This window comes from Schistocerca cancellata, chromosome 9 (genome assembly GCF_023864275.1).
Source record: "Schistocerca cancellata isolate TAMUIC-IGC-003103 chromosome 9, iqSchCanc2.1, whole genome shotgun sequence".
NCBI lineage: Eukaryota > Metazoa > Arthropoda > Insecta > Orthoptera > Acrididae > Schistocerca > Schistocerca cancellata.
Genome location: NC_064634.1, coordinates 349987046 through 350131224, shown reverse-complemented (window position 1 = coordinate 350131224; position 144179 = coordinate 349987046). Strand labels below are relative to the sequence as shown.

The 144179-nt window shown below is 42.2% G+C and overlaps 1 protein-coding gene and 1 non-coding gene across 2 annotated transcripts; one reads left to right on the top strand and one right to left on the bottom strand.

Annotated features, from left to right (window-relative positions):
* Window positions 1-30942: 30942 nt before the first annotated feature.
* LOC126101406 (protein lin-28 homolog) lies at window positions 30943-123210 on the bottom strand. Its single transcript, XM_049912069.1, has 5 exons — window positions 122988-123210; window positions 107147-107286; window positions 90082-90254; window positions 89398-89400; window positions 30943-31210 (listed from the first exon to the last, which is right to left on the bottom strand). Exons 1-5 carry the CDS (start codon window positions 123208-123210, stop codon window positions 30943-30945), a joined length of 807 nt encoding a protein of 268 aa, XP_049768026.1.
* Window positions 71433-71506, top strand: Trnat-ugu (transfer RNA threonine (anticodon UGU)). Its single transcript has one exon. It is a non-coding gene; the product is annotated as a tRNA-Thr (tRNA).
* Window positions 123211-144179: the final 20969 nt, after the last annotated feature.

Genomic DNA, 144179 nt, shown 5'->3' with positions numbered 1-144179 from the left:
AAACAGGCGAAATACCCTCAGACTTCAAGAAGAATATAATAATTCCAATCCCAAAGAAAGCAGGTGTTGACAGATGTGAAAATTACCGAACAATCAGTTTAATAAGCCACAGCTGCAAAATACTAACACGAATTCTTTACAGACGAATGGAAAAACTGGTAGAAGCCGACCTCGGGGAAGATCAGTTTGGATTCCGTAGAAATGTTGGAACACGTGAGGCAATACTGACCTTACGACTTATCTTAGAAGAAAGATTAAGGAAAGGCAAACCTATGTTTCTAGCATTTGTAGACTTAGAGAAAGCTTTTGACAATGTTGACTGGAATACTCTCTTTCAAATTCTAAAGGTGGCAGGGGTAAAATACAGGGAGCGAAAGGCTATTTACAATTTGTACAGAAACCAGATGGCAGTTATAAGAGTCGAGGGACATGAAAGGGAAGCAGTGGTTAAGAAGGGAGTAAGACAGGGTTGTAGCCTCTCCCCGATGTTATTCAATCTGTATATTGAGCAAGCAGTAAAGGAAACAAAAGAAAAATTCGGAGTAGGTATTAAAATCCATGGAGAAGAAATAAAAACTTTGAGGTTCGCCGATGACATTGTAATTCTGTCAGAGACAGCAAAGGACTTGGAAGAGCAGTTGAATGGAATGGATGGTGTCTTGAAGGGAGGATATAAGATGAACATCAACAAAAGCAAAACGAGGATAATGGAATGTAGTCGAATTAAGTCGGGTGATGTTGAGGGTATTAGATTAGGAAATTAGACACTTAAAGTAGTAAAGGAGTTTTGCTCTTTGGGGAGCAAAATAACTGATGATGGTCGAAGTAGAGAGGATATAAAATGTAGACTGTCAATGGCAAGGAAAGCGTTTCTGAAGAAGAGAAATTTGTTAACATTGAGTATAGATTTAAGTGTCAGGAAGTCATTTCTGAAAGTATTTGTATGGAGTGTAGCCATGTATGGAAGTGAAACATGGACGGTAAATAGTTTGGACAAGAAGAGAATAGAAGCTTTCGAAATGTGGTGCTACAGAAGAATGCTGAAAATTAGATGGGTAGATCACATAACTAATGAGGAAGTATTGAATAGGATTGGGGAGAAGAGAAGTTTGTGGCACAACTTGACCAGAAGAAGGGATCGGTTGGTAGGACATGTTCTGAGGCATCAAGGGATCACCAATTTAGTATTGGAGGGCAGCGTGGAGGGTAAAAATCGTAGGGGGAGACCAAGAGATGAATACACTAAGCAGATTCAGAAGGATGTAGGTTGCAGTAGGTACTGGGAGATGAAGAAGCTTGCACAGGATAGAGTAGCATGGAGAGCTGCATCAAACCAGTCTCAGGACTGAAGACCATAACAACAACAACAACAAATTTGTTTCCAACAGTTCTAATAAAACTGCTTTAGCATAATGTCCAACAAATTTCCATTTAGAGAGCTTGTAATGGGACATCCTCCTCTAACATTACTCTTCCTCAACAGTAGTTGTCGATACCAGTATTATTTTCAAATTTTGGACAGGCCAATATTATCTCAGTTGCTTTTCTGAAAACTTACATATAATTTTATAAACGTTATAAAATTTATGAAACTGAATTACTTTATAAAATGTTTTAGTCTTGATGTTATAATCAATAATGATTGTACAGTTAAAATAATTTTTTTTAAGAAACATTTGAAACTACGAAATATTTGCACACCTAACATTTTTATTATTAATTATGCAACCCTGCACTGTTTATTATATTTTTTTCTGGATTCATTTATGAAATAATAATCAAAATTAATAATGTAATAGAAACTAGAAGAAATTAATTTGTTAAGAAAAATTGTAAACCCATTGGGATATGGCTATTTCCGCAGAGTGTGGGAGTCGTAAGCATGTCTCTGATGTGATCAGATGTGTTTTTGTATTTTGTTCAGACAATGTAATTTCGGCTTTGTTAATGTGAAAAATCAAAAGACTGTATGATATACTAAAATGTGAAAAAATATATTTACATAAAAACAAAAATTCTGCAACAATGATCTTCAATTTTATTTAGATCAATTCAACCATCAGGACCTAAAATGGCTTCAAGAATAAGACCCCTAGACAAGGAGAACTGGAGCCAACTCTACACGAAAGGCTAGGTGTACTAGAAAGTTTATTGTAATCTTTGCTCCTCTCAACTCTTCATAAAAGACTAATGTGAACAATAGGTGGAATTAGCAAGGAAGGGGAAAATTACAAGTGCGGGTGTTGTCCGTGATTAATTGACAAATAGTGAAGTTTTGTCTGTTGCAGAGATCATTTTATTCCAGTGATTTTTGAAATTTATGTACGAATAATTTTTCGACCACAAGGAGAAAAATGACTGACTGGATCTAATGAAAGTGAAGAGGACTTTACACCTACAACCAGGGACATTAAAAAGGAAAGATAAGTACAAATTATTTGTTAAGTTAACTGGTTTGTGAACTCATATGCTTGTTAACAGAATGAATAGGGACAAAAGCAAAACTGAGGTAGAAATGAAAGCTTCAGGATCCAGTCAGGGCATGTCTGAGCCAAGAAAAATCACAGTCAGTAAAGAAACAGTAAAGACTGATGTTTTGCAGTAAATTTTGGCAAAACTAAAGGAAATGAATAGAGATAGCAACAGGAAATTTAATGCAGTTAACTATCAGTTAGCTGAAATAAGAACTGAAAACAATAGCAAAATGGACAGAGAACTAGATCAGATAGGTCAACTTAGTAATCAAGTTACAGAGTTAAAAGTGGATTGACGGAGATGTTAAAAAGTGTGAATGAAAAAGTTGATGTTTTAGAAAATAAATTTATTGTTTTAGAAAATGAGTTTGTATGTGAGTCAGCGAAACAATCAAAGAATGTTGATGACATCAGAGTTGAACAGAAGGCCATAGTGAAAAAACTATGTAAGTTGGGAATTACTACCCAACAAAATATAACCAGTTTAAACAAAAAAAAATTAAATGTAGAAAACAATATGCAAACTAATGTAACTGTTTTAGATAAAAAAATTTCAGCATTTCAGGAATGTTATATTACCAAAAATCTGTGTGCAAACAATGGTATTGCATGCTACAATACTCCTATCAAAAGTTTTCCATGAGATAATTTATGTCCAGTGGATTTTCTGCACCTCTGCTGAGATAGCTTTGTGTCGGCATGAACAACAGTCAAAAAATTAAATTTGTTAAAAGATTTCTTGAAGGTGAAGCTCTGTCATGGATGGCACTTTGAAAGAGTTTTGTAAGAACCAACTTAAAAAATTAGCACAACTTGACAAACCATTTGATGAAATGACCTTGATTGATGCACTTAAAAGGAGATTACCAGAAAGACTGCAGTGGGATTTGGTACATGGACCTGACAAGCACAAAATCAGCAACCGTAGAATTCACAAAAGTCATTCTTGAAGCCCTCGATGAAGAGAATGTGTCATAGGTATATTTTTAGATCTTTTTAAGGATCTTGGTACTGTTGACCATAAGATATTACTAAACGAGCTAGAAGCACTGGGAACAAGAGGCATTGTCAATGACTGGTTCCAATCATACCTTGCCAACATTAATACAATTAAAAGACACCCACATATAGCTTTTGGCCTTCATCAGTGAAAGACACACACACACACACACCATTCACGCATACCTCATGCATGCACAACCACCAACTCCAGCATCTAAGGCCAGCACATTATGCTGGTGTTGGTGGTTGTGTGTGCTTGAGGTGTGGTTGCTTGTGTGTGTGTGTGTGTGTGTGTGTGTGTGTGTGTGTGTGTGTGTGTTTGCTACTAGATGTGTCTTCATTATGGTAAGTAAGCAAAATGAAATGGTGACTAGGCTAAATGATATATTATCTAAATTGTCAATATACATGACAAATTTGTCAATGCAACAGGATGCTTTAACAACCAAAATTACCAAACTGAAAATGACATACCAGCACATTCTTGACACTATATGAATATTAACCACTAAACAGACTTTTATAAAAGATTTGGCATGGGGGCTAAATCAAAACGCATATAATTTTCCTGCTGAACAAGATGCTAAGATCAGGGAATAGTTTGATGCACAGAGGGAAAGTTTTTTTGCAAAGCCTTTTGAAATGGATTTTGGATAAGGAAACAGTAATAAATGAAAGATTAGATTCAAAATTACCCACTGTTTTAATGACATCTCAGTTTACAAGCCACATCATTTTGAATAAAACACTCAAGCTTTCAATACCTGTTTCCACATCATCACTATCAGGAGTTGAAATCACTGACTGCTGGAGCCGACATGGCATTCTGCTTATATAGATCTAATGGCAGCATTGGGAACCTTCGATAGTGAGCTGAAGGGTTGCACATACAGTGGGCAAGTTGGACAGCTCCTAGCAGCTCCGTCCTGCCACAAGACCTAATGATGCCACATTGTGTGAACTGCAGGTGCCACATTTGAAACTATTGCTTCCACAGCCCTCAAGTGTGAAGCTTACGTTTTCCCTTTTGCTCAGTGTCCAAAGTCCACCCCCATGCTCTGTTAAGCATGTATCTCTGCTCTCTGTTAAAACTGTTGCTGTTTATTTTAATTTTGGCCACTTCTTTTATAACACAAACCATGTATGATGTTGTTTGAGCCAAAACTCTCGTTTTTTCACCTTGTATTTTGTGCCCATTTTCTAGGCAGTGTTCAGCCATGGCAGACTTCTCAAATTCCCCTTGTTTGATACATCATGAATACTCTGCACTACACTTGGCAACACTGCAAATAGTCTGACCTAAGTAAATGCTGACACATTCACTCACAGGGGCACCATACTTGCTACGAACTCAGAGACCCATGTTGTCTTAAATGGCTCATAACGTATCTTTTAACTTGGAGGCAGGTGGTGTCACTGGTTTCAGTCCACATCCCTTCAACATGTGTCCTATCTTGCAAGTAGTTGCTCCACAGTATGAAGGCATGCAGCTGGCATGACCTCTTCTGCAGTTCACAAAGTGTCTTTCATTGCTGACACTTGAACATGTGCTTCAAATGCTGAAATTTAGGCTTTAGATGGTCATTGTGAGAAGTAGTCTTTGCCCTGCACACTTATGTGTTCAGTACCACTTTCTTGTGTACAAACTGGTGAAAACTGTTCGTATTTAAGTACCAGTCAGTGTGCATAGATTTCCTGTACACTGAATGACCAAGTCACCTCCTGCCTTCCATTCAACTAAAACATCCAAGAACAAAAGCTTGCCAGACAATTTGATGTTGAAATGGACACTGTTCATATGGTCAATGAAATACTGCAGTGCATTTTCAACCAGAGGCCATATGAAGAAGCTGTCATCAACGTACCGTAGAAGCAAGATGGATGCAATGCAGCAGAGTTCAGAGCCCGCTCCTCAAAGTGCTCCATGAAAATTTCATGATGGTCAAAGACAGTGGGGATTCCATGGCTGTGCCATCCACCTTCTCATAATATTTGTTGCAGTACAGGAAGTTCATTGTCATTAAGGTATGGTGAAATAGCTTGACAATTTCAGGTGGAGACATGTTGGGCCAAATGATCCAGTGTGTCTTGTACCAGCACTCTCATAAAAAGTGACACAAAGTTTCCAATAACCATTTCGTCATTTTGGCTTATCTTCATTTTCTTAAGGGTCTTAACAAATGACTGCAAGTTAACAATGTGATGTTTGTAGTGCCCCAGTTTGCTAATAACCCTGCAGTGGACAGAATTTTGAAGAAGACTAGTCGTGCCACTGTGAAACAGTGAATGTGACAGACAAGGTATGAACTGGATGTTAATGCCAGACACCTACTTGATTGTCATTGGTAAATATTGCCATGGCATGAAAATCACGTTTATTAAGACAAAAGCTGCAAACATCGGTATAGTAAACCAGCACACTGTAGTTCAGTGAAGAACAACGAAGATCATATGCATGAAAATGTTATGGAATCATCAGTTATTAACTCCCAACAGGAGGCTGAGCTAAAAGATTTGCTATTAAAGTACAAACATGTTTTTGATTTTTTAAAAAAGAATGGATACTGTTCATGCTTATCAATATTATGGGAGGTACATCCACATAAAATTTACAGCCAGAACCTAGAGTCCATTCCATGGACAAAACAGGAGATGGCTACAAAGTAAATGCAACACATGTTAGAGCAGAAAACTACACCTCATTATCTCTCATTGCAGCCCTTTATTAGCAGTTGCCAAACCAGATGGTAATGTCTGCCTTATACTAGATACATGGGCTATTAATCAAATTATATTCACACCATGATCTTAAGAAGTATCGACATGTCTTCTAATAAATTTGTAAATACATGAATAATTGGTTGTGTGTTACTAACTAACTTAAGTGATGATATTAGTAGAAAATCTTCAGACCATATTTATACATGGAACTCGCATGGTCTGAGAGAATCCTATATCATCAGTGCTTTTGTACATCAGTGCTTATTACAAATTATGTTGTAGTTAGATTAGGTAACATTTGCCATATGATTATTTGTAAGTATGTGGTTTAATTTGTAGCTCTAATGTAAAAATAAAGATTTATGTCTGTATTAATAGAATTTAAAGCTATTAATTGATGGCATTATTAAATACAGGCAGGCTTTGAATGATAACATTGATTTGGGTCTTTGTGAATTCTCTGTAAATATTTTGCTCTGATTTCGAGATTGCTCGCTGTTGTTCGTGTGTTCTGTCAAGTTTTGCATATGGCTTTGACTCAATGAAAATATGCAAAGGCTAGTCTTGTGCTATGAATTGACAGATTATGATGTCCTGGCCTCTATACATGATGAAACAATAATTACTGAGCGAGGTGGCTCTGTGGTTAGCACACTGGACACACATTCGGGAGGATGACAGTTCAATCCCATGTGCAGCCATCCTGATTTAGGTTTTCTGTGATTTCCCTGAATCGCTCCAGGATGGTTCCTTTGAAAGGGCACAGCCGACTTCCTTCCCCATCCTTCCCTAATCCGATGAGACCAATAACCTTGCTGTTTGGTCTCCTCCCCCAAATAACCCAACCCCCATTAAATAATTTCAAAGTTTCACTAGCTCAGGTAAGAGTTTTCAAAAAAACATGTCTTTGTATCAAAATCCATTTTTGTTTTGAATTATTAGTGTGATTCCCACTGACATATGTACACATTTCTCCTATAAATATCTTGCCTGTATTCTGTTTCCCTACAATGTTGAGACTTGTGGGGCTTGTTTGTAAGCAATGGATATGGAGTGACTGTGATCTGGTAGACATAGTTTTGAATATGTTTTTGTGAGAGGGAGTACATTCTGAAAATATATGACACTGATAGACCAGTTTGGTGCTAGTGCATGTTGAAATGGAGAACCAAAACTAGAACACCATCAGAAGCTCTGTAAAGTGTTTTGCACTTGCTTGAGTTGAGATCAGTGGAGTGCTATCCTCTTGTGGTGCTGTGTCAATGCTTAAAGTCTTCTTCAAGTGAGATGAGACAGTTTTATATGCACTTGCACTGACTGAGTGTTTGTGACAGGATGTGTAACAAACATTGGGTTCTGGCATGGCAAGGCTGAGAGTCCTGTTTGCCTCCAGCAACTATCGACTGTTGTTGTGGAGCATTGTGCATACTGTCATTATTGATTTAAACTATACAGCAAGAACAATTGTCAGACAGAGATACTTGCTTAGTGCATGTTGTGGGCATTAACTACATGACCGTTATTGACCTCATGTGCTAAATCAAAAGCAAAGGATGATGGATTAAGTCGTGACATGGACACTGATCAGTGCTTAGAAATGAAATATATTAGGTCCTTCATATCTAAACATTGATCCATTTCATGTATTTAAGTCAAGTAAATCTGTTATTTTTACTTATGAGAAAAATTAGTTTTATGGTAATGAAATTTTTCTTTCAGTATCACTTATATATGTTGTGCATTACATAGTTTGATTAGTTTGTACAATAGTTGTATGTAACCTGATAATGGTGGACTACTGGATGACTCTTTGAGATACAATGAAAACTACACTGTGGCACCTACTGCCATTCTGGCCATTAACCTCTCTTTCCAGATCTTGGCCATTAAGATGGGTTCCAAAACAGCTGACATCATCACCTACATTCTGTCCTTAGGTCATCGCTCCTTCTCATCTCTAGCTGAACCTTCAACCATCACCATAATCCAGCATCTTCTAACTTCTGGTACCTACTGTCTTAAAACATGAACTAAAATAATTTCTATTGTACCTATACCATACCACCTGTAACAACAAAAAGAACATAAAAACAAAGATGCTATATAAATAAATGTCCATCTATACTGACTTCATAAAACAAAATATCCGAATGATTATAAATGTACATCACTGAGGATTTTAAAACTATGCCTGAATAATATTTTTACTGACTGGTATATTTTGATAAGTTAACTTTTCAAGAACCACACTTAACAGACTTAGTATTTCTGTCATATTTTGTACCAGATTCATTTTTCAGTGACCTGTAATGTTATTTAAGTCTGTAAAGTGATAAAGTCTGAAAACCACGTCAGAGTTTTTTCAGGTTTTCTGCTGACTATGCCCCAGTGGGAAGGAGAGTGGGGAGACAAAACTTACTTCAGTAGTCCTGAGTGTAGAGGTAATTCCAGACTTTAACACTAAGCCATGGCACATAGTATTTTAATTGAAAACAGATCTGCTGTAACAAAATCACTTGCATAAATATCATGATAAGAAAATCAGTCCTTATTGTATTAATTAACTAGACTCAAACAAGAAACCATTATTAATCTACAAGACAACTGTTTTAAGAAAACTATTTCATGTTCCATGAACTAAGGCTATGTGTTAAATAATTTTGTATGTCAAGTATACAGCATCTGAGTGAAGTGAAATTGAATAGCACATACATTTGCTGTAACAGACATTGTCTTCACCATTCAAGGGGTCACTGAAGCAAATCTTTGTGTTTCAATGGCATCAGTGAAAAGGTTGCATCTAAGAGTATGAACTTTATTTCAACATCATTATTATTGTCTGTATTCATTTTGATGGTTGCTCTGTCAAAAAATATTTAAAGCATATAGTTGTCTTTTTACTTTTTATTCCTCAAGCATTGCTGCTGAAAGGTAAATTTTCCGTCCTGTAAATGACATTGTGAAGTAGTAAGTCATATTTAATATATTTATGTATTATGTAGTGGTACTGTGTTTACTTCTGTTTTTCCACTGTTGATGAAGATCTTGTATATTTTTCAGGCTTTTAAATTCATTGAAGTAGTCAGTAAGATGACCCAATGATTGCATGCTGTAAATATGCTATCGTTTTCACATCTGAGTATTTGAAAATTGAGCCTGCAATACAAGTTCTTCATGAAGTCTGATCATTATTATTATTATAACTTTGCAAATCATTTCCTTGCACTGAAATTTGACATTAACATGGCTCACTGCTTTTCAGAGATGGCACCTGCACCTGCGGCTACCATTTGCTTTGATAAAAGGAAAGGTATTTTGTAGAACTACTTATGTAACAAGAAGAAAGAAAAAGAATAAGCAACTTATTTTCAATTTTTAATTAAGTGTTTTCTTTCTCTTCTTGTTGGCAATGTAATGCAACCTTCCTTCATCAACATTTTACCTTCTTACTTGAATTACAAAAATCAACACTGAAAGGAGAGAGGTTGAATGATAATGGTCAAGCTTGCAGTTTGCCACAGTTTGCAGGTGGCCATTCAAGCAGGTAGACAGCTGGTTACTTGGCATGCCCACATAGAATGCTGCACAGTAAATGCAGCACAGCTGATATATAACTAACATGGCTGCTTTCACGGGACCACATGTGAAAGCAATCATGTTATACACTGGTAAGGACAGATTATTATTACTTGGGCCCTGTGAATGAGTATCTCAAAAATGGCGAAACTGGAACATGAATGTACACAGACTACTGTCATGAGCATCTGTGGAAAGAGACAGAAGAACAGCAAAACTACCACTAGGCACTAAATGGTTGGACATCCATGAATCTTCACAGAACATGCAGTTCAGAGGCTTCTCTGGTCTGTAAAATAAGTTAGATGGTGATCTGTGGCATGTTTGGTGAAAGAGCACAATGCTGGTGCAAACAAAAATGTTTAGGAGCACACCGCTCATCATACATTGTTGAACTCGGAGCTCAACTGCAGACCACCCCTACGTGTTCACATGTTTGACTCAACAACATTATCAGTTATGATTGCACTGAGAACAGGACCATCAGGATTCGACCACTGATCAACAGAAATGTGTTGTCTCATTGGATGAATGACATTTTTACTATACAAGTCAATGGTCATCTCCACGTATACCACCATTGAGATGAATGGGGTGTTGACATGTGCAGCCCACTGTGGAGGCAGGTTGGTGGAAACAGAATTATGCTATGGGAGACTTTCTCTGCATTTGCATGAGATCTGTGGTAATAAAGACATGCTGCCTGCATCTCTTTGTGATGGACATCTTCCCCCCCCCCCCCCCCCCCCCCCCAACAGAGATGTCATCTTTCAGAAGTATAACTGTCCATATCTTGGAGCTGGAACCATGCTACAATGGTTGAGGAACATTATAGTGAATTTACGTTGATGTCTTAGTGACCAAATCTGTCTGATGTAAATCCTATGGAATCCATCTGGGTCATTATCGGGCGCCATCACTGCATGCACAAATCAGTGGCTTGTTATTTACGCAAATTAGATGCGCTGTGTGTAGATATGTAATGCCACATACCTCCACAAACCTACCAGCAAACTATAGGATCCCTGATACGCAGAATCAATTATGTATTTTGTTCCAAAGATGGACAAACAAGCTATTAAGCGGGTGGGCACAATATTTTGGCTCATCAGTGTATGTCAGTATTCTTGAGTTACTCTACAGTATTCTATGTGGGCTTGGCAAGTGACCAATTATCTACTTGCACAAATGGTCACAACCAAACTGTGGCAAACTGCAGGTTTGACCATCCAATTGGCAAACATGCTGCACACCACAACATAAATGACTTCAACACAAGTTTCTCTGAACTATGTAGATGGGAACTTTCTCTCCAATATATTGTGCACCCTCATAATTCTTCTGGTCAGACCTCCATTAAACTGTTCCCATTGCCTCACCTTGCCTTTTCCATTTTCTCTTCTGTCCTACCACTCATTCTCCATCTGGGTCATGCACTGCCTTCTCCCACAGCTTTTCCTGCCATGCAGTCTCTCTCTCCCTCTCTCCCTTCCCTCCTTTCTACCATCTCTCTCCCTCTTCATCTTTATCTTTCTTTCCCCTCCATTCCTCCCCACCATCTTCAAGTTTCTCTCTTTCCCCCTCTGCTTCTTCCTACATCTCTATTCACTCAACTGCTGTACTATTTTTGTCTTGCTATGTGGCAGCAGTCATCTGTTTATAGACCTGCCTCTTTCCCACTATCCACTCATTGCATCCTTCTCAACCCCCTCCCCACCTCCATCAGCTTAAACACCAGCTTTTGGTAATCAAATGTTAATAATTAATCAATCTTTCATGTCCATGGGAGAGTACATTTTGGTGTTTGAGCAGTATGTGTGGACGTGTGTACTTTAGCTAGAAAAAGAGCTAGCAGTCAAAGGCTAGTGTGAACACTGCTGTCTGTAATATTTTTGTGTACTCCACACATTGATCTACTGAAGTTGAGTTTGACTTTTCATTATTTTAGATATCTTTTCACACAGCGCTTTCACGTATTGTTTTTTCCTTCTTTTTCCTGTTTCTGGGAATACTTACTCCCAAAGTACTGCAATTTATAACACTAACGTCTTATTCTCTTGCTGCTCTCAATATCTCATTATAGAGAGATGCTGACTCAGTTCTTCAGACTAGCAAATGACAAGACACACTAAATGGAAATGCAGCATTGTTGCTATGGTCCTGGCACCAGCTGATAGTGTGTGTAATGTTACATTATGAAACAATGTGTGTAAAGAATGAAATTTTCACTCTGCAGTGGGATGTGAACTGATAGGAAACTTCCTGGCAGATTAAAACTGTGTGCCAGACCGAGATTTGAACTCGGTCCCAAGTTCAAGTCTCAGTCCGGCACACAGCTTTAATCTGCCAGGAAGTGAGAAATAAATTAACAGTGCAATTCTGGCTGTTTACATTATTCAATAACTTCTCTGAAAAACAGTATTTCACCTTAGGGGTAAACGGAATGAGGTAGCACCATTTTAAACAGTGTGGCCTTGTATTCAGAAGGGTGGAGGCTCCAATCTTTATCCAGCCATCCTGATTTAGGTTTTCTGTGGTTTTCCTAAAATACTTTAGTCAAATGCCAGGACAATTTCTACCATATGGCCGTGGCCTGTCTCATCCTTGTCAAGCTAGACGTGCAAATATGTAAATGACTTTGTATATGAATTATGTTATTGTTGTTGTTCTTAGATTGTTATACCAAGGCCCATTTAGTATTGTTGTAAACATGATATAGGGATGAGTAAACCTACTACTAGTATTGCTACTGTTACCACTACTAAACCAGGACTGGAATGTAATAGCTACTCCCCATCACCACACCACCATCTTCAGGGCACACTTGTAATGGGGTACCCTCTTCCAACATTTGCTTTCTTTAATAGAAATAATCAATACCAGGAATATTTTTGAATCTTGTATTGGGGAACATTATCTCAGCTGTTTAACTAAAAGAATTTCAAATGATTTTGTACAAGATGCATTATATTTCGAGCTAAAATCTATAACAAGAAATTAATTTCTTACAGTCAATATGTACTAACTCTGTAAATACAGCTAAAATTCTTCTTCTTTTAGAGATATTTGACATTACAAAATATCTGGTATACTAAAAATTCCTATTATTCATTACGCAATCTGCTGCTTACTATTAAATTTATTTCTGGATTCATTTACACAATAATGATATGACTTGGTGAAGATTCTTCTTTTGTCAAGGAAGTTTGTAAACTCTTATTTTTTTAACTCTTTGGAATGTTGTTAGTACTGCAGAATGTAGTTAATGGTGGGCATGCCTCTGGTGAAATCAGATGTGTTTTTATGTTTGGCAGTAACAATGTAAATTTCTGTTTTATGGAAGTGGAGATTGTAAAGTCAGTCTGATATACAAGAATGTGACATAATAGAAAACAAGTGCAAACAGAAATCATGTAACAGGCTTACTTAAAATTTATCTAGTCGTCTGGAAACCACAAAGTTAAAAAATTTCAGCCTGAAGAATCTATCCCTAGATGTGACGAACTGCATCCAACAATGAGAAAATGAAGATAAGTAAAAAAGTTATTTGTACATCTTATGCCTCTAGATGCTTTTGAAACAAATAATTTTTTTTGAAGAGACTGAAAATTTACTGGTGATGTGTGGGAGGGTAAGATTATAATTGTGGGTGCCATCTGGTATCAGTTGACTGGTAGCAAAATTTTGTCTGTTGCAGAAGAAGAAAGGACAGTGATTTGTGTTAGTCATAGAAAAAAGAATGAGCTGCCCAACAAAGTCATATCAACAGTGACAAGAAACTACCAACAATGACGGACCTGATCAACTGAAAGAGGATGTTACAACTACAATGAGGGGCATCACCAAGAAAAAATAAGTATAAACTATTTATGAAATAATAATTATTATTATTTTTTGGACTCGTGTGATTGCTAGGAAAATGAACAGAGACAAGGGTAGTAGTGATGAAGTGAAAGCTGTAGGACCCAGCCAGGGCATGTTTGAATCAAATGAATAATTTGGAATTGATTTTTGCAAAACTAGATGAAACGAAGACAGATAACAATAGTAAATTCAATGCTGTTTAGTGATCACTTAACTGAAATACGAACTGAAAACAATAGTGAAATGGACAGGGTACAGTACCAAATAGACCAGCTTAGTAATCAGGGTTTTGGAGCTAAAATGGGTTGTCAAAGAGATTAAAAAGTGTGAATGAAGAAAGCTGATGTCCTAGAAAATAAATTCATTCTTTTGGAAAATAAATTATTTGTCCAATCTGCAGAACAGACAAAGAATGTTAATGATGTCAAAGTTGAACAGAAGGCCGTAGCAGAAAAAATTGAACAGAACTTTAGTAGTTTAGATCAAAAAAATTTTAATGTTGAAAACAGTGTGCAAACTAATGTAAACCTGGAAGAAAGAATATCGCAAAAAACACAGTTTAGCCACAGCCTAGAAGATGTTTCCAGAACAAAACTTTTTGGTCTGCAGTGGAGTTTAGGTAGAGCTTCTGTGAAGTTTGGAAGGTAGGAGATGGGGTACTATTGGAAGTAAAGTTGTGAGGTCAGCTTGCGAGTCTAGTGCATCTGTCCATAAAATGCAAAGGTCCTGAGTTCGAATCTCAGTCCAAAAAACAGTTTTAATCTTCCAGGAAGTTTCATATCAGCTACACGCTGCTGCAGAATGAAAATTTCAATCTGTAAAAGTAATCACAATAATGCTGGAAGTAAAGGAGTGGAGTCATGTAATACTAGATACAGAAAGCTGGTTAAAACCTGAAATAGACAGCACCACGATGAAGAAAATGTAGTTCTATATTGAAAGTTGGGCTAATGGAAAATAGAGGTGGTGTTTTTGTTGGGGTAAACAAGAAACTGAAACATAACAAAAGAGAAAATGAACAACATGTGAAATAGTTTGGGCAACTCTTCAGTATCAAAGGTGGACATAAACTTATAACTGATCTTTCTATTGACCACCAGATATAATGGAAAATTTTAGAGGAAGCATCAGTTTGATAGTATGAATGTTCCCCAGTCTCACTGTCATTATTGTAGGAGACTTTAATAATCCATCAATCATTCAATTAAAAAAAAAATAGTTTTGTAAGGGATGGATATGACAAGACATCCTACAAAACATTACTAAATGCTTTCTCTGAAAACTGTCTAGAACAGCTAACTTGGAACCCACTGATGATGCAAATATACTAGACTTAATAACAACAAATAGACCTGACATCTTTAATGATGCCCATGTTGAAACTGGTGTCAGTGGCCATAAGACAGTTGCACTAACGATGATTACTGACGTACAAAGGGCAGCTAAAATGAGTAGGAAGACTGGCATACTTAAAAAGTTAGATAAAGAGGTAGTCATACCATATCTCAAAGAGGAAATCAGAATATTTACCTCTAGGCAGGAGTATATAGAAGAACTGTGTGTCAAGTTTAAAAGAATTGCTTGCCATACACTGGACAGATATGTACCTAGTAGGACAGTTAATTGTGGGAGGGAACCTTCATGGCATGCAGCCAATGTGAGCATCAACTTCTACATAATAGGTCTAAAATAAAGCCATATAATAATAGAAACAGGAATGCTGAATGGAACATGTTTGGCTATTAAGAGGGCAGTGTGTGAAGTGTTAATGACTGTGGCACCAGAATATTATTGAAATATTTCTCACAAGACCCAAAGAAATTCTCATATCTAGAGGTTGTCAGTGGCACCATAGTTATTGTCCACACAATCATGAATGACAGAGAAACTGAAGTCAAATGTGGCAAAGCAAAAGTAGAACCACTGAACTCCACTATCAAATGTTTCTTCACTAAGGACGGTCGCGCTGTACTGCTTGCTCCATATTACTTCTCACACCATTGCAAATATGAGCAATATAGATGTTTGTGCCAGCAGCATTGAAAAACAGTAATCCCTGGTAGAATTTGCAGCTGAGTTAGCCCTTCTTTTAACCATCATATATGATTGATCCATAGAACAAAAACATGTGCCCAACCATTGAAAAATAGCATGACTCACACCTGTCTACAAGAAGGGTAATTTGAATAACCCACAAAACTAATGTTCAGCCTCACTGATATTCATTTGTTACAGAATCCTAGAAAATATTTTAAACTCAGATATAATGAGGTATTTCAAACAGAATGACCTTTCTCATGCCAACTGACATGGAATCCGAAAACATCGATCATGCAAAATCCCACTTGCACTTCTTTCGCATGGCACACTGAAAGCCATGGATCAATGAATTCAGGTAGATACAGTACTTCTTGACTTCTGAAAGGCCTTTGACTCAGTACCACACCAACATTTATTAACAAAAGTTTGATTATATGGGGCATAAAACAAAATTTGTGATTGGGTTCAGAATTTCTTAGTAGGCATGATGCAGGTAGTTATCTTGCACAGAGAGTCATTGACAGAAGTCTAACTACCGTAACTTTAAGCATGCCCCAGGAGGCTCTCATTGTTCATTTTGTGTATTAGTGACCTGACAGACAATATTAACAGCAACTTCAGACTTTTTGCAGATGGTGCACTTATCTGTAACGAAGTACTGTCTGCAAAAAGGTGCAGAAATATTCAATCAGAGCTTGATAAGATTTCAAAGTGATGCAAAGATTCACTACAATATCAACTGGAATCAGTGAAACTATACACATGCCAAGCTGTATCAATTTGTAATGGTGTGAAATCTAATGACCACATACCCTCAGTTGTAGGTAAGGCAGTTGGCAGTTTTCATATCATTGGCAGGATTCTGGGAAATTATAGTCAGTTCACAACATATGAGTTGTGTGTCCTCTCTTGGAATACAGGTAGTTTCAGAAAGAATGATCTGATTACACAACTCCATACTTATTGATAAAAATATACTACAGACCCAAGACAGATTGCAAAATACTCACATAATCTTAAAGTTTTAGCTATGGTATTACAAATGCTCTATTTGTTCACTAGCAGGACCACAGATGACATTTAGACAATAACTAAATTCACAGTAAACTTTACACAATGTATCTGCTTTTACAGAAGCTATGGGGATTGTTACTCTTTTCTTCACTTCTTCCATGTCATGAGGTAAAGGAGAGATGAACACACTTTCCTTCATGTCTCTCCACAAGAAAAAATCCAGGAATCATGTCTAGTGATCTTGGAGGTCAAGAATGCAAGGCAGTGTCTCGGAGTCCTGTGATCCCTATCCAGCGTTGAGACAGTGCCATTGCGAAACTGACTATGTTGTTGTGCATGTGTGGTGGAGCTCCATCCACTTGGAAAATGAAGTCATCAGAGTCCTCTTGAAGTTGTGGAAAAAGCCACTTCTGCAACATCTGAAGATAGCTGTATGCTGCGTTTGGTTCACGGGACCCCGAGACACTACCCTACATACTTGGGCTCCAAGACCACCAGACTTGACCACATATGACTTTTTTTTCTCATGGGGGTATGTGAAGGAAGTGCGTTCCCCTCTCCTTTTCCTCATGACATAGAAGGAGTGAAGAACACAATAACAGCCTCCATAACTTCTGTAAAGGCAGATACATTGTGTAAAGTTACAGATAAATGTAGCTATTTTCTAAATGTTGTTGAAGCTGCTGGTGGTGGACACACAGAGCATTTATAACAGCCATAGCTAAAACTTCAATATTTTTTGAATATTTTGCAATCAACCCCATATTTGTAGTATGTTTTTATCAATAAGTAAGGAATTTTGAAATCAGGCCATTCTTCTTAAATACCTTGATTGCCCAAGCATTGGTGCCAAAAAGACACAGGGGAAACTGAACATGTATGAGGAAGACTGCAAACTAGAGAATCAAGATGAGAAAGAAGTGTCACACAAATGGTCACAAGTAAGCTTGAGTCATGGAAGAATACAACAGATGTGTTGGCAGATTCTTGAAGAGAGACACAAATTATCCCACAAAAGCCTGTTTACAAAATTCCAAGGAACAGTATGAAGTGAAGAATCTACAGATATTGTTTGGATGCCTATATATCAATCTTATAGGTATCATGGAAATTATCATATTACAGTATGCACAACTGCATTTCTTCTCACACTCCATTTGAAATTTGAGTGTAAAGAACACTAACATGTGGTATCATACTGAATATCCTCTGCCATGCACTTCAGAGAAGTTTACATGTATGTAGATGTAGATCACAGAGCAAGCCATACTGAATGGAAATAAGCCTTATGAACTCACAATAAATATTTTCTTTTCAGAGATAAAAAAAGGGGAAAAGAGTAAGGAACTCCTTGTACCTGTGGGAGGGGTGCAGAAAGCACAGTGCGCAAGTTCCATCTTATTCAGGCTTTACCATCAACAATGGCAATCAGAACCATCCTAACATACTGTTAAGTAATAGAATGATGTCATGACACTGAGTGACATGGATAGCAGAAAAGGTCACAGGCCAAGTCTTGCTAACTTCTGCCTGTTCGGAGACTAAGAAGGTGATGAGAACGGAAACACTAGACAAGTTATAGAGGAATGGGCATGAGCTATATATGCAAAAATGGGATGTTGTTGATGAAAAAAGTCATATTCCTCTTAGAATTTGCATTTGTTTTGCAAAGTTATCATACAAAATTGAAACATTGACTTACATAGTGTAAAACTGCTGCAAACTGTGGTGCACAGAGTATAGTATACTGGTTAGCATCATTGGCTTATTGCATAAATGTGTGTAAACTCTCTCATTACTCAAAATTAAATTTACTGTCTCAGTAGTTTTTTAGGATCTTATCTGAAAGAAATTAAGATTTTTGATTACCTTGAACCTGAAGAGAGTAGCACATCTGATACAGCTTTTTTTTAAATCTTTCAATTTTTTTCTGTAGGCCTACTTGTGGAGTTCCATGTGCTGGACTTATACCTGAATGAGATGTCTTACATCTACAGGAACATAGCTTAAGAGCAAATGCACACTCTTCTGTTAATTTGTACATCCAACTGCAAGAACAGACTGACACTTTCACAATACTTTGAGATTAAATAAAGAGTATCATCTGAAGATGAGGTCTCTCTCTCTCTCTCTCTCTCTCTCTCTCTCTTTCTCTCTCTGTGTGTGTGTGTGTGTGTGTGTGTGTGTGTGGCAAAAGGAGGAGATGAGTTCATTCATAATCATTGCCAACTGGGTCTCTCAACTTCTTCTTGTTATATTTTTCCTGCATGACACCATTGAATGTTAAGGGGGACAGGGCATATGGCCTGCACCTGTATGAAATCCTTAAAATATGCACATCCAGTTCCTAGCAAACTCATACTCATGACTGCACCTACCCAAACATGTAGTAAAATTGTAAGAATATTCATGCACATTATATACACAACTTCGTGGGTCCCTAGTTTGTTGCTTGATATATTCATTGTGTAACTAAGGTCAATACAGAATATTTAGAGCCTGGCAGACAATGTAATCTCACCTCTCCACAATTACTGTCATGAAATTACATTCTTCATCTGATTACCTCAGTATGAGTAAATCAAATGACATTTATGAAGTGTTAAGAATACTCATATACTACTTAATGTCAAAAAGTACATTCTTTTGTAATTCACAGGTAATTTGCACAAAAATTGCAGTGATAATGAAATAACTGAAGCATCAGTTAAGCTAAATGTGTGCCAAAAATATTGATTGATTGATTGAGAGAGAGAGAGAGAGAGAGAGAGAGAGAGAGAGAGAGAGAGAGAGAGAGAGAGAGAGAGAGAGAGAGAGAGGGGGGGGGGGAGAAGAGATGTTGGAATCAATAAATTTTTAATGCATTGTGTCTGGTAATTACTGATGGAGTCTTTCACCAGTTCAGAAGTGTTGTACAGAACTGCAACTTTTTGTCTAGCAGAACTGTTCTGGATCGTAATAATACTCACTGCTTTTGGCTACTTCAGAATGTTGGCTGGAAATTTCTGTACCATACAGTCTAGACTTTATGCTAAATTATTTATCTTCCCTTGCCTTAGACAAAGTTTGGTAGCAATGAGGAATTGAAAAGGAAGCTACTGCCATTCAGAGTAAGAACACACCAAAAACTGTTCAACTTTATGATAAATATTTATTAGGTAAACTGGTTCTTCTATCGATTCTTGGTAGAACAACTTCATAGATATAAATGAAAAACTCTAGTACTTTTTGTGCTCTACGCTTTTTATTTATTTTGTTAAGTGCTTTTTGGTTTACATGTCCATCATCAGACTTTAACTGACTACCATCATCAAGCAGGATACAATATTTGGGAATAACAATGAAAAAGTTGTTACACATTGAGGGCAAGGTATGAACACACAACAAAAGTCCTTTTTGACAGGGCTATTCTTCAGTATTATATACTTGTCTTATACTGATTTTATTTTATTGGAATTGTTAATTTAATTTAACCTGTTAAAGAGGCACTCATTTTTCAAATTTAGTATTAATGTTTGCTGGTTTGTTCCCTTTTTTATTTACTGTTTTTAATTGCACTACCTCCGAACTGTCAGAGGTAACTTTTAGTCTGTGTTTGTATATCATTATGGATGTGCAACATCTTCTACAATTTTGTACCCTCTTCGATGATCATGTCAGTTAAACTCTGATGACGATTTTCTGAGCTGAAAACTGAGTGACAAACTAAATTAATACTTTCGAAAATATACAGTATTGTATTTTTTATTTTGTCAGAAGAACATCTGTGAATGCACAATGAAACACAGCATTATTCTTTGGTGATGAACGCATGGACAATTTGCTTTATTCTGATTTTTATTAGTATTCTTTGTATTGACTCATGTTTTTCAATTGATTGGTGTTCAAGCTTTAGAAAATAAAAAGTCATTACCTGACTATTTCGTTGTATGTCTTCAGCAGATGGAGTCAAGCTGTAGTTGCCCAAGGGGGTGACCCCATATATTGAATTCCGTTTTAGACGAGCAAATGCAGCACCATTTGGTATCGTCTACTGCAGAGTTAGAGCGCCTGCACGACACACAGAGTATTACAGATTGGTGTGCTGCTTGGTTGAAACACATTGAAGATTAACAATGTGACATCAAAAACCAGGAAAATACTGCTTTGAACTTTTCTGTTGCATCAAGGAACAGCCATTCGGCGGATAACACTAGCAAGATCAAAACATGCCCACTGCATTTCATTCCTGATAAACCACAATTATGGCTTGCAATGCTCGATCTGACTTTCCAGCACCATGACATTGTAAACAAAGATACCAAATTTATGATTGCTGTTAGTGCACTTGACAGTAAAACAGCAAAGATCAGTGCAGATATAATACCCCGCCTGCCCGCCACACAGAAGTATATGCATTTTAAACAGTTACTCCTTGAGCGACTATGTCGGCCTTTGGAACAACATATCCAACAAGCACTACATGGTGAAAAGAGAGGAGATAACTCATCTTTGGAGATTTGGCGGCACTTGCAAAGCCTAGTTGACAATACTGAGTTGCCAGATATAACACTGCAACATGTATGGTGCGTACATTTGCCAGAGGCAGTTAGAACAGCTGCGGTGCTTTCTGAGGCATGCAATGTTTCATCGTCACTCTCGCTAGCTGATGAGGTCTATGCCTCATTAGATACAGGGCATATGTTGTCCGTGACATTTGAATGCAGCAGTAGAGACGTTCAGAAGCTGCAAGGATACAACAGTGCCAACAAATGGACATCACTCGGCTATTGGATGAGCTGCGAAATTACATTGACAACTTGCAGTGACAGATATTGACACTGCTGGGAGGCAAAGCAGCCACGTACAAGAAGAGCAACAAAGAATTCAATGTGTCTAAGGAACATATCTGCTGGTACCATCATCGCTTTGGAAACAAGATGATGCGATGCACATCACTCTGCACTCACCCAAACAGCAGCAGGTTGCAAGTTTGAGCACCAGTGCCTACTACAGTGAGGTGAGAGCATTGCCAGGAAACTACTAGTGACTAACCTTTCTTCTCTACCTTCACTGTCCCATTGACTTTTTGTTACAGACACTAAATCTGACAGCGCTTATCTAATCAACTCAGGCTCGGACGTCAGTACATTGCCTGTTAAAAGTTGCCATGTGAAGCTTCCTCCATCTCAACCGAAGCTCACAGCAGCAAATCAGACTTTAATAATGACTGATGGAAAATGCCAGATAGATGTACTCAGTTTCTAATATTGTTTACCATGGATATTCGTGATTGTGGATGTGTCAGACGCAATATTAGGTGCGAATTTCTTGTTTCATTATGCAGTTGAAGAAGATATTGGCTCGTTGAGCATCCACCAGGGTAAGATGAGCATTAGAGGCATCCTAGGATGAGGTTCTCTGCCTACATTTGATGACAGACAGGAAGTGACACCACACGGGGCAAACTGTGAATCCATGCTGTGTGCGCAGACATTTAAGCACAACCTGGTCCATCACATCAGGACTACATCCAGTCAACCAGTTTCGCAGCACCTGCGCCAGTTAGCTCCTGATCATTTTGCTGCATCAAAGATAGAATTCGAAGAACTCTTGTGCTCGGGAGTTGCCCATAGATCTGACAGCTCACGGTCATCACCACTTCATCTAGTAAAGAAGAAAGATGGTACCTGGAGACCATGCGGAGGCTACCGAGCAGTTTTTACACACGTGCTGGCAGGTGTAACCATTTTTAGTGTCACTGATTGCCAGAAAGCATACCACCAGATATGGGAAGCACCTTATCACCTGCTGATATACTGTCATGACACCTTTCAACTTATTTGAATACCTCTGTATGCCGTTTGGTTTGAAAAATCACAAACTTGGCAACGGTTTGTCGATGTAGTACTAAGAGGTTTACCACACTGCCTCACATACCTCAATGATATCCTGGTCTTTTCAGCAACCAAGAAATTGCACGAACTGCATCTGAAGACTTTTACCAATGCATTGATGCATATGGCATTTTGGTCAATGAATCAAAGTGTTTATTTTCGCAACGTCAGGTGCCATTCTTGGGATACTCAGTGACAGCAGCTGGCATCAGCCCACTGCAAGATAAACTTGTCATTATCAAAGAGATGACTCACCCCGTTGATTATCAACAACTATGCCAGTTCCTTGTAGCAATAAATTTCTATAGACAACATCTGTCTAATATGGTGGCCATCTAGGCACCTTTGACATCAGCATTAGCCGGCAAGGACGCAGTGGGCAAACAACCTTTGCAATGGACACCCGAGTTGTTGGTTGCATTCGATAAGACCAAGGCATGTTTACATCAGGCAATCATGTTGACACACCCGGTTCCTCAGGTACGACTGGCAATTGTTGTGGATGCTAGCCAGCAAGCCGTTGATGCAACTCTACATCAGCATGCCGAAGGTCATTGGCTGCCCCTGGGCTGCTGCTCCCATAAGCTTATGTCATCACAAGTGAAATTGAGCACTTATGATAGGGAATTGCTGGCAATTTATGGAGCTGTCAGACATTTCCGGCCACAAGTGGAAGCCAGCCCGTTCAGTTTTCACAGACCACAAGCTTATTACTTTTGCCTTCAGTAGGAACAAGAATGGCTGCTTATCATTTAGACAATTTGAATTCATTGCCCAATTCTCAGCAGACCTGCAGCATATATAAGGAGCTGAGAACGTCATGGCAGATTTCCTGTCTTGGTTGTAATCAATCTCTCAAGCTATTGACTACAACGAGCTAGCTGCTGCACAAGAGACAGACAGACAACTCGCCAAATTCCATTGTGACAGTACATCTGGGTTACGTCTGCAGCAAATACAACCTGCTGGTGAACCTTCGCGAGTTTGGTGTATCACAGGGAAAACAGACCTTTTGTACCTAATAAATTGTGATGGTAATTATTTGACCGTGTATATAGGCTGGCTCATCTGGGAATAAATGCCAGCATCAAACTGATGACGGATAGATTCATGTGGTCCAATATACAGAAGAACTGCTGTAGTTGGGCAAAAATGTGCTTAGATTGTCAGAGACAAGGTTGGATGACACATGCACAAAGCGATAGGAGACTTACCACTTATGATGCAACATTTCACACATGTGCACCTAGATGTTGTGGGACCTCTATTTCTGTTGGAAGAATACCGTTGCCTCCTCACTGCAGTGGACAGCTTCACCAGATGTGCAGAGGCAGTTCCATTATCAGACATTTCTGTGACGACGGTGGCAAGAGTATTTCTTTCATCATGGATCGTATGTTTTGTCTGCCCTTTATATGTCACTGCTGATCAGGGGTGTCAATTCAAATTGACACTGTTCTCAGAATTGGCCAACCTCTGTGGTTTCCACCATCATCATACCACAGCTTACCACAAGCAGTGGAATAGTGGAACGGTGGCATAGAACATTAAAAGCTGCTTTAATGTGCCATGTGCAGCCTTGGCTGTCAGCATTGCCACTGGTTTAGTTGGGCCTCCCTACAGCATGAAAAGCAGATTTAGGAGCATCCACTGCAAAATTGGTTTATGGTAGACTGCCCACAGAATGCTTCATTGATCAAACCAAGGCATGACAGACCGAATTGTCTTATGTACTGCTAACGGTGTTTGAGCATATGGCCAGACTTCACCCATCCGCTGTCTCGAGACGTGGGGCAGTAACTTCATTTGTGCACAGAGGTCTACAGTTATATACACATGTGGTGCTACAGACAGACACTTTCAAGTCACTGCTGCAACCCCCATATTCTGGGTTCTACAGAGTTCTCTCCCGGGACAAACATACCATGCATATAAATCAAAATGCGAAGACCCAAGTGGTATCATTGGAATGCGTCAACCTGCACATATGTTACCGACTGAACAGGATGCATGCACTGAACCTGATGTGTCACCTGCCACAGTAATGAACATGGATGACACTGTCTCAGTGCCACAAGAGGAAGTAGCACCACCACTGCCAGCACCGGAGACTGAAGAAGTTAAAGCAGTGCCTTCAGTACACATGAGAGCTGGATGCCGGGTGAAATATAAATATTCCTACATTCCTGGAGCTTCCCTCTATCACGGTGGTCTGTGTGGGAGTCACCCGAAGAACATCTGTGAATGCACAATGAAATGCAGCATTTTTCTGTGGTGATGAGCGCACGGACAATCTGCTTTACTCTTTGATTTTTATTAATATTCTTTGTATTGACTTAGGTTTTTCTGTTGACCTGTGTTTAAGCTTTATAAAATAAAAAGTTATGGTGTGACTACTAGGTTGTATCCCTTCAGCTGACGGAGATAAGCTGTAGTTGACCAAAACATGCAGACAATAGCCTCAGTTATTAATCAATTTTATTTATGCATGTTGTAATAAAATTTTCTTTGTTACTGTTACCTTACATTGCAGTTGTGACCAAATCACAAAAGAAATAATCAGGATGAAGTACATGTAATGTACCATTATAGCTTACACAGAACTGAAAAATTATCATTTTCACATTAAGTCAGGGAACCTGGATGTGAGGTCTAGGAAAAATTAATAACTTACAATTCATAGCATTTGTTGTTTCTGTTTATTCTAAAAACAACAAGTGGTTCTGTACAAAATCCTTTCTACAATGCATTTAAGTTTAACATCCTTACACTCACTTCCTTCCAACGTGTGCTCAGTAGGTACTATGGAGAATATGGAAAAGTCCCTGAGATTTTGATGTGTGACTGGAACTTGTTTAATCAGTTAATCTTATTCTTGCAACAGCAATTCTCAATATGCTGCTTGAGTCACTCAATTTATGTTCTTTTTTTTCTTCAGTGTAAACAACAGAGACAGTACATGAATTTTGGTGCAACATCTGTATCAATTGCACCAAAACTGCACATAAGACATAGTCACACAAAAGCAACACTGATTCAAAATTAATAAATTGTATAAATGTTTGCATGATGCTAGTTATATCTGTATTTTTAATTATAAATTGACAAAATGTTTCTGTCATTTCAAAAACATGTGCACTCTCTTAAAGGAAAATTTAATTTATTATTTGCTTCTGATAATAATGATTTGTGATGAAATACTATTGTTTCCTGTGTAGTTGAAACACTTAGATTCAGAAAGTGTGCATAGCCTCTAGCTTCATGAAAACGTACTACAAAAATAGAACAACACTATACAAATCATCTGAAGAGAATAATTTTTGATCTGCAAGAACCCTACATAATACTACCAACAACTGCAAGAATACATTAAAACACAAAACAATGTAAAAATAATGCCCTAAAACTCCTATGCTTCACTCCTGTCAACAGGAAGAAAGTTACTTACAACCTAGACAACTGTAATGCTAATGACATCTACCTTGTACTCAAGACTTACTGTAATTTGTTAAAAATCTTTCTGAGGTAGTTAATGGACAGTAGTCTTTTGCATAGGAACCTTATTTCTAAAAGAAAGTTACAAAACTGCTTAAATAAAACAACTTCGTGACCCAGTCATCTCAGAGGCACCAATTTCTTGAGCATGAGGTACAATAACATGTAAATTTTCCTGACCCATTAAGAATCAACTCAGCACAGTTTTTAAATGCACACACACCAGGTCATCACACAACAGCTAACATACAGTGATAAAAATATTCAATTATGGCTATTGTGAAATGAATACTGCATGTAATTAAAAGTATACAATGATAGAAATGTTCTATAATTAGATTAAACAGTCTTCAAATTCTGCATGGAACTTGTCATGTTGGATATCTGTTTTAATGCCAGAAATTGATGCCCTTTAAAACTATTTTGATTAAATAACTTAAAATGATGTATACTAATTCAAATCACACCACACACCACAAAAGGTATTTCACAGTGTTGCCATTTTTATGTCTGCATTCTATGAACATTATTGTCTGTTATTCCAGTAAGTCCAGTGTTGTGGGGAGTACCATACTAAAAATTATGCACACAGCAAATGAAAATAATGACATGCTTTAATACCAGGTAATCAAAATAATATTTAAAATAAATATGTTAATAAATTTACATACATACATTGCATAATTTTCTTTTTAAATAAACTTTCAAATTTATTAAAATGAAAAGCACCGAATAAAAAAAAATCAATATTAACAATTTCTGATAATTTAAATGTGTGAAGACAACACTTTCACATGTAATGAAATTGCATCTGAATGAGATCAGAGGCTTGGAAGTTAAGGATGTGTTTTATGTTTCCTAGTTTACATTTTCAATGCTTGGTGAATCAACTTACAAATTCTTCTCTATAGAAAATATGGTTAGTATAAAAATATTTCTGTAAAATGCAATGACATAATTCTCTTCAAATGCTAGTGTTAAAATGTATACGTCATAGAAAAATGGCAACACAAGCTGTTACTCTAGTCACTCCACTTCTTCATTGTGATACCCCATAACACACTTGTGATTACTGTTGATGCAGCACAAGCATTCTGTAATGAATGTAAGCCTACTTCGATTATATGAACATTGTAACGACAAGGCATTAGCTTGGTCCCAAGAGTTAATGAATATTTAACTGTAATTTGTTTTCATGGTAAAATTTGATGATGAAATTCGACTACAGGTGGCTTTTTTAAAAAAAGAAAGAGGAAAGCTGCTGACATTCAGTACAGATATTAAGTCATTTATCAGCTAAACATCTCACAAATTACACAGACTGATTTCTTTTGATTTGAAAACACAGGAAACTAAGGTCTCAATTGATATATTTTGGGGCTTACAACAACAGCCTGAAAATCATAGCTGTCCCTTCAGCACTGACTCACAGTTCAAAACACTATGCACTTCACATTTGCTGGTTATACATAATAAACTGCAGTGAAGACAGTTGTAGAGGGAGTTGATCTATGCAAGTACAAAAATAATTGAATCTGACATAAAATGCTTTGTGAATATCACTGGAACACTACAGCAGAAAACTACTCATATTTCTTAATTACAGTTACAGAAGCTTTGATCTACACTGACTGGTAGTGGCAAAGCACTTTTCTCTAAATATAAAACAGAATACAAACAAATGTAGAATTCTGTAGCAAAGAACAATTCTACACATACAGCCTACTTGAGAAGTGTTCATCCTGTGTTTACTGCAGCATATGAATCACAATCTGTGGTTATCAAATTTTTAAAAAAATGAGAAGTTTGAAAAAAATGGTTTTGTTTTGTGGCAAGGCAAGATGACTTAGGAACACTCACCGTAATGGGGGACAATGCACCATTAGAATGTTTCCTGAAATTCCAACATAGTGGAATTGTCTGTCTATCATATGTATTGCAATTTCAGTGCATTAACTATCACTGTTTTAGGTTGGCTATAATATATCTATATAAACAAATATACCCTATTAAAATTGTTTCTGGTTAAATGCACATGCCATTACATTTGATCAAATCAGTAGTGCATACAGTCATTGGAATCTCATAATCTATGCTACTGGATTACTGCAACAAAAAATGAAAATGATAACAGAACTGAATGTCCAACCAGACTGGTAGAAATTCTAACTAACAAAACTGCAAAATAGTTCCAGCATTATGTACAATACAGAAGAAAGTATCTGCCTCTTTGGCAACAGTGCAACTATATTGCAGTAGATTCGTGAGACAGTAATAACTGCATCCGTACGACACACTAATCAATCACATCTCACTTCCTCAATCCCAACCTCAATTCACAGCTCGATATGTTCAATTTTGTTATTCTGTGAGGCACTCCACTGCCAATACACCTCCATCTGAGATGTATTATGTGTGTAGTTACAACACCAAGAGAAGAAAATTGCACACCTAGTTTTCTCCTGAATAATTTCAAGTAATCATACATCACTTCCAACATTTTTTGACAGCACTCTTAAAATTAATTTTCTTATTTACTACAGAATTTAACAACTCATGACAATTCAATAGATTATTTTGACTAATTTTATGATGAAAATTTCCTTCTTTGTTCTCTCAATTAATTACATCAATAGTATTTATACAACTCTGGTTCCGTATACAGATTTTGTATCGCATAATGCACTCTTCTACCTCTCTGGCTCGTATTTGTGCACATCAGTGGAAATATTTTGGTACTTTAGATCTTTTTCAGTGACGAGTGGTACAACAAATATACAGCAGCATCAAATTTTACTTTGTCTCTCACAAACCAGTTAATCTTGAAAAGAAAACTTTTTTTTTATTTTCTGTGTATAAATCTGGAATACTATGATAGGTTCCCAGAATAATTATTTATACGGTTGTGTTAGATATGGGAATGATGACATCAACTTGAGAAACTACTGACATATTTATTTGTATCCATCAAAGTAAATACTATCTGTCAGGACAGATTTGTGCTGCCTAAGCATGTCCTGGATAAGCAATACATTGCTGTAGGGTACATAACTGATTACCTTTGGGTAGCTACTAAAGATAATCAATGCAAGAGGACAAACAGAAGAATGACATGCTGATCTCATGATAACCTTATGCGTCCCCACTAAAAAAACTATGGACATTCTCTGCCTTTTAAATCTCTTCAGATTCATAGATTTTTGAAGCCTGATTTCTTTCATTTAAGCATTCTGAGAATCTTTTTCTTATCCAGGAATTGACAGAATAAAATCCTAACAATTACTGGACAAAATTATAAAATATCTCAGGGTTAAAACAAGAGAGAAACAGCTGTAGTAAAAATATTCAAGCACAGGTATGAATTTCTCTGAGATATGCATGAAGTGTAGAAAATGTAATAAAACAGATATACTTATCTTACATTCTTCTTAACAAAATGCTAACAGCAGATTTAAACCTTTGGTAATGTTTTTGAATACATGCAAAATGCAAATGGTTAAGTAAGCATTCATCTCTTCCATTGAAATCACATCTGATAACATAGGCAAGATACTTCTTATTTGTTTTTATGTACTACAGACTGCAGCAGACATTACTATGGTTGTACACACTGTAAGAATTTGTGGTCTGGCTGGCAGCAGTATGTTCTGTATCTTTCTTTGTAAGGTAGCTATATAAAACAAGTTTAAGATGTGACCTTCATTTCTCTCTGGGTACTGTTTGCTTTTCTCAGTTTCTTATTCTAGTAAGAACCTGACAGTTCTTCAAATTGTGTTTCATCCTTTCAAATGCAGATAATCTTTGGTTCATAAATTTAAGATTCCGTGTCTAATTTTCACATACTGGTGTCAGTTAGACCAGATGTCTGTAACATTCAATCTTTGAGCTCTTCACTCGAGAGTGAGTACATCCACTTCATTTTTCTATTGCAGACTGTAGTTCAATTTTGAAACATACAGGTTGATATCTTAACAATTACTTTCTTCAGAACAACCATACTGAAGTTCAAAATAGCACAGACCTAGCTGTAATTAATATTCAGATATGAATATGGAGAAAAGCCATAACTGTGCCTGTAAAATAATATTTCCTGAGATGTGTAATATATTGTGAAGTACTGACAATGAAAGTAGATCTGCAAGGAAGCATATAAAAAGACCTTGGTAAAGTAATAGATAGCTTTGTCCCTGTGAGCAGCTGTGAACAATCAGGTATGTTTATCACTACAGAACAAGGGTCATTTTAATTTGATCGTCATCAACTCCATTGACTTTTTCTCTATCATAGTGTGTTTCTAGGCAAATTGCCTCAGTGATACTCTGAGACTCTTATTTGAAACAGAAGTGATATTGCCACTTCTGTGTTAGCATGGAGAGTTACTTATTATTCAACATATTCAAGTTATTTTCAGGCAAGGGGCCTACGTTTTTTCTGGTACATGTGAAAAGAAATGCAAGTTGTTTATCCAGTTAATATTGCTGCCGAATGATATAGCTGTGTAACACCGTCACTGCAGTAGGCTTAAGTTGAAATATTTCGGCCGATCGTTAGTGGTGTTGAGGAAGGACAATTACGCGTGATACTCTATAGAATAATGAGAAATGAAATATGCAAATATTTCAACGTTCTTCTTGAAATTTTTGTTTGCTAAAGACAGCAATTCTTGCAGAAAACAGGGGGCAAACGATTAGAAGACAAACGAACGCGTTATAAAAGTTAAATTTAATAATTTGCTTCGCATTATTCTTTCTGATCTGGGATGCATACTGGTATTATTGACATGTTGATGAATATGGGGCATTAACGATAGCAAGAGATGATACGGGAGACAGCAAGGGATGATATCGGAAACAAACTGTGCGAGAATGTGTGCGTGTGTATTACTCTCCGCCCGCTGTGGTGGTAGAGGGCTGGACGCTAGCTTCGCCATCTGGCGGCACCGCCGCGGTCGTCTCTGGATGTTCAGCTTCGCCTCCAGTGCCAGCAGATGGCACTGCCATCGACGGAGACTTTTTGTTCCGATCCGGCCGGGAGGGGCAGTCCGCGATGAGGTGGTCCTGCGATTTGCAGTGGTGGCAGCGCTTGGGCTGCGGACCCATGGTGCATTTCGCCGCTATATGGTTCGCGAACTCGCCGCAGTTGTAACATCTGTCAAACAAGATTACAGTTTCACTATACGACTTGTACAGCCACTAAAAATACTACTTCATATAATTGGATCTCACGTCCCTTAATTTAATTAATATACCGGTAATAAATTTAATATTCTTACAAGTAAAGGAAATACAGGGTGAACGTTGATAAAACCGCGGAACTGTAGAAACGGATTCCTGACAGGCTACGGACGAAATCGGGTCATATGTACAAATGTCCGGAAATGCATCGTTGCCACGGTAGATTGCGCTGACGAATTAAAGTTTCTCTGACCACGTGCCGTGTATGTTGCACACAGATGATGATTATGCAGATTGATGATGCCACTTCTGGTAAAGGTTGCTTCGTAGGTAAAGAGAACAAATGGCAGAAATCACATAATTGTGATGGTCTGATGCAAAATCCTTCCCGTCGAGGGAAATCCGCTACTGATAATTCTTGCACTCGTTGCAAGTGACAGGAATAGTAGCGACTGTCATGCAGCATACACATAATCGTACTTTAGCTTACATCATGTTGGCGGGCCACTTGCCTGGAGCTCGAACTAGGGTTCTTCTCAATATTCTGTAGAACCCGGTCCTACGAATCTGGAGTAAGCACAGTCCTATGCCGCCTCCCTGCAAGTTCGTCTGTCTGAAAGGACCTATGGTCACACAAACGCCTAAAAGTGACTTCAAAAGTTGTGTGATGTGCTGCCTGTCGACCGTTTCCATCTGCTTGACGGTACATAAACTGCATCTTGGCTTGTTCCCGACATGAATACCGGACCATTCTGCTGTTTACAGTACGCTGCGTCAGTCACACACCCTGTAATACTCAAGGAACACGAGGCAGAGGAACTTTCATTCGTCAGCGCCATCTACCATGGCAACGATGCGTTTCCGGACACATGTTCATAGGATCTTTTTTTCCTCCTGTTCCAGTTAAGAATCCCTCCTTTTAAATTGTCGGTTTTATTAATGTTCGCCCTGTAAAGTACTTTGGTCATCTGTAAGAGAAAGTCATTATCTCAGTTTTAGAAGTAATATAGATTTAATGCAAAGGTATCGTCAGTATGGTCAACACTGAAATAAGAAGTCCCATGGTATTGTTGTTGGGAACCGCGTGGGATCACTTCGTGAACAGTTACGGCGCGGTGTTTTTGGGGAGTAGCTGATTGAAATCGTCTCGGAGCTAATAGCTTCTTCACTACAGCCAGCCTCGTCAACCAGTCCGCAGACAATGGATTGAGCGTATTTTATATATTCGTAAACAACAGCTAGTGTAACACACGGAATTAGAGATGGCAGAAATGTTACATGCAATTAAATTTGAGAAGTTTTTAATTTGTTGATATGCTCAGTGAAGCTACTCCTCACACACAATGATAGCTACTGTTGATAGCGAACGCATCAAGTGAATATCGGCCCGAAGTTGGTTGGTTGGTTGTTTGGGGAAGGAGACCAGACAGCGTGGTCATCGGTCTCATCGAATTAGGGAAGAATGGGGAAGGAAGTCGGCCGTGCCCTTTCAGAGGAACCATCCCGGCATTTGCCTGGAGTGATTTAGGGAAATCACGGAAAACCTAAGTCAGGATGGCCGGACGCGGGATTGAACCGTCGTCCTCCCGAATGCGAGTCCAGTGTCTAACCACTGCGCCACCACGCTCGGTGGCCCGAAGTCACAACTCATATTAAAACCAGATCGTTGATTGAAACAGCTACTCCCGTCAGCAACCGCACTAAAACTCTTCATAAAGAGAGCAAGTAACAGATCAGGCACATATATAAATATTGGCCACGGAAAGTTCTCGAGTACCACCGCCCAAGTGTGTCATGTAGCGGCCTGGATACACGTACATAAACCACTGAAAATGCATGTCACAAATTTACAAAACACATTTTTATTGCCCAAGATTTTGGTCAACGACATAAACATAAAAATTAATTCACATAACAATACTGGGAACTATAAGAGTACATCCTGTTATTTATTTGATACTACTGATATCTCGTGGCCAGTAAGAGATCGTGTTTTTGCTTTATTAAGTTCTAAATGTAGATCTATGTACTTCAGTTTGTTGTATATTACATATACCACAGCTAAAATTAATCTACAATCAAAATTGTTAGTGAAGGCTCCCGTAAACGAGCAGACTTGTTTGACAAATTCGCACTTGTCTAGCCGCAGACTTGTGGTACAAGCTCGTACACGTACAAACAATGTTTGCCAATTCAACCCCACATTGAAGCACCGCTGTTTGTGATCGAGAGTATTTCGGCAGTTGTGAGAATGACCACAAATGCAGGGAAAGCAATTCTGGCACTGATTTTGACACTGTTTACAGATGAAGAAAATAAGACGATGGTGCAGGGAATAGCAAAAAATGAGACAGAGTTAGCCTGGAACTCTGCAATCATCGGCTTCTGAGAGTAATAGTTCCTTAGCAACTCCCTTCGAATCGCCAATGAAACCATTAATAACTTGTTAAGGCCCTCGTTTGTCAGATTCGCTCTTATCTAGCCACGGATGTGTCAAACAAGCCCATACACGTATAACGAAGTTCTTCAATTTAACTTTGCTTTTGAAGCAAACTTTTCATGTATGCCGTATTTGGGCACTAGCAGGAATGGCTGCAAATGCAAATAAAGCACTTCTAACATTGACTCCAGCACTATGCTGAAAGAATAATAAGTAAACAAGACATTGATCCAGGAAACGATTTAAAACGAGAGAGAAACATAAGCGGAAACATGTTAAAGGATATGTTACACCCTGCACCGGTGATTACATAAACTTTCTGCGGGTGGACAGTGAAACTTTTAGTAAATTGTTTATGCACTGATGAGCCAAAACATTATGACCACATGCTTAATAGCTTGTTTGTCCGTCTTTGGAACGAAATACATAACTGATTCTGCGTATCAGGAATCGGACATTTTGTTGGTAGTTTCTTGCAGTGCGTGGCATTAGATATCTACACCAATTCGTGTAAATAACGAGCTGCTGATCGGCGTACGAGAGACCCAGATGGGTTCCATAGGATGTAGATCAGGCAAACTTGGTAGCCGAGACATCTACGTGAGTTCACTATAACGTTTCTCAAACCACTGTAGCGTGGTTCTGGCTCCGAGGCACATACAATTACAGTATATTGCTGAAAGATGACATCGCCGCCGGGGAAGACATCAATTATGAAGAAATGCAGGTGGTTCGCAGCTGACAGCGTGTCTTCGATTATTGCCACAGGTCCATGCAAAAGCAGGAGAACGTCTCGCACAGCCCAATACTGCTCCTGCCAGCCTGCGTCCGTGGCGCACTGCATGTTTCGAGCCGCCATTCATTCATAGCGATGACGGCGTCTATGGGGACGACTTTCGATCTAGTGTAGCAACAATGTGATTAACCCGAAGATGGTCGAATCCTGATGGTCCCATGCCCACTGTAATCATAATTGACGATTTCTTTGGTCAACATTTGAATACGTAGGGGTGGTATGCTGCGGAGCTCCATGTTCAACAAATACGATGAACATAGTGCTCCGAAGGACTTGTGCGTTAACCAGCACTGTGCTCTTTGGGCAGAGATGCCACAATCACCATCTATCCTACTTCACAGGACAGAGAAGCCTTCGCAACCCCCTTGCTATGAAGAGCTGTGGATATCTAACCATTTAGCACCTAGTTGTAGTTTCATTGTCCTTTTACCTCTTTCCGTAGAGGCTCACAACAGTAGAACGTGAGCATTCGACCAGCTTCACTGTTTTCGACATACTCGTTCACAGGCTCTGCGTAATAATAATACGCCCTTTACCAAAGTCGCGTATCTCAGTGCATTTTCCCATCTGCAGCTCATCCCTTCGCTAGTGTGATATCTCGTCCGTGTCTGCTCAGCTGGCACACTTTAGTTACCCCGTCACGTGCCCACAACGCTACCATGCGGCAACCAAAGTCGCGGTGGGCAGCGGTCATGTTGTTTTGGCGTATCAGCTGCAATAAAACAACCCCTTGGGCATCCTCTACCACCGCCTGAAGAGACTACATTTATTTTATACTTGATTAATTGTTTAATGTATAATTCTATAGTGCACCTATACTAGTAATTAGTGTGTCTGAGGGAATTTATATAAAATCTGCGTTTGCTATTGTATTCTGCGCTCAATAAAAATTTTGAGGTGATGCTAGGAATATTTTGTTTCCAAGAATTACTAAGCTAATTGATCTAAACTTGCTACGCCGATGAGCCTGTTAATTAACATTCATCAAAAACCGCAATGTTCTACATAAAGTATATTTTGCAGCTTAAAAATTTATTTTCGTAAAATCGGCTAGCTATTTTTGATAAACTTATTATTTGGAAATCATACACACGATAGGAACACTTTTCGCTCTAAATGTGATATATATTGTTACTTTCTGGAAACTTTTAAATTACTTCGAAATTCTTAACGAAATTATCTCCGCGTCCACACAAAATTGTCATGAATTATTTTAGTTATTTTTCTATGTAGGTCTATCTTAATTAATTTTGTCACATATTTTTAATTTTCATTTCTTAAAATTTGTAAATTCTAATAGTCAATGATTGCTGTAAATTGTAAGTACCAGAGATTTACGTACAGCAGAGGGGCAGTTTTGTTACCAATCATCAACAGCACAACTTTTAGAACTCTGTTTGCATATTTTTCGCCGCCGAACATCCTGTATGAGAATAAAGCAACTTTGTGGAAAATCTGAACTTTGAATTTATTTCATACATTACACGATTGGTTTTGCATGTACAGCTGCACAGAAGAAGAGCCCAGGGATATTTGCGACGAAGCAACACCTCAAGAATGAAGATTTACAAGTTATGTAAATTTGGGAACATTTTTGGTAACAACATTTCACCTCTAAATTAATGAACAGTTCTGTATTTTCAGTTCAATCAATTTGTTGATATATTTGATCTTCGCTGGTGGAGGCCCATTTTTTAAATTCTTGCGGTTGTTACTATGACCGCGAATCTTGCTATAACTTCTGGCATAAACTTCCAACTTATATAAGTCTGCAAATGTTTTATTTATTAGCAATCCATATTATACACATTCCACATCACGCTAACTTCTTCGCTCTCATTTTACAGTGTAGAGTCACTTCGCCCTCGCACTGAAACAGAACAGAAAAGTATGCGAAAATTTTTTCTCTGCTACTTGGTCCTCGAATGACAGTTGATTAAAATACCACAACCCCGTCCGTGGAAGAATGGGAGAACTTCGTTTTGTTTTATTTCAATGCACTGCAGCTAGTATGTTATGCGTAGAATATCAGTTTTCTTCTTAAGCCTTCCTGCGTGATATATAGCTGGGGAAGGTGCAACTCCGGTACCATTTTGGTAACTGCCAGTGCTATTTTGTTTTTATCCTTGATCGTGATTTCCGTAGTTGTTGAAACTCATGATATAGTGATATAAAGTGTAATAGAACTATTTTACTCTAAACATATATGGCGAAACAACGACACTAACAATGTTCGCCATCTAATCAAACTTTCCACGGATCAAAATTTCTCGCAAACAGGTCAGACGCGATCTAAGCTTGTCAAACAGCACCACTCACGGTCAAATATATGGGGAAACACAGTAAACGTTCGATAAATTGTTTGATTGTGTACAGGGGCTTTTAGATGTGTCGTCGTCGTCATTATCATCAACCTAGCAATCACGGCTGTATGAAGCCCTCCCTCCATATTTTTCCATGCATTTAACTCGACAGTGACAAGCAATACATTTGCTCCTGCATGTTTTATAAAGTCATCTACCAAATATCAAATGATATTTGTATTTTAATATCTCTTGGGCCCCCACACATAAGCACAACTGTCAAAAAATTAGTTATTTCAGATTAAAAACTTCAGGCACTTCCAGAGCCTTGTGTAGAAGACAACAGAAAACATGCACGAGTAACATGAAACAATCATCTCCAGAACTGTAAAAGTTGAGCATAAACGGACAAAACTGAAGAATGTTTGACAATGCGTCTTATACAGGTACGTGGCGAGGAAATTGTGAGAATAGTGAAGAACTGCTGTGGTTTGACAGTCCTTTAAGGAAACTGCACCGAAGGCAGAGAGAGCGTCACTGCAAACTTAAATGCAGTCTCACAGACAACCAAAAACTGAACGAAGCCAAAATTAGCGCAAGGAGAGCCGTATGTCAAGCCTTCAGCGAATTCGAAAGTAAAATTCTGCCTGTCGATCGGACAGAGAATCTAGGAGTTGTGGTCTCGTATTAAATGATTAAACGGGTCGAAACCATCCGTCCACTCCCGCATTGATCATGGTGGAATCGAAACGGAATGTGGCAGAGAGAACAGCGAAATACTAAACTTATTTTTCCAAAGCTCTTTCACTAACAATGTTTCCTTCTGACAGCGTGTTAATTCTGTAAATATTAGCTGTTCCAGTTGACTGAATTGTATTAACCTATTTGACTATCTTCTGACAAATGATCAGAGTAGTAAGTATTGTATTCAAATGTTTGATGTTATACTTTCTGACATGTTCCACACCCACGAGAATCATCTCATTTTTTGGGTCTATGGAACGAAAACTGATTCTAATCTAATCTAAGGAAGATCATACTGTGGTTAATTCTCTAGACTGTACCTCAAACGTCAAAATGAGATGTTGCAGTAAGAGACTATGCGGTATGAAATCAACGGAATTCGTTCTAAACCGTAAACACGATTGGATCTGATGGGGTACATACGATACTACCTAGACCATGCGAAAGAACTTGCACCTCCACTAACAGCAGTGTGCCGTAGGTCGATGGAGGAGAAAGCATTCCTAGCGATCCAGAAAAAAGCTCAAGTCATTCCCGTTTTCACACACACACATCACTTACTGGATAAATCTGAAGTTCTATGAGGCTTTTCGCGGATGATGCTGTTTGGTACAGAGAAGCAGAAACACTAAAAATGCAGTGTGACCTGAAGAGGATCGATCTGGTGTAGGGAGCGGCAGTTGACCCCAGCATACACAATTTTATTACTCATAAATAAGCAGAAAAACTCATTACTGTATTACACGATTGCAGAACGATCGGTAGAAGAACAGTCCATGACATATCTAGGAGTATGAAAACTGAGCGACGTAACCCATTTAAACCTGCATTTTTTCTGGAGGAAAGAAAATTTTTTATTCATGTGGTAATGCCCTTAGGTGATTTTGTAATGATTTTAGACGCAAAATTTTTACAAAATGCGTACCCGTTTTCAAAACATACACTACTGGCCATTAAAATTGATACACCACAAAGATGAAGTGCTACACACATGAAATTTAACCGACAGGAAGAAGATGCTGCGATATGCAAATGAGGATAAAATCAGAGAGTTTAGAGCCCACACACAGGCATAACGACAATCCTTCTTTCCACGAACAATAAGAGACTGGAATAGAAGGGAGAACCGATAGAGGTACTCAAGGTACCCTCAGCCACATACCGTCAGGTGGCTTGCGGAGTATAAATGTAGATGTAGATTAGCTTTTCAGAGCATTCACACAAGATTGGGGCCGGTGGCGACACCTACAACGTTCTGACACGAGGAAAGTTTCCAACCGCTTTCTCATACACAAACAGCAGTTGACCGGCGTTGTCTGGTGAAATGTTGTTGTGATGCCTCGTGTAAGGAGGAGAAATGCGTACCATCACGTTTCCGACTATGATAAAGATCGGATTGTAGCCTATCGCGATTGCGGTTTATCGTATCGCGACATTGCTGCTCGCGTCGGTCGAGATCCAATGACTGTTAGCAGAATATGGAATCAGTGGGTTCAGGAGCGTAATACGGAACGCCGTGCTGGATCCCAACGGCCTCGTATCACTAGCAGTCGAGATGACAGGTATCTTATCCGCATGGCTGTAACGGATCTTGCATAAACAGATGGGGTCGTTAGCAACACAACAACCCTCTGCACGAGCAGTTCGACGTCGTTTGCAGCAGCATGGACTATCAGCTCGGAGACCATGGTTGCGGTTACCCTTGACGCTGCATCACAGACAGGAGCGCCTGCGATGGTGTAGTCATCGACGAACCTGGGTGCACGAATCGCAAAACGTCATTTTTTCGGATGAATCCAGGTTCTGTTTACAGCATCATGATGGTCGCATCCGTGTTTGGCGACATCGCGGGGAACGCACATTGGAAGCGTGTATTCGTCATCGCCATACTGGCGTATCACCCGGCGTGATGGTATGGGGTGCCATTGGTTACACGTCTCGGTCACCTCTCGTTCGCATTGACGGCACTTTGAACAGTGGACGTTATATTTCAGATGTGTTGCGACCCGTGGCTCTACCCTTCATTCGATCCCTGCGAAACCCTACATTTCAGGAGGATAATGCACGACCGCATGTTGCAGGTCCTGTACGGGTCTTTCTGGATACAGAAAATGTTAGACTGCTGCCCTGGCCAGCACATTCTCCAGATTTCTCACCAATTGAAAACGTCTTGTCAATGGTGGCCGAGCAACTGGCTCGTCACAATACGCCAGCCACTACTCTTGATGAACTGTGGTATCGTGTTAAAGCTGCATGGGTAGCTGTACCTGTACATGCCATCCAAGCTCTGTTCTACTAAATGCCCAGGCGTATCAAGGCCGTTATTATGGTCAGAGGTGGTTGTTCTGGGTACTGATTTCTCAGGATCTATGCACCCAAATTGCGTGAAAATGTGATCACATGTCAGTTCTAGTATAATATATTTGTCCAATGAATACCCGTTTATCAACTGCATTTCTTCTTGGTGTAGCAGTTTTAATGGCCAGTAGTGTATTTTGTTCACTTGGTTTCATTTTATGGACTAAAATAAATTACTCTGAAATGTTCTCTGTTGTAATAAATAGTAGAATGATCACTCAATTACCACGTAAAGTAACAATAGCAACATTGAATTATACAGTGGAATGTAGCGAAGCAACCATATCTGTGTATTCTGGTGGTCACGAGTTGCTGCGCACTGCTACACTGATTTTCTGACATTTTCATAGTGATGCCCAACAGTTGGCAGCACTTGCGCGTAACGAAGTGGTTGACCATTCACAGATGTGTACCTCAGGTTTCCATTTGGAAAAAAATACTTCTGTTGCAGCTAAGGCACAGTAAAAAGTTAATGTACACAATTATAGCCAGAGGGCCTGCAAGAGAAAGTGAAACGACCACGTAAAACTAATCGCAGGTAAGGCGGGAACCAGACAGATTGATTGGAACAATTTTCCGGAAGTGTAGTCCACTCACGAAAGGACTTAACTTACAAAAACCTCTTTCGACCAATTGTTAAATACTGCTCGTCATTCTCGATGACACGCAGATAGGACTGATAGAGGAAGAGTTGTGCGTTTCATTACAAGTTCATTTAATAAAGACGAATGCGTCTCCAAGATGCTCCACCAACTGCAGTGGCAGCCCCTGCAAGAAAGGCGCTCTGAATATCTGTGGCTTACAGTTAAAATTTCGGGAGCGTACGGTTCTGGAAGCGTCATCCAGGATGTCCCAGGAAGAATGGCCAATATTCAGGGATATGACAGGAATGATCATTCGAAGCAAAAAATTATAGTACACATGAGCTCTAAAATGCATACCTTAAGAGCTACGAGGACTTGTTCAGTAGCAGAGATATGTTTCACAGTAGCGAATGTAAACAAGTGCTCATATCTCTTACGGTATGCGTTTTAGAACCCACGTTTACTGGAATTTTTTGCTTCCAGTGATCGTTCTTGTCATATCCCTGCATAATGACCATTTCTCCTGACACATCCTGTGTTACTTCCCGCTACGTGTATTTCGCGAAGAGATCGTGAAGATAAAATTAGAGAGATTCGAGTTCACATGGGCTCACCAACAGTCGTTCTTCCCGCGACTGGAGTAGGAAGAGGGGGGAGGGGGAGGAGGAGGAGGAGGAGGAGGAGGAAGGAGTGACTGAAGTGCACGAGCACCTTCCACCGCACAACAGAAAATGGATAGATAGTCTCAATTCAACGAGGCAGGTATTTCACAAGTTTCTTCAGTTATCCCATGTCTAGATGACGTCTCTCACAAGGGAACCTCCCCATCGCACCCCCGTCAGATTTGGTTACAAGTTGGCACACTGGATAGGCCTTGAAAAACTGAACACAGGTCAATCGAGAAAACAGGAAGAAGTTGTGTGGAACTATGAAAAAAATAAGCAAAATATACAAACTGAGTAGTCCATGCGCAAGATAGGCAGCATCAAGGACAGTGTGAGCTCAGGTGCGCCGTGGTCCCGTGGTTAGCGTGAGCAGCTCCAGACCGAGAGATCCTTGGTTCAAGTCTTCCCTCGAGTGAAAAGTTTAATCTTTTATTTTCAGACAATTATCAAAGTTCAGGCACTCACACATAATCAACTTCGCTCTCCAAAATTCCAGGTCATGTTCAGATTTGCTTGGACATATGCAGGATTTGACGGTCTACACACGGAAATATTTGAAAACGTTAAAAACATATGTTTTGTCAGAGCACAGGGAAAACTGCGCAACTGTGAAACTGTTGCATTCATTTGTTGCAGTTTATGTGACAAACTCTTATGTTTTCATCATTTTTTGGGAGTGATTATCACATCCACAAGAAAACCTAAATCTGGCAAGGTAGAAGAATCTTTTTACCCATTCGCCAAATGTACAAGTTAGGTGGGTCGACAACATATTCCTGTCATGTGACGCACATGCCGTCACCAGTGTCGTATAGAATATACGAGACGTGTTTTGCTGTGGAGGAATCGGTTGACCTATGACCCGCCGATCAAATGTTTTCGGTTCCCATTGGAGAGGCACGTCCTTTCGTCTACAAATCGCACGGTTTTGCGGTGCGGTCGCAAAACACAGACACTAAACTCATTACAGTGAACAGAGACGTCAATGAACGAACAGACAGATCATAACTTTGCGAAAATAAAGAAAGTAAAGTTTTCACTCGAGGGAAGACTTGAACCAAGGTCCTTTCCTTCTGCAGCTGCTCACGCTAACCACGGCACCACGGCGCTCCTGAGCTCAGACCATCCTTGATGTTGCATATGTTGCACATGGACTACTCATTTCTCTCATTTTGTATATTTTCCTTATTTTTTCATAGTTCCACACAACTTCTTCCTGTTTTCTCGATTGATCTGTGTTCAGTTTCTCAAGGCCTATCCACTGTGCCAACTTATAACTAAATCTGAGGGGGTTGCGATGGGGACGTTCCCTTGTCAGTGACGATTACATCCGTACAGCTACCGAATTGCCGGGTTCTTGATCGTTATGTATCACCTTCTGTTCCTAACAGACCCAAACATTTTATACGGAATTAATATCGGACGATTTAGCTAGGCAGTTGATGTGCGACAATATGCCAGTGTGAATGTCTAACAGTCTTTGCGAACACGGCTGTTTTCGTCTTGGAAGACGGGAGTGCCCCAGTGGAAAGGGATCACGCAAACTTGTCTCCTAAGTGTACCACAAAGCCGCAAAAATATTGAGATCTGGCGACTGTGGCGTCCAGGGGGATACGGCAATTCATCTTCGTGCACACAAAAACAGTCTCGGGCGAAGCGAGCTGTGTGAACAGGGGTCCTGCTTCTTGGAACTGAGCATCACACGGGTACCAAGATTGTACCGTAGGATGGACCTTATCAGCAAAAAATGCTCGCATAAAGCTTGGCAGTAATACGATCTTGCGGACTAACCATGGAGCCCATGGAATACCACGACATGGCTGCCCAAAACATTCCCTAACTCCCTCCATGATTCACTCTTGGGACGAAAACTTGCCCAGAAGTTGGAAACAGTTTGAAACAAGACTATCTGCACAAATGATATTCTTCCATTGCTCAATAGTCTAAGTTTTGTGGCTTTGGTACCACGTTTTACCGTTACGGGCATTTGCTTAAACGAAGAGTGGTGTTAGAATCCCAGCTCGCCCTCCAATCCCCTGCTTCGCGTTGTTTCGGTGCTGACGGGGATCGCCAAGACCAACATTCACTTTTGCATTGACTTCTGCAGCTGTCGTCCGGTTATTTTATTTTCCGTAACAGTCCTCCTCAATGAGCGTCTGTCACGATCACCCAAAACACACATTCCTTAGCGTTGTGACTAATCGGTTGATGTTTTCCCGCTTTCCCTAAACGCGATATAAATCTTCGACAGAGTGGCTCTTGATACATCAACCACTTCAGCTACCTTGGATACAGAAACACTCACCATACGAGCACCAACAATTTGCCCACATTACAATTCAGTTCTCTGCGACACACTGTACCCACAATCCCTTAGAAAATTCTTCTGACCGTGACTGGCACTTGGAGCATATTGACGACATTGCAGAGGTGCAGTTGCCAGAATCTCCATTTATGTTCAAGCACTCATTTGTCGCAGGGTTTCCACATTTCTGTCCCACCCCTGTACGTCTGTTTTCAAAGGAGCTTTCTTCACCCTTTGTGCCGAGCGGTTTTAGGCGCTTCAGTCTGGAACCGCACGACCGCTACGGTCGCAGGTTCGAATCCTGCCTCGGGCATTGATGTGTGTGATGTGCTTAGGTTAGTTAGGTTTAAGTAGTTCTAAGTTCTAGGGGACTGATGGCCTCAGAAGTTAAGTCCCATAGTGCTCAGAGCCATTTGAACCATTTTACCCCTTGTATTTCCTGTGTTTCAGCGTAATGTTGGAAGTAGACTTCATCAACACGTGTGACGAAGATGCTTCTGGAACTCAAATAAAAGCCCGTGGAGAGAATACTACTTCATTTTCGTCAAACACTGTAGAGAAAATTTAGAGAACAGATGTTCGCAGTTGACTGCAGAAAGGTTCTACTGCCGGCAACGTACTTTTCGCGGAAGGATCGCGAAGGCGATATAAGAGGAATTAAGGCTCATACGGAGACATCTAGACAGTCCTCCTTCCCTCGCTCCATTTGCGAGTGAAACAGGGAAAAACATGATTTGTAGGGGTTCTGGTAACCTCCATACTCCCGATGCGATGGATTGCGAGGCATGTATGTGGATGAAGATGTACGGGGGCGTGCTGAAAAGTAATGCCTCCGAATTTTTTATATGAAAGCTCTTAAAGTCTATTAAATAAAACAAACTTTGTTAATGGTCAATGTTCTACATCTTCATTCTTCATGTCTACATATTTGCAGCGTTTTACCGCTAGAGGGCGTGTAACATGGCGGTGTGTAACGCAATTATGTCGGTGCTTGAGAAACAGCTTGCTTAATCGGGTTGCAAATACGAAGAGTTCGTCCACACATGGAGCGCAGCATGACGATGCTGGACCACACACGAGCGCTGCGACGTGTGTAACAATCCGAAGCCCTGCTTTCATTATCGTCGATCATCCTAAGAAAGTCAGACATCCTACACTGGCGGTATCAACAAACTGGTTACTCGTTGGGAGAAGTGTGTTCGTCGCCGGGTGACTATGTTGAGAAATAAATATGTAGACATGAAGAACAAAGACGTAGAATGTTGGAACTTCCTGGCAGATTGAAACTGTGTACTGGACCGAGACTCGAATTCGGGACTTTGCCTTTCGCGGGCAAGTGCTCTACCGTCTGAGCTACCCAAGCACGACTCACGACCCGTCCTCACAGCTTTACTTCTATCAGTACCTCCTCTCTTACCTTCCGAGTTCGAGTCTCGGTCCGACACACAGTTTTAAAAAAAATGATTCAAATGGCTCTGAGCACTATAGGACTTAACTTCTGAGGTCATCAGTCCCCGAGCTTAGAACTACTGAAACCTAACTAACCTAAGGACATCACACACATCCATACCCAAGGCAGGATTCGAACCTGCGACCGTAGCGGTCGCGCGGTTCCAACTGTAGCACTTAGAACCGCTCGGCCACCTCGGCCGGCACACAGTTTTAATCTGCAAGGAAGTTTCATGTCAGCGCACAGTCAGCTGCAGAGTGAAAATCTCATTCTGGACGTAGAATGTTAATAATGCTTGTTTTATTTAAAAAGCTGTAAGAGTTTTCACATAAAAGATTCGGAGATTTAACTTGTGAGTACGCCCTCGTATAAGAAAGAGCAGCAGACTGCTGAAATAAGGAACCTGGTTCATGATCACAGCAACCTGAGTCCGTGGCTCCAAGTCGAAAGACATCCTCAAAATATCACAGACCGACTTTCGCCCTGAGCTACAACCTCCAAACGCCTGAGTTACACGCAAAGAAACAAGGAAGTGAGAGGAGCTACACGCTTCATTGCGTCGTCGGTACACTCGCCGTCTCAGATAATTTGACAAAATGCAAAATCCTGACTGGTCGGATCACGCTACTCGCCTCCAGTCAGATACTGCCCTGCCGTTGTGCCGCCGAGAGCAATGGCCTTTTGCGAGGAATCCGACTCCAAATATTTGCCCGTAAACTGGTTGAGGCGGAGCTCCATTTACCGACAGAAGCAATTCCTGTCCGGTGTGAAAGAGAGGTTCTGTGATAAGGCGTGGCATTCACTGCGGTCCTTGTCAGAGGTTTTTACCGTCACTGTTCTTACGCCGTATTACACGGCTGCGAGTGGCACAATATTCCTTGTAGCTGGCGTTGGACAGCACGCTGACGCCTTCCCGTCGCACACATTCTTCTCAGCATAGTGGACAATATGTGTGTGTGTGGAGGGGGGTGGCGTTGGGTTGAACTTCTAGCTTAGCGGTGTGGCAAATGTAAGGGTAATAATATCCTTATTAATATCTTATTTGGACGGTTTCCTCAAGGTCCTTAAAGCCCTTATGACTTATGACATGTAGGTTCCTGGGGTATGACGTTGCTGAAGAAAGTCAATGATTGGGCGAGGCACCATAATGCGGTGCCAGCGCTGAGGCGTGACGGAGCCCGTGTTTTCCAGGTGTCTCAAGTGGGGACACAGGAGTTCGACCTTAGTTTGTGAATTCCGTCTTGATCACACAAATTTTACATTTCACTATTACCGGTTTCGGCTGCTGCCATCTTCAAATCGGTCACAAAAACAGTATTTTAACCAACTAAGTCCAATTAGCTGAAAAAAAATGTAACAGGCCTGGTGAAACATAAGGAAAATAAAAAAATATTTACATGATTAACAGCCATGCCTACCAGCCATACAGACTATAAAGCCTGCCTCTTTCATCATCCTGCAACACTAAAAGTTTACTTCGGTAGGTATTTCATCGAAAATTTTGATAAATTTATTTGGAATAAAAGTCTGTTCAAAAATGCTGCTGGACATCACGGCTAAAGATAAATGAGAAAGGACAACTTACTGATTTCATGTGTGATACTTAACTGACGACTAAATTTAGTGAATTGTCTTTGTTGGAGTTTTGATAGCATATTAGCAAGGAATTCCCAAAGCTGAGCCAAAATGCAAAGAAGACCCGGATTTATTTTGCAAAAACATACTTGTGCGATACTGGCTTTTCAACTTGGTAACTATGAAGGCGAAACATCTTTCAACGCTAAACGTAAGCAAAGAGTATCAAGTGTCAGTTTCTATTATTACACGTCTTGAGAAACATTCTTCTCAAAAGCAAGCTCATCATCACACTGGACTCTGTAAATTTAATTTTTGACGCTCTTTTAATCCTTGTGTGCTGAATTTTAAGTATTATTTACTTCATAGTTCTTGAATAAATGAAAATGTGATGGAGATAAAAATCTTGTTCCATATTTTCGTTGTAATATTAATGGGGTTTTGGGTATAATGCCGTAAAATCCTTCTGAACTGAAATTGGTAAAACAGAGAAAAGGCAAAGAAAATATTAAATACCAAAACTTTTATTTATAAAATAGTCTGAGAGGTGGGGCTGACACTATTTTTCCCCGTGATGGGGGGGCAGAAGAAGAAAGTTTGAGTACCACTGCTCTAGCCTCAAACATTCTGATGTTCCTGAAGTAAAACATGTTTCTCTCGAAGAATCAGCACAGATTCATGACAAAACCGCTTGTGTTAAATGAGCTCAATTTATTCTAGATGGTAAGTTGCAAGCAACATATGCCGCTGCACAGGTGGGCACCGGCTCCCTAGATTTTCGAAAAGCTTTCCACGCAGTACCACACTGTCAGCTACCAACTAAGATACGATCATATGAAGCGCTTTCACAGCTACGTGACTGGATCGAGGAATATTTGACTGGTACAGGACGTGCGTTATGCTGGATGGCGTACGTTCCGCAGAAACGAAACACCGGATATGTCCCAAGGTGGCATAGTTGTGCGGCTAACTTTGTAAGCATAAGTAATCGATATTTCAGACAGTACTACCCACACTATAAGACTTCGCTGACGATGCTGTCGTCTGTAGGGAAATATCGACGACGGACGATCGTAAGGAACTGCAGGGAGAATAGGAAAAAAATTTCATCTTGGTGTAATGACCGGTAGTTTTCATTGTGGGTAAATATAACAAATAACAACGAAAGGGAAATTTCGTCACCAGGTGCAATGTACACTGAAATAAATCCAAAGGTGACAAGTGAAAATTTGTGCCAAACCGGGTCGCGAACCCCGATTTCCCGCTCATGGCGAGTGGTCGCTTTAACCATTTTCTTTTCTCTTTTGCATTTTGTTCGTTATTGATTGTTGCGTTTGGTCGTTGCGGACGTCGCAAGACATCCTATTCAAGTTCGGTGGTTGATCCTTCCACTCAGTTTTTTTTATTACAGAGGCCAACCGGCTCTCTGACCGAACACGCTGAGCTACCGTGCCGGCTGAATTCAAGCACGCTTCCCGTCCAGCCCATATTTCCATATGCCGCACACTACGTAAATAGTGTCCCCTGTCCATTAACCTCATTGCTCGCATCCTCACCTAATTACCGCAAGAGAAATGTGCCATTATTTGCCTTCAAGGCGCATATTATTTAAATGTGTTGTGGCCGTTCATTCCACTTATGTTCCCAACCGCGTTTCTCCGAAAACGCCCACGGAAGGCCAAATGCAATGATATCGTTGTCTGGTAATGTGTTGTGTTCGTGGTGTTTCCATATTTTTGGTCTCACCCTGTATGTAGGAGGAAGCAGTATACTGGCTGATTCTTCTAGAAATATACTCTCTCAGAACCTTGACAGTAAAACCACATCGTTATGTAGAACGCCTCTCTAGCAGCGTCTGCCACTGGAGTTGATTGAGCACCTCTGAGACGCTTTCGGGCTTACTAAGTGAACTGTAGCGAAACGCGCTGCTATTCTTTGGATCTTGCCTGTTTCCACAATCAAACCTTTCAGGTGCGGTCCCAGACTGACGAGCAGTATTCAAGAATTGCTCGATCGAGCATTTCGTAAGGTACCTCCTTAGCAGGTGGGCTATACTTCCAGAGGATTCTACCAGTGAATCTAGTCTGGCATCTACCTTATCTGCGATTAGTTTTATGTGGTTGTACCACTTCAAATCCATCGATACGCATTCTCCCAGGTATTACATGAAAGTAACTGCTTCCAGTAATTGTACTGTAATCGTATAATCATACAATAAAGGTTCATCGCGGTTTCGTGAAAGTTAGAAGGAGAAGTGAATGACGCGCACGTAATCTATGCCGTAATAAAAGGCAACGGACCATCACCCCTGATAGTGTACGATATTTTACACTGCCCCATTGTTGCGCCAGAGCCAAGAAGGTAGCAGATTGTCCTACAATGTCGTTCGGATGAGGTGTCGATCTTCTCCGGGCGGGGGGGGGGGGGGGGAGGGAGGGGGGAGGAACGTGGCCTGGGTAGTGCGACCTGACCCATCTCGTCGTGCTCTACCGCCTTCCGTGAACCGTTCAACACACACCCGTTGCACTGCCGAAACACTTCGTCCCACACGAGCAGCGATTTCCCGGATGGATACACCACATTATCTCACGCCAATAATGCGCCCTCTTTCAAACTAACTGATTTGATGGTACGGTTCGCGCATACGTCTGCGAGGCATCCTCCGCATCTGCTCAAGTCACACTGATCCATCGCGTTCGGTTTACAGCAACAAAGAGACCAGCAGGCATATTTCACCTTTACCGGTAGGTGGTGTTGCGCCGCGATATCTATTTTGATTCTAAAACTGCGGACCGTTTCAAATGCTAATAATTTTTGCAGAACATACTGATCTACATGTCTTGTGACTATGAACGTTCTACCTCTACTCGTTCAAGATCCGAAACTTTGTCCACAAAATTTTTCTTCGCTTATCTTTTACTTACTGTGCATGGTCTCCTTCAAAATACTCTCCTACAGAATTGATATACCACTCCCAATGCCGTTTCCACTTCCGAAAGCATTCTCGGTACGCCTCTTGCTGAATCCCGCTAATCAGCGTCCATGGCTGCAAATCTTCGTCCTCTCAACGGTGTTTTCAACTTCGGAAAAAAAAAAATCCGCAGGGGTCAGGTCTGGACATGACGGAGGATGAGGCAGCGCAGTGATTTCGTTTTTAGTGCAGCAGTCACACACCAACAGGGATGAATGTGTGCGTGCATTATAGTGATTCTGGAGCCATTGATTGCCTCGCCACATTTCAGGCAGTTTCCTTCTCATATTCGGTCGCAAGCGTAGCAACACGTCCCCATAGTACCATCGATTAACTCTTTGTCTCTGTGGTACGAATTCATGATGACTTAATCCTTCAAAATCATTTAAAACTACCAGTATGGCTTTGGAATTTGACTTGACGAGATTGGTTTGGTCTTTTAGAACCTTTCGCGGTCCATTGTGAAGACTGAACCTTGGTCTCAACATTACAACTGTAGACCCACGTCTCCTTACCAGCTATGATTCTCTGAAGGAACACCTCGTTCTCATTTGCGAGATCCAAAAACTCTTCACAGATTGCGAGGCGAAGGTGTTTCTGGTCTTGACTCATGAACCTTGAGACAAACGTGGCGGTAATACGATGCATTCCTAGATGCTGTGTTAGAATTTCTTGACGTGATCCATCTGAAACGCTACACTCTTCTGCACTCTCTCGCACAATCGATCTTCGATTGGCATGCACCATTTCATTGACGTTCGTGGCATGAGCGTCGTTGGTAGATAACGAAGGGCGTCCTGAAGGACGGTTATCTTTAACTTCTACTGGCCATTTTTAAACTGTGTGAAACATTCGTAACACCGAGTACGGTTAAGCACTCATCACCGTAGGCTTCTTGCATCAATTGGTGGGTCTCTGTAAAGATTTTATTGCGTTTCAAGCAAAATTTAATGCAAACGCGTTGCTCCTCTAACTCTGCCATCTTGAAATTCGCGAAAGTGCAACACAACGTTCTACCCAATTCAGCACTGAGTAGTAACTAACAGATATACAACAATGAAACTTCCGGCGGTTACACAGGTGTATGCAGGGATGCCAACCGCATTTCGCTCCAACACTCTATTGTCGCGAAATTACGAACGTTCCTCAATCTACGAGACTGGAATAGAAGGGAGAAACGATAGAGGTACTCAACATACCCTCCGCAACACACCGTCAGGTGGCTTGCGGAGTATGGATGTAGATGTAGATCTTTTGAACAGACCTCCTGATTGTAAAAAGTAACGGTCCTGTAACGCTCGAAGTTACTTTTATGTCTGAAGATTTCTCTCCATTGAGAATGACATGCAATGTTGTGTTTGCTAGAAGCTCTTCAAGCCAGTCACACAACCGATCTGGTATTCCGTACGCTCGTATTTTCTTCGTAAGGCTGTGGCCACAGTGGCACCGATACTGGTACATTCCGCCGACGACCGACTTCATCCCATGATAGGCCGATCTTTTCAATCAATATGCCACTACGTGCGCAGTCGAAACGTAGCCGATCTCATCGCCCGAATGTACAGATTTCGGACGACAATCGGTGAAATTTAAATCAGTTTTTTTGTTCCTAATTGCCGACACGGCACGAAACATAGATTGCAAGAAACTGATCTGTGGAATCCTAAGGATGAAAAATATCGTAATCGGAATATACACTCCTGGAAACTGAAATAAGAACACATTGACACCGGTGTGTCAGACCCACCATACTTGCTCCGGACACTGCGAGAGGGCTGTACAAGCAATGATCACACGCACGGCACAGCGGACACAGCAGGAACCGCGGTGTTGGCCGTCGAGTGGCGCTAGCTGCGCAGCATTTGTGCACCGCCGCCGTCAGTGTCAGCCAGTTTGCCGTGGCATACGGAGCTCCATCGCAGTCTTTAACACTGGTAGCATGCCGCGACAGCGTGGACGTGAACCGTATGTGCAGTTGACGGACTTTGAGCGAGGGCGTATAGTGGGCATGCGGGAGGCCGGGTGGACGTACCGCCGAATTGCTCAACACGTGGGGCGTGAGGTCTCCACAGTACATCGATGTTGTCGCCAGTGGTCGGCGGAAGGTGCACGTGCCCGTCGACCTGGGACCGGACCGCAGCGACGCACGGATGCACGCCAAGACCGTAGGATCCTACGCAGTGCTGTAGGGGACCGCACCGCCACTTCCCAGCAAATTAGGGACACTGTTGCTCCTGGGGTATCGGCGAGGACCATTCGCAACCGTCTCCATGAAGCTGGGCTACGGTCCCGCACACCGTTAGGCCGTCTTCCGCTCACGCCCCAACATCGTGCAGCCCGCCTCCAGTGGTGTCACGACAGGCGTGAATGGAGGGACGAATGGAGACGTGTCGTCTTCAGCGATGAGAGTCGCTTCTGCCTTGGTGCCAATGATGGTCGTATGCGTGTTTGGCGCCGTGCAGGTGAGCGCCACAATCAGGACTGCATACGACCGAGGCACACAGGGCCAACACCCGACATCATGGTGTGGGGAGCGATCTCCTACACTGGCCGTACACCACTGGTGATCGTCGAGGGGACACTGAATAGTGCACGGTACATCCAAACCGTCATCGAACCCATCGTTCTACCATTCCTAGACCGGCAAGGGAACTTGCTGTTCCAACAGGACAATGCACGTCCGCATGTATCCCGTGCCACCCAACGTGCTCTAGAAGGTGTAAGTCAACTACCCTGGCCAGCAAGATCTCCGGATCTGTCCCCCATTGAGCATGTTTGGGACAGGATGAAGCGTCGTCTCACGCGGTCTGCACGTCCAGCACGAACGCTGGTCCAACTGATGCGCCAGGTGGAAATGGCATGGCAAGCCGTTCCACAGGACTACATCCAGCATCTCTACGATCGTCTCCATGGGAGAATAGCAGCCTGCATTGCTGCGAAAGGTGGATATACACTGTACTAGTGCCGACATTGTGCATGCTCTGTTGCCTGTGTCTATGTGCCTGTGGTTCTGTCAGTGTGATCATGTGATGTATCTGACCCCAGGAATGTGTCAATAAAGTTTCCCCTTCCTGGGACAATGAATTCACGGTGTTCTTATTTCAATTTCCAGGAGTGTAGTTCGGAATCGATGGACTGAAATCGCAGGTTTACCGGAAACCACAAGCAGGCAAAATCTTTATCGGGTATTTTAGGTGTGGATTATACCTCGAAAAATAATTTGTTCAAGTGACAAGTGCTGTATCTTTTGATTAAAGTTACTGTAGTATATTTTTTGATTAAAGTTACTGTAGTATATTTTTTTGGGTTGTGATAGGTGGACATTAGCTGTCTAAAAGTTATTTTTACCGCTTACTGACATTTTTATGCTGGTAGGCGAGTTGGTCTGTTACATGAGGTGGTTTGCAAATGTGGTGCACGTATGCGCTTCTGCTATATATTGCTTTAGGTTTTCAGAGTGCTTATTCCAGACTTTGTGCTTGTCTTTCTCACGTATGCTGAGTGACAGTCATTGACGGTTAACTGACGTGTGCCTGCGTAACTTCAAATAAATCCAGCAAAGCAGATGTCGTGTGCTTGTAGAGGTGTGATCTGAGCTCTAAAACATCCGATACTCGCATTAAAGATGCAGTTCTCGCTCAAGTAATACTAGGAGTTACACTTTGATATTTGACATCTGGCGATTACATTTTTCGAATGATTAGGCCTACACCGCGTTCTGAAAAGTACAGTTTCAAAGTTTTTGTGTGATATGTTGGATGCCACTTTTGATGCCCTAAATACTAATTTTAAAGCTAAAATTTTCACTCTTGCACCCCAAACACTACGAAATTTTTAATTTATTCTATACCGAATTTTGGAGCTATGCTTCATGCAAGTACCCTAAAAGTCACTGTAATATAGTTGACTTTTCTTTATCAAAGCTACCCTGAATCTGCAATAATACGGCTGCCAGAAATCTTGTTACATTCGTTCTCAAATTCACTGGGCAAGTGTTCAAAGGGCAGTGAAGAATCTGAATCTGATTACACCTACAGCCAGAACTGCATTAATACTCACCGTTTTTAGAATGAATTGAGCTGTTGTGAAACCGCAGATCTAACTCATCTGTTAAATAATACTGGCTTACTCTCTCACAAATTTTACCCAATCATCATATAACGGGAACATCTACTATCACCACGTAAATTATCCGTTATGTGCTCATAACCTCACTGGCAAAACTTCCATCCACCGAAGTCGTCAATGTAGCATAATAAACCATACTCTGAACAACGTGTTTTGGAGAGATTCTTGGTGCGGTGTGTCACTGAAACTACATATTTTCGTAATACGTGAGTATTTTGTAAAACCTGTCTGGTACTTCTAATAACTGAAGACAGATTGTATGGTACTCAATAAGTTCTTTTCGTGACAGATTCAGCTCGTTACGCATGTTTTTAATCGTAAACGCCGCATTGCAGCACTCGTCTCCAAGCACAGAGGCGTCGTGATGTCATACCACCCTTGGAGGTGAAATTCTAACCTGCTTCATACACAAAAGAGATTCTAAGCTAACTTAACTTGCTCGACCCCGCCAAGAACGGACGACTGAGATCGGATGCACAGTGATCAAACTGTCGTGCGATATTATTAGGCAATCTCTGGCGACGGCATCTGACGACCGTCGTCGGTACCATTGTGAATGCAGCCTTAGGCGACATTGCACAACGCCTTCCAGAAGCCAAAGAACACGGTATCTACATGGGCACCTGTCTCTACTGCTTGTCCGCCCCCGTTAGCTGAGTGGTCAGCCCGGCGGAATGCCATGCCAAGGGGCCCGGGTTCGATTCCCGGCTGGAGCAGGAGATTTTCTCCGCTGAGGGACTGGGTGTTGTGTGTTCCTCATCATCATTTCATCCCCATCTCCGACACGCAAGTCGCACAATGTGGCGTCGAATGCAATAAGTACTTGCCCTCAGCGGCCGAACTTCCCCGAATGGGGACCTCCCGCCCTACAACTCCGTACGCTAATTTCCGTTTCTGCGTCTCGTGGACGAATACAGCGAGCTGGGCTTCACACGACCGATGTTTTCGGAAACCCATCTTGATTCCTACAGGGGAGATTTCCAATCTAAAACTTGTCATAACCCGTGAGTATTAAACTTGGTCCAGAATACTACAACACACTGATGTCAAAGATACAGGACTATTGTACTGTGGGTTTGTCGATGACACTTCTTGAAAATGGGAATAACTCTAACTGTTTACCAATCATTAGGAACGCTTCGCTCCTCCATCGAACTACTTCACATGAGCTAAATATTTATAGGGAAAGATAAGAAGGAATACGAACTGGGGGCAATCATATAAAATCAGAATTTGGGAAGGCGCATGGAGGACTTCGACTTGTAGTAAGGGTTCCGGCGAAGTCCATGGCACCTGTGTAGAAAATCCTAAACAAGACGTTAGTGCGACCAGTTCTAGATGGTTTTGAGCGACAACATTTTTGCCGTTGACTGCATACATTTATCCTTAACCCCACAATTACAAATTAGGCTTAAGGTCATTATCAAGTCGTTCAGATGTTTAAACTCAGTATCTTTTAACATAAGGGCTCGAAACCGAAATGGCAATTGGGGGATTTACGATAAATATATTCACTCAAATACGAAACTATTACCGTCCAAGAAATTCAAGTTGTGTGCGAACCCAAGTGAAAACAAAATTATACAATTCTAGTGTTAGTGATCCAGCGCTTGCAGTCCCTATCGAACAGAGATGACAGCAGAAATCGAACTAATTCAAAGGACTGTGACATGTCGGTACAGCCAACAGAGAAATGCATATCTGTTTAGTTATTTGAGTTAATTCAATAATGATTTACCCGTTTCTTAAGTGGTTTACGATATGTACAATAAAGGCTGCAACTAACAACAAGTAATTATGGATCAAAAATGTACTGTTTGCAGTTTTCTTATCTCCAAAAAATGCAAGCTACACTTTGGTTTAGAACAGCTCCGTAAACCGCAACGTTACATCAGAGAGAGGGAGAGAGAGAATTCAAGTATAGTTTAAACGCGACGTAAATGATTAAACTGAATATTTCCTGGAGAGGACAAATTGACAGTATGATGAGTTTTCATTGGTCAACACTGTGTTTGTTTACCGTACCGTTACCGAGTGTTTTAAGATACGGCCATGTGCTTCAATATCGTGGTTGAGTTGTACAGTACTGTTAGTGAAAATTGCAACACCCAGGAGTAACGGTCTGAATCACTCCGAAATCGGAGCATGTGCGGAAGTGGAATCATAATAAGAGTTGAAGTTTGGAAGGATTGCAGAGAATAGTGGGGACGTACGCGCAGCTGCGCCATATTTTGTGTATCCGGGCGAGTGAGTGTCAGTGCCAACCTCAGTCGGGGCAAAGCAGTCATACAAAGTGGAAATATGCGATTAAGTGCTGGCATGCCTCATCGTCGTCGAAGGGTGCAACATTAGCAAGTGAGTGAGCGCGAATGGGGCAGAATTATTATGGCACGGAAACGGATCTATCGTATCTCGAATTGCAACACCCTGCTATGACAGTGATGCACGCATGGAAGCAGTGAACAGAAGAGGCCTTATACAGTGACTGGCGGGCAATTGATTACGCAGTGTGACCACAGCGTGGAACACTTAGAAGATGCGACAAACCCTCTAAAGAGACTGCCTACATCACACTTGTCTGTCCTCTGCTGGAATATTGCTGCGCGGTCTGGGATCCTTACCAGGTAGGATTGACGGAGGACATCGAAAAAGTGCAAACAAGGGCAGCTCGTTTCGTGTTATCGCGCAGTAGGCGTGAGAGTATGACTGATATGATTGTCGAATTGATGTGTCAGTCACTGAAACAAAAGGCAGTTTTCTTTGCGGCGATCTCTATTTACGAGATTTCAGTCACCAACTTTCTCTTCCGAATGCGAAAATATTTTGTTGACACCCACCTACGTAGGGAGAAACGATCATCATAATAAAATAAGAGAAATCAGAGCTCGAACGGAAAGATATAGGTGTTCCTTTTTCACACGCGCCATTTGAGAGTGGAATGATCCAGCATTAGAGAAGGCGACTGGAAGACTTGGATTTGTTGGAAGGTTTGTGGAAAAGTGAAGGAAATCGCATACTAGATGCTTGTTCCAGTATCTATAGAGTACTTATCAAGTATGCGTGACAACCTGTATCATGTGAGCGTGACAACATATGTTCCGCTAGGATCGTAAAAGGGCGGTATAGCCCACAAGAAATTGTAAGAGAATCGCTCGGGGAACTTCAGTTTTAATCCTAAGACGAAAGACGTCATAGTCGTCGCGAACCCCTTATGACTAAAATTAGAGATAGGTTTTTCGAAAAAAAAAAAAAAAACAAAAAACCTGTGCATCAGTTTTGCTGCCACTATCGCACATTTTGCTTAGAACTCTTGATAACAAGCTGGGAAAGATTAGAGCGTGAACAGAGGTACATAGGTAGTCATTTGCCCCTCGCTCAACACCCAAATGGAGCAAAATAGAAAATCAGTAACATTTATACGAAGCAGAGTCCAGTGACTTGCGGAGCTACGAGGGGCGTTCGAAAGTCCGTGCAAAAACAACAACTGCTTACGTGTTTGGGGTAAACCTTTTTTATTTTTCGACTTGTACACTTCGTCAAACGCTGTTCTAATTTGTTGATCCCTTCCAAATAATAGGAAGTGTCTAAGTCTGCAAAATAGCTATTAGTTGCTGCAATCACCTCGTTTGAATAAAATCTTTGTTCCACCAGCCATTGCTTCAAATTGGCGAACAAATAGTAGTCCGATGGAGCCAAGTCTGGAGAATAGGGGGGATCTAAAACGAGTTGGAATCCTATTTGCAATAACTTTGCGACCACAACTGCTGAGGTGTGTGCTGGGGCATTGTCGTGATGGAAAAATACTTTTTTGCAGTCCAATCGCCGGCGTTTTTCTTGCAGCTCAGTTTTCAAACGGTCCAGTAACGATGAATAATTGGCACCTGTAGTAGTGTTACCCTTTTCCGGATAGTCGATGGGGATCATCCCTTGCGAATCCCAAAAGACAGTCGCCATAACGCTTTCCGGCCGAAGGAATGGTCTTTGCCTTTTTTGGTGCAGATTCTTCCTTCGTAACCCATTGTTTAGATTGTTGTTTGGTCTCAAGAGTATAGTAATGTATTCATGTTTCATCCACAGTGACGAAATGACGTTTAAAGCTCTGCGGATTCTTCCTGAACAGCTGCAAACCATCCTTGCAACACTTCACACGATTCCGTTTTTGGTCAAGCGTGAGCGATCGCGGAACCCATCTTCCGGATAGTTTTCTCATGTCCAAATGTTTATGCAAAATATTATGTACCCGTTCATTCGAGATGCCCACAGCACTAGTAGTCTCACGCACCTTAACTCTTCTGTCATCCATCACCATATCGTGGATTTTATCAATGATTTCTGGAGTCGTAAACTCTACGGGACGTCCAGAACGTTCAGCATCACTTGTGCCCCATATGGCCAGTCCGAAAATTTTGAAACCACTTATAAAATGTTCTAATCGAAGATGCAGAGTCACTGTAATGTTCACCAAGCTTCTCTTTAGTCTCCTGAAGCGTTTTGTCTTTCATAAGGTAATGTTTAATCACCACGCGAAATTATTTTTCGTCCATTTTTTGACTTTCTTGATTCACATGAATGCCAAACACAAATAAATAGACCAATATGGCTGAAACTTGGTGTGCGTTCTTTCCAAAGATGAACTAAAGATGACCTCGATACGCGCCGGTGGTGCCATCTCTCGGACTTTGCACGGACTTTTTCAAACGCCCCTCGTATATTATTTATACGTAACTCAATTGCAGCCTAACTCGTTACAGAGATGTCTAAAACATACTGGATTGCCTTTAATTTTATACGCAGAAGATATTCCACATCGACATTAGAAAAATGTTTGGTGTTGACGGCTGAGACTATATCATGAATTTCCTGTCGCGTTTCGTAAGCAAAATTATCTTCCTGCTTTCCGTAAGGTTCCTTTACGAGCTTTAATATTAGTCTGTAGGTCACGCTGTGTCAGAAGTAGGAAGCAGCCGAGGCCGCCGCCGCTGCCGTTCCCTCCCCGCTCGTGACAATAGGGTGGGCGGCCGCACAGGGTGCTCCCAAAGTCCTGTACACGCCCAGTTCCCGTGCGCAAATTTGTTTTTGCAATGTGCCACTAGCTACGTGAATTGCAGTTGTATCATTTTACACCTTTCATTGCTGATGGCTGATAAAAGTTCATTTAGTATTTTAGAGCCAGTTGTTACATGACATTACGTATGCATACATATATACATATTTTAAAGGCTAATGCCACTTGTCGTTTCAGTTCAATGTAATTGTCACATCCTGTCCTCTTCCCGATGTCTTCCAAGTACTTCAACCTAAGCAGTCTTCTTCCTTTCTTTCACAGCACTTTCCCTTCAAGAATGTCAATGTTGAAAGTATTGCATCTGATGACGTGTCGGCTAAAACCTTTACCTATCATCATCTTCTTGCTCACCTCACGCTGTTCTTCCTCCTCATACTCTTCTTCTTCTTCTTCTTCTACGTGCACAGCACAGATCCTTCAGTCTTCACGACATACACAGTCCTTCTACTTTAGAATACTGATAGCTTCTGTTTCTAAAGCTTTCCGCCCGAATGTCGGATGTCGTCAGACTCGCTTTTTTTCTTTTCTTTTCTTACCTGCTGTCGCCAGCAGTCCAACACGCTTCGCCATGCAGCAGCTACTCTCACCACCACAGAGCACTATAACTCCTCTGTACGATAGTAGACTACTGATCGTGTTCTTTCTGCGCGATTTTTGCTTATTTGAAGCGAGCGGGAAGAAAGGTATTTATCGCGAAGTGGCCTTAGAAAGATGGAGCGTTGCCTAATGGAAGTGAACAAGAAGAAATACGTGACTGTTGCTAGTCTGTCTACGATACGTATTAGATAGGTCTGATTGAGAAAAACATAAAAATCCGAAGAATAGCAGCACGTTTCGTTACAGGTTCATTTAGTAAGCGGGTAAGTGTAACGGCGATACTCAGTCAATTCCAGTGGCAGATGCTGTAAGAGAGAAGTTATTAAGGTTCCAAGAGCGTATGTTCTTAGAAGAGTCGCTCAGTGTATTACTTCTTCCTACGTACATCTCGCAAAAGTTGATTAAGATAAAATAAGCGAGATTCGAGCCCACACTAAGGCTTAAAAGCAATCTTTCTTCCAGGGAGTCAATCGCGATTGGAACAGAAAAAGGGAGAAGTAAAACTGGTACACAAAGTACGCCCCTCCACAAACCGTACGGTGGCTTGCGGAGTATAGATGTAGATGCAGATGTTCCTCAACGCCAGCGATTTCCTCCCCGGGGATAATTCTCCAGGGATTAAAATAAATAACGTTCGATTATGATTTGTTATATAATAATAAAATAATCTGTTATTGTATTTCATTAGACTAATATTCGTAAAATTAAAACTGTGACTCTATCCCATGGAGAGTCCCTCCTATCGTGACCTGTTCTATTGAGTACACATGTATCCACTCTACTCTTTTAAAGCTTAACTACACTCTGAATGCCACCTGTTAGAAACGTCTTTCATATGTATAGGGTGGTTGTAATTACAGGCAGCTACTTACAGAGGGCCAATGTGGGCTTTAATCATTGTATGGCAGCGAAAATTGGTAGAAAAATATTCTAATGCGTTAATGTGCAACTGGTTTACATTGAAAAAAAAAAAAAATAGTTCCCATTTTGGCCACCAGGTACAAATCTGGAGCTTCAATCGCAAAAAAAGACGTACAGAATTTTTTCTCATATGTAATGAATTAGGGAACGGGACGTTGGCAGAAAGGTCAGACAAGTGAGAAGGGGACGAGATTATTTTTTAAAAATCCCGTCGACAACGACGTCATTAGAGACGGAGCACAAACTCGGATTAACGAAGGATGGGGAATGAAATCGGCTGTGCCCTTCCAAAGGGACCATCCCGGCATTTGCTTGAAGCGATTTGGGGAAATCACTGGAAACCTAAGTTTTCCGAAAGCGGACTTCAACCACCGTCCTCGTGAATACGAGTCCAGTGTGCTAACCACTGCGCCGGCTCCCGCGGTTCAAACAAGTGAGAGTGGCATAATGTCGATTTTATTATTAATGGCCACTCACACAATTTGTTCAATACGAGCACCTGAAACGTCGAGGAGATGTTGTACAGTGTCAGATTTGCACCTGGTGGCCAAAATTGGAAAACAAATTCCATGGTAAATCGGTTCCGCATTAATGCATTAGCGTATTTTTCAAGTTTCGCTGCCATACGATAGGTACAGCCCACGCTGAACCTCCGTGGCTGGATGCACTTTAATCGCAACCACTCGGCGTGACTCCACGAACTGCGAGCCACTTGCGTTATGCAAAGACTACATTGACTATGCTTTCGTCTGCTAGAACAGTTTCATGTTTGGCTTCGCAGCTTCTCTGCAAGCTGTAATTTGAGGGCAGAGTCTTGTTAACCGATAAAATCGTTAGGCGGTTCGATTCGAGTTCACTTGGCCCTCGAATAGACGCAGAAAGCACGTACTTTTCTTTCCTTCCTTCCTTCCCCTCTACGCTTATACCTAAGAGCCGTTGCACAATGAGGACGTGACTAGAAGTTCAGACTTATTGTCTTGTAACCGATACGAGACGGCTATTATTCAAATGCAGCTTCCGGGAATTCTTGTGATAACGCTGCATGCTTTGACTACATTGGCATGATTACATTTTACATTGCTTTTCAGGTGTAGCTGGGAATTCATGTGGGTAAGGTTACGTTTATTTGTTCCGATCGAGGCTTTAAGGTAACAGGTAAGGATGAACATGGGCCTTGTGTGGGGAAAGGTCGAATTCCACGTTACTATTCCACTCATTAAATAACATTAAGATGATCTAACAGGGTGCTGTTTTCTTTTCTGCTTTTGTGAACGTGTGGTATTTGTGCGAGTGCAACTACATGATCAGATGGTACCTACGGTTCAGGAATTTTCATCTTTATCCTGAATAATAATTGAAATCAACTCAAAATCTGTAATTAATTTCTCTTGAAACCAATCTTTATGTTTATGAATTATGAGAGTCAGTGGCGCATGTGCTCGTTCAGCCTTTGTTTTGAGTAGTAGAAGGTGCAAGCAGAACTTACTATAAACGAACTGTCTTCAGCAGAAGCCACCCTACTATAAACCGCTTTCGGCAGATGAAACTTTTTACTAGTCGTCTAGACGATCTTCAGTCTAATTAAGTCGCAAGATGCAGAGAACGTCCAGGAACGTGTTTCAGCCATGAAACATTACGTTTCAGCAATCAATTTTTTTGTCATTATCTATCGTGCCTAGCGCGAACTTCAATGCGAGATACTTTTAATAGTTAGCACAACGAAACGCTGTCAAGGAATCTGGCATAAAACTAAAAGAGAGGCTGGTCGTATGTAAAGTACACCAGCAGCAAGGCGCTATCAGTTCGTTCACTGTGCGGTAACAGTGGTGATGTAACGGATGGCAGCGCCACTACAGCAGAATTACTCAACTTCATTTTCCGAAATTCGTTTACCAAAGACGACGAAGTAAACATTCCAGAATTCGAATTAAGAACAACTGCCAACACGAGTAACTTAGAAGCTGGTACCTGCTTGCGTTACTTAATAAAGCAACGGCCTCCGGCCCAAACTGTGTGCCAGTCAGGCTCCTTTCAGAGCACGCTGATTCAGTAGCTCATACCTAGCAGTCATATACAGCCGCTCGCTCGTCGAAAGGTCCGTACATAAACATTGCAAAGTTGCACAAGTCACACCAATAACAAAGAAAGGAAATAGGAGTAATCCGCTGAATTACAGACCCATATCACCAACGTCGACCTGCTGTAGGATTTTGGGACATATACTGTGTTCGAATCTCGAAGAGTGACTTATTGACAAACAACCAACACAGATTCGGAAAATATGGTTCTTGTTAAACTCAATTAGGTCTTTATACCCATACACAAATGAGTGCTATCGACTGGGGATGTCAAATTGATTCCATATTTTTAGATTCCCAGGAGAAGTTTGTCACCGTTCCTCAAAACGCACGTCTAATCAAATTGCGTGCCTATGGAGTATAGTCTCAGTTGTGGGACTGGATTCGTGATTTCCGGTCAGAAATGTGGTGGTAGTAACTGGCGGAATGTCATGCAGTAAAACAGAAATAATTCCTGGCTTTTCCCAAGGAACTGTTATAATCCCTCTGCTGTTTCTGATCTACATAAACAATTTAGGAGACAACCAGAGCAGAACTATTAGATTGTTTGAGATGATGCTATGATTTACCGTAAAGGCAACAGATGATCAAAACCCATCGAAAAATGCTTTGCATGCGATATCTGTATGGTGCTTAAAATGGCAGTTGACTCTGGACAATGAAAAGTGTGAAGCCATTTACACAAATGCTAAAAGGATCCACTGAATTTCGATTACACGATAAGTGGCACAAATCTAAAGGCTGTGAATTCAACTAAGTGCTTAGGGATTACAGTTAATAACAACTTAAATTGGAACGATCAAATGGGTAATGCTGTGGAGAAGAAAACCTAAGCCTGCAATTTATTGGCAGACACTCAGAAACTGCAAAATGTCTACTAAAGAGACTGCTTACACTACGATTGCCTGCCCTCTTTTAGGCAACCCCGTTTATGTTATCACGAGATAGGTAAGTGTGTGCCAAGGATATTATACGGGAATGGGGTGGCTATCTTTAAAACAAAGGCGTTTTTCGTTGCGGAAGATCTCCTCACGAAATTTCGAACGCCAGCGTACGTCTCAGAGTGTGGATAGATTTTGTTGGCGCCCACCTAATAAGGGAGGAAAGACCATTACAATAAAATAAGAGAAATCAGAAATCGCAGTATTTAAGTGTTAATTTTTCCCGGGTGCTGTTCGCGAGTGGAACGGTAGAGATATAGCTTGAAAGTGATTCGCCGAACCCTTTGTCATTCATTTATTTGTGAACTGCGGATTAATCGTGTAGATTTAGATGTAGATTGTGTCATACGAAAGGCAGTCCCATCTGCAACGCACGCGTCTTTTCTATAAAAAAGGACGGGTTCGTACTTATAGATCGTATTAGGACGTTTTAAGAACTCCGATAAAATTTTGTCTTACTTCAGCACTTGTTAACAGCCCACTTTTATATTCCGCTGCGCCGTAGAGTTCGCTCTCGAGTACGTATTTAATTAACAGTAGTCCATTTATGGGACAAATTTTGTAGCTGGGGAGGGGAGGGCTATTTCTTGGGCAATAATTTTGGAGTCATCTATACTACTATATGAAGAGAAGTCGTTGTTTAACGTTCTTACCAAAAATCTGAGAGTTTTTCACTGATTTAGGCTACCTCCAATTTTTACACAGTGCTGTAGTAAAGCTTCGGGCAGGAACTATATAATTTTTAAAACTAGAATGGAAGGGCTTGCTATTCGACTGCGAGAAAGAAAGCGATACGCTGTGCTGTGAGAACATGCTCTTTCATTTTCTTTCCCGCAGTCGGTTCTAATAATAATAGCGGAGAATTTAAGCATTAGGCAGATTCTTTCTCCAATACCCATTCTTTCTCCTTGGATATAATTTTAAACAAAAATTGTATACTTGCATACACAACAATGTGCCGTTTTGTTTTGCCCCTCGCAAGCGGTTTTCATTGAAAACCGGGAAGTTCTATTTGTGGCTTATCGGCTTATGATTAGAATACTACTACGGAATCTTAACCGATCGAGACCGTGTATTCCTACCCGTCCGTAGATGAAAACAATGCGAAATAATGTCACTGAACGTCCTACCCTCACACAGGCAGCATCAAGTGAAGTCTCTCTCATACTCCGTACACAATTTACCCGACCATTTTAAGTGATTACAGTTTTTCCAGTCAAGGATTCGTTGGGAACAACAATAAACGAAGTGCAAGGTGAGAGAGAGGGGAAGAAATGGGCAGAGGGGAAGAAATGAATATAGAGAGGGGGAAGAAAAAGATCAGGACGTATATCCAATTCCTATACATATTCAGCAAATGCGAAGTATTCCCGGGCTCGCTAGTAACTTGTATGCAGTGGTAGGTAGCTAAAAATCGGCTGTAGCAAAGACTTCTACGTGCTCCTGTGCAAAGGTGAATGTTTCGAATTCCTCTTGTAGTTCCACATTGTGCGCTATAACTTGCCGAAAACCGCGTATTTACTCGCTCCGGATATATTTTGCATGGCCTGTCTCGGGGGGCTCAGGTATAAGGCCAGAAATGTTACAGTGCGGAGAGCAGTGCGCCGGGAACAGAAGGCACGAGGATTTGCGGACGCCCGGGCGCCATTTGCAATGCGCGAACTCGCGGAGCTGCCATTGCGGCCCGCCATCTGGGCTCAGTGGGTCGCCATTGTAATCAATAAAACGCGGAGGGCCGCAGCGGCGGAAGCAGGCCAGGGGCAGAACCGACGGGAAGGCGACAGCGCGCAGCGCACTAAGCCGTATTCGTAGAAATCCTGCTGCGCTCTATTTTAAGCGACTACTTGCAACCGTGCGTTGCGATCAGTTCAAAATACAGATTGCCGTAACAGGTTACATTAAGGGGGGTAGGACGTCAAACGAGCCGACTTCGAGAAGGAGAGGCACCACAGGACATTTTAATTTGCACTGTCTATACTTTTACAAATAAATTCATAAAACTTTGTCAGCATGACCAGGAAGGATTCAGGATTCACACTCATAGCAGTGGAAGATCAAATACACGAAAAAATAATTTTTATTAAATGTGAAATTTCATGATCTTTTTCCACTTACCGTTGGCTGCATTTGTTGCTATAGGTACACTTTTCTTCATAAGTAAGAGACATTCTTCGATGAATTTTGCACAGCTGAAAAACCATACTTACAGGAGTATTTAATCTATGGAAAAATGAATGGGCTGTTACGTTTTAAACTTTGTGTTTAGAAAAAAGTCGAATTTTATAGTTAATTATCTCAGTTTTTGCCACAGTTTTTAACAGATTTGGGAAATTCAAGGGTTTCATACACCTGTAAGTATGGTTTGTATGCTGTGCAAAATTCATCGAAGAATCTCTCTTACTTATGAAGAAAAGTGTACCTACAGCAACAAATGCAGCCAATACCAAGTGAAAAAATGATAAAATGTCACGTGTAAAAAAATTTGTTCTGTTATGTTTTTGAACTTCCTGTGAACCCTGAATCCTTCCTGGTCATGTTAACAAAGTTTTATGAATTTATTTGTAAAAGTATAGACATTGTAAATTAACATGTCCTGTGTTGCCTCTCCTGCTCCCAAGTCGGCCCGTTTCACACCCTACCCCCCTTAAGTGTATCAGATTTTCCATTAAGCGTTTCCAAGGATTATATCTCCGTCTCCGCGTGGATTTGCCAATTAATAGGGCGTGGATGTATTGTTGGTAGGGCGATCGAGCGGTGGTGCACTGTCTAGCAGCAACGGCAGCAACAGACGTAAACAAAGAAATATTTCAGTAGAAAGCTGAAAGTTTGTCCCTGCTTTGATTATGTATGTGTCAGTAATTATGGCTGGATGCTGATTGTGAGGGTGCTGATGAGGGGGACTATTTAGTAGTGCTAAGCTTTGTTGCTTATTTGATGAGTAGATGTGAATTTACACAGAACTACTGAAGAGCTGAACAGCATATGTGTAAGAAATTGTGACTTTTATTCCACGTTGCGGGTCATCATTTAACCAGCGGGAAAATATTCCTCTCGGAGCACACAAACGATTTTAAAAAGTCATAACTACTGTCTTATTCGATATATGTGCGTGAACAACGTACTGTTGGAAAGAGCATACTCCCGAGTTTTACACGGTTCCCGCTAGACAGCAGCAGTGTACACCCACTTCAGTTTTAGTAAAATTGATGTCGGGACAACAGAAAGCGTTGTGTGTCCCACGTTTTCGGCAGAGCGGGCCAGTAATAACTTTTCAGCGTGACTTTCATACTAGGTATAGTGTGGATCCTCCTACAGTACAGGGCATCAGACGATGGCATGAACAATCCAGACAAACAGGTTGTCTGTGTTGAGGCAAACGCCCGGGCCGTTCCCGGGTGTCTGACACAGGCGTCGAACTCATCAGCCATAGTTTCACAAGTAGTCCGCAGAAATCCGTCTGCTGTGCAGCTCGACAGTTCAACATGCCCCCGATGCCCGTCTGCTGTGTGCTGCGTCGACCTTTACACATGAAACCATACAAAATTAGCTACTGCAAGCCCTTCGTGAAGGTGACAAACAACAACGTGTGGCGTTCTGTAATTTCGTTCTTGGCAAGATGAAGGGTGACAGCTCCACACACAGTCTTTAGTGACGAAGCAACATTCCATTTAAGGGGCTCCGGAAAGGCTCAAAATCATGAAAAGTTCAATTTTTACTTTATTGCGTTTTCTGAATCTGCAGACTATTACCTTTTAATAGATATATAATTTATTCAATTCCGAAGACTACAACTATTTTTAAATTTTTTTAAAAATGTGTTCTATATGGGCGTGACCCACTGTGGCGCTGTTAAACTGCTGTCAAATGGTGTTATTATTAACGTCCGTGTTCATCAGGTACATTTTAGTGATGTGAGATAATGTATGTGTTGTGGCTAACCTGTGATGGTTCAATATATATCGCTGGTGTGATTGTTGATTGTTTCATGTTTATTTACTCTGTCGTTATCTCGAAAATATTCGTAATTAATTGTGTTTCTTGAGTCTCTGTTTTGTTGAAGTATAATAATGAGTAAAAGTAAAGTTATTATAAATCCTCTGAAGGCTTTTAAGAAAAGGAGAAATGTTGGAAAGCCAAAGGTATTTAGAAATATGGGAATGAAGATAGGTTCTAACATGGTACGAGCGATGCTTGCTTTAGACAAGGAACGCCTTCGGGCTGCAGATAGGGCTGTAAAGAGTCTAGAAATACATGCAAGAGTAAACAGGAGGAGGAACAAGAGGAAGCTGGAGGAGGAGTTTGCAGAGGATGAAGATAATCCATCCTATGGACCTGGAATGCACTAAAAAGTTAATCCAATCTTTGTCGCTCGATTCCCAAAACTTTTATTTTCTCATACTAATTACATGTTTTCTAAGGATCTTCCAAACATATTTGTTTCAAACTTTCAGTAAATGTTACACAGTACCTTCTGCACAATTTAACACAGCCTTTTTCCAAAAAACTGTATATTTTTGAATATATAAATAAAAAATTGCAAAAAATGTTGTGAATTTTCATTACAATTGAAAAAAAATCATCTTTAATAACTGAACTAAAATTTTGTAAAATCCCTGTGTTAAGTTGTAGCCCATATTCCAATAAATAATCTGTAAAAAGTTCAACTTCCTACCTCAAATACTTTGTGAGGAAAGATGTAATTTACAAGCGTTATTTTAACAATGCAAGTATAGGGCGTTCCGGAGCCCCTTAAATGGAAAGGTGGAACGTCATAATGTGAGAATATGGGGTACGGGCCAACCACATGAAGTTGTACAACATAAGAGAGACTCTGCAAAATTTTATATGTTTTGTGCAGTTTCACAGGAAAAGGTGTGTGGTCCGGTTTTCCTCGCCGAGACCACTGTTACAGGAATCACACATCTCGAAATGCTTGAGAACTTTCTTTTTCCCACAGTTGCAGATTGATTCGAACGACTTCATTTACCAACAGGCTGGGGCACCGCCACACTAGCACTTGGAAGTGCGGCAATTTTTATATCGAAGGATGGATGGGTCGCACTGGGCCAAATGATTCAGCCTTACATTACAGGTTTTCAAGGTCGCCGGACCTGAATGTATGTGATTATTTCTTTTAGGGGTTTCTAAAAGGCTCTGCTTGTGTGGTTCTGTTACCAACAACAATGAATGAACTGAGACATCGCATAAGAACAGTTGTGGAAGTTGGAACTCAAGACATGGTCGCTGCGGCGTCGGAACAACTTGAATACTGCGCTGACATATGCTGTGCATCTTAAAAGTTTTGGTTTACGAACATACCGCCGCTCTTTTAACAAAGAACATTCTAAATCCTTGCACCCAGTCTCTCTATGTAGTTAGCCCTTCATACTCATCATCTCCCTGTCAGTACCACCGTCTATACATGTCTTCCCCACTGATTTAGAGTATATTCCATTGTCACTGCAACTCTCATTTATAGTGTCTCGTTTTCTCTTTCTTTGCTATTGCCACTGTCTCCGTACCTCGGCAGCTCAAGAATTCTGGCGGACCCAATTTATTTTCTCCCCTATACTCGCGTGTCAAAAATTTCGGACCAAATTGCGCGGTCCCCTGTACCTACGTTTCCAAATTCACCGGACTGGAAGGGTCCAGACCCCGCAAGCTAATGTATGACCTCAACTCATTTTTTTCTCATTTCAACTGCCTTCTATTTATTTTGCTCCCACTGATTCTATCTTCCTCCACTTCTCTTTCTCTGTCACTACCACATTCTCTCCCCTATCATCACTGTCACCTCTCTCTTTTTCTCTCCCCACTGGTATGGTCGTATCTCTTCCACCATCACGGTATCTCTGTTACCCTCTTTCTGCACAAAAAAGCGCGAATATGTCCACTTGCCAAAATTTTTCGTGAGAAAGGCGGAACGAGGCAGCTGGTTACCTACTTGTCTGTCAGAGTCTTTTATAGAGCAACATATTCCCTTTTTCTGTGCTCCGACAGCAGCATTTTTCCCCTGGTTCTCTACTTTTCCGTGCTGGAGAAAGGTATGATGCTTACGTAAAACGAAATACATACGCCAGTAAATTTTTGACTGTTTATTTCTGACTTCGACACATACGAAGGACAAATAAGTACGCATAACACAAAATAGTTTGTTTGCATTTCTTTCTGGAGAATTTGCTCATGGATCGCAATTCATTGTCAAATTCCGCCTTACGATTTGTCTTAAAAGATTAGGAATGTTATTAGAAGTATTCTACCGATTTTTGAGTTTTTCTATTTTACATTATTATTGTCAGTCATTTTAAGTTATTTTCAGGCACGTGAAAAACATTTGTAGCTCATTTTCGTCGCTGCAGTACTACTTTGGGGATATTTGCACAGGCTTGAAGTGCCCATTATACACAGACAGCACGACAAAGTTTTATTGGAAAAAACAATGCTCACTAAAATATAGTTCGGTGAAATAAGAACCCCTGCAACGATCCTCGAACCACTGCCATGTGTTCACTACGGCTGTTAAAACTACATTTACGTCTCGCTCCGTATATTATGTGCACATTTTAAGTGCATAAATGCGACATTCGGAACCTGTGGGTCTCGGTAACGGCTAATTATGTCGACGAAAGTTTCGGAGCTTTCCTGGAATATCATCTTGAGACCATATGGTAAAAGTTTTGACGCTCTGCCGTGAATAGAAATTATAGAAGTGGCCATCCCTACAACTGGTACTTTTCGTACCCAAAAATCATGGTTTTCGGATTTTTCTCAGGAAGCGCCCGTGAACAAATGGTGCTTTTACAACCTGCCTAAGGTCCACCCTAGACAGTGCAAAAGAATCAGCAGATTTCCTCGAGTGGCCTCATCTGGAAGAAGTGTGTAACGTTTATATTTTGACTCTGTGCTGTAGGATAACTTCAGTGTGCCCGTTCTTCCTATCGGTATACAAATGGTCACTAGGTCAAGGGTTATCCATAACACTTCACCTCTTATATTTGCGATCAGTAAGGCCCGAGATGATCTGAAAAATCGCGACCTTTTGGAACGTACTGATACCGTGCACTTCGAAGTGACATAGATACACGCACACGCACGCACCTCACGTCTTCTGAAGATGTCTCGTTGTTTCCATTGGACTTGTCCGTATGTCACGGTTTCTATCATAGCTATTTTCAGCAATGAAAATAACTGTGGCCATTGTGATCGCTGCCGTAGGCACCACAGTAACGTTCAAAGTCTTTGATTTACGAAAAGTGAATGCCACTTTATTTATTCGTCACTTTTATTAAATAAGGAACTACTTATCCTGGCGATATGGTACAATCAGTGCCCCATGACAGCCAGTAAAAACCCACTAGTCAGTCTTGCTATTGCGATGCCTAATCACGATAGTAGGCATTGCAACTATTATACTTGGTATCAGTGTATTTTTTTACTTATTTAATATCACACCAAACCGTTCCCGAGGGACTTTTAACTATGAAACTACAACTTGTTCGTTCTGTAAGGAGTTACGTGTTAACATCAGCGAGCACCGAGCTAGATAGCATAATGACCACACCTTTCAAATCCAATGGACTTAAGAACTTTGATAGGAACACACTCTCACAAGTCTGATAGTGTCATAATTTACACGACACGAAGGTAAAGTGTGCATTCTCTCTTGTCAGTGTTAAACAATGCGCAAGGGTTATGATTACAGATCTGCAGACTATGGCTTTGCAAGCCTGTGAATGAGGGAAAGCCGTTCCTTTCGGTCAATTCTGCCTATGTTTCGAAACTGAGTCTTTTCGTTGTGGAGACTATTTCCCTCTTCTTCCATTATTAAACTTCCTATGGTTTGCCAGTTGAACCTGCAAACTTGAGAATTGTTTGGGATTTGTTGTCGGCAACAAATACGCTCAGCCAGTGAATGTTAGCGATTCTGACTGAAATGCTACCCTCAGGCCGTCACTCAGGCTACTGGAAGTGTTAGTACGCGATGCCCATGAAAGAATGTCCCATTTTCTGTGGTATGTTGTAACAATTTAATTTGGACTGGTTACAACAAATCATTGTATGTAGTTCTGGCAATACCGGCCATGACCTTCTTGTTCTGTGGGGATGCACACACATTCCCCGAACTCTTACGGGACTTGGTAAGAATGTCTTCCACGACTAATGAGTGTGTTGGGGTGGGACACTACGAATGTAGTGTGTGGACATACAAGGTGAGACTGTGGGTCTCGGGGGAAGCGTGCGCGACATAGTCCCTGCAGTCGCGCTATCCTCTGTGCCCTCGGTGGCTCAGATGGATAGAGCGTCTGCCATGTAAGCAGGAGATCCCGGGTTCGAGTCCCGGTCGGGGGGAACACATTTTCACCTGTCCTCGTTGATATATAATAAACGCCCGTAATCGGCTGGAGGTATTAATAAAGCACTCCGTCTTCAGGCCACGAGTGGCCTGCTGGGACCAACCGACCGCCGTGTCATCCTCGGTGGGGGATGCAGAGGAGGGGCGTGGGGTCAGCACACGACTCTCCCAGTGGTAGGATGGTATTCTTGACCGAAGCCGCGACTATTCGGTCGAGTAGCTCCTCAATTGGCATCACGAGACTGAGTGCACCCCGAAAAATGGCAACAGCGCAAGGCAGCCTGGATGGTCACCCATCCAAGTGCCGACCACGCCCGACAGCGCTTGGGTGATTTCACGGGAACCGGTGTATCCACTCCGGCAAGGCGTTGCCTGGAGGTATTAATATAATTCTAATTTCGAATGAGAGTGTCCGCACGTTCCACCACTGCGGTAGTCACAGCTGTGTGCGACCGGCTGGCACGCTGGAGATCGGACAACTTTGCGTGGCGGCCTTGTTATAATGACAGACGCTTCACCCAACGACCCACCATGCTTTCGTTCACTGCCATGTCTCCGTTGACATTTTTCAAGCGCCTATGAATCTCTGCGATGCTCTGCTTTCCCGCCAAAAGAAACTCAGTGACAGCTCTCTGCTTGTAACGCACGTCCGTTACAGACGCCAATTTGAAGGTTACGTATAGCGCCGCCAGCTGTCGGAATGTTATTGAACTATAGAAACTGTAGCGGGAATATTTCACGATGTCCCACAGAAAACTCCGAATTTTTTCAGCCGAAATTGACGGAGAAAAAAATGGGTTGCATTACTTATTTAACGCCCCCTCGTAATTTTTAGGATTCTTTGCCATTGTTGATATACTTTAATTATAATGGTTTTTCTGAATCTGTCCTGATCCTGAAAGACAAAGTTCGCTGACGGACTGAGCAACAGGTACGAAACCAAGAGCCAGTGCGCAGTGACAGTAGCGCCTATTGGCGCAGGGTAGAGGAAACAGGCGGCGATTGGTGGTCGGAGTGGGAGGGGGGTGGGAGACTTGTACACCCCTCGGCGGCAACAACAGGTGCGAGCCCTGGGTGTCCGAAAACGAAACATCCGACACGAGGCGCGCACGTGCCGCACCTGGCGCCGGAGGATGCAGCCGCCGCCAGCTCCCTCAACACGACACGGCGCGCCCCGAGACGCCAAGGTAGGCAGCACGAGACACCCGAAGCACGCTGGCGTGAGACGATAACTTGTTGAAATTTTTCATTGCTCTCTTTGTATCTTCCATTTACTGACCTTTAGCCCGTTAGCACCTTCCTTCGTAACCGAAGCCGCTTCGATTCCTGGTGGTTGTACACTACTGGCTATTAAAATTCCTACGCGAAGAAGAAATGCAGATGATAAACGGGTATTCATTGGACAAATATATTATACTACAAATATATTATACTACAACTATTTATTTTACTATACTATTTATTATACTATTTTCACGCAGTTTGGGTGCTTAGATCCTGAAAATCAGTACCCAGAACAACCACCTCTGGCCGTAATAACAGCCTTGAACGCCTGGACATTGAGTCAAACATAGCACAGATCATTAAGAGTAGTGACTGGCGTATTGTGACGAGCCAGTTGCTCGGCCACCATTGAGCAGACGTCTTCAGTTGGTGAGATATCTGGAGAATGTGCTGGCCAGGGCAGCAGTCGAACATTTTCTGTGTCCAGAAAGGCCCGTACAAGACCTGCAACATGCGGTCGTGCATTATCCTTCTGAAATGGAGGGTTTCGCAGGGATCGAATGAAGAGTAGAGCCACGATTCCTAACACATCTGAAATGTAACGTCCACTGTTCAAAGTGCCGTCAATGCGAACAGGATATGACCGAGACGTGTAACCAATGGCATCCCATACCATTACGCCGGGTGGTACGCCAGTATGGCGATGACGAATAGACGCTTCCAATGTGCGTTCGCCGCGATGTCGCCAAACACGGATGCGACCATTATGAAGCTGTAAACAGAACATGCATTCATCCGAAAAATGACGTTTTGCCATTCGTGCACCAGGTTCGTCGTTGAGTACACCATCGCAGGCGCTCCTGTCTGTGATGCAGCGTCAAGGGTAACGGCGGACGTGGTCTCCGAGCTGATAGTCCATGCTGCTGCAAACGTCGTCGGACTGTTCGTGCAGATGGTTGTCGTCTTGCAAACGTCCACATCTGTTGACTCAGGGATCGAGACGTGGCTGCACGATCCGTTACAGCCATGCGGATAAGCTGCCTGTCATCTCGACTGTTAGTGATACGAGGCCGTTGGGATCCAGTACGTCGTTCCGTATTACCCTCCTGAACCCACCGGTTCCATACTCTGCTAACAGTCATTGGATCTCGACCAACACGAGCAGCAATGTCGCGATACGATAAACCGCAATCGCGATAGGCTACAATCCGACCTTTATCAAAGTCGGAAACGTGATGGTACGCATCTCTCCTCCTTACACGAGGCATAACAACAACGTTTCACAAGGCAACGCCGGTCAACTGCTGTTTGTGTATGAGAAATCTGTTGGAAAGTTTCCTCATGTCAGCACGTTGTAGGTGTCACCACCGGCGCCAACCTTGTGTGAAAAGCTAATCATTTGCATATCACAGCATCGTCTTCCTGTCGGTTAAATTTCGCGTCTGTAGCATGCCATCTTCGTGGTATAGCAATTTTAATGGCCAGTAGTATAAATTCGTTGGCTGGCGAGGAACACTGCCTCCTCACCAGTCTTTGCGCCAAAGTCCTGATTTAAATTCCAAACCTCTCCGTATTGGCTCCTGTAGTAAGGCATGTGAAACTGTTGACGGTGATCCTGTAGCTGGTGGTGGTTTTATTAATGACTGATCGCGTGGAAATGAGACGTACTACCTATTGCTGTCTCCCTATCAGCAGATAAAAGCACCTTCAACGACTGATATTGTCCCCTAGGCTGTGGAGGCAAGTCTTCTAGCGTTTCTATTGCCTGGATTAATAACTTACTCTATTAAGAGGACGGGGTGACTCTATGGGCCCGTAACAGACAGTGAATTGAAAATAAATCGAAGAGACGAGTGTGCCAAACCACAAAAAAGTACATTTCGCATGTTATGCCAGTGTCAAGTAAGATACCTCAATGAAAATTGGACCATAAATAGAAATAACTGCTACAGTATAGCGTTATACAAAACAACTTGCTACACTTCTAGTTGCAGTTTACCGTAGATCGCTGGGGCAACGAAACGTACCTACGGACTGGAGAAAAGCGCAGATCGTCCCCGCTTTCAAGGAGGCTCGTAGGACACATGCATATAATTATGGCCCAATATCGCTAACGTCAAACTGTTGTAGAATAATGGAACGTATTTTATATCTGAGAATTACCTCTTTTTGGAGATTGAAAATGTTGTCTATAAAATCAAAATGGGTTCCTCAGATAGAGGTCTTGTGAAACTCAGCTCGCTCAGTTGCTCCATGAGATCCACAGCATTGTAGACAACGGCGCTCAGTTCTTCTAATAATTTCCGGGTATGCAGCCGGATCCCGTCGACATTCTGCCACGATATTTCGGCCCAGAGACGTCCGGCCATCATCAGGTGATTACACAACTACTGAAGAGCCCAGGTGCAGTCGCGGTATTTATGCCGAATCTCGCGCCCGAGTTGTACGTGCTGCCCTCGGTGGTGGAAATAAAGGTTCATCTAGTCATTGAGTATCGAATGACACTGTCGATTCCGCTGTGATTGTATAATTTTAATAACAGGATTCCAATTTTTATCCAGCTGAAAGCCGTTGTCACGATTTATAAGATTATTGGCAAGACGTATTTCCACTGATTCCTTGATTACGGAATCCCAAAAACCGGAAACCGGGGATAAAATTTTTGTTACATTGTATTCCATTGAATGTCCCAAAGAAATACAGTGCTCTGCTACTGCCGATTTTGACGGTTGCCGCAGACGGGTGTATCTTTCATGTTCTATACATCGTTCATGGACAGTTCTTGTCGTCTGGCCAATATATGCAGCGCCACATTCACAGGGAATTTTGTAGACGCCTGCCTTCTTCAGTTGTAAATCGTCTTTAACGGATCCAACCAGGGCCCGGTTCTTAGCTGGTGGACGAAAGATAACCTTGATTTTATTTTTCTTCAGTAATCGGCCTATTTTCGACGACACATTCCCGGCGTATGGAAGGAACGCAGTTGATTTAAAGTCATCATCTGCGTCCTCAGTGCGTTGCTTCTTGTTATGATAGTTGCGCATGGCCTTCCGTATTTGGCGAGAAGTGTAGCCATTCTCTTTGAAAACCTTCTCCAAGTGTTCTAATTCTGCGTGGAGATTTTCATCATCCGATATTATATGCGCTCGATGTATTAAGGTACTGAGAACACCGGCTGTTTGTGCTGGGTGATGGCAGCTTGACGCCTGGAGATACAGATCTGTGTGAGTCGCTTTCCTGTACACAGAATGTCCTAATGACCCATCATTTTTACGGCGTACTAGCACGTCTAGAAATGGTAAAGTGCCCTCTTTTTCAATCTCCATCGTAAATTTGATGTTCTCATGTAATGAGTTTAAGTGATGAAGGAATTTCTCCAGTTCCTGTCTGCCATGAGGCCATACAGCAAAAGTATCATCTACGTACCGCCAGAAGACCGTAGGCTTTAAAACAGCAGACTCAAGTGCTTTCTCCTCAAAGTCCTCCATAAAGAGATTAGCTACCACAGGCGACAAAGGGCTCCCCATGGCGACGCCGTCTGTTTGTTCAAAGAATTCGTCATTGAATAAAAAGTACGTTGAGGAGAGTATATGTTCAAACAAGGCCGTCATTTCTGCACTGAATAAGTTACCAATAAGATGTAATGATTCCATTAAAGGCACTTTGGTAAAAAGTGAGACCACATCAAAGCTGACTAATAAATCCGAGCTGCTAAGCTTAACATCCTTCAAGCGACTGACAAAATCCTCGGAATTACGTATATGGTGGCAACACTTACCCACATACGGCTTTAGTAACGAGGCCAGATATTTTGCTGTAGAATAGGTCGCAGCACCAATATTACTCACTATTAATCGTAGTGGGGCACCATTGTCAGTTAAATGATTCTATGTACCGTAGAATTGAAAAGGACCCAACAAGCCGAATATCAAGGAAAACTACTACCCTTTTGAACGACTGTTCTCTACCTGAAGAAGTTATCAAGAGATTGAGACCACACAATGCAGTACCACCAAGACTCTACGGTCTTCCGAAGATACACAAGGATGGTGCCCCACTACGATTAATAGTGAGTAATATTGGTGCTGCGACCTATTCTACAGCAAAATATCTGGCCTCGTTACTAAAGCCGTATGTGGGTAAGTGTTGCCACCATATACGTAATTCCGAGGATTTTGTCAGTCGCTTGAAGGATGTTAAGCTTAGCAGCTCGGATTTATTAGTCAGCTTTGATGTGGTCTCACTTTTTACCAAAGTGCCTTTAATGGAATCATTACATCTTATTGGTAACTTATTCAGTGCAGAAATGACGGCCTTGTTTGAACATATACTCTCCTCAACGTACTTTTTATTCAATGACGAATTCTTTGAACAAACAGACGGCGTCGCCATGGGGAGCCCTTTGTCGCCTGTGGTAGCTAATCTCTTTATGGAGGACTTTGAGGAGAAAGCACTTGAGTCTGCTGTTTTAAAGCCTACGGTCTTCTGGCGGTACGTAGATGATACTTTTGCTGTATGGCCTCATGGCAGACAGGAACTGGAGAAATTCCTTCATCACTTAAACTCATTACATGAGAACATCAAATTTACGATGGAGATTGAAAAAGAGGGCACTTTACCATTTCTAGACGTGCTAGTACGCCGTAAAAATGATGGGTCATTAGGACATTCTGTGTACAGGAAAGCGACTCACACAGATCTGTATCTCCAGGCGTCAAGCTGCCATCACCCAGCACAAACAGCCGGTGTTCTCAGTACCTTAATACATCGAGCGCATATAATATCGGATGATGAAAATCTCCACGCAGAATTAGAACACTTGGAGAAGGTTTTCAAAGAGAATGGCTACACTTCTCGCCAAATACGGAAGGCCATGCGCAACTATCATAACAAGAAGCAACGCACTGAGGACGCAGATGATGACTTTAAATCAACTGCGTTCCTTCCATACGCCGGGAATGTGTCGTCGAAAATAGGCCGATTACTGAAGAAAAATAAAATCAAGGTTATCTTTCGTCCACCAGCTAAGAACCGGGCCCTGGTTGGATCCGTTAAAGACGATTTACAACTGAAGAAGGCAGGCGTCTACAAAATTCCCTGTGAATGTGGCGCTGCATATATTGGCCAGACGACAAGAACTGTCCATGAACGATGTATAGAACATGAAAGATACACCCGTCTGCGGCAACCGTCAAAATCGGCAGTAGCAGAGCACTGTATTTCTTTGGGACATTCAATGGAATACAATGTAACAAAAATTTTATCCCCGGTTTCCGGTTTTTGGGATTCCGTAATCAAGGAATCAGTGGAAATACGTCTTGCCAATAATCTTATAAATCGTGACAACGGCTTTCAGCTGGATAAAAATTGGAATCCTGTTATTAAAATTATACAATCACAGCGGAATCGACAGTGTCATTCGATACTCAATGACTAGATGAACCTTTATTTCCACCACCGAGGGCAGCACGTACAACTCGGGCGCGAGATTCGGCATAAATACCGCGACTGCACCTGGGCTCTTCAGTAGTTGTGTAATCACCTGATGATGGCCGGACGTCTCTGGGCCGAAATATCGTGGCAGAATGTCGACGGGATCCGGCTGCATACCCGGAAATTATTAGAAGAAGAAATACGCCGGGAAAATTTCAGAAGTCACAACGGCGCTCAGGTTGATACCGTATTCCATGACCTCAGGAAGGCATTTGACACCATCAAGCACTGCCGTTTGGTGAAAAAAATTACGAGCTTGCCAACTATCGGACCAGATTTGCGATTGTGTTCTAGACTTCCCTGTAGATAAAACTCAGCACCTTGCTCTTAACGGAACAAAATTGATAGATGCAATCGTACTTTCCAGAGAACCCCAAGGAAGTATGGTAGGACCATTACTTATTTACAATATACTTTAAGGCTGTTCGCAGATGATGTGGTTGTCAATAAGAAAGTGGCAACGCCCAGAAGACAGTATCGATTCGCAGAATTATCTGCAGAGGATTGAGTAATGGTGCATTTTCTGGCAGTTGATCCCGGACGTAATTAAATATGACATATTGCACATACACAGGAAAAGACGTGCAACTGCACTGCTGATGACAAAAGGCTCTAAGCACGATGGGACTTAACATCTGAGGTCATCAGCCCCCTAGACTTAGAACTATTTAAACCTAACTAACCTAAGGACATCACACACATTCATGCCCGAGGCAGGATTCGAACCTGCGACCGTAGCAGCAGCGCGGTTCCAGACTGAAGCGCCTAGAACCACTCGGCCACAGTGACCGGCCTTTATGCTGTTAAAATTCACAATTTTCTGAGACAAAATTTACACAAAAATCAGTTTTATGATTTGTAAGTGCAAATATAAGGAACGACAAATTGCTAGAAACAGTCCCTACCGTAAAATATCTAGGAGTAACTATGCATAGCAACCTCAAGTGGAATGACCACATAAAGCAAACCGTATGAAAAGCAAATGGCAGAGGGAGATTCTTAGGAAGAATCTTAAGGAAATTTACACTCCCACGAAGGAAGCGATACAAAAGGCACTTGTTCGATTGATTCTTAAGTATTGTTCATTTTTCTGAGATCCTTACCAGGCAGGACTGATAGAAGAGACGGAAGATACAAGGTAGAGCGACTCGTTTCGTCCCGGGATCGTTTAGTCCACGCGGGAGCGTTACAGGTGCGCTCGACAATTTCCAGTGGTAGACGTTAGAAGAGAGGCGTTGTACGTAACGGAACGGTTTACTATTGAAACTGAGAGAGAGCACCTTCCTCCTACAACTATCTCGCGGAATGCCCACGATGAGAAGATACGAGAAGTTAGAGCTGCTACAGAGACTTACCGACAATCATTCTTCCCCCAAGTTCGCGAGTGGAACACAGAAGGGGGTATCGGTTAGTGATACAAGAAGTACTCTCCGCCACACACTGTTAGAAGGCTTCGGAGTATGATGTAGATGTAGAGAAGGTAACTCAAAGAAATACACAATGAGATGAAGAGAAATGACACTTTATTCAAACACAATAATCACACCGAAGTCACCACGAGTCAGGATGGTCCTCTGGACATCACAAAGGGTGGGACAATGTTCTTTCTTGGGTGTGGGACCACTACGGTCGGCAGTGTATGCTCTGCAACGTTCTCTCATGCTGGCCGCAAGGTTTGTAAGGAGTTCTTGTGGTAGGGCGTTACATTCCTTCATTAGCGCGATTGACAGATTATGGATGGTCGTTCTGCATATGCCTCCCCAACACATTACACAATGTGGGGTGGCCGATCAGGGTAACGGACCAGTAAGTCCAATCGCCGAACGTCATCTCGTCCCAACAGCCCTCCACCAGCGCTGTTATATGCTGTCGCGCACTGTGATCCATAAAAAATGAAGTTAGGGCCGAATGCTCCCGTAAAAAGACGGTCATGGGACAGGAGTACAGTGTTACAGTAACGTCGGTTTATCGTGTTGAAAAATTTGGAAGTCTTGTAAGCCCATGCCACATTGTGCATCCCTACGTCGTAACATCTGGTTTACCAAAACGAACATGTTCGACAAAGCTCATATCGCAATAGGCAGGAACGCACAGTGGTCCCAGGGACACTGTAAGACGTCTTGGTCTCCTGACCTTCATTGCTTATATATTACGCCCTCACAATCATATTGCGCACATCAAGATGCTTCATTCGAACCCAAACTCGGTAAGGTAAAGCCAACATTGTATGAATTCATGTAAACGATATGCAAATAACTAATAAATCGCAAGTGCGCACTGTGGTTGAAATACTCGAGGCTGGTGTATACACATACATTCCAGACACGACCGTCGCAGGGACTTTTACTTCCGGAGAGCAACCGCACGCCAGAGGCCAGTCCCAAGCTATCCACGTCGGCCGGCGGCTGCCTGTGGAGTGGACAGCATTTGCCAAAGGGAAAGGAGGAACGACCCCGTGTTCGGCTTAAAAGCAAATTCCGCTACATTGTGTGGGAGCGGCCAGCCTACGCATTCTTTACAATATAGCACGCAGTTTCAGAGATTTTCACAGGGAGACAGCAAACGCCAAACGCCGATACTACAGATTTCCAGATTGGTCGCCTTAAACGAAACGTCGTTCTCCCATTTGAAAAGAGCAATGCTGATTGGCAGACGATATTTCTGATGCCTTGAGATGAAGGAGTAATGGAAGAGGCTGAAAGATATACCCCTTCACGTCTGGCGTGGAGAGGGGCCGTTCCGTTGTCGCTCTTGAGAGAGAACACGTAACGAGAGCGTGCGCGCTCGTACGCGTACTCAAAGAGCGAGGAACAAGTCTCTCCTCAGTACTTCACTGGGAGAGCACCTCTGTCGAGAGCGAATCGAAGTGCGACTCTATATTGAGACCTTGCGATTAAGCGTTGTTCACTGTGTTGGCCGCCACACTTCTTGTGCGGTGTGAACTGACAGAGTTATACACTCCTGGAAATGGAAAAAAGAACACATTGACACCGGTGTGTCAGACCCACCATACTTGGTCCGGACACTGCGAGAGGGCTGTACAAGGAATGATCACACGCACGGCACAGCGGACACACCAGGAACCGCGGTGTTGGCCGTCGAATGGCGCTAGCTGCGCAGCATTTGTGCACCGCCGCCGTCAGTGTCAGCCAGTTTGCCGTGGCATACGGAGCTCCATCGCAGTCTTTAACACTGGTAGCACGCCGCGACAGCGTGGACGTGAACCGTATGTGCAGTTGACGGACTTTGAGCGAGGGCATATAGTGGGCATGCGGGAGGCCGGGTGGACGTACCGCCGAATTGCTTAACACGTGGGACGTGAGGTCTCCACAGTACATCGATGTTGTCGCCAGTGGTCGGCGGAAGGTGCACGTGCCCGTCGACCTGGGACCGGACCGCAGCGACGCACGGATGCACGCCAAGACCGTAGGATCCTACGCAGTGCCGTAGGGGACCGCACCGCCACTTCCCAGCAAATTAGGGACACTGTTGCTCCTGGGGTATCGGCGAGGACCATTCGCAACCGTCTCCATGAAGCTGGGCTACGGTCCCGCACACCGTTAGGCCGTCTTCCGCTCACGCCCCAACATCGTGCAGCCCGCCTCCAGTGGTGTCGCGACAGGCGTGAATGGAGGGACGAATGGAGACGTGTCGTCTTCAGCGATGAGAGTCGCTTCTGCCTTGGTGCCAATGATGGTCGTATGCGTGTTTGGCGCCGTGCAGGTGAGCGCCACAATCAGGACTGCATACGACCGAGGCACACAGGGCCAACACCCGGCATCATGGTGTGGGGAGCGATCTCCTACACTGGCCGTACACCACTGGTGATCGTCGAGGGGACACTGAATAGTGCACGGTACATCCAAACCGTCATCGAACCCATCGTTCTACCATTCCTAGACCGGCAAGGGAACTTGCTGTTCCAACAGGACAATGCACGTCCGCATGTATCCCGTGCCACCCAACGTGCTCTAGAAGGTGTAAGTCAACTACCCTGGCCAGCAAGATCTCCGGATCTGTCCCCCATTGAGCATGTGTGGGACTGGATGAAGCGTCGTCTCACGCGGTCTGCACGTCCAGCACGAACGCTGGTCCAACTGAGGCGCCAGGTGGAAATGGCATGGCAAGCCGTTCCACAGGACTACATCCAGCATCTCTATGATCGTCTCCATGGGAGAATAGCAGCCTGCATTGCTGCGAAAGGTGGATATACACTGTACTAGTGCCGACATTGTGCATGCTCTGTTGCCTGTGTCTATGTGCCTGTGGTTCTGTCAGTGTGATCATGTGATGTATCTGACCCCAGGAATGTGTCAATAAAGTTTCCCCTTCCTGGGACAATGAATTCACGGTGTTCTTATTTCAATTTCCAGGAGTGTAGTTAAACGCCTGCAAGCGAATTTTTGAGTGGCATCGCGGTGGACTGGTTATCTGACCGGTGTACCACGCCAAGAGTTAGACTGGGGGCAAATAGGAGTCCTTCACTTCATCAAGGCGTAGGGAGAGTTTGATTGGCGAAGGTCAATCCAGATAGAACGAGAGTTATCTTATTTGTCAGCAGCGAGCGGCGCGGACAGCAGTCATCGCAGCTTACGGTATTGTGCGCTACAGCTCTTGCGAGCTCCATATTTCTTCCACAACAGTGCACTTCACTACATTTCACACGCGACAGCCTTGAACGTACCTAGCAACATTCTAACGGATAATTATTCAAGCTGAGTAGGCGCGGCTCTCAGCCATTCTGACAAGTCAATAACTTTGTATAGAAATTTCATTAGCGAATCCTATCCTTGAGAGGTAACTTCACATTCCGAAAAGAACCAGGAAAAATAACATGTTAAGTTCATAACTAAAAGTGCCATTGTGATTTCTCAAACTTTTAGCAAAATAAATAATAATTTTCGTTAGTTTCATGTTTTTCTTACACTAACTAGCACTACTACAGTACCCAAGTATCCCACTGGTTACGTAAGAAATTTTGTGAATTTTTGTGTCATTTCCTTACAGCAGACGACTCCAGAAGATATTTATTGCTGAAAGTTTTTCAGGCATTTCTCTTTAGAACGTTAGGAACGTCGGTCTGACTACTGTAGTAGTATGGAGGTGGAAATTGCATCTTGCAAGAGCCACAGGGTAAAGGGTACATCTCACATCAATCCCACACTCACAACACTTAGTGACCGAATACTTCTGATGAAGATAATGTATCTCCATAGATTACATAAAAGTGCTACCAGTTCAGTAAGTTACAGGCCCCTTTCCATACTATCAAGAGCCAGAAGCTGTATCGATATCACAACCTATTACGATATACTAATCTATTTACATATCTAGTCACATGTTTCACAAATTCCTTTGTGCGACAAAACGTATTGACGTGGAAAGCGTCAGTATACAGACTGTTAGGTTACTTGGTATTTAATTCTGGCTGCGTGCTGACCGTTCATAGGTGAATTCAGATAATAGAAAACGACCATCACTTAACACTTCCGGGCTGAGATGCCGTGGTCCATACATAAGACTCTCCCCTGACGTATCGCCTTCGACTGCAGAAGGTATCCTCCGAGGGCAATTATGTATGGACCACGGCATCTCAGCCCGGAAGTGTTAAGTGATGACAACACCTACCGTGAAAGCCTTCATTCTATGATCAATAGAAAACGACACTAATAAGTATGTGACATTTGCACTAAATCAGTTGCAAGTTTTTAAATTGTTCGTCTATGGAATAGCAGCTCCGCAGAAGAAACTTTTTCAGTTTACTTTCAAATTTAGCTTTCGTATGTGTCAGGCATTTTTCGTAATTGATAAAGTGATCAAATAGCGGAGATGCTGAGTCGCGATAGGTACAACAAAAATATTCACACAGTTATAGCTTTCGGCCATTAAGGCCTTTGTCAGCAGTTGACACACACACACACACACACACACACACACACACACACACACACACACACACACACACGTCTGCAGTCCCAGAGAACTGAAAACACGGCAGTGTGGTTTCAGTTCTCTGGGACTGCAGAAAAGAGTGTATGTGTGTGTGTGTGTGTGTGTGTGTGTGTGTGTGTGTGTGTACTGCTGACAAAGGCCTTAATGGCCAAAAGCTATAATTGTGTGAATCTTTTTGTTGTGCCTATCGCGACTCAGCATCTCCGCTATATGGTGAGTAGTAATTTTCCTTCTCTGGTATTGTTACATTCCATCCTGGATTTTCCATTTTTGATAAAGTGATCAAAGGTATGACAGCATACTTGGCAAGCTCGTTTTTTGTTTTTCGCTAAAGGGCGGTCCTAGATAGTGCCAAATATCTTCCTTGAAGCCAAGGAACACGCCATCAAACCGAGCCCCGTTGTCTATAGCACTACAGTCCAACGTCAATTATAATGAGCATTTTTTCCGTTATTTTGGATATAATTATTCCTTGTGAACTCCGGTGGTTTACATACAATAAATTTCAGGAGAGGAAATGCGTACTATGAGGCTGTAATCATAATTCCTAACAACTTAGGCACTTGCATACATGACATGGGCTGATCACCATGTATTATCTCATGGCACGCTTGTGTGAAATGCCGTCTTTCTTTCTTAAAGATAAGCTACCGCAGTATACAATTCCAAATGACATTACTGAATGAAAAAGGAAGTATATTAACTCTCTGACCTGTCTCTCTTCAAGGCCTGTAATAATAAAACTGCAAAATCGGTTGAAATGATTTGTTTAGCATCACTAAAACGTATTTTTCCTCCATTTCAAATCCTCATCAATACTTACACACAGTCGGCCACTGTGGACGATCGGTTCTAGGCGCTACAGTCTGGAACCGCGCGACCGCTACTGTCTCAAGTTCGCGAATCTTGCCTCGGGTATGGATGTGTGTGATGTATTTAGGTTACGCAGGTTTAAGTAGTTCTAAGTTCTAGGGGACTGATGACCTCAGATGTTGTCCCATAGTGCTCAGAGCCATTTGAACTTACACCCAAGAAGTCTGGGGCTTGCTTTCGATTTTCTACACATGCTTTAAATGTATCACTGGTGCTGTACCGTTGATATGCAGAACCGAATATACTGAGTCTGCGTATAATTGGGAGACCATTTGCAAAAAATCCTGTCAAAAAATTTCTAGCACTTTATTTACGATTTGTTCTGTTGTATGACAGCTGAGATTGACACATCTGTAAAAAGTTTTAATTATACTTAATATATGTTAAATGGCACGTCATTGACATATTAGAAACAGAGGAGCCAATACTGAACCTTGCGGAACTCCATTATTTTCTCTCAATACCGTTTATCAGTTATCCAGTACAGCTTCCTGCATTATTTTTTAAGAACGAGGTACACACACGTTAACAATGCCATTAATACCATGTAACGTCAGTTTTTGTAACAAAATGTATCTTACACAGTGATATGCCTTGGATATGTCACAGAAAATATTGTCTCACTCTACTTTATTATTTAATCCTTGTCATGTACAAGGGACACCACTCTGTGTTCATTACGCCTTGTTGCTGAGATAATTCGTCTACGGCGGTTGGGATTATTGGACATTGTAGGTGACATACTTTGCCCACAAGGCACTGACCAGCAGCTGAATGGCACGACATTCGGATTATGCCAAGTCATGTCTGGGAACAAAGGCTACCGAAAGGAGTGGCGCTGGAGTAAGTTACACAGGTCGCGATGACAGGCTGTCAGGAGAAGGATCCGCGGCGCCGCAACTCACAGCTGTCTTCCAAGTCTGTCCGTCACGCCTCGGTGAAGCAACTGGTAGAACCTGAGCAGCACATGTCGGCGTCGACTGATACCATCCCACACTCGTCACTCCGCCGGGACAGCCAATATGTCTCCGACACCTACGCAACGAGCTCGGAATATCAATCGCCAGATTCGAACGCTGGAGCTGCCCTGTCCGCCCAGTGAACGAACAACACCTGTGAAGTGCATACTCTATGTGGTCCGAAGCACCTGGGCGTCCATCGCTGTTCGTTCAGAAGCCACCGTACGTATAGCTGACTGCGATTACATCTATATCTACGTCTGTACAACGAACTACCGTAAGCTGTGTGGCGGAGGGTACGTAGTGTGTCGAAACAATTCCCCATCGTCTTCCTAGTCCATCCGCGAATAGTAGCTCGAGAATGTCGATACGTTTCTTTGAGGGGAGGTTTACTATCTTTTGCTTAAAAAAAAAACGATTTTTTTAAAGTGCAATTTTGGATCCACAAAAGTGGGATGTTTCCAGTTCGTAAATCACACTGTTTACTTAAGGGGCGCGTAAAATTCCCACGTTAGCTCTATTAAAACGCACATTTCCTGCATCGTTCACGAAAAGGAAAGTACCACGTCCAATAAATAAGGACACAGGCTTATAAAAGTTCCATTACAAACAGTGCGGTACTAATTTGGTTCTTGGTTATTTCATCATTCCCACAGTTTAGTAAAACCCCAGGGTCAGTCTTACATGAGCACTGTTCCTACCCAGTAGCACAATCCTTGCAATATGTGAATTACGAAGCGTAAAAGAAAAAGGAGCAAAATATCTTTATACAAGTAGCGCAAGCTGCCCTGTAGATTAAGCCAATATAAGAAGGTCACCCCTCAAAAACTGGTTTACATATCATCAAATATAATAATATATACTTATATTGAACTAATAATAAAGTATCAGAACCCCAAAAAAAAACGCGAATGTTAAGAAAAAAAATATGGAAGCGTCAAGACGCGAACCGCCGCCCTAATTATCACCTCAACACAGGACACTGACGCTACACGAACAACGTATCACAGACCTCCAATTATTGTATATTAACTGTTGCTAAAAACCTTAACCGTAGATATGTTACTAACTGAAATTTAATTATATGAAGTTGTAGCAAGAACAATGCGTTTTGGGTGGATCTTCAGTATGACGCTGCCTTTAAATAGCCTACTCTCATAATACGCAAATTACAGTAATTCTTTTGCCACGAATATGAAGTTTCTCATTATTTTATTGGAACGAATCGCACATTTAACAACCGGTTTTCGAGTGATTCTCAATTTGCTGGTGCTCAGAAACGGCATATATACATGTTGTTGTTGTTGTTGTTGTTGTTGTTGTTGTTGTGGTGGTCTTCAGTCCTGAGACTGGTTTGATGCAGCTCTCCATGCTACTCTATCCCGTGCAAGCTTCTTCATCTCCCAGTACCTACTGCAACCTACATCCTTCTGAATCTGCTTAGTGTATTCATCTCTTGGTCTCCCCCTACGATTTTTACCCTCCACGCTGCCCTCCAATACTAAATTGGTGATCCCTTGATGCCTCAGAACATGTCCTACCAACCGATCCCTTCTTCTGGTCAAGTTGTGCCACAAACTTCTCTTCTCCCCAATCCTATTCAATACTTCCTCATTAGTTACGTGATCTACCCATCTAATTTTCAGCATTCTTCTGTAGCACCACATTTCAAAAGCTTCTATTCTCTTCTTGTCCAAACTATTTACCGTCCATGTTTCACTTCCATACATGGCTACACTCCATACAAATACTTTCAGAAATGACTTCCTGACACTTAAATCAATACTGAATGTTAACAAATTTCTCTTCTTCAGAAACGCTTTCCTTGCCATTGCCAGTCTACATTTTATATCCTCTCTACTTCGACCATCATCAGTTATTTTGCTCCCCAAATAGCAAAACTCCTTTACTACTTTAAGTGTCTCATTTTCTAATCTAATTCCCTCAGCATCACCCGACTTAATTCGACTACATTCCATTATCCTCGTTTTGCTTTTGTTGATGTTCATCTTACACCCTCCTTTCAAGTCACTGTCCATTCCGTTCAGCTGCTTTTCCAGGTCCTTTGCTGTCTCTGACAGAATTACAATGTCATCGGCGAACCTCAAAGTTTTTACTTCTTCTCCATGGATTTTAATACCTACTCAAAATTTTTCTTTTGTTTCCTTTACTGCTTGCTCAATATATAGATTGAATAACATCGGGGAGAGGCTACAACCCTGTCTTACTCCCTTCCCAACCACTGCTTCCCTTTCATGTCCCTCGACTCTTATAACTGCCATCTGGTTTCTGTACAAATTGTATATAGCCTTTCGCTCCCTGTATTTTACCCCTGCCACCTTTAGAATTTGAGAGAGAGTATTCCAGTCAACATTGTCAAAAGCTTTCTCTAAGTCTACAAATGCTAGAAACGTAGGTTTGCCTTTCCTTAATCTTTCTTCTAAGATAAGTCGTAAGGTCAGTATTGCCTCACGTGTTCCAGTATTTCTACGGAATCCAAACTGATCTTCCCCGAGGTCGGCATATATACATATAGGCTTGAAATGAATGCCAATATAGCGCCTCACAACTCTGAAGGAAGACGGCGTGCGTGTGACGTAGGTGGCGTTCTGCCATCTCGTTAGTCAACGCTCAGAATCTCTGACATGCCATATATTGCTCTGCACGTTTGGAATGACTACCGAACGTGCTATTCCACGGTATGACGTCAAAAACTGGGCACGCTCACCGCTCAACGTTCGGATGCACGGTCCGTGTACCAACGGCTTTACGATCCAATCGCCAAAGGAAGGAGATTAAAACGGGTAATAGACGCTAGACTCCGTAGCGGCCGACCGAGCACAAGGCGTAATGCTGCTGAGACAGTTCAGGAAGAAATGGAGACTGTAGTGGGTTCGTCTATGCACGCGGAAGTCAGCGCTCGTGCAGTCGCGCGTCGCACCGGCATTCCATACACTACTGTTTGGTTGACACTGAGGCGTACCCTCCGATGCTATCCGTACAAAATCCATCGGCATGATGAACTGTTACCTGGCGATTTAGTGAAGTGGAGGGCATTTGCGGTGTGGGCGTTTGAAAAGATGGCGGAAGATGACGATTGGTTGAGTAACGTGTTGTGGACCGACGACGTTCATTTCACGCTCCGAGGGTCTGTCAACGCCCACAATTGCTGAATTTGGACTACCGAAAATCCTAGAACTGTCGTGGAAACTCCATTGCACGACGAGAAAGTCACGGTATGGGTTGGATTTACCACATCTACCGTTATCGGGCCTTTTTTCTTCGAGCAAATGCGTGATTCTGGTTTTGTAACTACTACCATGACGCGTGAGAGGTACGCCGATATGTTACAGAATCACATCATCCCCAGCCTGGCTGATAAACACCTGCTGGAACGTACAATGTTTATGTAGGATGGTGCTCCATCCCATATTGCTAGACGCGTGAAAAATCTCTTTCGTGCGTCGTTTGGTGATGATCGTGTGCTCAGCCGCCACTTTCGTCATGCTTGGCCTCCCAGGTCGCCAGACCTCAGTCCGTGGTGTTATTGGCTTTGGGGTTACATGAAGTCGCAAGTGTATTGTGATCGACCGGCATCTCTAGGGATGCTGAAAGACAACAGCCGACGCCAATCCCTCACCATAATTCCGGACACGCTTTACAGTGCTGTTCACAACATTATTCCTCGACTACAGCTACTGTTGAGGAATGGTGGTGGACATATTGAGCATTTCCTGTAAAGAACATCATCTTTACTTTTTACTTTGTTATGCTGTTTATTGCTATACTGATCAGATGCAATGCCATCTGTCGGACATTTTTTTAACTTTTATATTTTTTTGGTTGTAATAAAGCCCCATGTCATTCCAAGCATGCGTATAAATTTGTACCTCTCTTTTTACATTATTCCGTGATTTATTCAGTTTTCATATTTATACTGACTTTTTGATCACCCGGTAAGTGTGTGTGTGTGTGTGTGTGTGTGTGTGTGTGTGTGTGTGTTGTGTGTTGTGTGTGTGTGTGTGTGTCTGGCGGTGGTGAGCCAGAGGAGCGCGCGGTCGCGACCTCACCTGATCTTGCGGAACCTCTTCTTGGAGACGGGCCGCCGGTGGCTGCCGCAGCAGTCGGCGCCCGACGGCCCGGTCACCAGCGTCGCCTCCAGGCCCTTGTCCGACGCTTTGCACTCGAACTCCACCTCCTCGTCGTCACCCAGGCTGCGGAAGCCTGTCATCTGGATGACGCTCTGCAACACACACAACACTGCAGTTGCAAATGAGGGACGGGAGAAATATTAGACTTTAAGGTCCGTGACGGTAACACCAGGGATTGGGGAAGGACAAGAAAGGAAATCAGATCTGTTTTTTTTTTTTTTGACCTATCGATCCATCCTCTACGAAGACTTTAAAAGGATTAACGAAATACAAAAATGTAAAAGTGTGTTCAAAATCGTATGTCTCAAAGTTCCTGACCGATGCTTTAAAATTTTGAAACAACGTTGAATTCTAATATGGACGTGTTTTTAGTTGCCCAGTTCCTTAATATATGCATATTCTTAATACATGTAATATATAAATGTACGTAATATATAAAGGGAAAACATTGTTATCAAAAATCTCAAAATGTAGCTTTCCGATTTACTTCGAATTTTTAACGTTACTGTAATAAACTTTTCAACACATGCATACTAATATATATTCAGATATTGTTTATTGTTATCGCAAAGTGATATTCTGTTGTACGTATTTTAATCATAAACGAAGAAGATGTAGCTACAACTTGCGTGCTTGTTAAAGTTTCACATAAAAAAAATGGTTCAAATGGTTCTGAGCACTATGAGACTCAACTGCTGTGGTCATAAGTCCCCTAGAACTTAGAACTACTTAAACCTATCTAACCTAAGGACATCACACACATCCATGCCCGAGGCAAGATTCGAACCTGCGACCGTAGCGGTCGTGCGGTTCCAGACTGTAGCGCCTTTAACCGCTCGGCCACTCCGGCCGGCCAAAGTTTCACACACATTATATAAATACATACATATATATATATATACACACATACATGCTAGTTGATTATTAAAATACCACAACGGATTCTCTCTTTGTGATAACAATAAACAAGGCTCAAGGTGAGAGAGAGGATGGAAGAGTAGTTCGACAGAGGAATGAGAGGAAATGGACATAAGAAATGGGAAGTTGCACATGGAGATAGATATAGGAGACAGATGGAGAGGAGAGAGAGAGAGAGAGAGAGAGAGAGAGAGAGAGAGAAAGCGAGGAGGAGGAGGAGGAGGGAGAGAAAACTGACAGAGCGAGTGGAAGGAGAAGATGGACAGAGAGGGGGAGAGAGGTGGTGGTGTGATGGTGGTGGCGGACAGAGAGAGGGGGAGGAAATGATGGATAGGGACAGGGGGAAGGTGGAGGAAATGGACAAAGGAAAGGGGTGCGGGAGATGGACAGAGACAGAAGGAGATTAGAACGTATTTACAATACCCATACATACTAGAAACGCATGCTCTCTCTTTTCTTTCTTTTCTATTTAAGCAGACTGAGCCACAACTGGTAGTACATAAAGGAATCAGAGGAACACATATGTATGCAACATTCTCCAAGAGCGTCTGAAGTGTCTTGTAAGTAATCATTATCAGTAGCAGCAACAGCAGCATCAGTATCATTAGCAGTAGTAGTATTCATTGAGAATCGTTACCCCAGTTACCAAAGCGTCGTCATTCAGGACGGTTACCAGTTTCTCTTAGCGCCTGCTGAAAAGGCAGACTGAACTTTTTCTTGATTTTGATCTGACCATGTTCTCGCAGCTCTCCCATGCCGTCTCGTGCCTTCGATCTTTCCTTCAATGATTAGTTTTTCTACATATTCTCCATTTCTTCTCACAATGCGGCCAAAGAAATGCAGAATCATTTTTTGTTGTTGTTGACACGAGAAGGAAGGCGCCTGGAGACACTTAAGTTGCTTAATAATTGATAGATTAGTTGCTATTTCGCCAGCATCACCAAAGCTTAAATGCGTGAATGAGCTGATTGTCTCTGGCCTTGCTCGTCCACGCTTCGCAACCGTAAAAGAAAACTTAAAACACAATAAGCCGGATCTTTGTAGTATTCGCCATTGCTCTGTCCTGGCAGATCTTGTTTAGCTTTTTCATAGCCATTCACCCTGGCGTGATCAGCGTCCTCACATTTTCAGAACTTCCCGTGTGGCAGATGATTAACCCTTGTTAGGTGAAAGAATGAAGTTCCTTTAACCGACCTGCGAGTTGGATCTATGCTCCTCGATCAATTATTCTTTGTTTGGATGTTCTGGGACAGATGTCTAAGCCATACGATTTTTTTTTCAGCAGCTTAGCAAGTCGATCTTCGCTGCTGACTAAAAACAGTTTCCATTGGAAATCGGGGTTCTCAATAACTATTCCACCGACAGGGATGCCATTAATCCAACCACAAAGATATTTCCTAATGATTCCTTCAGCATAGATATTGTACAGTTTTAGAGATAGAACACAACACTGTCTGATACGTTTAGATGCATTTAAGAAATGTGACATACAAGAATTTGTCTTCACAGCTTCCAGGTGATTAATGTGAAATCAAGGAAAACCTAAATATGGATGCAGGATGCCAAATTAAACATGTTTCATCTGTCTAGTTTCCAACATATTTTATTTAGCTACCAGTTTCGGCGATTTATTGCGCCAGTTTCTTGCCCCTGACTGACGTGTAGGAAGATTCCACCTTGGTTCTGAACAAAGCATGGGCCAGCAATCCTGGTATTAGTATATTTCTGCTTCCTATAGCGATACCTTCAACCATCATCTGCCGTGGTGGAATCTTCCTACACGTCGGTCAGGGACCTTAAGATGCCATAGTAAATCGCCGAAACTGGTAGCCAACAAAAAAAGTTGGAAACTAGACGGCTGAAAGGTGTTTAATTTGACATCCTGTATCGAACAGCCGAGTCCCGCAACCATCTCTGAAAAATGGACATACAGACACTAAATATGGATGGTCTTACGGTGAACTGAACACAGTCAACCGAATACGAGACCAGAATTCCACCTCTCTGCCACCACGACAGGAACCGCAGATACAAAATTTTATGTTGCTCAATATGATGTTTGCATGTAGGACGGAAGGCAACTTCATCGTACCCGAACAGTTATGAGACTGAAGATCACCTTGTAAGCGTCATGTTTGTATTCTCAAAAACGAAGGTGGCATCGAACATACCTCAGGATGCTGCGCTAGGAGCGCTGCCGTTCGCTATACAGGATGTTACAAAAAGGTACGGCCAAACTTTCAGGAAACATTCTTCACACACAAAGAAAGAAAATATGTTATGTGGACATGCGTCCGGAAACGCTTACTTTCCATGATAGAGCTCATTTTATTACTTCCCTTCAAATCACATTAATCATGGAATGGAAACACACAGCAACAGAACGTATCAGCATGACTTCAAACACTTTGTTACAGGAAATGTTCAAAATGCCCTCCTTTAGCGAGGATACATGCATCCACCCTCCGTCGCATGGAATCCCTGATGCGCTGATGCAGCCCTGGAGAATGGCGGATTGTATCACAGCCGTCCACAATACGAGCACGAAGAGTCTCTACATTCGGTACCAGGGTTGCGTAGACAAGAGGTTTCAAATGCCCCCATAAATGAAAGTCAAGAGGGTTGAGGTCAGGAGAGCGTGGAGGCCACGGAATTGGTCCGCCTCTACCAATCCATCGGTCACCGAATCTGTTGTTGAGAAGCGTACGAACACTTCGACTGAAATGTGCAGGAGCTCCATCGAGCATGAACCACATGTTGTGTCGTACTTGTAAAGGCACATGTTCTAGCAGCACAGGTAGAGTATCCCGTATGAAATCATGGCGGCGAATCGAGGAAGTACAGTACATACTGACGAAACTAAAATGAGCTCTAACATGGAAATTAAGCGTTTCCGGACACATGTCCACATAACATCTTTTCTTTATTTGTGTGTGAGGAATGTTTCCTGAAAGTTTGGCCGTACCTTTTTGCAACACCCTGTATACAGAAATTGTCTGCCAGCTAACGCCTATGACGACGTTTGCCGACAAAGCAGTTGCCTATAGGCAGGTGTTATGGCTAGAAATTTGTTAAGAAACGCAGAAAGACTTTCAGATGATTCCAGCCTAATTGTCTAAAGGTTAGCAGTCGACTTTCCACGTGAAGGAACATAACGCAATAAGTGACACAGACACAAAGATACGACAATTATTGTACTTTGTGCGCCGTCAGGTACGTGGCAGAGCTCTACAAACAGATGGCACCTTATGGCACGGCCAGTCATGATTGTCGCCACAGCCCTATTCTGCTTCCGCCGTTAAGTCATACTGCTAGTCCGATAGTCCGATCCACCAGTCATTGTCATGTGCCGAGGCAAAAGAGAATGCTCAAGACAGGGACTACATCCAGCTTCTGTCATACATCAGACAAATCGTTCGGAAATGAACATTAGTAGTCGACCGTGGATTGAAGCGGAAGAAGAGCTTGAGTGTCAGCTGCTGTCAGTCGGCCGGCCGGCACTTTCAGGTAGCCGCAGCCACAGCAAAGTGCCGTAGCCTCTCCTGTCACGTCTTCGCTGGTCATCGAGGCTCAAATACAAAGCGGAACTCCCGACTGAAGACAACTGTACTCCAGTCTATGAGATACCAGGGCGCAGACCTACACTATGTGATCAAAAGTATCCGGATAGCCTCAAAAACATACGTTATTCATATTAACCGCTTTGTGTTGCCACCTACTACCACGTACTCCATATCAGGGACCTCAGTAGTCATTAGACACTGTGAGAGGGCAGAATGGGGCGCTACGCGGAGCTTACGGACTTCGAACTGGGTCAGACTACTGGGTGTCATTTGTGTCATACGTCTATGCGCGAAATTTCCACACTCCTAAACATCCCTAGGTCCACTGTTTCCGATGTGATAGTGATGTAGAAATGTGAAGGGACACGTACAGCACAAAAGCGTACAGGCGAACCCCGTTTGTTGACTGACAGACTGTCGACAGTTGAAGAGGGTCGTAATGTGTAACAGGCAGATTTCTATCCAGACCACCACTCAGGAATTCCAAACTGCATCAGGATCTACTGCAAGTACTATGACAGTTAGGTGGGAAGTGAGAAAACTTTAATTTCATGTTCCTGTGGCTGCTCATAAGACAATCACGCCAGTAAATGCTAAACGAAGTCTCGCTTGGTGTAAGGAGCGTAAACATTGGACGACTGAACAGTGAAAAAACGTTGTGTGGAGTAACGAATCACGGTACACATTGTTCCAATCCGATAGCAGGGTATGGATATGGGAATCCATCTCCGCTTTTACAGAGATGGTAAGCTTCCTACCACCACGTTTTGTGATGAAGCGTGGGCGACCAACACTTTGTCGCTAACTCACTGTGTCATTGTTCAACCATTAACTACAGATACAACAGCAGCGCGCGAAGACTCGACCAACTTCGTCACCTTCCAAGATACTCTGTCCCAAGTGCTGGACCGTAATAATCTGCCCTTTGTGAAAACTGCTTATGTGAGTGTATTCCCCCGTCTGCGGCCTCTCTCTCCTCCCATCTTGTATAAGCTCATTTGACAGAAATTTTCTGTAATTTCATCAAAATACTAGTCATCCATAAAGAAAAAATTACAAGCATCATTTAACACCGCGAAATTTCGGCTGTGGACTTGATAGCCTCCTGGGTTCGCTTAGGAAGGGAGTCCACAAGGTTGTGCAGATACGTCGCATCCAAGTTAAGCCACTCAAAGATGATTTGATCGCGCACTTCTATGAAATTGCGGGGATGCCGATGTCGGCTTTCCACCCACTGGTCAAACATATCCCACAGATTTTCTATAGGGTTCAATTCAAATGATTTAGTAAATCAGTCGAGATGCAATAGGGTGGTGGAGTGTTCACAACACCAGCTACATATTTTTCCATCCCAATGAACTCTTCTGTTATTGTCTTCAGAAATAGAGATATAAATAGCATACACTTCATGCAGATGTAAGACGGTAAGGCAACATACGATTATTCAGAATGTTTACGCCAACGTACTGTTCATGTAAGTGATCGCTTAAGTGAGTGGGCCCAAGTCATGGTAAGAATAACACCCTCCGAAATATCACAGACACATCTCCAGCTTGAACCAAGGGCAAATCAAACACTTACATGTCCTAACATGAACTAATGTTTACGTACAATGTAAGGATTATGCTAGCACAACTCATGGTCAGACCCATACTTCCGTGCTATGGCTCGCATTGGTGCTGTTTGTAGGTTTCTGCCCTCTGTTGGAGGCCACACTGTATCGTTTAGTTGACATGGTTCCGGTTGTCTGTCTTCTTTTCGTGTTGACTGGCGCCACTTGGTTTCGCAAGTGTTGCCTGTCCGCTAGTGGCAGCAGCGGCGGTTATCGATATGTAGTAACTGTGGCCATGTCTTTGGAGCGACGTCGTGGTTCTTCCAGGTCAAGTGAGTGTGCGGTGCGGTTTGGTTGGGGACTGAGGAGGAGCCAGGTCCGCGCAGTGCCAGAACACGCCGGGCGTATTTTTACATCTTTGCATTTGGTCTACTGGACCAAAGCAGCAAGATTATCAGTAGTCATTAGTTAGACTGCCACCGGTCTGAGTTACCATCTTATGAAGTGAATGCAATTCTTGGCTGACTATCTCGTCACTCGCGAACGTGTGTTTTTTTTTTTGCCGGACCTACTCAGAGGTCGATTGCTCGTGCACTGTCTGTGACTGGCCCTAGTGTTTTATTATTGTACTGGCTGTTTTATTATATGTTTCTGATTTTTTTATATAATTGCCATTCTTGCCGTTACAGCAGGTTTAAATGATTGTGCTACCAAAGTTTACCATCATTTTGTCTCACCTGTTTAGAGATTAGTTGCCTGTCCTTTTAAATTAACCTATGCTATTGCATTGCTGTTTTACAGTGTGTTCGTTAATTTTTTTTTGTAATTGCCGTTCTTGGCGGTAAAGGCCTTCAGCCGTGACTTTGGTTACTTACCTTACATTTCCAATTAGGATCAAATTGGCTTGTTTTTAAAACATTATTTGCTGTGTCTGGATTTTATGCTCATTTGGTAAATAGTAATGCACTGGAAGCACTATTAATTACACAGTTGTTTATTCTTTCATTAATAACGTGTGACATCTTTAGTTATTGCTGAGTCTTGAATTACCGTTTTAAAATAAATGTAATTGCAGAAGGGAACCAATAGTAACTGATTACCGCCCGTCCACAATCGTAACCGAATTCTGCCTTCCTTGACCACCAGGTTACAGTTTGGTCAGCCATGTGTCTAAAACGTGCACTCTTGAGTCCATTATTGTCTAACGGCAAGGCTACCGCTCATGATAAGCAGGAAGCCCGGGTTCGAGTTCCAGTCCGGCACAAATTTTCATTGTCGCCATTCCATTCTGCATCTGATGGTTGTCCATGTTAACAATTCCGAATATATTTCATATGAAGCATGAATGTCTCACTGACCGCTATTTGCTTACCACACATGCAGGCAGTGCGCGCGCAATTCAGCACGTGACTAATCGCTGCGCCCTCTGTAAAAGCAGTCTTCTTACGGGACGAGGCAGCTAATGCTGACGTGGACGAGGATGCGACATCTGACGTCACGAGAGACGGCGCACAGGACGAGCTGGTTTAAGTGATTTGTGCTCTCAGCGCCCTCCAACGGCCGTTCTAAGCTTCATTCGGCTCGCAAAGCACACAGTTTCTTTACGAAAATGGGCGGGCGTAAAACAGCTGCCTAAACTTCACTAGCGCTGTCAAAGAAGAGAGGAGAAAATCGCGAGGAAAATTCTGGATTCGTGGCTAGCATTGCTGGATTGCTAGCATAAGATCATTATATAACGCTGTACAATGTTCCGAGATACATACTAGTAGAGATTATTCGTTAACGTTATTGAATTTTCACTCCACTTCCGATTTTAAGTTGAATGTAGATAAGGCAGACGGGACAGATAACATTCCATCAGAATTTCTAAAATCATTGGGGAAAGTGGCAACAAAACGACTATTCACGTTGGTGTGTAGAATATGAGTCTGGCGATATACCATCTGACTTTCGGAAAAGAATCAACCACACAATTCCGAAGACGGCAAGAGCTGACAAGTGCGAGAATTATCGCACAATCAGCTTAACAGCTCATGCATCGAAGCTGCTTACAAGAATAATATACAGAAGAATGGAAAAGAAAATTGAGAATGCGCTAGGTGACGATCAGTTTGGCTTTAGGAAAAGTAAAGGGACGAGAGAGGCAATTCTGACGTTACGGCTAATAATGGAAGCAAGGCTAAAGAAAAATCAAGACACTTTCATAGGATTTGTCGACCTGGAAAAAGCGTTCGACAATATAAAATGGTGCAAGTTGTTCGAGATTCTGAAACAAGTAGGGGTAAGCTATAGGGAGAGACGGGTCATATACAATATGTACAACAACCAGGAGGGAATAATAAGAGTGGACGATCAAGAACGAAGTGCTCGTATTAAGAAGGGTGTAAGACAAGGCTTTAGCCTTTCGCCCCTACTCTTCAATATGTACATCGAGGAAGCAATGATGGAAATAAAACAAAGGTTCAGGAGTGGAATTAAAATACAAGGTGAAAGGATATCAATGATACGATTCGCTGATGACATTGCTATCCTGAGTGAAAGTGAAGAAGAATTAAATGATCTGCTGAACGGAATGAACAGTCTAATGAGTACACAGTATGGTTTGAGAGTAATTCGGAGAAAGACGAAGGTAATGAGAAGTAGTAGAAATGAGAACAGCGAGAAACTTAAGATCAGGATTGATGGTCACGAAGTCAATGAAGTTAAGGAATTCTTCTACCTAGGCAGTAAAATAACCAATGACGGACGGAGCAAGGAGGACATCAAAAGCAGACTCGCTATGGCAAAAAAGGCATTTCTGGCCAAGAGAAGTCTACTAATATCAAATACCGGCCTAAATTTGAGGAAGAAATTTCTGAGGATGTACGTCTGGTGTACAGCATTGTATGGTAGTGAAACATGGACTGTGGGAAAACTGGAACAGAAGAGAATCGAAGCATTTGAGATGTGGTGCTATAGACGAATGTTGAAAATTAGGTGGACTGATAAGGTAAGGAATGAGGAGGTTCTACGCAGAATCGGAGAGGAAAGGAATATGTGGAAAACAGTGATAAGGAGAAGGGACAGGATGATAGGACATCTGCTACGACATGAGGGAATGACTTCCATGGTACTAGAGGGAGCTGTAGCGGGCAAAAACTGTAGAGGAAGACAGAGATTGGAATACGTCAAGTAAGTAATTGAGGACGTAGGTTGCAAGTGCTACTCTGAGATGAAGAGGTTATCACAGGAAAGGAATTCTTAACGGGCCGCATCAAACCAGTCAGTAGACTGATGAAAAAAAAAAAAAAAAAGATAAGTAGAGGTTATTCGTTAACGTTATTGAATTTTCACTCCACTTCCGGTTTTAAGTTGAATGTAGATAAGGTACAGTGTCTAATGTCTCCCTGCGCATGGCTAACATCCATATTCACAATGTTGCTTCGACTATCAACACTGTGAAATAACGTACACTATCACATAGATTCATTCGAACGGAAATAGATTTTTTCAGAGCTGCTCGCCATCACCATAAAAGATTTTACGGGCGAAACACAAACATGAGGCAGTAAATAAAAACAGAGACACGTATATACACTGATCAACTAGAGCATTGTGACCATCTATCTTTTAACCAGTATGTCCACCTTTGGCACGGTGACGCATCGTGGCTTGGAAGCAGTGAGGTCTCGACAGGTCGCTGGAGGGAGTTGGCACCACTTTTACAGATACACAAGGCAGCTAATTCTCGTAAGTTCCAGGGAGGGGGCAGTGAGCTCTGACGCCACGTTCAATCACATCCCAGATGTGTTCAACCGGGTTCAGGTCTGGCGAGTTGATGGGCCAGCACATCGATTACAACTCGCCACTGTGTCCCTCGAACCACTCCATCACACTCGTGGCCTTATGATTTGGCGCAGTATCTTTTTGAAAAATGCCACTGTTGTCGAGAAACATGATAGTCATGCAGGAGTGTACGTGGTCTGCAACCAGTGTACGATACTCCTTGGCCATCATGGAGCCTCGCAAGAGCTCCACTGAAGTTATGGATGCCCACGTGAATGTTCCCCAGAGCATAATGTAGCTGCCGCCAGCTCGTCTTCATCCCGTAGTACAGGTGTGAAGGAGCTGTTCCCTACGAAGATGGCGGATTCTCGTCCTCCCATTGACTTGAGGAAGAAGGTATCGTGATTCATCAGAGCATGCAACGCTCTGCCACTGCGCCAGTGCCGATGGTCACGTGCCCATTTCAGTCTTACAAGGGAACCTCCCCATCGCACCCCCCTCAGATTTAGTTGTAAGTTGGCACAGTGGATAGGCCTTGAAAAACTGAACACAGATCAATCGAAAAAACGGGAGGAAGTTGTGTGGAACTATGAAAAAAATAAGCAAAATATACAAACTGAGTAGTCCATGAGCAAGATAGGCAACATTAAGGATAGTGTGGGCTCAGGAGCGCCGTGGTCCCGTGGTTAGCGTGAGCAGCTGCGCAACGAGAGGTCCTTGGTTCAAGTCTTCCCTCGAGTGAAAATTTTACTTTCTTTCTTCTCGCAAAGTTGTGATCTGTCCGTTCGTTCACTGACGTCTCTGTTCACTGTAATAAATTTAGTGTCTATGTTTTGCGACCGCACCGCAAAACCGTGCGATTAGTAGATGAAAGGACGTGCCTCTCCAATGGGAACCGAAAACATTTGACCGCAAGGTCATAGGTCAACCGATTTCTCCACAGGAAAACACGTCTGATATATTCTATACGACATTGGTGGCGGCATGTGCGTCACATTACAGGAATATGTTGTCGAGCCACCTAACTTGTACACTTGGCGAATGGGTAAAAAGCTTCTTCTACCTTGCCTGATTTAGGTTTTCTTGTGGATGTGATAATCACTCCCAAAAATTGACGAAAAATAAGAGTTTGTCACATAAACTGCAACAAATGAATGCAACAGTTTCAAAGTCGCACAGTTTTCCCTGTGCTCTGTCAAAACATATGATTTTAACGTTTTCAAATTTTTCCGTGTGTAGACCGTCAAATCCTGCATATGCCCAAGCAAATCTGAACATGTCCAGGAATTTTGGAGAGCGAAGTTGATTATGTGTGAGTGCCTGAACTTTGACAATTGTCTGAAAATAAAACATTAAACTTTTCACTCGAGGGAAGACTTGAACCAAGGATCTCCCGGTCTGGAGCTGCTCACGCTAACCACGGGACCACGGCGCTCCTGAGCTCACACTATCCTTTATGTTGCGTATATTGCGCATGGACTACTCAGCTTGTATATTTTGCTTATGTTTTTCATAGTTCCACATAACTTCTTCCTGTTTTTTCGATTGATCTGTGTTCCGTTTTTCAAGGCCTATCCACTGTGCCAACTTATAACTAAATCTGAGGGGGGTGCGATGGGGAGGTTCCCTTGTTAGTAGCCGATGAGGTGGTGTTCACATTGACAAATGCATGGGTCGTCGGCTGCGGAGGACCGTCGTTAGGTGTGTTCGCTGCGCTGTCTGTTCACTCACCCTTGTACTCTGCCCAGCATTAAAGTCTGACGTTAGTTCCGCCACAGTTCGCCGCCTGTCCTGTTTCACCAGTCTGTCCAGTCTACGACGTTCGACATCTGTAATGAGAGGTGGCTGTCCAACCCCACGATTTGTGGGCGTGGTTTCACTATTGTATCGCCACTTGTTGAAGATTCTCACCATAGAACTCCCGAACACCCGACAAGTCGTGCAGTTTCCAAAATGCTCGCACCGGGCCTCCGACCCATCACAATCTGTCCCCCGTCAAACTCGGACAGATCGCGCGCGTTCCCTTTTCTACACACGGAGAGCACGCTCACTGATACTACACGCACTGTACGTGTGTCCGACTACTAGTCTTTTCCTAGCCAGGTGTAGCTGCTATCGTCTGGACGGGTTTAATGTCGATGGCAGGTCAATGGTCATAATGTTCTGGCTGATCAGCGTATATTTTACAGAAAGTTTAATAATAGCAAAAACTTGCAATCTGTGTAACTTGAGTTTACTTTCAGAAATAAAGAGGCAGCCACGTTAAGATTTCTTGCCACTGGGGAAACATTGCAGTAGTTCGCCTTTGCAACAAAAATTGCAGCGAATACATTACTCACAATAAACAACGTCAATTTTTGAGATAATGCTTCTATTACACGAATAACCTAGATTCTCCAGAATGAGATTTTCACGCTGCAGCGGAGTGTGCGCTGATATGAAACTTCCTGGCGGACTAAAATTGTGTGCTCGACCGAGACTCGAACTCGGGACCTTTGCCTTTCGCGGGCAAGTGCTCTACCATAAAGTTTGGAAGGTAGGAGACGAGATACAGGCAGAAGTAAAGCTGTGAGTACCGGGCGTGAGTCGTGCTTCGGTAGCTCAGTTGGTAAAACACTTACCCGCGAAAGGCAAAGGTCCCGAGTTCGAGTCTCGGTCGGGCACACAGTTTTAATCTGCCAGGAAGTTTCAACCTAGATTCTTTCAGAAAACAAAAGATGAAAAAAAATGGGAAGGATGTGGACTCGAACCCGCTACCTTCATCTTTACAGCTCCACGTCACGACTATCAAGTGAGCTACAGTGTCGACACAGAAGCTGAATTTCCTTATCTTATATGGACTGTCTACCTACTGCATCTCCAAATGTTGTTATATTATACTTGATATGCTAACTGTACCAGAAATTGACGCTTTTGATAGATCATCATTGTGCCCTAGCACTGAAACGGTATACTTACGTAGCACACGAGTTTTAACGATAAAAAGATCAACTACAGAAAGCCGTTACCTACAGATAAGTAGTTTCCAGTCCCTTTATTAGAACAAATCGTAGCTAAAACGACGCTCTTTCGAGAGATCCTCAATTTGCTGATGCTTGTAAATGTCTTATATCCCCCTTCACGTACCCTATGAGAAAGAGAACCCACCAAATACGATGTTTAACGCCATACAATATGGCGGCTCGTACGTTTTGCTTGTGACCTCAAACGATATTGCATCTAATTGGCTACGTTCCTCTCCACGAGGCAAAAATTTAACTTGCCAGATTTCTTATTTCACGCTCCGCAGTGCAGTGAACGTGGAATTCTGCGCTGCAACGCCTACTCCTCGCCCGTGGGCACTTTCACATTCCGCGAGAGGTCGGCTTAAAGGTTTCACAATTCATCATTGATAAGGATAGAGCCTGAAGTAAGGAATAAAAATTTGTTCCAAGGCTGGGACTTGAACCTGGGTCTCCTAGTTACTAGGCAGATGCGTTATCCACTACACCATCCTGGCACTGAAGCTGCCCTACTACCCTTATTTAATTTTCTCCCTAACACAAACTTCAGTTCACACCTGAGCCCATCTTGTGTTGGAGAGGGCATTGGCTTATGATAGTATGTGCAACTGGGTTAGCCACAATGCTAGAGTGTTGTAATGGGTAATACATTGTGATATTCGCTATTTTTGGCTTCATTAAAACAGGAAACAAGGCAAAGAATGATTAATAAGGCGTCGCATAGCGATGGTGGAATTTCCTAAATAATGTAATTCGTCGTCTTTGGGCTGCAATATAAACAGAAAAATACGGATAGATATGCGATCCTTCACTATTTTGTTCGCTGGAGAACAAATGAAGCCTTGAGCGCTAAAGACTTGTACAGTTTTCCTTAAGTAAGACGGACGCAGATTTGTGGCGGTCTGATCTGATTTTTTACAACATGTATAAAAGCGGGTTCCGTCTAAGTTTGAGTGACGTGTAAAAAGAAGAAATGTTATAACTTATCGTGACGACGCACGGGTGACTCAAAAGGATAATGGCTATATAAAAGAGCGCTCAATGGACATGAAACGGACATAAAATCTACCGTCATTGTAGTACTAAGCATAAGGTACGATATATGTTTTAGTTATAATAAATATTTGTTCTGGAAATATTAAATCATTTAGCAGTGCTGACTCCTATCATATCCTCAGTATTATTTTCATTTTAACTATACATTTTGCTAAGATTACAAACTCCAAGGTCAGCAGTCCAATGTGCGTGTTACATTGACAAAAAGGAAACTGTTTTATCGTCTTTTTGCATCAGCTTTAATATTGAATTTCCCTTTTGTGTGATGTTACAGTTGTTTTTGCGCCCTTAAGAACTTTCTGGTCCCTAAGGAAATTGTTTTGTCATAACAATAACTTCACGACCGGGTATGATCGTATCTACGATCATGAAGTAATTAGAAAGACGATAATGCAATTTCTTAATCAATAGCACGCTACCTGTGACTGCTTCAAGCCACGCTAAACTGCAAGTAAAGACTATTCACATTTCATAATGCAATATTTTATGTCAACGGTCAATCCATGATTCTTACGCTAATTGTGATTGATAAAACAATAAGTGAAATCTCAATTTCCAACTTTTCCATTGAATAACAACATCACTTTTATTTTATTACATCACATCATCTGCCTAATAAGCAGGAGACCGGGGTTCAAGTTCTGGCTTTGGCACAGATTTTAGTTCATTACTTCAGCTGCTATCAACATCGGAGATGAAGCTGAGACTCATACGTCTCCAGGAAAATGTTATTACATCAAGTTAATAGATTCATCTGTGTGTGTTTGCGCTGTGAGGTTGTAATGTCCCCACAGAAAATACCCTCTACCACGCACCAATTAATCATTTTCAATCAAACCATCCACATTCATTCATTTTGGAAAAGTTATCTGATCTGACTTTCTCGTAATATATGCGGCGACAGTTCGACGACGCCAAAGTATTTTCTAGTGCGTTTATTCTTTGAAATAACAGATGCATATGCATTCTCCATGGTTGTTAGAGAGGTAACTAGGACAGCTTCTGGAGTATCTGTTGAGGGATTGACGTGTTTCTGAGAGATACATATTCTGCTTTTCTTCTCGCTAAAGCGAGCCAATTAACATTTGTGCCGCTAGCGGTTTGTTTGAGGAGAAAGAGACTGAAAACGGAAAATAATTTAATACACAATTTCCTCCATGAATAATGTTTGTGACTTTTTTGTTCTGGAGTGAATGAACGAATGAGTTTTTTCTGAACCATTTGATGATAACGTTGGCCCTGTAATTAGTGGGGAAGTTTCAGCTGTGTCGAAGAGAGCCTGCAATCACTGAGTCTCTGTTAAATCGTCCAAAAAGGCTTCGTACACATCTGGAATTCGCAATCTTTCGTAAAAGGAACAAATTGTCCAAACGATTGATTCTCCCGACTGACTGCAGTGTTTAATAGTAATAATAAATGTAAAGATCTCTTACAGCAAGCCAGCCGCTGATTGCCAAGTCGAAGGACTCCACCAAAGATCCTATTTGGCTGATTTCACGTAATGAAATATTATATTAAAAACTGTACATAGATAAAGGAGAGAAAGCGCGAATAAAAATAGAGATAATACTAATAATCCTCCATTAGTCTAATTTTTCGCCTGTCTTATCACGGATCAGCCAAGAACGGGGGGGGGGGGCTTACTTTACTGTATTGATTTATGTGTGAAGGTGAAGAGATCTTAAAGGCAACAGATACACGTCTATAAAGACAAGACATTAAACAGAGATAGCGGCTAGCTAAATTCATCATCTATTCTCAGATAAAGAGACGGCAACTTATTATCCGAACATTTAAAAATGTTAAAAGGTGACTAATTTTTTTGTTCGGTAAGCTTACGAGGTGCATTCAAGTTCTAAGGCCTCCGATTTTTTTCCTAATTAACTACTCACCCGAAATCGATGAAACTGGCGTTACTTCTCGACGTAATTGCCCTGCAGACGCACACATTTTTCACAACGCTGACGCCATGATTCCATGGCAGCGGCGAAGGCTTCTTTAGGAGTCTGTTTTGACCACTGGAAAATCGCTGAGGCAATAGCAGCACGGCTGGTGAATGTGCGGCCACGGAGAGTGTCTTTCATTGTTGGAAAAAGCCAAAAGTCACTAGGAGCCAGGTCAGGTGAGTAGGGAGCATGAGGAATCACTTCAAAGTTGTTATCACGAAGAAACTGTTGCGTAACGTTAGCTGGATGTGCGGGTGCGTTGTCTTGGTGAAACGGCACACGCGCAGCCCTTCCCGGACGTTTTTGTTGCAGTGCAGGAAGGAATTTGTTCTTCAAAACATTTTCGTAGGATGCACCTTTTCCCGTAGTGCCCTTTGGAACGCAATGGGTAAGGATTACGCCCTCGCTGTCCCAGAACACTGACACCATCATTTTTTCAGCACTGGCGGTTACCCGAAATTTTTTTTGTGGCGGTGAATCTGTGTGCTTCCATTGAGCTGACTGGCGCTTTGTTTCTGGATTGAAAAATGGCATCCACGTCTCATCCATTGTCACAACCGACGAAAAGAAAGTCCCATTCATGCTGTCATTGCGCGTCAACATTGCTCGGCAACATGCCATACGGGCAGCCACGTGGTCGTCCGTCAGCATTCGTGGCACCCACCTGGATGACACTTTTCGCATTTTCAGGTCGTCATGCAGGATTGTGTGCACAGAACCCACAGAAATGCCAACTCTGGAGGCGATCTGTTCAACAGTCATTCGGCGATCCCCCAAAACAATTCTCTCCACTTTCTCGATCATGTCGTCAGATCGGCTTGTGCGAGCCCGAGGTTGTTTCGGTTTGTTGTCACACGATGTTCTGCCTTCATTAAACTGTCGCACCCACGAACGCACTTTCGACACATCCATAACACCATCACCACATCTCTCCGGTGCTGCCATCTCTGGGACGTAGGACGTATTGACAATGAACGCGGCCTCATTTGAAAACAATGCGCATGTTTCTATCTCTTTCCAGTCCGGAGAAAAAAAATCCGAGGCCTTAGAACTTGAATGCACCTCGTACTTCCCTTGCCGCTTCAAGTCCACAGCGTCACACGGCGGCATTCACTCCGGCGGTGGACAACGGTCACAAGGTTTTGGCTGGTCAGTGTGAGGCTGGGAGAGCGGCGAGCGTACCTGGTGCACGAAGACGTCCTGTCCGCCGTCGTCGGGCGTGATGAAGCCCCAGCCCTTGGCGACGTTGAACCACTTGCAGCGGCCCCGCCGCCGGCCGCGCGTCTCATCGCCGCCTGGCGACGTGCTGCCGCCCACCGACCCTGCAACACAACACAAGCGAAAGAGTGAGCTGCTGTGCGTGGTTTTGTAACCTCAGTTCTGCTCTACAACTTAACTACACGCGAAAGCAGAATTGCTGCTAAGAACTTGACAATTTTTTAGATCTTCGAATACTATTGTAAATCACAATGAAACGAAGCAGTGGAGATCCCCAGTACGTTGTACCCGATGGTGAGTGTTCATCGGAGGTAAGGCTATCATCTGGAGTGCTCCAGGGAAGTGTGGTAGGTCCGCTGTTGTTTTCTATCTACATAAATAATCTTTTGGATAGGGTGGATAGCAATGTGCGGCTGTTTGCTGATGATGTTCTGGTGTACGGGAAAGTGTCGTCGTTGAGTGACTGTAGGAGGATACAAGATGACTTGGACAGGATTTGTGATTGGTGTAAAGAATGACAGCTAACTCTAAATATAGATAAATGTAAATTAATGCAGATGAATAGGAAATAGAATTCTGTGATGTTTGAATACTCCATTAGCAGTGTAGCGCTTGACAGAGTCACCTAGATTAAATATTTGGGCGTGACATTGCAGAGCGATATGAAATGCGACAAGCATGTAATGGCAGTTGTGGGAAAGGCGAATAGTCGTCTTCGGTTCATTGGTAGAATTTTGGGAAGATGTGGTTCGTCTGTAAAGGAGACCGCTTATAAAACAATAATACGACCTATTCTTGATTACTGCTCAAGCGTTTCGGATCCCTATCAGGTCGGATTGAGGGAGGATATAGAAGCAATTCAGAGGCGGGCTGCTGGATTTGTTACTGGTAGGTTTGATCATCACGCGAGTGTTACGGAAATGCTTTAGGAACTCGGGTGGGAGGAAAGGAGGAGTTCTTTTCGTGAATCGCTACTGAGGAAATTTAGAGAACCAGCATTTGAGGCTGACTGCAGTACAATTTTACTGCCGCCAACTTACAATCCGTGGAAAGACCAAAAAGATAAGATAAGAGAGATTAGGGCTCGTACAGAGGCATATAAGCAGTCGTTTTTCCCTCGTTCTCTTTGGGAGTGGAACAGGGAGAGAAGATGCTAGTTGTGGTACGAGTTACCCTCCGCCACGCACCGTATGCAGAGGATGTATGTAGATGTAGAAGTCTGTCTACAAGAATTGAAGACTGACTGACTTCCGAAGGAACACAAGAAAAGAACGTGAAGCAAGCGGCTGTGCACTAGACGACGCTTGCGGCAAATGGTTTCCTATAGTGGGTGTTCAATAGGTTCAAAAAAGTGTGTGACTTCCTAAGGGAGCAAAATGCTTAGGTCATCGGTCCCTAGACCTAAACACTACTTAAACTAACTTATGCTAAGAAGAACACAGTCACACACCCATGCCCGAGGGAGGTCTCGAACCTCCAGCAGGAGCGGCCGCGCAGTCCGTGACTTGGTGTTCAATAGGTACTGCAACACATTTTTTCAGACCATCTCGGTTGAAAAAAATGCGGAATTTGTTTGGGGCATCGAGGGATATTCCCGCCTCAGTACTTACAGTTTCAATAAGTTTCAATGGGTTGCCATGCTATACCCAGCCTTCAAAATGGTGGTCTTGTAACGGAGGTCCTTTTACTGGAAAACCAGAGCATCGCAAATATTCATAGGCACTTGCAGAATGTCTATGGAGATCTGGCAGTGAACAAAAGCAAGGTGAGTCGTTGAGCAAGGTCTAAGGAGATCTGGCAGTGAAGAAAAGCAAGTAGAGTCGTTGAGCGAGACTTCTGTCATTATCGCAACATTGTCGCACGAACCTGTTCGATCTCGCGCGTACCGGCCGGTTACACACAGCTGTGATTCCTGCAGTGTTGGAGCGAGTCGACACACTCATTCCAGACCACCGACGGATCACGATCAAACACCTCCCTGCTTATCTGGACGTCTCTGTTGGTAACGTTGACACACTTGTCTGCCAGTTGGAGCGCTCAAGGGTGTGTGTCCGCTGGGTTTCTCACCGCCAAACAAAAAACCATAAAGAGGAAGAAGAACTGTTTGGGTGCTACGAGGCTGACAGTAGCAGATTTTTGTTGAATATTGTCACAGGTGCATAAACATGGGTCGTGACTTGTAGCCGGGAACAAAACGGCTGCGGCAGCATACCACCTCTCCTCCGAAGAAAAAGGGCAAAGCCTCACCACAAACCAAAAGCCATAGCGACGGTCCTCGGGGACTCGAGAGGGGTTATTCTGTTTGATGTCCTCCCTCATGGGGCAACGATCAACTCTGAAGTGTATTGTGCTACTCTGAGAAAATTTAAGAAACTATTTCAGCGTGTTCATCGTAACAAAGCTGCAAACAAACTTCTCCTTCCCCGTGACAGTGTGACCAAAGTCTGTAAACCCGAGGAGCAGCTCACAAAACTGTATCGGACCGTAATGAGAATTCACTCTGCATCGGAGTGTGCGCTGATATGAAACTCAGGTCATATTAAAACTGTGTGCCGGACCGGGACTCGAATTCGGGACCTTTGCCTTGCCTTGCCCGCGAAAGGCACCGAAGTGGCCCTCTGTCCAGCCGTTGCTAATATTTTTATGGAATTTTTTGAACAGCAAGCACTGCAGTCAGCCAGAAAAAGGCCTTTGAAGTGGTATCGGTATGTGGACGACACTTTTGTCATATGGAATCACGGTGAAGAAGATCTGAACCGTTTTTTGAAGCATTTGAATAGAAAAAATACAATTCACTATGGAGACAGAGAGTAACGGACAGATTAATTTCTTGGGCGTCTCAGTAATTAAACGAGCAGATGGGACTCTGGGTCACAAAGTCTACAGAAAAGATACGCATACCGATCGTTATCTTCATAAAGATTCGAACCATCATCCCAGGCAGAAGAGAGGTATTATCAAGACATTGGTGGACAGGGCTGATAAAATCTGTGAGCCAGCTTATTTGCAAGAGGAACTAAAACACTTGCGAACCGCTTTCCAGAAAAATGGGTACGCTGGCAAGGAGATAGATCGAGCACTCCATCCCAGAAGAAAAATGTCCGAAAACGTGCAACAACAACAACAACCATCGGTGGGGAAAGTTTTTCTTCCATTCATCCACAATATTACGGACCGTGTCGGGAAAGTGCTGGCCAAGTTCAGAGTTGAAACAACTTCAGACCCACCAAGAAGATTAGTGAATGCTTAAGATCGGCGAAAGATGCACGACACCCTTTAGCTACTCCTGGTGTGTATAAAATTCCGTGTAGTTGTGGGAAGGTTTACATTGGAACCACAAAAAGAAGTAACAATACTCGCCTAACTGAACACAAAAGGAACTGTCGACTGGGACACACGAACAAATCGGCTGTAGCGGAACATGTTTTTGAAACGGGTGACCATTAAAAAAAATTTGGTGAGACGAGCGTGCTAGCTAAGACATCGCATTATTATGCACGTATGTATAGAGAGGCTGTAGAGATTTTTAAACACCACAATAATTTTAACAGGAAAGAAGAAGGCTTGAAGTTAGATAAGATATGGCCATCGACTTTGAACCAAAGATGTGACGATCGATTACCTGCGATCGAGAGTAATGACGCCTGACGACAGCCAGAGATAGTTTTACTGTTAACAACACGTGACGAGTGGTGGCACCCTCTACGCGCTCTATATAAACAGAACCTCCACGGCCTAGCAGCCACTCACCTCAGATGATGTTGCCCGCAGCTGGCAACGAAACGTCAGGGAGAAGTATTTCTACTATTGGACCACGGCCTCTTAGCCCGAAAGTTTTAATTACTGAAGACGCCGCCGTGAAAGCCTACATGCTATGAGTAAACGACAGCTCCTGCTCGCTGTTAGTGTCACAGTAGCGCCATCGATTAGGAAGGTCTATTACACGACGAAGGGGATGGAGGGCGAATTATGCGGTTCGCCAGTTCAAAACGTTATTTCAGTTTAAAATAATCCTCGTAATAATTACCAGAAGCACTGAATTAATATCGCACAGCCACTCCACAGACGCGGAAGAGGAAACAACGTACAGAAAACTGATTGCCGCAGAACAAGATTTTGTGTTCAAAATTGTATCTAAATAGGTCCCTCTATACAAGACATTAATATGGGAATTTCAACAAATTTGGTATGAGCTATTATTAAGGCAGTAACTGTAAGTTTTGCGTTATGGATTATTTCTGTAAAGACGATCTTAATAGATACAGAAAAGAGAACTTCAACAAAAGTAAGCGACACTTTCGTGTTGCAGTGGCCTCTCCCAATACGAAAGCGTTTTCTATATTCATGTTATCTCTCATGTTCCGAGCTGGTTCTCAAAATTTACCTCTCTGCTTTATCGCCTTTATGTCCAGGCACAACCTCGTGTCAGACACCAGTCGTTAAGCTTGTAGGAAGCGAGGCAGTAAAAATGTTCGTTTCCCAACAAAAAATGAAACTGGTTTCGCTGTCGAGTTCTTCCCTTTTCTTTCCCCGTAAGTAACGATTAGCAATATCAGAATATCTGCTCTTCTTTTAAATCTCTTTTACAAATCAAAAGAGAACTCGTTAACGACTGAAAATGTTTCATGCACAAACGTAAGAAACAATAGTTTTTAGCTCTGAATATTAAGCAATTACGGGGACTGTATTTTATGTTTAAAAAAAAAACGAAAAAAATATGGTAAACAGCAACCGCCTTACGCACTTTTGCATCCGTTCGAGCCAGTCCTGAAACACACTTTTCTCCCTCGTGTTGGTGCCTTAGAAACACGGTTTTGGAAGGACGAAACAGCTTCTTGAGAGGATGAAAACCATGTCCCAAGCAGATTTATATATAAGGGAACAGAAGAAGCCATTAAACAATATATCAAGAGAAAGCGTCCAATGGAATATTAGTACGTCAAATCACTGATTAAAATAGCCAACTGTGTCTCAGTTGGCACTCTTATGCTGCAAGAATGGTGTGATGTTATTTAGCCAATTAAGAGTGAAAAACAGTTTCCATCCTATTAGAAAAGAAGAATTGACAGAAAACTTGAGGATATATTAGATGACGATTAGTTGAGCTTTAGTAAAGTTAAAGGCGCCAGAGAGGCAGTTGTGATGTTGCGGTTGATAATGGAAACAAGACAGTAGGAAAATAAAGAAACGTTGATAGGACTTGTCTACCTGGAAAAAGCGTGCGACAGTGTCAAATGGTGAAAGATGTTCGAAATTCTGAGAAAGACAGGGATAAGCTGTAGGGAAAGCCGGGTAACACACAATGTGTAGAAGAACCAAGAGGTAAGAACGAATGTGGAAGACCAAGAACGAAGTCCTCGGATTGAAAAGGGCGTGACACAAGGATGTAGTCTTCGCCCGTATTGTTCAGTCTATACACCGAAGAAGCAATGACTGAAACAAAACATACGTTGAAGAGTCGAATTAAAATTCAACATGAAAGGATATCAATGATAAGATTCATTGATGACATCGCTATCCTCAGTGACAGTGAAGAAGAATTACACCATCTGCTGAAAAGAAAGCACGATCTAATGAATACAGGAAATGGATTGAGAGTAAATCGAAGAAAGACGTAAGTAATGCGAAGTAGGAGAAATGAGAAAGACGTAAGTAATGCGAAGTAGGAGAAATGAGAAAAGCGAGAAACTTAACATTAGGAGTGGTGATAGCAAAGTAAATGAAGTTAAGGAATTCTGATACCTAGGCAGCAAATTAACCCATACCGGGCGCAGCAAAGAGGACATAAAAAGCAGAACAGTATTGACAAAATGGGCATTCATGGCCAATAGAAGTCTAATAGTATCAAACACAGGCCTTGACTTGAGGAAGAAGTTCCTGAGAATATACGTTTGGAGCACAGCATTCTATAGTAGTGAAATATGCACTGTGGAGAAAGCGGAACAAAAGTGAATGGAAATATTTGAGATGTGGTGTTACAACAGAATGTTGAAAATTAGCTGGACTGTTAATGTTAGGAATGATGTGGTTCTCCACAGTATCGGCGAGCAAAGGTAAGTATGGAAAACACTGAAAATAAGAAGGGACAGGATCGTCTGGCTTACTCTGTATTGGCGGGCCAGCTGCCTGGTACTGACACGGCGGTCGCCTTCCTCGAAGCCTGGTGTACATCCTTCGTGATTTCCTGATTCCTGAAACGACCCTGTCTCAGACAAACGGTGAAACACTGACGCAAACTATGAATGCTGTTAGAACGAAATTAGAATTATATCGTCAGCTGCTCACGGGCGTTAATACATATCAACGGGGACAGGTGAAAATGTGTGTCTCGACCGGGACTCGAACCTGGGATCTCCTGCTTACGTGGCAGACGCTCTATCGATCTGAGCCACCGAGGGCACAGGGGATAGTGCGAAAGAACAGACACCGTATCCATGTAAGTATATAGTTCTGGCAGTATCTGCCATGACCTCCTCCTCCTGCGCGGATGCACATATGTTCGCCGCACTCTTACGGGACTTGGTAAGAATGTCTTCCACGAGTAATGAGTGTGTTGGTACACTACGAATGTACTGTGTGGACATACAAGGTGAGAATGTGAGTCTCGCGGGAAGCGTGCGAGAGATAGCCCCTGCAGTCGCACTATCCTCTGTGCCCTCGGTGGCTCCGATCGATAGAGCGTCTGCCACGTAAGCAGGAGACCCCGGGTTCGAATCCCGGTCGGGGCACACATTTTCAGCTGTCACCGTTGATATATATCAGCTGACGGTATAATCATAATTCTAATTTCGTTCTAAACGGCTGCAGGTCATCAATGGTGTCTTTTCTTTCGGACATGTCCGAAAGAACAGACACCATATCCATATAAGTATACTGAATGCTGTGGTTGTTGTAGATGGGGACAAGTCTCCTGATACAACCTTGCTGCCCGCCGTCCGTTGCCGTTTGCGTTTCCGTAAGTAAACGCCATATCGGGGCTGCTCTCGATTCGAATACGGAACCATTGTGTAAAACGCTATATCACTTCCACTACAAGGTGAGTCAGCAAGAGAAGTGAATCGGATGCAACATTACCAGTTACTATGGCAGGAGAGGGTGCTAGAACATGGCGCACCCTCTGGGAGCAAACCATGCATACCGTAACTTGGGCTGCATGGTACAGCGCGGAGCAGTCTCTGTGACAAGGTAGGATTGAAGATATGGTCTCCACACACACACACACACACACACACACACACACACACACACACACACACACACACACACGGCCTAGGGAGGCTCGATCCTCCGGCGCGAGGGGAAACGCAATCCATGAAATGGCACCTCAAACCGTGCGGCGAGCCATTATGAATTAGGAACTACAGACACAGGCTGCGAACGGCTATTGATTGAAATCAATAAGTAACAATAAGTAAAGCTTAAAGTTTGTGTCGAACCAGGATTCGAAGCCAGGTCTCCTGCTTATTACATGCTCTGATCACGAAGCCATGAGGACAGAGTGGACATTGCGGTTGGGGTGAGGGGGGGGGGGGAGAGGAAAGGGGGAGAGGGGTATGTGGTGGCGGTAGGAAGGGCATCTAGTCACCCCTAAAATGAACCACGCCAAATCCGATTGTAACCATGCCGACCCTGCGAAAACTGCGGGATACAGGAGCAAGCAAAAGAAGAAGAAGAAGAAGAAGAAGAAGACGACGACAAAGGCTGTCGTCAACACAACACAAACGGCTGAGTTTGGAGTAGTGGCGTGACTGGGAGGCTCGGACTGCTAATGAATGTCGTTGAATTTTGTTCAGCGATGAATCGCGGTTCTGTAGTACCTATGACCATCGTCGGCGGGCTATGGCGGCGACCTGGACGGAGTTCCCTTTCTCCAACGTACTGGGGAGGCACGGCCGTGTTGATTCTTGCATGGTGGGATGATCCATCGGGTATGACTTCAGGTCAGGGCTAGTAGCGACGGAGGGAGCGCTGACAGCACAACGGTACGTCACAATCATCTTGCGTACTCTTCCGTTTCCTCCGTTGCGACAGTGTCTTGGTACTAGTTTTCAACAGGAACTGCCTCCGTGATGTCGAGGTAGTCATGTGTTCAGCAAGGTCCCACATCTGCCCAACATGTGCGACCATCTCGCATATCAATTCCCACTCAGTGTCGGTGTTCAGGATATCAACGACCAGCTGCAATAGTTGTGGACCAGCTTGGAGAGGATACAAGTGCATGGATCAAGGCCAGCAATGGAGGAAGGGGGGGGGGGGGAGGGGGTGCCTCATACTGGCGACTTCTTGTAAATTTGACTCGATATTGTAATCACCGAAATAACATCACGTATTCCCTCAACCCGTGAAGTTTAATTTCGTTTCCTTCCTCCCATCTGGATGCCTCATTACCTTCATATTATACAGACCTCTAAACCACTACGTTCATTTTAAAGTAGTCACAATAAGAACCTCTACTTACGGCATGGAGACAGCGTAAGTGAAATTAGTGTTTTAGTTTCACTAAGGACGAATATTACATACATGACACTTGAAAGTAGAAACTGCAAAATTTTCTCCGCAGAAATAATTCAAAGTGCAATAAATCGCTGGTTTGCTGCACATCACTGTTCCGAATTCGATGATTCTGGCGACCGTTTCACTTTAGCGTACTAGGAAGTCATTTCGCAAGGCCGCCGAAGCACTGTTTATTAAAACAGATACTAGACAATACGATAAAAGCGCTAAAAAATTGCAGTGGCTATCTCGTTTTCCTCTGTTCATTGATGAATACGCGAAACAGCTTTGCATTTCTCTCTACGAAACTGTAAGCCAAATCCATTCTACATATAAAATGCGAAATTATTAAGACACCTATGAAACGTGCTTACAAAATCCACCGTGATTCAATCGAAACAACTGTAGCGATATCTGAGCGTATGAAGAAAAGAATACCGATTTATTTATGTATTTATTGAAAAGGAAAAACATTTGTGGCTAATTAATGCTGAAAGGACATCTGCCATTTGACAAGACGACAAATTAAACAGTTAAATCGAAAGTTGCTATACGTTTATTATTAATGTTATTTAATGAAGTTTGCGTGTTCTGTTGTTGACTATATTAATCCAACCTGCTACTGACGGCAGCTTCGGTGATGCAGTGTATATATATATATATATATATATATATATATATATATATATATATATATATATATATATAGCAATAACAACGTTGCCACAAAGCTGATGCAAACAATTTTTATGACACCTGCTAGTTAATTAAATCTTATTTCATCGCTACCAGTAGGCAGTTCTGAAATAAGAGATTTTTCCCCATATACTTGCGAGCTGTGAGACATCATCTTAAAGTAATATATTTTTTAAAAGTTTCTAAAATCGTCAGTTGTCGACGAAATTATTTGTTCAAAAGAATAAATTGCATAAATTCGGAAGGGCGTTCCCGTTCTCCGAGGGTGCTTGTTATTGAGCTGATCGTAAGTAAATAAATACACCAAAAATGGTTCAAATGGCTCTGAGCACTATGGGACTTAACTTCTGTGGTCATCAGTCCCCTAGGACTTAGAACTACTTAAACCTAACTAACCTAAGGACATCACACACATCCATGCCCGAGGCAGGATTCGAACCTGCGACCGTAGCAGTCGCGCGGTTCCGGACTGAGCGCCTGAACCGCTAGACCACCGCGGCCGGCAATAAATACACCAGTAGCATCCAATCGGAGAAGGGCGTTGCCTCATAATTTCCATTTTTTTCCTTGTACTCAAATTTACTGCTTTTATCAATAAAAAACATATTGTAAATGAGTGCTATTGTCTTAGGATATGCCCGCATCTCGTGGTCGTGCGGTAGCGTTCTCGCTTCCCACGCCCGGGTTCCCGGGTTCGATTCCCGGCGGGGTCAGGGATTTTCTCTGCCTCGCGATGGCTGGGTGTTGTGTGCTGTCCTTAGGTTAATTAGGTTTAAGTAGTTCTAAGTTCTAGGGGACTAATGACCACAGCAGTTGAGTCCCATAGTGCTCAGAGCCATTTGAACCATTTTTTTTTTGGTGTTAGGATAAGTTTATAATCTGTTTTTATACTTAAGATGCATCACGAAAAAGTATTCCGCATGTCGGTTAGAATTCAAAGTAAAGTCCATTTGTGTTCAACAAACAAATCAATACATTACGATATTAAATGTATTGATACTTTGTGTCAGTACTATCGACGCATCAATTGTATTTTAGATGTATCGATTCCAAATACCGTATATTAATGTATGACGTGGGCAGACCACTGAATGAATCCGATTTCATTATCGATCTCTACAAATCGATAGCCGACTTTAATCGATACCCAAAAATCAGTGTATTAGCATATGGATACATATAATAGCATATTTATTAATCACTAAATACAATAATAATCAATATCATACATGCCACTACTATTTGTCTACAGAAGGTAAAAATAATATTTTCGACAGAAATTTGCCCACAGTCTACTGCGTTGTTGATGGACAGCATACCCTGCTTTTTAGAACGGTCTTCCAATACCTGATGACGTAGCTACACAGTTAAAATAGTTAAATGTATTTTCTTGTTGTTTTGGATAGGTATTAGCGCTGACTTAATACCGTACTTCAAACGGGATCTTGTTTAAGATCAGAAGGCCATCTTTCACATAATAACCAAGTTGTCATTGTAGCTCTGTTTTGTATTCCAATTTGATACTTAATGTTATTTTAAAGTGTTCACACCAGAAATCAGATTCCCTTTCTTTGTTTTCCTGCAACGCACCTGGATGTTACCCATTCTGATCAACAGTCATTTTAACATATGAAAACAAAACTTCGATAATTTTGATTGCATTCTAACATGTTAAAACATCTTGAAAGCGTGTGCCCTTGAATCTAGGATCAACCAACGTTGTTATGGCTTATGTACTAAGACGATCAGTCGATAGTTATGGCTTTTTGATTTCTAATATGATTTTACTCTTTAGATTCTCTCCGAAAGTCTGTAACGGTTACGTGACACGTATTTTGATATTACTTTCCTCGTTACAAGTTATTTTTCTATGCACATTTCACGAGTAGCCACTTCTACCGGCTGAAGCATGTGAAACAGCAGCCATATCTAGACCTGCAGACCACGCTTAGCTACAACTATAGCATATGTTCTTGCCTTGCCTTTGTTAGTGGCTTTTGGAAAGCACTCATATAGTCTTAAGAGTTATTCGCACAGAAATTAAGTCAACTATGTATGAAAATTAAAATTCATTCATGAATATTAAAATAATGTTAACATTAAAATGCAAAAAAAAAAAAAAATAACTGGAAAGTCGCTTTCCTTATATTCTTACTTGTCCGTCTCCTAGAAAATCGTATAAGAGTTTATGTACTTTTGCATCTGTTGCGATAAAAGTTTGAATGTTTTTGGTAAAAAAAATAGTTCAAATAGCTCTAAGCACTATGGGACCTAACATCTGAAGTCATCAGCCTAGAACCGCTCGGCCACAGCGGCCGGCGTTTGTGGTAAAGCACTGCCAGAGGACAGAGACAGCATTTGTTGGATATGTCTTTGATATCTTCAGTCGTAGCCGAAGTAAATGTCTTTAAAAATCTTCCTCACCGCCGCATTCACGTGAAGATGGGATAATGTTGAGGCGATGGAGACATTGTCGGAATCTCCCATGATTATTCGTGCCATGGTCAGTATAATGTTTCTGCTGTATCTGCAATTTTGGTAACAAGCACGTGATGAGTGACTAAATACCACTGCGACTTAATTTTTCCCTTCAACTTCGTAAGACCGATTGAGGTTTTCGTTCCATCGGATCCTATTCAGTCCTTATGGTACACAAGAGTTTTTCAGGTGACATTATGATATTTCACTAAACCAATGTACACACTTACTTGCAATGGAAGTCGTTTCACAATGCAACCGAAAGTTCCAGTTGTAATAACGCTAACGTTTTTGAGTTCGAATCTTCGTAGTTGTTAATAACAGCCGCTCATACCTTAGCGCATTAAACTCTGTAAGCCGAAAAAAACGGCAACGAACATAAAAATTATACAGTGACTAAAGTAAAAGGGCACTACAAAATTATTCATTTGGGCCCGTAGATTAAGGATGTAAGTATGTTATATATGTACATGGCAGTGTTCTACAAAGTCTACGACAACAGATCCGATGTCTAAAACTGAGTGTAGAATTAGCAAGACATAATGGATCTTTTTTGTCCACAGAGGAACAGTAGACCAATTTGTAATTCCATTGTGCTGCAACGGACGGGCCGTCCTTGAGGGAATTAGAAAAGTGCGACGGGCACGTATACTGCTGCCGTGTTTGTGTATTTTTCTGGGAATCAGTGCGTGGGGGTTTTGATCGATTCCTTTCATCAACAGCGTAAGACCTGTACAAGGAAGTGACACAGAAAGATCGAGGGCTTTCATTTCGGCACTATTCTGTAAGGGTTCGTATCCATCTTGACCACAAAATAGGTTGAAACAGCCGCGTACAAAGGGATCAGCATTTGCAGTGGAAGAAGAAGAAGAAGAAGAGAATCTTATGTATACTGTTCTGGTACAAATTACATAAAATGCATTGTAACGATATTCGACCATACTTGTTTTTTTATAGATCGCTTATATTTCTTGTTACCAGTTTCGAGTACAGCTAATTTTCAAGCGATATCTAAATATAATCGAGCTGTTATCAGAATATATGTGTGTGTAGTATTTATTTTAAACATGATTTTTATTTCTGCAACAAGATCGTAAAATGCTGTTTTTCAGATGAGATGTATTATTGTTTTCTTATATTTTTACTTGGTCTTCATATTATGAATCTGTGTGTCTGCGATACAGACCGGTTTTAAAATTTTTATCTTTGATGAAAATATTTTTATGTCGTGCATAAAATATAAAATTGTCTTTTGTTCTGAATTGTCTGTCACCGATTAGAATTTTGTCGAAGTTCTCAACATATTTTTTTTATTTTTGACTTCTATCTGTTCATTTTGTACATTATTTAGATTTTATACCAGACGTGTGTAGACCTCTGTTTCTTATAAAGCGCTTATGCACCTTCGTTTTTTTTTTTTTTTTTTTTTTGTTCTATGAAGAATAGACAGATTAGTGTTCATATTAACTGTAGAGCGTTGATTTTATCCGAAGATACATACTAAATATGGAGATGTTGTTTTCACTGTTTGCCAGATGTAGATCTTGTCACAATCATGAAATTTGATTTTATATATTCCTGACTGGTTGTATTTCTGAGGTTTGTCTGTTTTGTGTAGTACCTTTGTTTCTAATTTAGTCTCTGGGCAGAAGCTAATTTTACCATACAACAGTACTACGAAATGTGTTACTTATTTTTTGGGGAAATATTTACCATTTCTGGTAGAGTGCCGAATTTTTATCTTTTTTTGTTTGTTTCTTTCTTCAGACTGAGTAATCTTATTTTCTCATTTTCGTTTGCCCTTTCCGCCCTAATTTTCTTTCTGTCTATTTTATCTACTAAATTAGGATTTTAGTCGTTATCTGCGGCTGCAGTTTTAATTATATCTACTTCTGTCTTCATTTTTTCTTTAGTAAAAGTCTAATCACACCATCTATCATAGCGCGAAAATTCGCTGTTTTATTTGCCAGTAGGTGACATGACGAGTTACGTATTATATTGTACAGTTCAAATCAATTTTCATCAAATACAAAAATTTTAAAAATAAGCTATGTCTCTGACTCAATTCCATAGCATAACGACCATTGACAAAATTAACAAAATAACAGTATATCCTATTTGAATAATAGCGTTTACGATCTTTCTGCGTACGTAAAAATTATGTTGCAACTAAATATTACACACAAACGAATTGTCAGACGCATTTTCTCTGATATTTCAGCAGGTATTTAAAATTTCGTTTGTGTATTGTGTAGCTGGGGTGAGCCGAAACGTATAGTGTTAGTCACGTTTCTCGTGCGACGCCCAATGCTGACGAAAGCGTCGGTTTGTTTCCCATCACAAACAATATTTTTTTAAGGCGGAATATTACGCGCCCGTTCGCTAAAGTGCTCCCACATTACTGTTGTGCGATATTTGTTTTATCGATGTGTATTAATAGCGACAGTAAGACTCGAAGCATAACCAGTACTGCAGCAGCGATAGCTCTGCGCCGCGCGGGATAAGCCGAGCGGTGTAGGGCGCTGCAGTCATGGACAGTGCGGCTGGTCCCGGCGGAGGTTCGAGTCCTCCCTCGGGCATGGTGTGTGTGTGTGTGTGTGTGTGTGTGTGTGTGTGTGTGTGTGTGTGTGTGTGTGTGTGTGTGTGTGTGTGTGTTTGTCCTTAGGATAATTTACGTTAAGTAGTGTGTATGCTTAGGGACTGATTACCTTAGCAAGTCCCATAAGATGTCTCACACATTTGAACAATTTTGATAGCTCTACCCTGGCCCGCGCTGATTGCTACCAGCAAACGCGCAGCTGGGTTGCTGTTTATTCTTCGTGTCTTACTGTACCTATTAATATACAGGGTGATCAAAAAGTCAGTATAAATTTGAAAACTTAATAAACCACGGAATAATGTAGATAGAGAGGTAAAAATTGACACACATGCTTGCAATGACATGGGGTTTTATTAGAACAAAAAAAAACAATGTTCACAAAATGTCCAACAGATGGTGCTGGACAGCAAAACTTCTACCGTGACGGGTGAGAGGTACGCCGATATGTTACAGAATCGCATCATCCCCAGCCTGGCTGATAAACACCTGCTGCAGCGTACGATGTTTATGCAGGATGGCGCTCCATCCCATATTGCTAGACGCGTGAAAGATCTCTTGCGTGCGTCGTTTGGTGATAATCGTGTGCTCAGGCGCCACTTTCGTCATGCTTGGCATCCCAGGTCCCCACACCTCAGGCCGTGCAATTATTGGCGTTGGGGTTACCTGAAATCGCAAGTGTATCGTGATCGACCATCGCTAGGGATGCTGAAAGACAACATCCGACGCCAAAACCTCACCGTAACTCCGGACATGCTTTACAGTGCTGTTCACAACATTATTCCTCGACTACAGCTATTGTTGAGGAATGATGGACATATTGAGCATTTCCTGTAAAGATCATCATCTTTGCATTGTCTTACTTTGTTATGCTAATTATTGCTATTCTGATCATCAGAAGCGCCATCTGTCGGGCATTTTTTTGAACGTTTGATTTTTTTTGTCCTAATAAAACGGTATATCGATAAAACAAAAATCGTAGTAGACTAATCTGGAACCTCTATATCAACAGGTACATAGAATTCCAATTTAAAATTTTTTTTTCGTAATAGGAAAGAAATCGACGCTTTCTGTTGACAAAAGGCGTCAAATGAAATACGTGACCAACAGTAATTTTTTGGGCTGACTACAGCGCCAAACTGTGGAAACGAAATCGAAAATGCCTGCCGAAACACCAGAGAAAATGCGCCGACGACTCTTGGAAGAGACACCCTGAGTATGTGCTGATAACAGCTTGATCACATTTAGGCACCGCTTGAAAACAGCCATGCTCAAAACCGATAGCCATAAATAAAAATAATGCATAAAAAAGGAGCTCTGATGGAATATTGTTTGTTTATAGTATCAAATCCATTGTAAACCACATAGTATTTACTGCATAAGTCCAGTATTTCTCGACGTGCTCGACAGTTTCGTTGCCCCTCATGCAATCATTGCCAGAAATTCTGTAATCAATAAAAAGCTTGTATCCGGATTTCAGGAGGGGGGTAAGCGCTCTTGACCCTCTCCCCCCCTCCCCATCCCCTGGGTGCACCAATGTACATAGGGGTGCGCGGATACACGTGGCCAGATAGCGTAGTCTCGGCGCGGAGGCTGTGAGTACGCGCGGCGGGTTGCCCGCCCGCGAGGCGCCGCCGCCTCCCCGGCCTGTCATGGCGGCGGCCCGCTTCCTCCCCGCGCTGTCCGGCCGGCGCCCCTCCGGCGCGCCGCCCACTCTCCGCCACGCGCCACGGATCAGTGGGAGGGGCTCGCGTGACGGCCTCATTACGGCGGCCGCTGCGGGCCAGGTGCCACGCACGCGCCGCGCCAGCTGCCGGATTGTTCTTGCCTCCCCCTCGTGCCGCTGCTACACCCGCCTCTTCACCTCCTCTTCTTCCTACCTCCCTTCCTCCGTTAGCTACTTTCCTCTTTACATAGATGTACGGGGTGAGCCTGAAGTCTTTCCCCGGCTACAAAAATTTACTTGTCAAGTTCCCCGCACACGCGATCAAACAAGATGCGAAACTTTACTAGGTTTGTCAAACATTTGACGGGTAGTGGTCGCTGATTGACGTGTTTGCCATACATAGACCGTGTCTGACGTCGGAAAGAAATTTTTAACTGACGGAAAATTTGACATGGTGGCGGACATTTTTTGTGTTTTTGTTTCGAAGCATATTTTTAGTGAAGAAGGATTATTCCGTTCGAAGGCCGTACAGTCCAGAAACGGTATCCCAGTCGGGCCTTGACCGTTGAAGCAATCATCCCACCTGCACAAATGTTCAAGACACCCGTTGGGTAGAACACACCGCGTCCTACCACATGATGAACTCCGTAACTGACTGCCTGCCGTAACTAGCCGACAGGAATCGTCCACCATTCAGGCGCTTTTTTTAAGCGACCGATAGCCTCACCGTCGCACGGAGACAGATCAGGACTATGGAGTGGATATTCGAGTCTCTCTCCCTTGATTTGGTGTAACTTCTGCGTTACGACGCTATCATGAAGCAGCAGCACGCCTGACGCAGTTTTCCCGGATGTTTCAGTCGCAACAATAGGAAAAAAAAAATGGTTCAAATGGCTCTCAGCACTATGGGACCTAACATCTACGGTCATCAGTCCCCTAGACTTATAACTACTTAAACCTAACTAACCTAAGAACATCACACACATCCAAGCCCGAGGCACGTCGCGCGGTTCCAGACTGAAGCGCCTAGAACCGCTCGGCCACTCCCAGCAATAGGAAGTAGAATATAATTTTGAAATGTTTCACAAAACAAACCTTTATCATCACAGTAAGCAAAGAAGACAAGAAGAAACTGGCAAAAAGTAAAATCTCAATTGTTTTACGGCAATGGTTTCCCTTTCGATCGACCAGGACATACAGTTTTTAACACCCATCATTGCTTTTGATACCTGTCGCACTGTCCTAGACACAGTCCCACATCTCGAATCTTCCATGAATTCCCGATGCGGAAAACAAATTATATTTCTAAATAACAGGCAAGAATGGGCCTTCAGTTTAATTAATTTGGCATCAAAACTGCATACTGCTCCAGTGGGTTCATTTCAAAACCTGGCGGGCGGGCAGGGGTCAGGGCGGAAATAGAAGCATAACGTATAATACATACTTATTACTCCACAACAAAGTAATAAGCTTATTTATGTCAAACGGCTATACAAGGGTTCTACAATGGTTTATTCGTTTTCGAAGGTCTTTTTTTCCGAATACTGCATTTACAAATATGATGGATGCATGAGGAGAACCGTAAACTTACCGAGTTTTCTTAGCGTCCCCCAGCTGGTGGTACTACTACAGTGTCTTGACAAGGCAACAAAAGAGGTTTTGGTGTTTTAGTATGCGAGATGTTTATCTACTATAACTGTGCAGCGTGCATTCAGAAGAAATTGTGCAAAAGATCTGCCATGTAAACAGTGCTGTGGGTTGGTATCGTCAATTTAGGGACACTGATTGTCCCTAAAAATAGAAATTGAACTGTCAACCAAGTGTGAGAGATTAAGACATACATTCAAGCCGTAGTCAACCTCATTTCGAAACTTATGCTGCAACGTCCTGTTGTTGGTCATTGATGCGCACTCTGAGATGTTCCAATGTTCCTACCAGTGAGGCTACATAAACATGGTCCCAAATGTAACGACGAACATCGATGCCTCAATGCGGGGGCGGGAAAACAGTGAGGAAAAGTTTCGTACGAAGTAAAAAAGAAAAGAAAACGGGTTGTGCAAGCCACGAAATTGGAATGTCTTAACAAACTGTGTGTAAGATTTTGCGACGGAGGTTACATTTCAGGCTGTACCCACAGCCACCGCGCCGAGTGTCAACATAATTTGCGCGTATAATACCTCGTACTTTATATGTTGCAGCTGTGGTCATTCCCACAGCTGACTGCTGATGTCGAGGATTTCATTTCCTGCAAGACAGAATCCCCCGACCCCACTATGGAGCGTCGATGTTCGTCGTTACATTAAGCACCGTGTTTATGTACCCTCACTGCCAGGAACATTGGAACACCTCAGAGTGCGCATCAATGACCAATAACAGGATGCTGCGACATAAGGTTCGAATAAGTTGACTACGGCTTGAATGTATGTCTTGTGACAACAGGGGCACTCATAAAATATTCTTAGGTTGCGAAATGCAAACTTGTTGAGCTTACGGTCCTATTCACGCATCAGTCATATCTGTACACATAATAATTTGGAAAAATAGAGTTTAAAAACGAATGAATCATCTATAGCAGTGCTGTGTTATTATTTAGGTATGTAACCGTTACACATTTACTGTTATCGACTTTCTACTTCTATGTTTTGTATAATGCTTATTTCGTTCTTTGTGTCTGTATTGTAGTGAAAAGGTATGTCGTGTGGCTAGGGCTTCCCGTCGGGTAGGCTGGTCGCCTGGTGCAAGTCATTTTAGTTGTTTTAGTTGACGCCACTTCGGCGATTTGTGTGTCGATGGGGATGATATGATGATGACGACAATACAACACCCAGTCCCTGAGCGGAGAAAATTTCCTACCCAGCTGGAAATCGAACCCGGGCTCCTTTGTACAGCATTTCGCCGAGCTGACCACTCAGCTGTCGAGGCTGTGAGTATTGCAGTAAAACTGCAGTAAAGGTAAAGTCAGTGGCGCAAGCCCTTGACCGGAACACTGGCGTGACTAAAGGTATCAGTAGGAGGGGGCCAAGGGCGCCTTTCACCCCGGCAAAGATCCCCGGTAGTCACTTGATAGAATGCCGAGTTGATCTGCGGTCGCCCTGAATGGACTGGAACGAAGATAAATTCCCACCCGTATTTTGGTATTGAACCTGGGACCTCCAGTGCCAGAGTTTATTCCTCCACCCGCTAAGCTTCGAGCCGAACGTACACTGCAGGTATCTTCTGAAAATGGCATAACGCCAAATACAGACAACAGTGGAACAATAAATAATTTAGCCGCTGTGATGAATATGCTGCCATCTGAAAAATACTGTAATTACCTCAAACAGCGCCTAATTTGCGTCCTGACTACGTGATTGCTTAACGACGCGCGGTTTGCCAACGTCCTCTCCGGTCCGTTATTCCGCGAAGAAATGTGTGAAGGAATCGACAACGCGATAAAGCTGCTGTCTTTCGCGGAGTGAGATTGCTGACAGTATCCGCTTCTGCAGACTAGATACAGGCAGGAAATCGGCAAAGCGGTGTCACGTGCTGCTACGGGGAAAACGTCAGGCGGGAAAAGGGCTTAGAAGAACGCGTCCTGAGCACTCTTCAAAGGCTGCCCCCTCCGTGTCCTTTCACTTCTTGCGGAAAGCCTCAGGCTTAACCCGCTTCAGCTTAGAGGAGCGACGGTTATGCCGTAAAATGGAGAAAGCATGTGATCCTGCACACGTGGCTGAGATATCTGCGCATTGTGTTGCCGTACTGGGTCATCCGCTAAAATGGCATCCAGAGTACATGGCAGGCCAAGATCAACGCGCAGTGTATTAAAAGTGGCGTACCGTCAGCAATTGCCCACATGGGCAGAGCGACGCCGGCGCAGCCGTCAGCAGATGGCGATGGCTGAACCGGCAGTGTCCAATTCGTAACCGGGCCAAAACGACCTCCTCCAGCTGAGAAGGGCGTGAAGAGGTCGTCCAAGCCGTGGGGAGAGGTTTCAAGGCCCGAAGCTTGTTGACAGGAAGTGTAGCAACGTTACTTCCAAAAGGGTAACTGAGTTTACGCAAGGTACATTTGCAAATTTTACGACAGTGTTCTTTTTTTTCCACAGTTTTGTGTCACACTTTATCTTTGCAATAACGATAACGTAATCGTATCGATCCAACATTCAGTTAAAAAGCAAGGTTAATTGAGTGTATTAGATTTAATAACATTATTCTGGGAGAATTAGATTAGGAAATGGGACGCTGAAAGAATTTTTCAAATTTGGGCTGCAAAAACGATAGAGACTGACAACACGAAGAAAAGTTTTCCTGTAAAATACGAACTTATTGACATCGAATAGAATTAATTTAAGCGTTGTGATGTCTTTTCTGAAAGTATTTGAAGTGTAACATTGTATGGAAGTAAAACGTGTAAGTTGTACGGCTCTACAGAAGAAAGCTGAGGTTTAGTCAAGTAGATGGTATATATAATGAATGGCTGTTTAATCGAATAAGGAGAAGAAGTTTTGCGGTAGAAATTGACTTAAAGACGGGATAGGTTGAAAGGATACATCCCTAAACATCAAGGGATATTTAAATTAATAGTGTAAGCAAGTACGGGGACTAAAAACTGCAGAGCGTGACAAAATTGGAATACAGTGAGTTGGTTCAAACTAACGTAGACTGCAGAGACAGAATAGTGTGGGAGCTGCATCTTCGGTTGGAAGGTAATCTCCACAACTACGAACGACAAAACAACAGCAATAACAACAACAATCAAAAAGGCCCAAACAAAATAAAGTGAAAATAATCATAATAGTGATCATAACAACCTTTCTCGCAAAAGGTTCCCTCTGAAAAGGATGAACGAATGCTTTATTGTGTATGCATCATACGACTTCGCGATTTGGTGTAAAGTCTACTCAAAGCAAAAATTTATTATTGTGGATCGTCACGAAATTACCGAAAGGTCATAGTAGTTGCGATTCCCTATTCACATTGACAAACAAGAAAGAAGTTACCCGGACACGTGAAATACAGATAGTAGTTCTCTTGAATAAAAGGGAAACGCGCCTCGTTGAAAAATATTAGCAATGGGCACTCAAAAGGAAGTTAGGTAACGAAATGCTATGTTTCCGTCCATTCATAATAAACTTTCACTAGGAGACAGTTAGTAAATATGGAGAAACCCGTGTTCGGAAGTGGGAAGTGGTCGTGCAATAAATGTGGTACTAAAGGTGATCATTAACAATTAAGAGTGAAGATAATGAATGAACTGAGAAAGTTGCCTTCTGTTTTTTCACATACTTTTGATGTTGCTAGTTTTTAGAAAGACTATCAATTGCCATAATAAGTCTTTCTAAATTCGTTTCGTGGATGAAATACCGTGATACCAGGTTACAGTGTAGTGTAAAAATGAGAGAACAAGGGTGTGTGTAATTAAAACCTACGCAACACACAAAGAATGCCCAATATCACAAATTACAAGACGGTGTCAGTGCATGAAAATGAGTAAGAGCAGGCCACCTTCTACAAATCAATCTCTATGTTAATGCAGCTTCGTAAATAAAAAAAACACAACTCACGTATGATGACACACTGATGTCTAAGTATGTATGAATGGAATAAGTGGTAAAAGGAACGAACTGTTTTCCAAAAGGCGGCGTGCAAAAAATCATATTTAACCATAAAATATTGAAAAATGAGAGCAGAATTATTGTATGAGGAAAGCGCAACAATTTACTACAGACAATTCATGACTTTTGCAGTGCAATAATGTAACTGGTCAAATTTTGTTGCTTTTTCGTGAATTTTTGGCCAAAACCAATACTGTAATGATGCCCCAGCTTCCCTATTCGCCGGACATGACCCCATTTCACTTTTTTCTGCTCCCGGAAACAAATAATATATTAAAGCGCCTTCGATTTACATGCGTAGATGAGATTAAAAGCGGACCCTGAGAGACCTAAAAGCTTTCCAAAAGGCCGTGTTTCAGAAGTGTTTTGGGGATTGGAAAAAAAATCTGCCGTAAGTGTATAATGTGTAATGTGTAATGGGAACTATTTTAAAGAGGAAGCCATCGCTGTAGAATATTAAAAAAAATATTCTCATTTTTATAAACACATCTCGTAAGGAGAATAATTCCTTCCTTCATGTTAGCCACGGACTGTACAACAACCCTTGTGGTTTAGTGCCTGCAAATGGTAAAAAAATAAAAAGAGAGAATCTTTACTGTGTATATCCTGCATGAAAATGACAAAGCGTCTGCCACACTATTCTCGAAAACCACTGTATCACTTTGTTCTTTATCTCTGTTTTCAAAATAAACGGCTGGTTGTACCCAGAAGTGCAGGTAATCTTTCCGTAAACTCTATCATTAATGTCCTGTTGAGATAAATACATTGGCATGTGCTATCATACCGAATGGCAACAGACATTATGGCAGGCGATTACGAATGTTATCTTTCGACATGTAGACAGGCAAGACACTCCTTTAAGCCCGTTTTACAGGAGAGACTTCTTGGCCTAAATCGACTACTCTAAGTGCGTGCGCCTTTCGTGCTTGCGCGTATATCAATAACCAATTATGTGACGAGTGTGTCTGAGACGTCAATGATCTATAGTTTTCCAAGCATGCTGCACACAGCGCATGCGCGGAGACAGGGAACTATGGCGGCGTCTGATATTTTAGTCGAGCTCACTAATGGTATAGGTGGATTTCGTGTCTCCTTAATCTTTACTGTGTTTTATGCTTTATTTTCGTGGCATACTGAAATGTTATAGAAGGTGCTGATATATTTTCCTACTAGTGTTCTCCTACAAGAGAGACAAAGTATCTCAAGTCAAAAACTATTTACGTTTTATAGAGAAAAAAACCTATACTATGTAGAAATATTTAACACATAAACGTGTTTTCATGAAAATTATTTCAACAGTGAAAAAGTCAGATTCACTGAACAAGAAAAATAATCTTCGTTGGATTTTGGTACTTAGGAAGAAAAAAAGGTACAAAGGATAAACAAAAAGGGACTGTTTATTCCGTTCTACATATTGACTGGCGTGCTTGCAAGTAGATATTTTCTCCAGCAAATACATGCGTATGTTCTGAAGTGTTTGGACGACTATCTTCCTATTCTTTCAGTTTCCATGAGTGTAGAGAATTTACCACACGACCGTTGACAGGAACTTCCACTATGAATTCTGTCTTGGTCATTAATAAACTCTACTTTTCTTACTTGTTCCTACATGTGGTTACCATATCTCTATTTTCCCGTAAAACTGGAAGTCACTCATAACGCTCCTTTCATAGTCCAGATGCCAAACTGTACAGCAGACAATTGTAACTACAACGGCAATTTTGGCGCCGACGTGTAAACGAAAATGACTACTCAAAATGGAAGAGAGTCAGTACGGGACTAGAAAGCCAAAGGCTCTGCAGTAGACGTGGTTATTTCGAGTAGCCCATTGAGACAAAATGGTTCAAATGGCTCTGAGCACTATGGGACTTAACATCTGAGGTCATCAGTCCCCTAGAACTTAGAACTACTTAAACCTAACTAACCTAAGGACACCACACACATCCATGCTCGAGGCAGGATTCGAACCTGCGACCGTAGCGGTCGCGCGGTTCCAGGCTGAAGCGCCTAGAGCCGCTCGGCCACAGCGGCCGGCCATTGAGACAAGGAAGACGATGGTGTAAAAGGGGCGATAGACTTGTTTTGGCGGGAACGTTGAGACAGCTGTAGTTCGACATCCAGTTATGGTGGAGATCACTGTTGAAAGCGGAACGCTACGAAATATGCGTGCACCGATACCATAGCTGGAGTTCTCTGCGGATGTGGATGCCCGCAGCAATACTGATTTTTTATGATGTCTGCAGTAATAACTTTGGTGCTAAAATTTGAAGGACAGTATAAATATTACGATTTTCGTCTATTTCTACATAACAGCGATTGATAATAATGGTTATTATTGTTGAAGTCATTATTGTAATCCATTTGGAACATGGTACAGCTAGAATGGATGGTATACGTGGTGTGGTGGAGATGGTAGATCCTATGTCCACAACTGCAACTGCTAAATTACATGTCTGTCATACCACCAGCTTCTGTGGTCCGAATCATTCCTTTCATTTATATTAACAGGCCTATCACAAAGCGAACTGTCGGATATTGTAGGACATTCGTTGCACTGGAATCTTCGTTTCACGGATTGACTCCTATTTGTGTTCGGTATAAAACCAGTAATGCTATTGTATATATGTTTCTCTTAAAAATACAACGCTCATTGCACTTCGATATGTAACCCGTTAACATTGTTTCACATTATGGCCAGTAAACGTATTTGATAGACTGTATGAAAGATGTGACATGGTGTAACATAGCTTCATTTGACTGCTCAATGTTGAGCACATGTTTTTCAGAAAATTTTGCAGATTATGTTTTATTAACTACGACCGCAATTAGTATACTAAGGAGCGTGTCAAAAATATGACAGGTTATGTGATACTAAAATGTAGCCATGGTTCGGTCTCTATGTTCTTAGTCTATGGAATGTAATTTAGGAGGTCCGACTTCACCAGACGAAAATTAATATCAAGCGTAATCCTAGGCTTAGAATTCAGGCTCACTGAACTGGTCAAAATTGAATATAGTATTTTAATATACGCGCATGCTGCTGTTTTTCATATCCGCTCACACCTACGGTCCATAGCGAATGCCGTTAATTGTGTTGGGCTGGTTGCCTACGTCTTGAGGGACCTGCCTTGGAATTGTTGGGCGCCGTGCGGAAAGTAAGCAATTTGCATCCATTCAGAGGCCTTCAACTAAGGGAGACTATCGAATAATATTACGCTGTATTGAGAAACAATTCTGGAAGTAGTTACTTTTCCGCTCTTTGAATAAAGCGGATTTTTCAAATCTTACTTATATAGTCCTCTGAGGAAGTGCAACAATGTAGAACAAGATTAAAAAAAGTTTGAATCCATGGGGGAAGTTGTGTGAAAATCATGCCAAAATTTGGGTATCGTTGGAGGAAGGATGACAAAAGCATGATACAAGTTGCACAGTCAATAATTCGCTACTGTTCTTTTTACTCTTCTTCTAAATGAAACATTGCAGTTAAATTGGTTTTATGTCTGGTCCTCAGATTTCTTAGCATTGCGTGACATCCCACTCTCCGCGGCACTATCCACTGCTTTGTGGTCAGACAAATCACGAAATGTACTGTTCCGAAGCTTAATTAGCAACCTTTTACTGTTGGATTAGTATCAATTTTCTGCAGTACTACACATAAAAATAGTCTTACCAAGAGATCACCAGCCGCTCTTTGACAAGCGAAACGTACATTGTAAATAAGAACATGCGGTGCACATTGACAATTCGTTTTGTGACCGCACGAAAGTGATTTACAATGCAGTGCAGCGTTTGTGATTGTGAAGCATCCTTGAGAATGTATTTCATTGCAAGAAAACCGCAAAAATAAATGCGCCAGTTGCATTCCAACACAAATACGTTGCGCACACGTTTGTAGTTGCGAATTATTGTTTATCCTAGGGCAACTCACAGAAAACCAATGTATAATTTGCTTTGATGAAAGCCTGAGTAGAGCCGTCTGATAATGAATTGTGGAAGTTTCGAAACCGGTAACGGTGCTTTTTGAACAGAGTAACCTAAAACCAATTTGTGGCTCGTTGATGGAAACCATCACAATTGATGTCATAGAACAGTCACGGTCTCCGACCATGTCTTTATTTGAGAAAATTTCAAAGAGCTACCTTAACTGGAAAAAAGTAACGCAAAACTTTAAACGCGTTTTTCTTGAAGCCAGGTTATTCCAGCTGGCTAGAAACATAACTAGAGAACAGTAGACTTTTTTTGATTAGAATTTGATGTCAGCATTCGAAATTGAGTTTTCTGGTGTGGTTTCCTTCTCTCGATGTTTTAGGAGAAGAAAATGACTGTTTCAACTAAATTTTGTTAGAACGTAATGTTTTTCAGAAATCGTATGTATGCCGACAGAAAATATATTGAAAATGACTTGTAAATTATTATTTAGTTACAGGTCCAATATAAGACGTTCGGAATACCCGCCGATCGCCAATGATCCGGCAGCGAGGGGCGTTTCCAGCTGGTGCAGCGATCACAGCGTCCAATGTGGATATTAAAAATGATTTTTTGGAGACAAAAGTGTAAGAAATAAAGGTAAATCACCAGTTTTAGCATTTTTTACTTAAGAAAAATATCACCTATTTTTCATGCTTTCGAAAGGAGCTACCTCTTCCATGTACTCATAAGAAGTAGTACATGTAAGAATAATTATGAAAATGAAGATCAGTTGATTCAGCCCTGAGTTTGTAATACGACTTTTGTGGGACAATACGTTGAATAATGCAAAAAATGTCTCATCGAGCCACGTTACTTGGCAGTAATAGCCGGTTGCGGTGGCCGTGCGGTTGTAGGCGCTGAAGTCCGGAACAGCGGGACTGCTACGGTCGCAGGTTCGAATCCTGCCTCGGGCATGGATGTGTGTGATGTCCTTAGGTTAGTTAGGTTTAAGTAGTTCTAAGTTCTAGGGGACTTATGACCACAGCAGTTGAGTCCCATAGTGCTCAGAGCCATTTGAACCATTTAATTTTGTCTTATATCATATGAATATTGTATAAAATCATTTGCCTTATATCCCTGTATATTGTATAAAATCACCATGTTGTTGTTGTTGTTGTTGTTGTGGTCTTCAGTCCTGAGACTGGTTTGGTGCAGCTCTCCATGCTACCCTATCCTGTACAAGCTTCTTCATCTCCCAGTACTTACTGCAACCTACATCCTTCTGTAACTGCTTAGAGTATTCATCTCTTGCTCTCCCACTACGATTTTTGCCCGCCACGCTGCCCTCCAATGCTAAATTTGTGATCCCTTGATGCCTCAGAACATGTCCTACTAACCGGTCCCTTCTTTTTGTCAAGTAGTGCCACAAACTCCTCTTCTCCCCAATTCTATTCAATACCTCATCATTAGTTATGTGATCTACCCATCTAATCTTCAGCATTCTTCTGTAGCACGACATTTCGAAAGCCTCTATTCTCTTCTTGTCCAAACTATTTATCGTCCATGTTTCACATCCATACATGGCCACACTCCATACAAATACTTTCAGAAACGACTTCCGGACACTTAAATCTATACTCGATGTTAACAAATTTCTCTTCTTCAGAAATGCTTTCCTTGACATCTTCTCTACTTCGACCATCATCAGTTATTTTGCTCCCCAAATAGCAAAACTCCTTTACTACTTTAAGTGTCTCATTTCCTAATCTAATTCCCTTAGCATCACCCGACTTAATTCGACTACAATCCATTATCCTCGTTTTGCTTTTGTTGATGTTCATCTTATATCCTCCTTTCAAGACCATGTCCATTCCGTTCAACTGCTCTTCCAAGTCCTTTGCTGTCTCTGACGCATACGATTCACCATACGATTAAATAAATAAATAAATAAATAAATAAATGGGCGACATCAATTGTTTGTAAGCGTCTGCTTGTTTACATAACTGAACACAGCATTTTTTTTCTCAAGGGTGTCCATTTTCAAAGGACTACTTAACAAATCTTTGAAAAGGATTAATAACAACCTGTTTCGTTGTTTTCCCTCTGATGGGGTTTATTGTAACAAGTACCATTTCCGGGCGACAGTTGTTGAGTGAATGGCCATTCACACAGATAAGGAATAGGAGTGGACCCAAACTTGATCCTTGTAGGACTCCCTCTGCGATTTCTCCCCAGTCACTAAAATTTTTTCTCCCTCCAAATTTGTTTGAATTATTCAGTACGACTCTCTGAATTCTGTTCGTTAAGTGCAATTCAACGTAACTGTTTGTAAAGCAAGGACTGGAAACCCGGCAAACGCTGCTGCAGACCAGTTACGAGGTGCAAGGAAAGCCGCAGGGACGAAGGCGGAGGTGGTTGGGGCCAGGCCAGGCCAGTCCAGAGATTTGTTAGCGAGGGCGATCCGGCGGCAGGTGTAGCGTGAAGGAGCGAGCAGAAGGCAGCAGCTGCCGATGGGCCGGCGCGTGCCCCGCGCCGGTCTGCTGTAATGCAGTACAGCTGACGGCCGGCCCCAGGAGGCTGTGTGTGCGCCGCGCCACCTGTGTGCCGGCTACTGCCTGCCAGGAGTACAGTCCTGGGAGCAAACGAGGGGACCCCCAGCGTCTTCCCTCTTACCTGTCACCGCGTATAGAAATAACTCGAATGTTTCATTTGTGTCTCAAATAACAACAAGCCATCGATCTTTCCAAGGCATTTGCCGACCGGTGTGGCCGAGCGGCTCTAGGCGCTTCAGTCTGGAACCGCGCGACCGCTACGGTCGCAGGTTCGAATCCTGTCTCGGGCATAGATGTGTGTGATGTCCTTAGGTTGGTTAGGTTTAAGTACACTACTGGCTACTAAAACTGCTATACCAAGAAGAAATGCAGATGATAAACGGGTATTCATTGGACAAATATATTATACTATAACTGACATGTGATTACATTTTCACGCAATTTGCGTGGATAGATCCTGAGAAATCAGTACCCAGAACAACCACCTCTGGCCGTAATAACGGCCTTGATACGCCTGGGCGTTAAGTCAAACAGAGCTTGGATGGCGTGTACAGGTACAGCTGCCCATGCACCTTCAACACGATACCACAGTTCATCAAGAGTAGTGACTGGCGTACTGTGACGAGCCAGTTGCTCGGCCACCATTGACCAGACGTTTCCAACTGGTGCGAGATCTGGAGAATGTGCTGGCCAGGGCAGCAGTCGAACATTTGCTGTATCCAGAAAGGCCCGTACAGGACCTGCAACATGTGGTCGTGCATTATCCTACTGAAATGTAGGGTTTCGCAGGGATCGAATGAAGGATAGAGCCACGGGTCGTAACACACCTGAAATGTAATGTCCACTGTTCAAAGTGCCGCCAATGCGAACAAGAGGTGACCGAGACGTGTAACCAATGGCACTCCATACCATCACGCCCGGTGATTCGCCAGTCTGTGATGAAGCGTCGAGGGTAACCGCAGCCATGGTCTCCGAGCTGATAGTCCATGCTGATGCAAACGTCGTCGAACTGTTCGTGCAGATGGTTGTTGTCTTGCAAACGTCCCCATCTGTTGATTCAGGGATCGAGACGTGGCTGCACGATCCGTTACAGCCTTGCGGATAAGATGCCAGTCATCTCGACTGCTAGTGATACGAGGCCGCTGGGATCCAGCAGGGCGTTCGGTATTACTCTCCTGAACCCACCGATTCCATATTCTGCTAACAGTTATGTGATCTCGACCAACGCGAGCAGCAATGTCACGATACGATAATCCGCAATCGCGATAGGCTGCAATCCGACCTTTACACGAGGCATCACAACAACGTTTCACCAGGCAACACCGGTCAACTGCTGTTTGTGTGTGAGAAATCGGTTGGAAACTTTCCTCATGTCGGCACATTGTAGGTGTCGCCAGCGGCGCCAAACTTGTGTGAATGCTCTGAAAAGCTAATCATTTGCATATCACAGCATCTTGTTCCTGTCGGTTAAATTTCGCATCTGTAAATGTCATCTTCGTGGTGTAGCAATTTTAATGGCCATTAGTGTAATTCTAAGATCTAGGGGACTGATGACCTCAGATGACCGCTGATGTCCTATATTGCTCAGAGCTATTTGAACCCTTTTTCCCAAGGCATTTGACTATGGAGATCATGTTACTCTCTTATAACAACTCAAATTTTATGGATTTGTTGGCTGTATGCATAGCTCGTTTGAAATATAGTTAACAAACAGAATCGAACATGTTTTGCTGGGTAAGTCAGACAATGTTAAAAATGAGTAATCGGAAAAATGCAGTCATTCCGGATTTAATTATGGATCCATTCCTATTCCTTGTATACCTATGTGATTAAAAGTATCCGGATACCCCCCAAAACATACGTTTTTGGTATTACTTGCATTGTGCTGCCACCTACTGCCAAGTACTCCAAATCAGCGACCTCAGTAGTCATTAGACGTCGTGAGAGAGCAGAATGGCGCGTTCCATGGCACTCACGGACTTTGAATGTGGTCAGGTGATTGGGTGTCACTTGTGTCATACGTCTGTACGCGAGATTTCCACACTCCTAAACATCCCTAGGTCCACTGTTTCCGACGTGTTACTGAAGTGGAAACGTGAAGGGACACTTACAGCACAAAAAAGTACAGGCCGACCTCGTCTGTTGACTGACAGAGACCGCCGACAGTTGAAGAGGGTCGTAATGTGTAATAGGCAGACAGCTATCCAGACCATCACCCAGGAGTTCTAAATTGCATCAGGATCCACTGCAAGTACCATGATAGTTAGGTGGGAAGTGATAACACTTGAACTTCTTGGCCAAGCGGCTGCTCATAAGCCACACATCACGCCAGTAAATGTCAAACGCCTCGCTTGGTGTAAGGAGCATAAACACTGGACGACGGAACAGTGGAAAAACGTTGGCGGAGTGACGAATCACGATATACAATGTGGTGTTCCGATGGCAGGGTGTGGGTATGGTGAATACCCGGTGAACGTCATCTGCCTGCGTGTGTAGTGCCAACAGTAACATTCGAAGGCGGTGGTGTTATGGTGTGGTCGTGTGTCTCATGGAGGGGGGTTTGCACCGGCTCGCTTCTATGTTTTAAGCACATTCTTGCTTACCGCTGTTGAAGAGCAATTCGGGGATGGCGATTGCATCTTTCAACACGATCGAGCACTTTTTCATAATGCACGGCCTCTGGCGGAGTGGTTACACGACAATGACATCCCTGTACTGGTCTGGCCTGCACGGAGTCCTGACCTAAATCCTATAGAACACCTTTGGGATGTTTTGGAACGCCGACTTTGATCCAGGTCTCACCGATCGACATCGATATCTGTCCTCAGTGCAGCACTCCGTGAAGAATGGGCTTCCATTCCCCAAGGAAACCTTCCAGCACCTTACTGAATGAATGCCTGCGAGAGTTGAAGCTGTTATTAGTGCTACGGGTGGGCCAACACCATATTGAATTCCAGCATTATCGATGGAGGGCGCCACAAACTTTTAAGTCATTTTCAGACAGGTGTTCGGATATTTTTGATCACATAGTGTATCTTCCTGATATCCCGTTTTTCTTTTCGCCTTTATCCTCCCTCAAAAAGTGGTCGAAATATCTTCAGCGCACGGTTTTACTTTTGAAGACTTATCTTTCTCTCTGTAAACTTATCTGTTCTCCATATATCTCCTCTCTATAGTAACACTGACTTAGTTATAGTTTTTATGCTTATTTTGATTCCTCTTGAAAGCTGTTTGGATGATAACAATTTATTGGGTGACTATGACACTCTCGACGCCGGTTTGATCCTTCGCTTCTACATCTTGTTTCTAATCGTTTCTGTTGTTGGCTGCCACCCGCAGACATTTAAAATGATCTAGTTCTTGAAACTAGTGTATCTGAATCTGCAGCGTTTCCCGCATTTTTGTCTTCTAATTTCTTTCTGTCCTCTTAATTTTGTTTTCTTACAATGGGATGCAACATAGATGTAAAACGAGTACATTTTGGTCGGAAGCAAGCTAAAATAGAGTTTTATCTCATTTACTGATTTGAAAACAGTCTTGCGAATCATAGAGATTGCGCGCATGACGAAATATCAACCCGTATGTTTAAAATGGGATTGAATGAATCTGCTCAACCCATCTGTTCTAAATGGGATTGAATGAATCTGCAGTATGCGATTTGTTCAACGAAGAAGGTGACGTGAACAATCTACTATTTTTGTGCATCGGATACCAGACACAAACCTTTTAAAGAATTCTTAGCGGTATAGGCCGAAGATTATTTTCACGAGAACATCACGAAGCACGCAGTTGACACCAACAGCACATATTGTAAATAATTAAACGTAAGTATTGGGCAAGGAATTGCTAAAACTGGAACTGTTTGTAGCGTATCAGCACAGTGCTCATCCAGACCGCCATGCTACACTCATTATTTATTCCACTGTCGGCACTCAAGATAAACAAATATCGTGAATTAACACCATACAATTACTACGTGAACTCCGTTTGAAGAGAATTCTCATTCAACAAACGCGCCATTAATAAACGTTGCGTGGGTACATTCACAATGTGTTCATTAGCTGACGCTATTTTTTTGCCTTGGGGCCGTTTTTTTAAAAAAGTAATGAATCCGGCCCTCTCACCGTGAAGAAGATTTTTAGTGTTGTGTTTCCCTACAGAAGGCGATTGCTTACCATCAACACGTTTCGACAGTCGGTCTTCAATATTTAACATTTCATTTCAGAGCCACTTGAATTGAACGTTCGATGGAATAATTATCCTATTCGGATTTTAATTGGGACGGGAAGTCTGATCCGTTGTAAGGCTCGCCCTGATGAAGTGATTTTGGTTGTAATCGACGCAGGAACCGTGTTTCCTCGAGTTGCGCGGGCTGTTAGTTTCGCTTTGTCTGCCAGTCCTGAGATGATGAATTGGTTTTCCCCAAATACGCGTAAAGAGTGCTGTAGTAGAAATACTACGTATTGTGCGAAATATGTGGTCATAGCTTAGTGGGCTTGCACGAAGACTACTGACTTCCCCATTTCCTCAGATAATTTTCCATACCATTTAAGCTTGCGAAAAGTCCTATCAGAAAGCGGTAATTTAAAAATGTCAGGTAATCATAATTAAAAAAAGAGTGCTGTTAGCAGAAGATGAGGATGACTAGCGAAACTGTTTACATCTTACTCCTAAGGCTTACTGGCTGAAAGACCTCCTTAAACAATTTTTGGGCATTAATGAGAGGTCTACAAAAATGTGTTGAGCTTCACCGGTCGTCCTCCCAAATGTAGAAGGCACCTCGTGAGGTCTCTGCGGAAGAGGTGCTGTTTAATAATTTTCAGGTTTCCTATATCGGAATTTACTGATTCACAGAGATCGATAATGATCATCTAGCAGTTACTGAAAGCTTATAAGAATTTGCAAATCCGTTTCCTTGCGTACGCATGTAATTTTGATCAGCTTTTCTGATTTTTCCAGGCACGTGTTGTGGCTAAGAGAGCCAGAGGCCTGGTATCAGATCGTTGAGGTTTTAATCAGACAGAAATAGAGACGGACCTAATGACAGTTAACGGAAGCTAACCTAATAAACTGAAACTGTTTCCGCTGAAATTTTAAGTGTTTGGTTTTGATTTCACAGTTAATTAAGTACTGTACCATCAAACCGTTACCCTATTTTGCATTTGAGGAGACAAGGGACAAGAGACAAGGTCGATGCGGTGTATTCCAATTAGCGGCATACGTCTTCCAAATTCGGGTCGAATCAAACAAGATAGTTTGAACAATCAGTTTGATGCAGGGAATTTGTCAATGGTGTTCGAGTACCAATGATTTTAACCCTGTCCAACATATCTAACTTAAGATGGTGCCCCTTATTACCCCTGTTTCACATGGTTTTTCAGCACGAAGAGGTAATATTTCAAGAGGCGTTAATATCGATTAACTCGAATAAATTTCGTAGAACTTGTTTACTGGTTTTGTTGCTACGTAACAAAAACATTGTGTGACCGATCTGCAGTAAGAGAAACATGCTAATTTCAGGGGCTGAATATCGCAGAAGAACTGCTCTTCCGTGCACACGCTGCCTTACAAAACCTTCCATACTTAACAATAACAAGGGAAAGACGCTATTATACCCCACTCAGAGTTAGTGCTAAAATGGCTCACTGGATATCCCGTCAAAAACTGAACACAGATCTAGCATGTAAACTTGAAGAAGGTGTATTGAACTGTGAAAAGAGAAGCAAAAAGGAAACAGTGAACGGTCTAAGCTCAAGACGTACAACATCGAGTAAACTTCAAGGATCACGGAGTCGTGGTTGTGTGGTCATGATGTTGGATTGCAAAGAGGAAACCCCGATTTCAGATCTCCCTATTTCCCCATTTTTTCCCCACAAAATTATGAACTTTTCGTCCGCTCATTGAAGTTTCTGTACTCTATCTATATTCTTGGCAATTATCAAACTATACATTGGTTATAGATTATGAGTCGAGTGATCAGAATATATTACCTTAACAATTAAAAATGATGAACAGTGAGAGCATTTCACAGAAATGAAAACAAAAAATGAACGGGTGTAAACTATATTACAACAAAGGAATTCAAGAGCCAAAACTTATGATACTGACCGCAAGAGTCATTAGTCCAGTCAAATTGCAGATATACCTTGCAAAAGGTGGGGTAGAAGAGTTTATTTTTTCAACTCGTTCATATGGTTAGAAAGATTAGAAAACCGAGTTTTGCCAACAAAATTTCGCTTGGGAAAACTTTCTGCAGTCAAAAAACTTGGAAAATTTCGGCCTTTTTCAGTTTTTTCAAAATATCTCAGGTTCATTTGCTCCTACAGCTTTAACGTCTAGTTTCTTTTTTAAAGAGCACAAAATTCTCTACAAATTTGATTCTTGCCATTTTTTTCTACTCCCAATATCTAAGGCGCTACAGCGCCTAAAAAAATACAAATTTTTCAAATTTTGAGCATAGTGGCAAGATACCTTATTTTTGAACACTATTTTTTCTGTTTCCGTTTGTGTAGTATAAATACATTATACATCATGTTATATGTTGGAATGTACCACCTTACTTTCAGGTATTCAATTTCTCTGTATGCAACATGAGGATTGCTGGGCACCCAACTATTTTGATTCTTACATCACTACCTCAAGTTCACTATGGGGCACCTCTGCCCTGGTATTTGTAAAACTATGAATATAAAAATACATCATTAAGACACACACACACACACACACACACACACACACACACACACACACACACACACACACACAATAATTTGTCTCAGGAAACTGGACTATTATTAGCTGCAATAGGTAACCTAATTAGGTAGGTAATTATTCTTGCGTATAAAAGCCACGCAGTTGACATTAAAAATAAGTAGCTTTATTACAATTAAAATGCATTGTGAGTTACTAAAAAATGATGACAGTTCTGGGTGTGCAATACTTGTAATATCGCACTTTAGCGTACTTGAGACAGATATGAGCATCACTTCCATCGTTTTGATGGGTCAGGTACCTCAGTGTCACCAGAAATACTTTGAGTTACGGATTCAGGGTCTGTACATAGAGTTGATCCCAGATTGGCCTCTTCTTTAAACAGCGAGTCAGCCTCAGCAAGTTCGTTGATTTCGTCAGCGGTTTCCTCAACATCCTCCATAACATCTTCTTCACTGTCTTCATATAAAAATTTTGGCACGTTTCCACAGTTGACCCCAATACATTTCTTACAAATTGAAGAACATTTCAAACCTGCTTTTCTGCAGGAGCACGCCACAGTTCAGCTTGCATGAGCATGAAACAATGTGAAGAAGTGCTTCAGGTGCTGGATCTTGGTTCATTATAACGGGTATTGGACCGTGGTCACTGTGATTCCAGCCCCATTTCTCAGGAGGTTTCGAGTTTCCCATCCAACTTTGGACTTATTGGTAAGTCCGCAACGAATGATGATGTGCAGCATCTTGTGTAGGTGGCAACCGTGCAAGATTCAGTTTGCTTTTTGTTGCAGACTTGGCGAATAGCTGGTACCGCAAATGGTCTAGTGTGTGGGAGCTGCTGACACCTCCACTATACAATGCGATAGTAACCTGTTCTCCTGCTGTTATTATTTCTACATTGGTAGCATGTGGCTTATTGAACGTGCAAAGGGCAGAGGCAACAATATTGCAGCACTTAATTTTTCCTTGACCAAAAAAAAGCGGATGTTTTATCACATCCGCTAAAGGCATAAGTGAACAGAATATATTCGCTGTCAAACTTGTAAGCTGCAGTGGAAAAGCACTTTTCTTCTGCGTTTCTTCTTCCTGGATTTAAGAAAAATAAGTTTTCAATGCCTTGCCCAAGCCGGTCATGAGCACAAGCAGGTCAACATCTTCTCCTACAGTGACAACACTTCCGAAATCTTTGGTTCTTGAAATGGCAGATGTTACAATCATAACGTCAGCATCTTCTTGTGCCTGGAGCAATTCAATGCTACACTCCAGAAATTCCTTTTTAAGAAGTGTGATCAAACGCATTTTGTTTCGCAGGTTCGAATCCTGCCTCGGGCATGGGTGTGTGTGTGATGTCCTTAGGTTAGTTAGGCTTAAGTAGTTCTAAGTTCTAGGGGACTTATGACCTAAGATGTTGAGTCCCATAGTGCTCAGAGCCATTTGAACCACTTTTTTTTTGCATTTTGTTTCGTTCGTTGTACAAGAACTTGTCCTGAGGGACTTGGTTCACCATCTCTGATTCAACCACAACGTCAACCGAAGAATGTTTTTTGGACCTACGAATCCTCTCAGCACTCTTTGTGCTACCATTTGTCTCCCTCACATGGATATCCACCAAATACAATAGCAAATTGAGATCCAAAATGACGTTGCAGGTAAGAAACATGACTTTGGGCTATTGACTTGAAGCAAACCTTTCGAATCCAAGTCACTTTGTGGATAAGGTACCCTCCATCAATGACAAAAAATTTACTCGGTCCACCTGACTTCACATCTTCCACAGGAACGAAGGCCAAAGAATAAATACGCTTTTGTCCGCTAAAGAACAATTCCTACATACTTTTTCTTATAACTGATCATTAACGTCAATCAACTGTAGAAAATGTACGGCACCTGCATGCAATCGTATTACATATTGTAACACAAACTTCACGCAATCCGACGTGAATGTGTTCGTAGTTACTGAATATGATGCTGTTTGTCCTGGCCCTGCAGGAGAGTGAGATGGTAAATTCCAGTGAATAACATGATGAGTAATATGTTTATACTACACAAATAGAAACTGAAATAACAGTGTTCAAAAATTGGGTAAATTGCCACTTTGCTCGAAATTTGAAAAAAATGGTATTTTTTGACGTGCTGTAGCGCCGTAGATACTGGGAGTAGAAGAAAATGGTAAGAATCAAATTTGTAGAGAATTTTGTGCTCTTTAAAAAAGAAAATAGACGTCAAAGCGATGAATGAATGAAATGAAACAGATATTTTGAAAAAAACTGAAAAATGTCAGAAATTTTCGAAGTTTTTTGACTG

Bases quoted from the DNA above. Each gene is read 5' to 3' on its own strand.
- LOC126101406 (XM_049912069.1), bottom strand. From the start codon at position 123,210: ATGAGGCCGTCACGCGAGCCCCTCCCACTGATCCGTGGCGCGTGGCGG. The intron at 107,287-122,987 runs GTACATTGGTGC...GTTGTGTTGCAG, and splicing joins GTGTATCCGCGCACCCCTAT to GGTCGGTGGGCGGCAGCACG. The intron at 90,255-107,146 runs GTACGCTCGCCG...TGTGTGTTGCAG, and splicing joins AGGACGTCTTCGTGCACCAG to AGCGTCATCCAGATGACAGG.